Here is a 144179-nt window from a genome sequence, read left to right on the forward strand (position 1 = left end):
CAACTTATTTGTCATATTATAAACACATTATTATACCATATTGTTTGTTATTTTCACACTGGCTACCTCTGGAGTTTGTGGAGTTGTTTAGAAGTGACACAGAGGAAGAAGAATTCAGTGGATTTAGTGATTTGGGGTAAAACTGATGCTTTGGTAAACTTATTAGCATGTTCTTTATGCTATAGTTATCTGAATAACTGTTCATATGTTACGTTAACATACCAGACACTTACCACAGTTCTGTCTGTGCCTCATGTAGCTGAAGGTGTTAGCGTTAGCATACGTACACCTATTCACCAGGTTCTCTAATCTGTTATTATTTTAAATTGCATTTCAAGTTAAAATGTCTGTTCTTGGTCTTGGATTTTAAAAATAAAATTTCCTCAAAAAATGTGACTTAAACTCTAGTGCGACTTATACATGTTTTTTTCCTCTTTATTACGGATTTTTTGGAGCGACTTATAGTTCAGAACATACGGTAACCACTGCATTCAGACGCCTAATGTTTACTAAAGCTTTAAAGCATCCAGCTTGATAACGCAACAATGCCAAACGTCCAGACTCGTTTTAAAAGCCAAAATCAAAACCTCATGAATAAAAAAAGTTTCCACATAATGAAACGGCTCCTCTTTCATTATAAAAAAAAGTCACATTTGCCCAGGATCCACGCCACCGAAGTGAGCCTGGAGGTTCATCCAGGGACCACTGATTGCACTCGCTTCCTCTGGGATATAAAATGTGCTAAACCTTATCCAAACAAAATGAACCAATCAGAGTGACATCCTGCAGCCAATAAACAAACAGCGCGAGCGTGTGGACCAGACCTGCTCGAAAATGGGACGAGATTTCCCCCTGGACGTCCACATCCTCAGCACGATGAGCGAACACGGATGAAGCGCGAGCTGAAATTACAAACTGGAAATGTGATAGCGACAGTGACCTTTGAGGAGAGTGGCCCCTGCTGGTGATTAACTCAATAAGCTCTTCATTCAATTAGCTTTAACCTAATTAAATACAGAATTATAGCACAGATCTCATGGAGTTTTGTTTGCATAAAGTGTTAATCCTCTTTCATAGCTGTCTCCGCTCTGTGTTATCAGTGAATTATGTTTAAACAATTGTCAGTTATTACATTTTGTATGGAGTTTACAGTCTGTTATTTTGTGTTTTATATTTTAACAAGAAAAAGCAGCAGTTTTCTTTTCATTTTTATATTTAATGACGATTCATGTGTTGCTTGGGGCCGATTATCCCTAAAACGACAAAATAAAATGACCGCAATTAAAATTGAAGCTTATTTCAGAACCTTCTGGAGGATAAACAAATGGCTGGACTTTTTTGTGAAACTGAGACAGTAGTTTTAGCCTCTTTTTATTTTTAAAAATGAAGGAGTAAAGATGTTTGTATTTGTAGGGTTAGAGCACTGCAAAATAGACCATTCAAAATATATATTTTGTTTTGAATTATTGAAAGCTAACAATCCCATTTTTTTTATTAATCTCTGATTTGTATTTATTCATTTGTCTATTTATTTATTCATCTATTGATTGATTCATTGATTGATTCATTCATTCATTGATGTATTTATTTGTCTATTTATTTTTTTATTAGATAAATAAATAAATACATATATAAATAAATACATATACAAATGTTGTATATGTATTTATTTGTATATTTATTTATTATTTATTCGTCTATTTATTCGTCTATTTATTCGTCTATTTATTTGTCTTTTTATTGGTCTATTTATTTATTTGTTTGTTTATTTATTTGTTTTTGTTTGTTTGTTTGTTTATTTATTCATTCATTCATTACACCCTAGTTTAAGAATCCTACATGGAGCAAGCAGTATCATATATTTGTCTTTACATCTACAGTCAAGGAGCCTGTTGCCATCTGAAAAAAATAGCATAAAACTGGTCTAAAATTAAGCCAATTTGAAAAAAAAAAAAAAGAAGCAAACTGTGAGAGGCACAAGCTCAAACTCCAGCCTGACACACGAGTGCACTGACGCCTGCACAAGCTCCTGCCATATGTGTTAGTTAAACTGCACATTTGCAACACAAACTGGGTTTAAACTCTCCCACTGCAAATCCAACACTGGCCTCGCACCTTCTCTTTATAACTCACAGTTTCCTCAGCATTTTCCTGTCGTTCCCATCGATTCTCTGCAACGACACCAACAGGACATAAAGGTTTAGAAACAAACGTGGAGTTGAGGGTGAGCCGGCCTTAAATAAACCGGTGAGTTTAATGTACGTACGAGTAAAGCGTCGAAGTAACACAGCATTTTCACTATTATCTATGAAGTCGGCTTATGGCAAGTTTAACAAACATTTCAAGCTAAAATATGCCACTCAAACTGTTGATTTTGTTGCTCTGAGGAGGGAGTATTGCTCAATTCAAGTCAAATCTATTTTGCATTTATTAAATCACACATATTCTGTTGCTCCAGGATATTCTGTAAATCATGCTTTGTAAATCCTTCATTGTAACAGATTTATTCGACAAAAGCACTATTTGTATTGGATTGATGTGAGGTTTTCTGGTGCATTTTGTGAAAGTGATGAGAGGGGCGACTGCAGGGGGGGACGGGGAGGACCTGCTGGGACGGCAGCCTCGTGGAGAGACGGGAAGAGCCTGAGGGCAAAGGTCATAATGTAAAGGAAGCTGTTCTCTCCGTTGCACTGTCGGAGGGAGAAGTTAAAAGCAGAGACGGCGTTATAGAAAATTACACACACGTTTATTAAAGATGGTGTGTTAGGTTTGTAAAATGACATGTGAGAAAACAGGAAATGCCAGGTATAAATAGATCAGATTTTTTATTTGATGTATTTTTGTAGAGCTTAAATCACAATGGGTTGAATCCTGGGTTTCGCGACATTGTCAATTCAACCCACAGAAAGTTAGAAAATCGAACAATAAAACACAGTCAATGGTCAATAAAAGACAAACTGATTAACCAACGTTTACAGGAAATAAAATGCAAAACTCTCCCAGAGAATCCCCTGTTCTTAGACTATCAAAGTTCAGTCAGTGATGGCAAATGCAGGAAGTGATGCCGAATACAGGAAGTGAATGCAGGAAGTGATGCCGAATACAGGAAGTGAATGCAGGAAGTGATGCCGAATGCAGGAAGTGATGCCGAATACAGGAAGTGATGCAGAATACAGGAAGTGAATGCAGGAAGTGATGGCGAATGCAGGAAGTGATGGCGAATGCAGGAAGTGATGGCGAATGCAGAAAGTGATGGCGAATGCAGGAAGTGATGCCAAATACAGGAAGTGAATGCAGGAAGTGATGGCGAATGCAGGAAGTGATGGCGAATGCAGAAAGTGATGGTGAATGCAGGAAGTGATGCCAAATACAGGAAGTGAATGCAGGAAGTGATGGCGAATGCAGGAAGTGATGGCCAATGCAGGAAGTGATGGCCAATGCAGGAAGTGATGCCGAATACAGGAAGTGATGGCGAATGCAGGAAGTGATGGCAAATGCAGGAAGTGATGCCGAATGCAGGAAGTGATGGCGAATGCAAGAGGTGAGGCCGAATGCAGGAAGTGATGCCGAATGCAGGAAGTGATGCCGATTGCAGGAAGTGATGGCGAATGCAGGAAGTGAGGCCGAATGCAGGAAGTGATGGCGAATGCAGGAAGTGATGGCGAATGCAGGAAGTGATGGCGAATGCAGGAAGTGAGGCCGAATGCAGGAAGTGATGGCGAATGCAGGAAGTGATGCCGAATGCAGGAAGTGATGCCAAATGCAGGAAGTGATGCCAAATGCAGGAAGTGATGCCGTTTTACACGCAAAGGTTTAAATTGCACTAAACACATATATGTATTATTTACTGCATGTCCTCCCTTCTCTCTCATCCTCCATTTCATTCTCATCTGTCACGTCCAATAAAGCCCACGGGCAAAAAATACTTAAAAAAAAAAAGAAAAGTTAAATAAATTGCACTAAAATAAACTTCAGCTTTTACATAATTGATGATTTTGAGCTTTAGTTACCAAAACTCACTGTATTTCATTGTTTCACAGCTTCCGCGCAATGTTTTTGTAATAAACTGTGTAATAAACGTGCTTTGTAGTTGTCATTTACTACGTTTACCACCAGATGGAGACACAAATACAACATTAACGCTGGAATCCGATGAGGAGGCGTACATTTATCTTCATTGTTCCTCTTGCTCTGCTGTGTCTCAAATCGGTGCGATACAACACCATTAACAGCACTTACCTCTGCGCATTACATCACATTTATAGATATTGATGGACCGTGCTGTGCCTGCAACAAGACCTAAGCAACTGCAGCCATTAACCCTTTGAATCAAGGGCAAACATGGAGCCGTCGCGCTGTTTTCCATCACTTATTGCAGGAGTTACCAACATTATTTGTCTGAAGTACTATTAAAGTACCCTTTCACATTCCGAGGACGCCCCACAGGAAGCCGGAGAACACGGAGAGAACCCACGGTAACACGGGGAGGACATGCAAACTCCACCCAGAGAGATCATGTGATGTTGGTCTGGTCCGGGAAGACAAAACACAGACAGGGAAAGACGCACAGACGGAGGGAAGGAGTTGGATTTACTTAGTTACTTTTCCTCGTGTCATTTTTACACCAAATTCTACTTGTAAAAAGTCCAATTAACTCTTCTTGTGTCTAATTATTGCCTCTTTGTGTTCATTTTCTCCTGGTACTACTCCGAAAATAGTACCAGCATATTATATCACAATTGTACATGTTTTATTTAATATCTTTGACTAATAGCACCAGAAATTGTACCATAATCTTTCGCAAAATAGTAATACAGGGTGAAAGAAAATATTTGTTTGATTTGCCACTTCCAATAAAATACTTAATATAGAATACTTAAGAAATACTTGGAAAAAGTTTTACCTCCTTCTTTTCTCATGTGTGTGTACTCTAGTACCAGTATATCACAATTATACACTTGTTGACTAATTCTACTGTAGTTTTTTTATATTTGTGGGTCAGATTTTCACAACAAAACACAAACCCTGTCCCGGTCCTGCCCCAGTCCTTCCTGGTCCTGTCCCGGTCCTGTCTCAGACCTGTCCGAGTCCTGTGTGGGTCCTGTCCCTGTCCTGTACAAGTCCTGTCCCTGTCCTGTCCTGTCCCGGTTCTGTCCCGTTTCTGTCTCAGTCCTGTCCCAGTCCTGTCCCGGTCCTTCCCCAGTCCTTCCCGGTCCTGTCCCGGTTCTGTCTCAGTCCTGTCCGAGTCCTGTGCGGGTCCTGTACGAGTCCTGTCCCAGTCCTGTCCCAGTCCTGTCCCGGTTCGATTGTGCAGTAACGCGATTGGCTGACGGCCTCTGCACAAACGCCTTGTATCGAGCGATGCTTTGATGATTGTTTTCTAAAGCGCATGATTCCGAGCTCAGAGACACGAGCTTCGGGGACAGAGGCGCGTGATGAGACCGTCCTGCGCTGCAGCTGAAGGTTCTGGAAGCAGCTCTCAGTGGGACGGCGCTGGAGTGATTGAAGGAGCTGAAGAGGGCGTGTTTACCCAGGATCCAGGTGCAGAGTCAGGCATTAATGAAGGAGCTGATTACAAGGCCCTTCTCTGGAGCTCAGCGGGAGACCACGTCGTGCTAATCACCCACAAGAAGTGAACCAGGCAGTTTGTGGTTCTGTTTGTTTATCTGTGCGTTTGATTGTTGCGTCTTACAAGAGATATGACGTCAGCAATGAACCAGGTTAGAGTCAAGAGAGCAGCATTCTCGCCTCACAGCCAGAGGGTCCTAGGACAAGAAGGGCCTTACCAGAGCGTGTTGTTTTACCAGAAATCCTCTCCTGATCCTGTCCCGGTCCTGTCCCAGTCCTTTCCCGGTCCTGTCCCAGTCCTGTCCCGATCCTGTCCGAGTCCTGTCTCTGTCCTGTACGAGTCCTGTCCCAGTCCTGTCCCGGTTCTGTCTCCGTCCTGTCCCAGTCCTGTCCGAGTCCTGTCCCGGACCTATCCCGGTCTTGTCCGAGTCCTGTCTCAGTCCTGTCCCAGTCTTGTCCCAGTCCTGTCCCAGTCCTGTCCCCGTCCTGTCCCAGTCCTGCCCTAGTCCTGTCCTGGTCCCGTCCCGGTTCTGTCTCAGTCCCAGATTTATTTTCTGTACAGACTCTGGTGTGGGATCCTCCTTGTGTCTTGTTCTTGGACCGACCAGCCCGCGCATGCTTTAGACGTACTATGTTATCATCACTCTTATTTTCATTGTCAATACCAGCAAGCTATATCATTTTAAATGTTATTATCTCAACAAAACGAATATGTCATTGATTTGCATTGAATAATATGCCCCAATAAGTGATAGTTCATGATAAACATCAACTTTTCACTACACATTTCTCACCTGTATTGTGGTTCTGACAGACTCAACAGGGTTACATCCATCAGTAGCTGTCTCATTCTGGCCGTAATAATCCACAGAAAAACAATATCCACTTGTATTTTTCCTGAAGTTATCAGATTTGGAGAAATAGTCCAGTAAACAGCTTTTTCTTCTGTGAAAAAACTCACAAATAAAGCTTGTCTGATACTTCTCTCTGTCTTTATTACAACACAGACTCCAAATGTAATATTGCGCTGGGTATGTTTGTTTTCCTCACACTTTCCGTTTGTTTGGCACTGCCCTTAAGTTAAACCAAGCGTCCCTTCTTGGCGCGTGTGCGATTAGTCTTTTGCATGTGCTATAAATGTGTAGATATAGATGTATGTATTATTATACCGCCACAAAAATAATTTAAAATATATATGTGTGTGTTTGTGTGTATATATTTTATATTTATATATAAAAAATAATATACATATATATATTTTTGTTTTTTTACATAGAAATATAATCTAAATCGAATAATAAGATATCTATAAAATATCTATAAATTATATATTCTTTTCACCTCAATTGGAACATTCATGTTTACACTCATGTTTACTCATTTTCACATATTGTTTTTAGCAGTTATAATAGGTATTTGTAGTCTCCAAAAACATGTATCTTTTATTATTATAGAGGAGCTACTACAGTTTGGCACAGTTGGCACATTTGGATCACTTGTTCCGAATATACTTTTTGAGTCAAACAGGTCAACAGCACCAAAATGCCTGTTCCTAGAGATCTGAAACTTTACACAGTTGTTGTCAACAAGATAAACATCATGTACAGTGAACAGCATATGCACACAATGAAGTATGTCATGCTCAGGACCTTTACAAATTGGCAATATTCAGGCAAGACTAAAAAAGGATGTTTTGTTTATGTTTGGCCCTGACAGTGTCATATGCACATCTGCAGAAATTAGAAGATCTATGCTTTCTAACGATGCATCACAGCTGCATGATCTTCTTTTAATAAGAAATGGCATTTGGGGTTTTTGACGAAAACTTTTTTCCTGCAACATGGAGGCCTTCATGGATCTAACATATGTATTGGACCTAATTGCTTTACTGGATTGTATTTGTTGGACCATTACAAACGGATTGAGACCAATCTTGTGGGGAAATATTGAAGTTTGACGTGTACAGAGCCTTCAAGGTAAGGAAAGTCGAAAGTTTTACTTTGTGCTTTTCTGTACAAAGTCTGAGTGTGTTCGGGCTGTGATTGCTGCACGTGAAAATGGATGTAGATTGTCAGGCTTTGTGACTGTGGAGCGTGGTGACACATGAGTACGTGGTGGCACACATGTGCCTGTCCCACCCATGGGACGCCAAAAGGATAAGAGGTTAACTTCTTATCCTTTTGGGGTTACGTCTGATCATTCAGGATTTGGACTAAAACAGTATTGCTGGACAAACAATATGTACTGTAAGTACATTTCAACTTATTTTACTTGAAGTTCAAATGTATTTAAATAATAATACATGAAAGAAATGAGAGAATAGTGATGACATGTAATCTTTACTTCAGGGGTGGGCAAACTACGGCCCGTGGGCCACATCCGGCCCGCAGCGCCTTTCAATCCGGCCCGCCAAGCTTGTCCAAGTAATATTTAAAAAATATACATATATGTATTTTTTTTCTTTTCTTTTCTTTTTTCTTTTATGACCTCAGGCATCTGTCTGCACTTGTATCCTTAATAAATATGACGTGTAATGAATTAAATAATAGATTCAATAGCCTATATTTGACAGAAAAGTGATATTTAATTTGATATTTGATTTTGGGGATTTTTTTTTCACACCAATGATCGCGGGCCGGCGCTCCGCTACTTGCCTGGATTCGAATATGGCCCTCGGAGGAAAATAATTGATGGTCAACTGTACGTAATCAATACAGAACTTTATCAAGTAAAGAGTAAAGATTACTTCAAAGAAATTAGTAAAGGGAGGTATAACTTTACTCCTTTCTTTGAATCGAGGCTACTAGATTTAGTTAAAGCAATAAGTTTGTTTCCTGAAAAAAAGTGTAATGCATTACACAGTCACCATTAGTTGAGTGACTGTGTGTGTGTGATTTGTCGTTACAGTTTTTCCCTATATCTTAAGGGGACTACAGACCGGGTGTCCAAAGCGTCCAGTTGCATTCAAAGTCTATGTAAACGCGCGGATAACGCAGGACGCTGCGCCATTCCTGCGTTTTTGCGGTGCAATTCCTGCGTTTTCAGCGTCGAGTCAGACGCTCTGGACGCGCGTCCGAGGCGTCCAAAGTGTCCGACGCAGAAAAGTTGAGCATTGTCCAACTTTTCTGCTTTGAACGCGGCGCAGCAGCCAATCAGAGATGACGCTCCAGTGACGACCCGGACGACCCGGAAAAATACCTAACTCAAACCCCGCAACAATAAAAAAAATCTTAAGACGCAGCTTTTGGAGCAAATAATGATATTGACTAAACTCTGTTCACCTCTGAAGTAAGCGGGTCCCAGACAAGCCCCGGAGTCCATCGCCTCCATTTTTGGACTTTGCAAAGTTAATAAACCAAAGCCACGGTCCGCCATTAAACTCCATAACACCACGAGAAAAGCGATACAGCACAACCCCTCCACTGACGCTGACGCCTCGGACACGCGTCTGCTCGTGTATTAGAGTGTATTTTTCGGACGCGTCTGTCTTCAAATGTACAGGCGTCCAACTTCTGCGTTGGGCGCAAATTTGACACCTCGGTGTGAGGACGGCTTTAGAGTGGTGGAATGTTGGTGATTGGTGGTCATCGTCAGTGGCATCATCGTCATGGCATATGTACGGGATATGGCCATGCATTACGCAGTCACTCGCAAGGGCTTCTTTCCATTGCACAGCATCTAGTTTTTTTTAGAAACCTTTACACGTCAAATCTCAGAGTTTAGTGTTGTTCATTGAAAAGGTCAGTCCGTTATTGAACTCTTGAGGCTGGAGAAAACTGCAGCGTCTCTGGAGGAAAATCCTCTTTGCAGCTTCAGCCTGGATGTTGTATTTTGCTTTGTTGGCTTCAGGCAAACGCTCCCACTGTGGGAAGAAGAGATATGAATAAATCATTTTTAAAACATGTTATATTATTATTTAATCAACACATTCAACATCAAATGAAGATAGTATTTCACAGATATAGAATTTTTTGCATCTTTGGTCCCTGAAATGAGCATTTTACATGAGCAAAAGTGTTTAGAAATAGTTTGGTTCACACTTACTCTTTTTTTTAGTACAGCATGTATCACCATTGAATTCCTGGTGTGGAGCTCGCTCTTGACCGGCTCCCACTGCTGGCGTTTGTACACATAGAAGCCTGTGAAACACTGAGAGTCAGGATCATGGTTCTTGGATCCAGGAGCAGGGCAGTTGGACTCAGGAGTACGAGCGGAGCCCACAGACAATGGAGTACGAGCTGGGCCCAAAGACACTGGAGTACGAGCGGGGCCCAAAGACACTGGAGTACGAGCGGGGCCCAAAGACACTGGAGTACGAGCGGGGCCCACGGACACTGGAGTACGAGCGAGGCCCTCAGATACTGGAGTACGAGCGGGGCCCTCAGATACTGGAGTACGAGCGAGGTCCACGGACAATGAAGTACGAGCGGGGCCCACAGACACAGGAGTACGAGCGGGGCCCACAGATACAGGAGTACGAGCGGGGCCCACAGATACAGGAGTATGAGGGGACACAGAAGAGCGCCGCTTGGTCTCAGGGGCAAAGACCTCGTCCTCGTCATCAGCCCTTAGACGTCTTCTAGACTTGGAGTCTGTCTGTGAAAATTGGTAATGATGGACCTGTAAAAGTAAATCACAAAAAAATAACACCAGCCAGCAGCTACTAACACAGTCAGTGGATACAAAATTCACAAACTAGGAAAGGTGTTAAGTGCAATATATATATATATATATATATATATATATATATATATATATATATATATATATATATATATATATATATAAACTAAACTCTTCCTCACCCTCTAAGGGCGGTCTTTATTTATCCCCCTTCAAGCTCGGGCCCTGGGAGCTTGAGGATTCTGCGCAGTGACTTTGTATCTCTGTTTCTAGCACTGCACTTTTCTGGACCGAGATGTTTTTCCTGGGATCTGCTTAAGCCATTCCTCCAGTTTGGGGGTCACTGCCCCAAGTGCCCCGGTGACTACGGGCACCACCGATACCTTCATGCTCCAGGCCTTCTCCAGCTCCTCTCTGAGGCCTTGGTATTTCTCTAGTTTCTCATGTTCCTTTTTCCAGATGTTTCCATCCCATGATGCACTGCAATGTCCACCACCACGGCTTTCCTCTGCCCCTTGTCAACCACCACTATGTCCGGTTGGTTCGCCATTACCATTCTGTTTGTCTGTATCTGGAAGTCCCAGGGGACCTTGGCTCGGTCGTTCTCCACCACCTTTACAGGTGTTTCCCACCTTGTCCTTGGGGTCTCCAGCCCGTACTCTGCTCAGATGTTTCTGTACACTATGGCAGCCACCTGGTGATGGCGCTCCATGTATGCTGTCCCTGCCAGCATCTTGCACCCTGCAATTATGTGCGAGATTGTCTCAGGGCCCCCTTTGCACAGCCTACACCTTGGGTCTTGTCTGGTGTGTTAGATCTGGGCCTCTATTGATCTTGTGTTCAGGGCCTGCTCCTGTGCTGCCATGAGCAGGGCCTCTATCCTTCAGACCGGCTCTTTCTAGCCATTGGCAGGATTTTGTGATATCAGCCTCTTGAGTTATGTTCCGGTGATACATCCCATGTAGGGGCTTGTCCTTCCATGATGGTCCCTCCAGCACCTCATCATCCTCTGTTCCCCAAGGTCTGAGACATTCACTGAGCACGTCATCTGTAGGAGCCTTGTCCTTGATGTACTTGTGATCTTGGATGTTTCGTCCTGGATAGTGGCTCTCACGGTCATTAGTCTCCGGCCTCCTTCAATACGGCTAGTGTATAGTCTCAGGGTGCTGGATTTGGAATGGAACCCTCCATGCATGGTCAGGAGCATTCGCAACATCTGTGGTCTGTATCTCCTCCTTTGCTACACCCTGCCAGTGATCTTATACCCTGCAGGAATAATGAGTTGGCCAGTTTATTGCCTGGGACTTGTTCTTGCCATTAAGCTGGCTTCTGAGGACTTGCCTCGTTGTAGGTATTTGGCCGTAGCCGTTTTCCTTGTTACCTCTTTGAGGTTGCCATTTCCCTGTGGGTTTCCCAGGTACTTGTAACTGTCCTGAATGTCTGCTAATGTTCCTTCTGGGAGTGAGACCCCCTCTGTGTGGACTACCTTCCCTCGCTTAGTCACCATCCGACCACACTTCTCTAGTCCGAATGACATTTTGATGTCTGAGCTGTAGATCCTGGTGGTGTGGATCAGGGAGTCAATGTCCCGCTAGCTCTTAGCATACAGCTTAATATCATCCATGTAGAGGAGGTGACTGATGGTAGCCCCATTCCTGAGTCGGTATCCATAGCAGTGCATAATATTGTATTGTGGGGTCAGTTTAGAATCTAGATGAATTACAATGTTCTCTAAACTTTCTGAATTTCTTATTACATGCGATCTAATACAACTGTTACTTCTTACTTTTACTTCTGCAGTCCTTACCTGAGTCTGGTTATCAAAAGACTTATTAGGTGACAAAGGTGGAGTATGAAGACCCCTTTCTAACCGGGCCTCGTCCATCAAAGGCTCTTCGTTGACGGTTAAGCTGAAGGGCTCACTGTTAGTCAGAAGTTCTTGCTCAAAAAAATCAGGATACGTCTCCAACTGGAGCTCAAGAGGCTCAGGGCACTGTTGGAGAACAAGAAATGAGTTAGTTCATTCATATTTCTAATACTTCTAGTGTGTTGTTTTCACACTTGCACACTCCACATTCCATCACAGTCCTTTGGTTTGGCCCGCTCTAGCCATTGGTAGGATTTCTTGATATCAGCCACTTCAGTTATGTTCCACTGGTACATCCCATGTAGTGGCTTGTCCTCCCATGATTGTCCCTCCTCCAGCACCTCATCCTATGTCTCCCATTGCCTGAGACATTCACTGAGCACATCATCTTTTGGGGACTTGTTCTTGATGTACTTATGGATCTTGGATGTCTCATCCTGGATTGTGGCTTTCATACTTGCTTGTCCATGGCCTCCTTCCTTACGGCTAGTGTACAGTCTTAGGGTGTTTGATTTTGGGTGGAACCCTGTCTTTTGAGAAATCAGCGACTGTTTGTCCCTTTTATTTTTGAATGTGCACACTCTACCCCCACCCTCCTGTTCTTTCTGAGAGGCCGACTGCTATCAAAACTCGAGCATGAGCACGCTACAGCTCCGCTACTACACTTGCGTTTGTTTATTAGCGCGACCGGATTGCATCGACTCTGTTGACTCCCTCAGACCAATCTTTCTTGGCCCTCGGGCTTCCAGCTAAGTTGGTCCAAACAACAAAAATAAGTACTTTTTACTGTAAATTTAAACAATTTGATGTTATACAAACCTAATAACGTTCCAAGCTGTGGAGGCGCATCAAAACTATATCAAAAGCAGAATTTCTAATGATTGACTTTCAACATTCTCGAGTTGTTTGTGACCCTCCATATAAGTTTCAAAATGTAGCCCTCAGAGAAAAACACCCTTGAACAACCCTGATCTAATACAATTGTTATTCTCTCTACTCCTACTCCTACTTTTACGTCTCCAGTCCTTACCTGAGTCTGGTTATCAGAAGACGTCTTAGGTGACAAAGGTGCAGTATGAATCCAGACCTCGTTCATCCAAGGCACTTGGAGGTCAGATAAGCTGAAGGGCTCACTGTTAGACAGAAGCTCTTGCTCAAAGAAATCAGGATACGCCTCCAGCTGGAACTCATAAGGCTTAGGGCACTGTTGGTGAACAAGAAATGAGTTAGTAGATTAATACCTCTAACACTTCTAGTTTGTTGCTTTTACACTTGCACACAAGTCTAACAAGACTAAACAGAGATTAAACCTGGCACTAGAACAGGGTCAAAACAAGTCTCCATCAAGACTAAACTGGCTTCAAACCATTGGGACCACCCTTCAGAGATGAGTTGGGGTTACAACACCAACTATATATATATATATATATATATATATATATATATATATATATATATATATATATATATATATATATATATATATATATATATATATATATATGTATCAGATATTGAGCCTTTTCCTTGGTATCAAAATATTTTTAGAAATCAACAACCTAAATTACTTAAATAAAGAACGTTACACTTACCAGTTTATTGCCCTCAGTGTTTAGACTCTCGACGTGCAGAGATTGGACCACCAGGTTGTTTTTTGCCGACATCTGGGGATATTGACTGGATGATTTGTCCATCAAAGGCTCCCATTTAAGACGCTGAAGCACCTCCTTAATGTCACTACCACCCACATCTTCGAATCTACTGTCCGGTGGTGCGTCCGAAGGTGTGTCCGACGGTGCGTCCGATGATGCGTCCGGCGATGCGTCCAGCGATGCGTCCTGCAGTGTGTCCGGCGGTGCGTCCGGTGGTGCGTCCAGCGGTGCGTCCAGTGGAGGCAGGAACTGGAAGCAGTGGTCCACATGATGAGGGAGGTGGTCCAAAAAGTCCATCCATTGGTTGTTGTCGGGGTTCATTTTGAGTGACAAAGTTGGATCTACAATGTAAGCAAATATATTTTAACACAAGTAAATGCAATATTCGTAACATGCTACAAAGTGCTTTTCATCAATCCATCAATTCTGTAGCTTTGGTGCCATAACGCTCATACATGTTCTATAATGAACAATCAGGAAATACACCTAATTGTAAAATAAGTAAATGTACTACTTAAAATAATTGAGGTTAGTGTTTGAGATATTGCCTTATTTGACATGTGTGAAGTCTTATGCTTGGGGACACTGTTTTATGGTAAAAATAGCAGATTTAAAAGCGTATCTATATGTTCTTGGACTGCCTTACTGTCCCAACAGCCCTCCAAGATGCTTCATGGTTCATTTTCACAAGTGACAAATTTAAAATATAGCACGAGAGTAGTTTAGTACTGTTAAAGTAAATTTAAGCATGGCTTAAGTTTGTTCCTGCAGCTTTACAGTATTTGAATAAATACTAGCTGCACTAACTCTACTTAAAAACATATTCATGAACAAAACATATTTACCTGTTGTACTTGAAGAAAAAATGAGTTTCAGCAGTTCAACAGTTTTGGCAGTATGCTGGCCAATGAGTGATGAACTGAGTTTCTTTTATCACTGTCACTTCGGAAATTAGAATAAATACAAAGCAAGTAAGCATGAGGTAGTTATTGTTATCGCGTTTAATGACTTTAGACTTTCTTCTTCTTCTTCTTCTTCTTCTTCTTCTTCTTCTTCTTCTTCTTCTTCTTCTTCTTCTTCTTCTTCTTCTTCTGTGTTTTTTGGTGGTTGGTATCCAAGCGTTACATTACCGCCAGACTTTATTCTTTAGACGTCATTCTTTAGAATTAATTCCTCAGTAGTTGTACATCGGCATTCCACCCGCATTCCCCACCGCCAGACCAGTTATGAAGTCTTTAAATTCATGAACTATATGACATCATAACTCACTTCTTCTTTGGTGTTTTATGGTGACTGGAATCCAAGTTGTTGTTGTTGCTGTTGTTGTTGTTGGCGGTTGGCGGTTGGCTGGTATCCAAGTGTTACATTACTGCCACCTACTATAGTTGCATGTCTTAGACTTTAGGCTTTATTCTTTAGGCTTCTTTATTCTTCTCCCCCCTTCTTCTTCTTCTTTGGTGTTTTATGGCGGTTGGTATCAAAGTGTTACATTACCGCCACCTACTGTAGTTGTACGTCTACTGTAGTTGTACGATCATCACTCACAAAAAGTAGTTGCAATATATCTTAGAGTTACGGAATGTTGGTGCTTTGTGACACGGATGTAGCACTGATGTTGTGTTGCTTTTAATGGCGGTTGGCAGCCTACTGACAAGGTGCATTCACCGGCACCTACTGTAGTTGTACGTCTTCTGTAGTTATACGACTTCTGTAGTCGTATGTCTTCTGTAGTTGTATGTCCTCTGTAGATGTACGTCCTCTGTAGTCGTACGTCTTCTGTAGTTATACAACACTTCTGTAGTTGTACGACTTCTGTAGTTGTATGTCTTCTGTAGTTATACAACACTTCTGTAGTTGTACGACTTCTGTAGTTGTACGTCTTCTGTAGTTGTACGTCCTCTGTAGTTGTACGTCTTTTGTAGTTGTATGACTTCTGTAGTTGTATGTCTTCTGTAGTTGTATGTCCTCTGTAGTTGTACGTCTTCTGTAGTCGTACGTCTTCTGTAGTCGTACGTCTTCTGTAGTTGTACGTCTTCTGTAGTTGTACATCCTCTGTAGTCGTACGTCTTCTGTAGTTGTACGACTTCTGTAGTTGTACGTCTTCTGTAGTTGTTTTTCTTCTGTAATAGTATGTCTTCTGAAGTTGTACGTCCTCTGTAGTTGTACGTCTTCTGTAGTTGTACGTCCTCTGTAGTCGTACGTCTTCTGTAGTCGTACGTCTTCTGTAGTCGTACGTCTTCTGTAGTTGTACGTCTTCTGTAGTTGTACGTCTTCTGTAGTTGTTTTTCTTCTGTAATAGTATGTCTTCTGTAGTTGTATGTCCTCTGTAGATGTACGTCCTCTGTAGTTGTACGTCTTCTGTAGTTGTATGTCTTCTGTAGTTGTATGTCCTCTGTAGTCGTACGTCTTCTGTAGTCGTACATCTTCTGTAGTTGTACGTCCTCTGTAGTCGTACGTCTTCTGTAGTCGTACGTCTTCTGTAGTTGTACGTCCTCTGTAGTCGTACGTCTTCTGTAGTCGTACGTCTTCTGTAGTCGTACGTCTTCTGTAGTCGTACGTCCTCTGTAGTCGTGCGTCTTCTGTAGTCGTACATCTTCTGTAGTTGTACGTCCTCTGTAGTCGTACGTCTTCTGTAGTCGTACGTCCTCTGTAGTCGTACGTCTTCTGTAGTCGTACGTCTTCTGTAGTCGTACGTCCTCTGTAGTCGTGCGTCTTCTGTAGTCGTACATCTTCTGTAGTTGTACATCCTCTGTAGTTGTACGTCTTCTGTAGTTGTACGACTTCTGTAGTTGTACAACTTCTGTAGTTGTACGTCTTCTGTAGTTGTACATCCTCTGTAGTTGTACGTCTTCTGTAGTTGTACATCCTCTGTAGTTGTACGTCTTCTGTAGTTGTATGTCCTCTGTAGTCGTACGTCTTCTGTAGTCGTACATCTTCTGTAGTTGTACGTCCTCTGTAGTCGTACGTCCTCTGTAGTCGTACGTCTTCTGTAGTCGTACGTCTTCTGTAGTCGTACGTCTTCTGTAGTTGTACGTCTTCTGTAGTTGTACATCCTCTGTAGTCGTACGTCTTCTGTAGTTGTACGACTTCTGTAGTTGTACGTCTTCTGTAGTTGTTTTTCTTCTGTAATAGTATGTCTTCTGAAGTTGTACGTCCTCTGTAGTTGTACGTCTTCTGTAGTTGTATGTCTTCTGTAGTTGTACGTCCTCTGTAGTCGTACGTCTTCTGTAGTCGTACATCTTCTGTAGTTGTACGTCCTCTGTAGTCGTACGTCTTCTGTAGTCGTACGTCTTCTGTAGTCGTACGTCTTCTGTAGTCGTACGTCCTCTGTAGTCGTGCGTCTTCTGTAGTCGTACATCTTCTGTAGTTGTACGTCCTCTGTAGTCGTACGTCTTCTGTAGTCGTACGTCCTCTGTAGTTGTACGTCTTCTGTAGTCGTACGTCCTCTGTAGTTGTACGTCTTCTGTAGTTGTACATCTTCTGTAGTTGTACATCCTCTGTAGTTGTACGTCTTCTGTAGTTGTACGACTTCTGTAGTTGTACAACTTCTGTAGTTGTACGTCTTCTGTAGTTGTACGTCTTCTGTAGTTGTACGTCTTCTGTAGTTGTACATCTTCTGTAGTTGTACATCCTCTGTAGTTGTACGTCTTCTGTAGTTGTACATCCTCTGTAGTTGTACGTCTTCTGTAGTTGTATGTCCTGTGTAGTATTTCTTTTGTAGGTGTACTTCTTCTGTAGTTGTACAACTTCTGTAGTTGTACGTCCTGTGTGGTTGTATTTCTTTTGTAGGTGTACTTCTTCTGTAGTTGTACATCTTCTGTAGTTGTATGTCTTCTGTAGTTCTCGCCCTCCTTTTTTATTTATTTTTTCCATTTCTAATCTATTCATAATTAATAATACCATTACAAATATTCAAATTGCTCACTTTGATCCCCCAAAGTACTCTTCACTGATCCTGCAAAACACTCAAATGAATCACCCATAAACATGAAAACAAAAGTATTAAATGAAAAACACTTTTATAGAAAAACATTTGAGCAGAAAATATGGGACTCTGTGTATCATTCGTGTCAAATTACTGACAAAAAACAGGAGAAATGGCTCACAAAAGTGATCCTGGAATCCATTTAAAAAGACCAGACTTACAAGCTTCACATGGACAAACCAACTGTTGAAAACAACGACAGATGCACAATATCTGAAAACAAATGGACAAACTTAATACGAATGAGCAGGAGAAACATAGGCAGGATATAAAGGCTTCACGCGGTGATCTACATTTGAACAAAACCTATATGTGTCATGTCAGGGTGTTTTAACTGTAGTTACTGTTAAAACCCAAATCAGAAGACCAACGACGCCACCTGGGCATTAATGGGCCCAGGACCATATTGAACACAGATTCGTTGTTGACACGGAGGCACATAGACATTTTTAATACAAGATATGATATATTTATCATTAACTTATTTCTCTGAACAATAAATTCCATAATAAAAACATCAGTCTTAGTGAAATGACACAATCATTGTCCATAAAAACAATCACTTTTGTTGAGGTTAAAAAAAAGGCAAGGGCGGAGCGTTCTTGTCCCATCCCCCATGACCTACTGCTGGGAAACCTCTGCGGCGCACCATTGACGGCCAGCTGGCGTGGCTAGTTCAGCCGGCTACACACACACGGGACCCTAGCTTCCAGAACTACCAGTCACCAAAGCGCAAACCAGGAGTTCCCCAAAGGCACTGAGGGCCCAATCTGAGGCGGAAGTGGGAGTAGCCGAGGAAGAGGAAGTGGTAGATTTTTTTTTTATGGTGGAGTGGAGTGACACCTGCTGGGCAATTTGATTAAAGACCATCCACACTATCACATAATAGTCTAACCTGTCACGCTTTAAAACGTGTCATATTTCACAGTTTTCCCCGCGCGTGATTTCCAAAAGCTCCGCCCGCTCCGCCTTCATCCCGGGATTATCAGTTATCAGACGCCTCCTCCGCTGGGCCCGCCGCTCAACTCATCTGCTCCTGCGAGGCGCTCCACTGCCCGTCACAATTGAGGCCGATACCGTTTCCCCCCCGGCGGCCATCTTACTGCCCCCCCACCCGCCCCTCCTGTCCCGCCGCCTGTGAACCTAATCGCTTTCTTCAAAATGTCCTCTTTGGGCAATAGTTAAAAGGGAACCCAGGGACCCCGGTCTTTGTAGAAGCTGACATCCTGAAAAGTGCCATTATTGCAGGTTACTTCTTCATCCAGTCGCATATTTTAGACACGGCATTAGACGAGATACAAACACTGCCAGCCCTGAACACTTGCAATACTTGACTGACTTAATCATGTGCAATACCGTCATATTCATGTGCAATTACTGTCGTACTCACAAGCAATTAAGGCCATATTCATGTGCATATAACTGATGTAAATAAGAGTGTTTACTTACTATTAGTATTAGTATGATTTAGTCTTTTGCTAGCTTTTTTATTTTACTTTATTTTATTATTATTTACCTTATTTTATTATTATTTTATTTTTATCTTTATCATTTTATTTTATTTATTTATTTTCTTCTATTCCCTATTAAGATATGAGAGGAGTCTTGTTAATAAGAGTTTTTTTGTTTTTTGTTTATAAGAGTTCCTCTATTAAACTTCCTTATCTTTATCTGTCCTTTCCCCCTGTATCTACTGCGTTGTAACACCGAAATTTCCCCATGTGTGGACAATAAAGGAATATCTTATCTTATCTTATCTTATAAATATAACCAAATACAAGGTCAGAACAATGATCACGTTCTAGTGTTAATATGTGAAACAATAGAGATATTAGAGTGAACAACAAACCCAACTTTGCACTTTTTTTTTTTTTTTTTTTACATTCTTGTAAGAAAGAGCCATGTAACTTTATATTTATATATTTGTGATGGGAGCTGATCTTTTGGCGGTCCATCCTGCTCCACTTCTCAGTCTGAAAAGCTGTGGTACACTCTTTTGATCCCACATTGGAGCGATTAGCCTCTGCATCCGACTCATGCGTCACTGCTGCTGGGAAAAGCTGTCACGAGTCAGGAAAAGCCAGGTACAAACAGAAAAACTCCTAAGGGAGCTTGTTTTTTCCTCTTTCACTTTTCGGTCAGAGGTCAGAACGGTCCAAAACCTGTCAACAAAACATCAAATGATTTACAGTTTGTGTAAAATTGTGTCTAACAGCTGTGAATTAATGTTTAATACAGAGCAGCTACAACATAAGTGTCTAAAAATCAAAAACTATTCACATTGTTATAAATGCTACACACCTCGCAGACACTCACCTGAAATGACTCCCCAACGTGTACCACTGTGTAATAAACGTGCTTTGTAGTTGTCATTTACTACGTTTACCACCAGATGGAGACACAAATACAACATTAACGCTGGAATCCGATGAGGAGGCGTACATTTATCTTCATTGTTCCTCTGTCAGTGCGTTTCATCCCAGCTCTTTCATTACAGTGCTCTGCTGTGTCTCAGATCGGTGCGATACAACACCATTAACAGCACTTACCTCTGCGCATTACATCACATTTATAGATATTGATGGACCGTGCTGTGCCTGCAACAAGACCTAAGCAACTGCAGCCATAAACCCTTTGAATCAAGGGCAAACATGGAGCCGTCGCGCTGTTTTCCATCACTTATTGCAAAGATAATCGATCATTTCAGTTATAGCTTCTGTCAAAATGTGAACGTTTCAAGTTGCCCCTGCTTTAAGTGCTTGTACTGGGCTGATTGTGTATTAAGCTTATAGTTGTCGTGCTGATTATTTCATATAGATCCAATCAGTTCTGGTCATGATAATACTGTATTTACTTTATTTGTCCCACAGTGTTGGAGTTCAAGTACAGCAGTAGAATAATGGTGCTTCACACTTGGACATAGACCATCAAAGCCACAATTAAACTGGAACCAAACCACGAGCTAAACCTGGACTAAACAAAGTGTGAACACAGCCTAAATATTTTGCCTTTGAACACACCTTTATTCTATGTTTTAACACAGCATGAGGGGTGTGGTCCTCTATTTGTTTGGTATATTGTATTCTATTGTGTGTTTTCTTCTTTGTACTGCTTTTATTTGTATTATTGCTCTGATTGATTTTATTTGTTATATATATTTGCTGGGAATGCAGTCTGTTTCTGTTGACGTTTAGAGCTAAATGTGTTTAATGTGCAGCACTTTGGAAACTCTAGTCCATAAAATTTACTTCAGTTGAACACAACACTTGAGCAAACGTTCAAGGCTACAACATCATATACGATGGCTCTGACTGTAATATGTACATATGAACTAATACTGTGTATCTGCAGTAATACCCAGCTCTTAATAGTCACTTTTTGTAACTTTTCTTTTCTGGACACCATATGTACTTGAGTAACATTTTATCTGAAGTACCACTACTCTCAACTAAAATATTTTTTTGTAAATTTGAGTAAAATTTTGGCTTACACGTGACAAAGCTTTCTACACAATTATGAATTTATGTTTGAACATTTATCCTTCTTGCACCGTTCCCTCAGATATAATTAAGTTTTCAAATGTTTGTGTCTAACCTTTGAAGATACCAGATTTAGAGATTATTCAATTTTCCCGACAGTTACTCTTACATTGTACTATTTTAAAGTAACTCTACCCTTAATTGTGTACTCTTTTTGTCTACCCTTCCCATCTCTGACTGCGTTTATGCGACTGCAGCTTATGGACAGTGTAAACAGCTGAAAAATGTCTCTTTTAAACTAATTCATAAAATTTACCCCACTAATCAATTTATGCTAAGCTATATATAACACTTCACATTGAAACCAACTTTAGATTAAACATATCATTTTTGGTTTTCATGACGAAGAAAATGGCAATTAATCTAATTCTTATATTTGGCAAATTCTACATTCATAAAAGTACATTTTCATCGTCAGCACCCTTTTCCCCCTGTCCTTATTAAACAAATTGACTCATAATTATTTGACCACCATTTTCAAAAGTATAAACCAAAAAGCCATGAAAACTGTATGTTTTTAAATGTTTTTGATGTATAAAGTGTAATTGTAATATACCCCCCCTCCCTAGCATTCTTTTAACTGTTTACTGTCTGTTATAAATGTTTTGTCATAAAGAATTTTGACAGCATGAACAGCGTGACATCAGTGTATTGCACCGGTTTATTGATTCACATTACATTGCAGTATTTCACATAACGCAGCAGGTGGAACATCTCCACCGCTTTAACTGCGGCGTTACATAATACTCAACATTATAATTGGATATATAGCTTATTTATATAATCAGCCGCACGTATAATCACGCCGTGGTCATTGACTGTATTTCCCGTGCCGTTATTTAATTGGAATTCACCGAAATTAACGCATTTTATTTCGTTTTTTTCTGAATGAGACGCAGCGCAGACGCGAGTGACTGAGGGAAGGAACTCCACGCGCTGTCACGAGCGGTACCTCCCGGCGCCGCCCCTTTTCCCCCGCCACCGCCCCTTTCCATGCCGCTCGGCCTTCCTATTGGCCGCGGCGAAGCGTTCGACGGGCTCCGATTGGCCGAGCGAGACGTCAAACGCCGCTTTATGCAAACGAGGCGGCGCGGACGCGGAACAGGGGCAGAGCCGAAGCGCAGCGGGCACGCGTCGGAAGCCCCCGGTGTCCTTCACGAGTTCTCCGCACATTTCCAAGCCCGTCTCCGTCGTCTCTCCGCGGACGATCCACCGGCAGCAAACATGGCACAACCGGACACCAAGAAGATCTTTTTCGAGAACCTCTCCGGAGCCGGGAAAGCCATCGCGGTGCTGACGAGCGGCGGTGATGCGCAAGGTAAAGCGGGGGGGGGGATAAAAAAAGATGAAGATAGCGGCCGGTTTTGACGCGTTCGAGGCGACAAAACGAACCGAAGCGCACCCGGCACCGCGCGCACGACGACCGGGCGGACGCTTTTGACGGTGTAGCCGGTGGATTCGTCAGCGCTGCGCAGTTGCTCAAACCCCCGGAACGATGCTAGCTGCCGCGGACACATTTTTTGGCTAACGCGCGCTAGCCCCGGGAGCGACCGCAGCATCATCCCGTCCATCCAGACGCGTATGATGGCACGTCGGCCCGGCGGCGCTCGCTCGCGCTTTTATTACGCAATTAAAGCGCGTCAAGGTCAAATACCGACGCGGCTTTGTTCTTTAAACGCCTTTTAACACGCCGCGTGACGAAAATGTGAACGTAAATGTGAATGTAAATGCGCACGTAAACTACATCACGACACAGTTTGAGCCGGTGCGTTTTTGCGGTAATTTCTGACGCATTTGGGAAGAAAAAGCGCGATTTCTTTTTGCGTTTTGGAGTTGGCATTAATTTTGACTAATTGAGAGAGTGGTTTAGCCGCAGTGGAGGTGATGCTTGTATCCTGTGTACGTGATGAGTTGCATACATCCTCCTTTTTTCTTTTTTCTATGGCGTCTCGCTGCGCCTGCGTCACAGAGGAAACCCCAGGTCACGTGCTCGCCGGCTCGCGTCCCGATTGGTTAAGGCGCTGCGGGGCAATTATAGCGGTATCCAATTAGAGGGACAATCGACCGGGATCGAACGCTCACACACACGCGCGCGCGCTTTGAAGTGAGGTTGTGTAGAAGAATGGCATCCTTTTATGGGATTGTTCTTGACGTAACCGTGGTAACGATGAGTCAGGCATCAGTTTGAAGCGTAGGCCGCGATTACAAAGCGTTTATTTGTATATTTCTGCGTTAAATGATGCGACAAACTTGTTTCCTAATCTTGAATGTGGTTATGTGGGCGAGAGGTTTGTTGATAAGGAGTGGGTGGGGGAAAGTGATTTTTTGTTTGTTTTTTGCATGATCGTGATAAAAATGATGAGCAATATTTTTAATAACGTGTCAGGAATGTGCTGAAATGTAAATGTCTTGCTTTGTCCAGCACAGAATCGGAATCAGAAAAAGGTTTATTGCCATCGTCGGTGAATAAAAACGAGATTCACAAACTAGGAACTTTCTTTCTGTGAAAAGATGGAACGTGAAATGACAATATAATAGCAAAATATAAAAATAATAATAAGGCACGATTAAAAATTATGAAAAATAAACTTATACGAAATACTTTGACATGAACACATGAGACGTAACCACAAAAGTAACCACAAAAGTGCAGATCTATGCATCCTTGTTTCTCTTCATTTTATTTTGAAGCTTTTTGATGTCATTTTTAATAGTTTTAATTAGACGTGGTGTCATTTTTATCCATTTTACTATATTGCAGTGGAAAGAAAAGTGAAACAAAACTATAAATTATACTTTCTGGATTATGATGGACTTGCATGTTGTCACGTCGACAGGAGGTTTATCGTATTTTGAGGCGAGTACTATGCGTAGTAAATGTAGTAATAGGCTTGGCATCTTTATTTATGGAGCACGACTCAGCACAATTAAGTAAAATAGCTCTACAGAAGTCGTATGAACAGCCACTGTAAAGTACACTACCTGTTGCTGGGGTTACGGTATTCCCTGCTCTAATACTGTTATTGAGGGCAAGTCCAGAACCGCATCAAAATGACTATGTGACTTACTTTCATTTCTCTGTACGTTTTGTTGTGCAGTGTACATTTTCCGGACCTGTTTGTTGCACGGAAATGTCACTGCTTCGCCTGGAATATCCTTCAGTGGGATATAAACGCATCAGTCTTTTCCTTTATTCATTTACGAGAAGTTTTAGTTGCTTGTCCCCACAGGTATAGCAATGTTTTACGCCATGTTTTGAAACAAACAGCCAAACAACATAATCTCCAAGGAGAAGAGGTTTCGGACTCTTCACCTAAAAAACCTGGGGCTAGTTTAATCAAATTGTGTCAAAAATGTGATTTTAGAACTTGCAAAACCCCCAATTTATATTCATCGTTTCATCATTATGCATCCTCGTTACTCATTAGTTCCTGAGCGACTAAACCTCCACTTGGCATAGTCCTCTTCTTCTGTACTTTTTACCAATGACACGGGATCACGCATGACCGGATCAGCGCCGACGGGCTTTGTACGTTCTCTTCCCCCTCGAGGCCTTCTGCAAGTGCTATTCACGCAGAAGGAGCTTTACAATATAAGTTTTTACAACTCGAATCACTCACAGGGACAGTAATAAACCGGTGTCTTTTATCGGTCGTTCATTGTGTTGTTTTCTCCGAACTTAGGGAGGTTTAGCCCAATATAGTTGTGGTTTATTTGCGAGTAGAGTCCTAGTTTAGTCCCAATTATTAGTGTGTGTGTGTGTGTCTGTGTGTCTGTCTCTCTGTGTGTCTGTCTGTCTGTCTCTCTGTGTGTCTGTCTCTCTGTCTCTCTGTGTGTCTGTCTCTCTGTGTGTCTGTCTCTCTGTGTGTCTGTCTCTCTGTGTGTCTGTCTCTCTGTGTGTCTCTCTGTCTCTCTCTGTGTGTCTGTCTGTCTCTCTCTCTCTGTGTGTCTCTCTGTGTGTCTCTGCAAGTGAATGCGGCTTAGGTCGTCCCTCGCTGATGAGATTAAACCTGACTGTGCACTTGAGAGCTGTTATGTAAGACAACGTTGGGTCACTGCCGGCCATCGCAGTGGACAGTCGGATGATTATAGAGGCACAAGGCGACGTGGGAAACGCTGAAGTTCTTCATGGCACAATAAAAAAATAAATTAATTTTGACCAAACATAATAAATAAGATCAAATGTATTCAAAAGTAGTCAAAATGTCAGTGAAGATTTTGGCATATCTGTTGGCTTTAGTTTCATTTCCTGTCTTAATAAGCAGTTCTTCAGAATTGTATTTGCGTGAGAGTACTGGGCGATTACTACTCACATTTCCTGTTGTGAGAGACAAAATGTGTCACTGCGGCATCCCCGTTTGAATTAATGCCAATATCTGTGAATCATCGTGAGATCTCGAGACTTTTCGAGTTCTGTCTGCCATTTGGATCAGAGCCTACGATCCAACAAAGAGGGGAAAGTTATTTTTAATCGTTGTTTGTGTTTACAGTATACGTTCAAAACCATATGAACAGATGGAAGTTACAACATCGCTTCATTAACAACAACAATTAACAACTGTAACCTAATTGTCTTTGAATTAGTTTCATCTGAATATCAATGAAAATTCAATGTTAAAGCTAGAGTTGCCAAAAGTATTTCAAATCAGACACGTTCCTGAACAGTTTTAGAACGATCTTGAGCTTTATCTGATGTAGTATAAGACCTTGTAGCGGACATAATGAAAGTACTAGTGTTTTGTGTTGGAAATGAAACATGATCATTGTTGGAGCTAAAACAGCTAGTTAGTATTGAGTCTCTGTGTCAAACTTGACAACACTAGTAAAAATAGAGCTTTAACAGAGCCTTGTTCCTATAGTTACCACCTCCTTACACTGGATCTCACACTGTTGTAACACAATAAGCTTAACATGCTAATGTTGTCTTTAGGAGGCCACTTAAGATGCTACTTGGTCTACTACAAATATTTACAATCTGCAGAATTAAATATTGAGCTCGGTAGTATTTGAGGAAAACGCATTCAAAACTTCAAGTGAACTTATATGTACTAAATGTTCTTCAACAACAAAACGCAACAGCAGCAGAGTGCAGCTCCCAAAAGAGGCGTCGCCACAGCACCAGTGATGTAACACAAGTAAACAATACATTTCCTGCAGTCATGTGCTCCTAATTGTCCATTAGCTAAAATGTAAATGAGCGGCTACAGCCTCCTGCCATCCCACAGAAGGCTGGAGAGTTCAGGTTTTAGGCTCTTTTTGGGTTCTTTTTAGGTTCTTTTGGGGTTCTTGGCTCGCCATCAGAGGTGTGGTCCCCATGCATGGCCTGTTAGACAAACAGGGTTTAGAAACACTTATATCAACATTGAACTACAAGCTAGCTTTGTTTCTTCATTTTGGCAGTGGACACATTCTTAAACCTCCAGTATAAATTCTGTTTGCATATATACAATAATACATATTCCAATTGGATTATACTGTCTGGCATTAAATTGCATTAAATAAACAGAAGTTCCAGTATTTGGTTATCATACTGAACAACCATAGTAGTTCATCAAAGCACCGCGAGTGAAAAGGCAAGAAACTGGGTACAAACGCCTCGATATGTTAATGACACCGTAGCAACAAAACAAAAACGCAGACTCAACAAATCCCTAGTTTTACCAGTAAAAGGGGGTCTATACAATGACGGGGTCTATACCTGATGTCTGCGGCGGTGGTAGAGGCTCCTACAAGTTTACAACATGCACCAACATTGCGCGATCGGTCACGCGAGAGAAAACGAGATCATAAACGGTGCATTCACTGACACGCAACAAGTGGAATTTTCATATTTGACCGCAGTAAACGTGTGTGTTTGAACCTGGGTTACACACGCTAGTCTTGTCTCATCATTTTCACCTCTATAACGATATAAAGTCATTCATTTTCTGCTGTAAACTCAACTTAAATTGCTTCGTCGTCGTTGTCACGGATCATCACACCGCTCTTTTGTCCTTCCACTAGAGTCTGAACGTTGTTTGTCTAACCCTGCTATAACCTTTAACCTCTGAACCACGTCTAGACCTAACTCCTCCAGGAAATGTCAACAGCCTCTTTAATAAACTACAAGTCCTTTTAATGGCTCACTTTTCTTTTTTTTAGCAAGCAATAGACAATACCCAAACAATTACATCCCATACTTTAAAATCGCAGTACGAATCTCATGCTTTTCAGAGTATTCCCAAGCAATTAAACACCTCTAATTTATCCCGTGGAGGCAAGCAAGTTCATGAGCATCAATTTTATGTCCACAAAGAACACAAAATCACGTTGTTATTGAAAGATCCACAACAGGTTTTTGCTTTTTCTTGACTTCTCATATCGGTCAGCCTACACCAAAGATAATTGCTGCGTGGATGTCTCCTCTTCCATTATGCCTCCTCGGGCGTTCTCACAACCTCTTTGAACCTCTCTGTACCTCTCATGTCCTCGCTTCGGTTGCTATGTTGAACGTCTGCCAAGCTCTAGCTCGGGCTGTAAAAGGAAACCTGCTCCATTCTCCTCTTTGTTTACACGTCTTTCCCTCTGCCAAGATCCCGGCCGTCTGAATCTCTCATGCGGCTGAACATTACCGTTTTATGACGACGAACTGCAAGTCACGGGATGGAGCCTTTTCAAGTGTTACAGAAATGTTTAATCTTTTTTATTTTGGCGGTGGTGGGAGGAGCTGGGGACAGTGCGGCGGACCTATCATGGAGATCTTCAGCGTGAAACAGTTCGAACATACCATAGGCAGCAGTGTGTGTAGTGTACACACAGGAATGCTTTGTGGACATGTTTAGGTAGAAAACGGGAAGTTCCTAAAGCGTTCTTTCTGGTCGTTTGTGGGTTTTCAAACTGTTGTGCGTGTGCTTCTGGTGGTATACATGTGGATTTATTCTTCTACAGCTCGACTATGTGTGCAGAATTAAGCAGAGATCAGAGAATGTTCAGAATCCACCGCAGAGGTTTTTGGGTTGGTAAAATCTAATCCGATCTGATGTAATCTATTCTTTTAGGGCCATAACAATGGATTGGCCTGTGCTGGAGAAAAATTGCAAATAACTGCCCAATATATCAGTCTGTTTCTAGAAACAAGAGTCGATTTTTGTCCTCCTTTGGGCGAGTTCTAATAGCAGTTCAGAATCAGAATCAGAAAGGGTTTATTGCCATTGTCAATGAAGAAAATTCACAAACATTAGAACTTGTCTTGGTGATTCGGTGCAACATAAAACGATGAACAAGTCAAAAGAGGAAGAATTCAAATCTGCAATGGGAATAATAAGAATAAGCCATCTGATAAAAAATACGAATAAGTTTATAGGGGTGTGCCAAAATAACGATATTGTGATACTAAATTTGGTCATACAGTATCGATATCGCGGGCTGCTGTATCGATAAATCGTCATGAGTCATAAAATATAATTTCCCGCATAAAAAAAATTCCAGAATTATTTTGCAATCGCTCTACAATTTTGTCGCTTGTTTAAAGAAAACAACTTGTTTTTGACAACATTTGACATTTTGACAGTTTTGATGATTTAAAATGGGTGTCTTTCATTTTGGGTTTGCGTGCATGGGATTGTGAGGCTCTAGCAGTTTAGCCCTAGTCTGGATGTAGAACGTTATGCCTGGTTTAGGTCTGGTCGTTCTCAGAAGGCCAAATATTTTCCGGTGGTACTTTGAGAACCCCGGATACACAGTAGCACTTTGAGATTGTGTGTACGTGGAATATAAAGAAAATGCAGTTGTTGCAGTATTGACACGTTTCCTAAAATAACATTTCCTGTTTCTAATTGCTTCTCTCCGGTCAATACACGGTCACTCTGCAGAAGGCGGCAGGAGCAGTGGCACCAAGACCAAAAAGTGCCCCAAAATGGAGTCCGAGTGATTGAGCATTTGTTTGTTCTGAACAGGAAATGATAATTGTGTTGTGTTATTGCAGAAAGATGCTTTTAATCGTGCTTCAGATGATCACAATGAACGTGGAGCTGAAGTAGAAGTCGCATGACAGAAAGAGAACGCAAATCTTTCCTCCCTCTTAGTTTAGCCGAATGAGATGTTTCGTGGCCGTTCGGGATCGAGAATTTACCCCTGAACCAGAATGTTCCTAGTTCAAGTCCTCTCTTGTAGCATATGACTCTGCAAACTCATTTCTGTCTATGCATCTGCAAAATAGTGAACAGTTTTTGGATAAACTAAGATTAGATGTACAGTTTATGTCAGATTTGAGTGTTTTCCATGACTTTTCCTCAGTTTGACTTCTTTTTGCCGTCTTCCTCTTGCTGAGAGAAGGATGACACTAGAGTTATGGTCTTATGTATTATTCATGTGCAGTTTGCAGCGCGTGTCTGAAGTTGTCCCTAAACAGCCCGGGCTTCACAGATGTGAGGTGTTGCAAAGTAAAGACTGAGTCGTGTAGAATGTCTTTGAGCTTAGAAACATCCCCAGAGTTCAAATAGGCAAGGCAAGGCAAGGCAAGTTTATTTGTAGAGCACATTTCATACACAAGGCAATTCAAAGTGCTTCACACAGCAGGAAAAATGCATTCAAATCACAAAGAAATTACAGAAACAGAAATACAATAAAATTAACTGAATTAAAAATTATCAATCCAACTGATTGTCTAAACTAATAAAATCACAAACAAAAGAGAAGAGTGCAAAGAAAAAATCCTTTCAGTCATATTCGCAGCTAAACAAACTGTTTTTAGCTTAGATTTGAACATTGTCAGAGTAGAAGCCTGTCTCACATCTTCAGGAAGACTGTTCCAGATTTTAGCTGCATAAAACTGAAACGCAGATTCCCCATGTTTTGTCCTGACTCTGGGCACCAGCAGGAGGCCCTGAGGTCCTCAGAGTCCGAGATGGTTCATATGGCACTAACATATCCAAGATGTACTTTGGTGCTAGGCCATGGAGAGACTTGTACACAAGCAGAGCTGCTTTAAAGTCTATTCTCTGAGCCACAGGAGCCAGTGCAGAGACCTGAGAACAGGACTAATGTGATCATACTTCCTGGTTCTGGTCAGGACCCGAGCAGCAGCGTTCTGGATGTACTGCAGCTGTTTTACAACTCGTTTGGAGAGACCAGTGAGCAGGCCGTTACAGTAGTCTAATCTACTGGAGACAAACGCGTGGATAAGTCTCTCTAAATCTGGTTTTGACACTATATTTTTGATTTTGGCAATGTTTTTTAGATGGTAAAAAAATGCTTATGTTATTGATTTGACGTGGCTATTAAAGTTCAAGTCTGAGTCCATTATTACCCCCAGATTTCTAATTTGGTTTGTAGGTTTTAGAGCGAGACTCTGGAGGTGACCGCTAACACTTTCTCTTTGTTTCTGTGGGCCAAAAACGATTATTTCAGTCTTGTCTGAGTTCAGCTGGAGAAAGTTGTTTTGCATCCACAAACTGATCTGTTGGATGCAGTGACAGAGTGAATCTACTGGTCCATAGTCACCTGCCGACAGTGAAACATAGATCTCAGTGTCGTCTGCATAATTGTGATAGGACACATTTTCACTACGTATCAACTGACCTAACGGCAGCATGTAGAGGTTGAACAGAAGGGGACCCAGGACTGACCCTTGGGGCACTCCACAGGTCAGGGTCATGTGGTCTGAGACACAGCTACCAATTTCAACAAAGTACTTCCTGTCTTCCAGATAGGACCTTAACCAGTTTAGGGCAGTGCCAGTGATGCCCACCCAGTCCTCCAGTCTCTGTAAGAGGATCCCATGATCGACAGTGTCAAAAGCAGCACTCAGATCTAACAGAATTAAGACTGAGGCTTTGCCCGTGTCAGTGTTCAGGCGGATGTCATTTGTCACCTTGACAAGAGCAGTCTCAGTGCTGTGATGAGGTCTAAAACCTGACTGAAAAACATCAAATGAGTTGTTTATTAAGAGGAAATCTGTGAGCTGTTGGTAAACAACCTTTTCAAGGACTTTGCCCCAAAATGGCAGATTAGAGATGGGCCGGTAATGACTCAGTACTGCGGCATCAAGACTGCTCTTCTTTAGGAGAGGCTTTATGACCGCAGTTTTCAAAGACATTGGGAATGTTCCAGATTGAAGCGACATGTTAACTATGTGAGTGAATGGTGCTAACAAACTGTTCAGCACAGACTTTAGAAATCTGGTGGGAGGCAGCATGTAGATGAACTCAGACTGGTGATGATCTCATGGACAGTTTTGTCAGTTACTGGTGCAAAGTGAGTTAGCTCTAAGTGTCTTGGTGGTTTTAGGGTAATTTTTTGCATTGTGGGATTTATAGCATTTTTAATGCCCTGAACTTTGTCATTAAAGAATAATGCAAACTCATTACACTTGGATGTGGAAATGAGTTCTAACGGCAGCTGAGCTGGAGGGTTTGTTAATCTGTTTACTGTGGCAAACAGGACACGCGAGTTGTTACTGCAGCTTCCAATAATTTCAGAGAAATATCTTTCCCTAGTTCTACATAAGATTAGATTGTACATGTTCAGCTTCTCTTTGTAAATCTCTTTTTGAACCTGGAGCTTTGACTTGCGCCATTTCCGTTCGGCCCTGCGGCACTCCCTTTTCTGTGCCCTGACCGAATCATCATTTCTCCACGGCGCCTTCTGCTTATTTTTAACCATTTTAGCCTTTATAGGGGCGATGGTGTCCAGAACATTCAAAACTTATGTGTCTCCTCTGAACAACTGCAGAACCAACCGGTGGTTTGGGAGAAACAGACAGGTCAAAGAAGACACAGAAATGATCAGACAGAGCAACATCGATCACATTAACATTTAAAATATTTACCCCCTTTGTAATTATGAGATCTAGAGTGTGTCCTTTGCTGTGGGTGGGGCCTCTCACATGCTGAGTAAGACTGAAGGTTTCAAGGACAGCATCAAGCTCTTTAGCGTTTCTGTCACAAATATTATCAACATGCACATTGAAAATCACCTGTAATGACCAAACCATCAAAGTCTGTGCATACGACTGAAAGCATCTCAGTAAAATCATCAATAAAACTTTGGCAGTGCTGGGGAGGCTTGTATAAAACAATGAAGAGAATGGATGGAGACCGTTTTAGCTCCATTTTAAAGGATACATACTCAAATGATGAAAACACCCCAAAAGACAACCTGCGGGTAATTATTTCATCTATAAAGACAGCACAGACTCCACCCCCTTTTTTGTTTTCCCGTGTTTCAGATTCAAACTTAAAGTTGGGTGGAGCAGATTCTATCAGAACTACATTTCCTGTGTTTTTGTCAAGCCATGTTTCAGTTAAAAACATAAAATCAAGATTATAAGAAGAAATAAAATTATTAATTAAGAGAGATTTGTTACATAAGGATCTGACATTTAGCACAGCAAGTTTCAGACTAGTTTCAGTGGGACTGGGAGTGGGACTTTATCTTTTCACAGGGAATATGAATCACATTTCTCAGATTGGGCCTGACTCGCATTTTGTTTTTCCATCTGTGTGATGATTTGACTACAGAAATAGCACTAGGGGGGGCTCTTTTTACATAGGGCCCCGGGTTGGTTTGATTTTTAATGTGACAATAAGTCCCGGCAACGCTGAGACCCAGTGCATCCTAGCTATGGGAGATACCAGGTGAAAGGCGAGGTTGGATGGGTGGTGGGGCTTTTGTAGCCAAGGAGAGTTTGGGACCAGGTGAGAGGCGAGGGGGGATGGGTGGTGGGGCTTTTGTTGGTGTAGTCGGCTTGTGCAGGGAAGAGTTGATAAGTATTGACATAGCCCTTGCTATATTGGGCGTGAGTGGAGCCATCTTAATGCCTGATTTGATCAGACTTTCAAAATGGCTGGGAAGGCCCATGGGTGAGAGTGGAGATGAGAAGGAGAATGAGGGGGAACCCAGGGCTGGTGTGAAGGCAGGGGCGATGACAGGGATGTTGTTGGGCTTGTCACAGATGGGTCCAAGGCCTTTTGAAGATTGTTCCTTTGCTGGAGGCGGTGGAGGTGAATGTGGAGCAGCTGGAGCTGAATCCTTTGCTGGTGGTGGTGGAGCAGCTGCTGATGAATCCTTTGGTGGAGGCTGAGGTTGTGGCGCTTTTGATGTTGAAACATTGGCTCGGTCTCTGGCTGATGGAGCAGGAATTCTTCTCTCATTCCTCTCTTCTCTAACTATCTGCTCAGGACCCTGTCCAGGCCCAGTCCAATGCCTCAGAGCGTGGAGCAGGTTCTCTGTCAGCACCCTCACTCCACCTCTGCATAGGTGGGGGCCATTTCTCTTAAACAGGTCCTCTCGTTTCCAGAATAGATAGAAGTTCTCAATGTAGTGTAGTCCTCTCGGGGAACAATATTTGGAAGGAGTGACGTTATGTCAGAAACAGTGGCGCTTGGAAAAGAATGTGTGTTTATTTTTTCATGCGTCACGTGACTTATCGCGCCGTCCCCAACCAAAACAATCTGCGTGACCTTGGCTCCTGGCACAGATCCTCCTCGCTGTATTTTGGCCACGTCATCTTTCCTTTTTTCATTTAATTCCATCTCTGAAATGGTAAAAATCTGTTTGTGAGCTGTATTTTAGGTGACTTCACGTTATCTTTGTATCGTTTAGGCTTTGCTCCAAGTTTGTTCCAAGAAACAGCCTGGTCTTTCTGGTTTTTAGACAGTTTTGTAAACGACACAGAGTCACTGCGGTTTAGGTTGAAAGTAGCAGTTTTTCTTGTAAAAAGTGTGCTCTTCTTACCATCGGTTGACACAGGAATGGTATCGTGAAGAACTTTTTCAGATTCCAAAACAAATATCCGTGTTTTCAGCTCATTAATTTCTTGTTGATATTTCCGACAGCGTTCAGTCTTTCTCCCTTCTTCTCCCGGACATGTCGCTGGCGTCAGATATGTCGTTAAAACTGGAAAAATGTTCTTAAAATCCTTGGTTTACTTGAAAAAGTCTAAAGCAAAAATGTTTGGAAGACAAAAACTGATTAAAAAGCAAAATAAATAAGGAAAGCAGCGATAGCAAGCGGAGCGAGCAAATAAGCGTGTGCACTCTTCGGAAGCAGGAACAACATCTCCTGGAGTCCACACACATTTTAATTCTTTAATCTGTGTTTTATAGTAAATTCTATGTCAATCTTCTTTTCTTCTTCGTTTTTGACTGTACGAACCCTGAAAGTGCATATTATTTTAAATGTTAATTGGAAACATTAATCCTAAACTAATTCAAATTCTCATGTTTGTAGAGGTCTAAACTACAGGTTCAGCAGGTTTTAGACATTATATTTAGTTGTTTGGACAGAAATAAAATATGCATTGGATGCATTGCTTTCATTTTTTTTAAATGGTATGATTTTCTATCAGAGAGCAATTGTTTAGATTTTTTATTTTTGAATGATGCCAAGTTTCAAAGCTTCTGCTGTGGTGCTATAATCATTAAACATGACCGTTTTAACCTTAATCCTTTCTCTGCTTCTCTTTCTGTCAGGGATGAATGCTGCGGTGCGAGCCGTGGTCCGAATGGGATTATATGTGGGAGCTAAAGTTTATTTTATTCATGAGGTAGGTATTGAGAAAATGTGGTCAAATTTGGATAGTATATGTTTAATGTTTTTCTATTAATTATCCCTATGTGATATTGCTCTACAGTTTTCAAACAGCCCTTGTCTACCACAACCTGTATTTAAATGGCCAAAATGCCAACAACATTCTTTAAATCTGTGCTGTTGCAACAGTGTTTCCGTTAACTATTCTAAAAGCATGAGATTATTGGAGATTAACAGCGTGTTTCCATCTGTGAGCTGTGTCTTTGAGGATGTCGTGAACTTGTGAGCCATGTTTTCATCTGTAAATCTGCTTCCTCATTAGAGTATGATTACATAATCTGCTCTGGGCACAGGGGATAAGCCACGCCTCCTCGCCACATGTGGAGGGAACATAATGATCCAACGTATATTTAGACACTATTGACTGTAATAGAGACAAACATGGCTAAAGACTTCATGTCCAAACACAAAACAAGCCACTTCCTGTCAGAAACATAGGTCAAGCGTTTCCTGTTTTGCTCACACAGGCGTTTTATAGATAATAATTTAGAGTCGTGGAGTCATGGAAACACATCAACCTGACACAAATTCTGTGCTTAAAATGCAGTGAATCATCAGTTTTTGCATTCGCTTTGCAAAACCAAGAGTTTGTTGTCCTCAGGGTTATCAGTTTATTATGATGTGTCAAATAAAAATGTATGTCCTTTTATTTTCTTGTTTTTCGAGTTAATTTTGTGTTTAGATGAAAGACGGGATTCATTTTTAGATAGTCCTGTAATTTTCAACGTTTCTTCACAACTATAATAATAATACAAAAATAAAGAAAGAAAAATTACAATTAAAACATAAATAATAATAATACAAAGACTAATAATAATACAAATAATAAAGAATAATTATAATACAAATAACAATAATAATAATAATAAGAACAATATAAAAGATAATACAAAATAATAAAGAATAATAATGAATGCAAATAATAATGAGTAAAGATAATAACTATAATACATAATAATTAATACATAATACATGATAATAGCCCTTCTTCTCCATCTGTTCTTGTTGCTGCTGTTAGTTTTCCAAAGCTGACATGTTGTTGTTGTTGTTGTTGTTGTTGTTGTCCTCAGGGTTATCAGGGCATGGTGGACGGAGGGGACAACATCGAGGAGGCCTCGTGGGAGAGTGTGTCCAGCATGCTGCAAGTGGTGAGTATCCACTTCCCTCTGGGCTGCTGCACAAGTGCAACGCTCAAATCAGATATCACACTGAACCAGCTATCATTTCTGAACTGATTAAATGCCTAAAGATCCTGTGATGAAAAATGCACTGTTTTGGTTTATCTATTTTGTACATAGTTTTGTACTTTCTATGTGATTTTTAAATATTGTCTACAACCAACAACAGAAAACACTTTATTCCAAAAGGACAATTCATTTTGCTTCTCTCCAGCCCTTTCTGTGAACAATAAAAAGCACAACTCGCTTACGCAACGACATTGAACATCACATTAAAATGCATTTAATAGAAGATTCGATAATTAATAATAAAAGTTTGTCGTGGGTTGTGTGCTGTCCTGGTTTAGGAATTATTATTGTATTTATTTAGTATAGCATTTTACCTTTTGATCTATAGACTACTTAGAACACAAACTTGATTATTTTAACCAAATTGAAACTGCCACTATTCCCGTTTGTGTTTACTTGGACATATCTGCCTCTTATTTCTTATTCTTTTATTACGCAGTACCAGAATCAGAACAAAATTCACAAACATAGGAACTTGCTTTGATGATTTGGGGCAACATAAAACAATGAACAATGATTAAACAACATAAATAAACTCAAAAAGGGCGTGCATTAAAGAAAAACTACGGTATTTAAATCGACTATAGGATCAAGATAACTGACCGTCCAGTTTCCCAATAAACTTGTGTCTTTCAGAAACTAATTTATGGTCAATTTCTCAGTTCATAATCACACGTTCAAATGGACTCCAGAGTAAACGTGTTAGAAATCCATTTTCTCCGGCCTCATTTGCATGATTTAGTCTCTGGCCCCGTCTCAAAGACTATCAAGTCTGCTGCTGAGAAAAAAATTGACGTTCAGAAACGGTCAATCAAATCCAGGTGTAAAAACGACTTTCTTCCTCTTTCCTTTTTCTTCTCTTCCTCTTTCTTCTTGCCCTCTGAGCTGGTGGGGCAAGAAGAAAGAGGAAAAACATGTCCGTAATGCCCTCTCAGCCTGTGGTTACCCCGCTTGGGCTCTCAACAGAGTGAAGAGAACCAAGAAGCAGGACAAAAGGGAAACTGAGCAGAGAAGGAAGGGTGTCTCTATCCCTTATGTGTCTGGCCTCTCGGAAAAACTGCAGAGAATTTTTAGACAACACGAAGTCCCTGTTTATTTTAAACCAGGAAACACTTTAAGACAAAAACTGGTTCACCCAAAGGACAAGTTGCCGACTCAAAAACAGAGCAATGTAGTTTACTCGATCCAATGCAGTGAAGAAAGTTGTAAAGAACGTTACATAGGTGAGACTAAACAGCCTCTACACAAGAGGCTTTATCAGCACAGAAGAAATACAAGTTCAGGACCACAGAGCGCCGTGCATCTCCACCTTGAAGCCTCTAATCACTCGTTTGAAGACGGTGAGGTGAAGGTTTTAAGCAGGGAGAAAAGATGGTTTGAAAGAGGAGTCAAGGAAGCTATTTTTGTTAAAAAAGAAAGGCCTTCTTTAAACAGAAATGGAGGGCTAAGGTTTAATCTTCCTGTTATTTATAATGGGTTACTGAACCCCTGGAAAGGTAGAGGACATTCAGATGCTAATCAGGTACTCAGGGTGGTTGAGCCAGGGTCTCACAAAGACAAAGAGGTTTTAACAGCCCATTAAGATTCTGAATAGGCTAGCTCGGTAGATACAAGGGGGGAGTTTCTGTTGAAACAAACAACTCTTTCTACTTCAGGAAGGCTCCTCCCAATGGGCGGGTCTTACCACAGAACAGTATTAATATCGGAGTTCTCGACCTAAATTCTGTTATTGACAATGACTCTTGGATGAGAGTCGAAACGTCTATTTTTTCAAACTGAGTCCAAATGACTACAACTGAAGCTTTTTCTACTATGGAACACGCCTGGACGAATGAGGGATTACACCGACAATATTATTGAATGCCTATTAATTTTTAAAGACATTTTTAAATTTAGTAAAACTGTAAGGAAGAGAGAAGGTCAATATCCCAGGAAGTTGTTTCTCTATCACAGTTCAACATGGGAGCGAGAGGAGGGCGGAGCTAAGTGGTAATGCTAAAATATGCTCTTCACTCATGGTTCAAAATCAGCGCCAGGTTCTTTAATTCCCGTTAGTCCTGCTACTATCAAACGGATAATGTTGGAGACGATCCGTACATTTGTCTACTTGTAAATATGATTCCACTAAAGCGTTCCCGTTTCTTTGTACTCTCCAGGGCGGCACCGTCATCGGTAGCGCTCGGTGCAAAGAGTTCCGCTCTCACGAGGGACGCCTGAAGGCAGCGCACAACCTGGTCCAGCGCGGCATCACCAACCTGTGCGTGATTGGAGGAGACGGCAGCTTGACCGGAGCCAACCTGTTCAGAGAGGAGTGGAGCGGACTGCTGTCGGAGCTGGTGGAACAGGGTTTGTCAGCACTAATAAACATCTCTGTGTATTTTGGATGGGAGGAATTCAAAACAAACGCACTAGAAAGTATCTTGCAGATGTGGTTGAAATTCTGCAATTTTTTAAGCCAATTTAAATGATTCTTGGCTTCAGTTGCCTCAGTTTTGGTCCTGACCCAACGTTTCAAACGTTTACGATGCCACACTTTAAACTGTACGGCCAAAGCTTTGGTTCCGATCAATTATTGAACACGCTCTTCGCCCCCATTTGAGAACAGTAAATAGTTTCTGGGCCAAATCTATTGGAAAACAAACACTAATCCCCTTTCTGTGTTAACTGTAAATCAAATCCACATTTATGTAACGATTATTCCCTCGGTTCAGCTGTTTGTAAAGCTGCAACACAAACACTGGATCACAACAGGTCTCATTAAATGAGACCTGTCTCATTAAATGAGACCTGTTGTGATCCAAATTTTTAGTTTAGTTTGTATTTTAAATCAAACAAACCACAACTATATATATTATTTATTTTGTATTATATCATTATTTTATTTTATTTTATTTTATGTATTTTTTTAGTTCTTATTTTAGTTAATTTGTTTTCTTTTTAACAACCAGAAGAGATGTTTTACGCCCAATTTAGCCAAAGCTAATTTCCATCTGCAGTCCCCGGGCAAGTTAGCAAACACAATTAAAATACATCCAAATTTACCATCAAACCACACCGCTTTATTTAAACTATCACACTTTCAACATTCAAAATAGAATGTCCTGCAGCAGAAATGTGCATATGTTACTCTGAACTCGGTGTTGACTCGGACAGGACTTTTCTGGCATTTTGAGTTTTTGAGCATATAGTTTTTATTTATTATTTTATTTGAACAATAATGCAGAAAACATCTTTCACTTTCACCAATAAGAATACTTTAATTAGGCGATACACACTTTTACAGGTGAAATGCCTTTTATTGTGGTCTTTACTGTCTTTTTTCTGTAATAATAAACATGTCACTACCATCTCTTCTCAAATAAAATTATGAATTAAACTAAATAAATAAATAAACAAATCATTTTACTTCTGATTCCGACTGCATACACATTGACTTAAGTCGCTCACTCATAATCTCCCCTTTGCGCGTATCATTCAGGGTTAATTGAAGCCAAGTCAGTTCAGAAGTACTCTGCTCTGCACATCGTGGGGATGGTCGGCTCCATCGACAACGACTTCTGTGGCACCGACATGACCATCGGCACCGACTCGGCTCTGCATAGAATCATCGAAGTGGTGGACGCCATAATGACCACGGCGCAGAGGTGCGGTTCTTCATAATCTGATCACTTTCTTCCATTCATAAATCATATATTTAGCCTTAATCCAGTTTTTTTATCTGATTGAATTTAATTATATATATTTTTAAACTTAATCCAGGTTTTTTTTAATCTCATTGAATTTAACTTAATCCAGTATTTTTTTTTTTAAATCTCATTGAATTTAATAATATATTTTTTATTTATCCAGTTTTTTTCCTCATTGAATTTATTATATATATATATATATATATATATATATATATATATATATATATATATATATATATAAATTTTAATCCAGTTTTTTTTTTTTAAATCTCATTGAATTCAATCATATATATTTTTTCACTTAATCATTTTTTTATCATCTCATTGAATTTAATCATATATATAATTTTTTTTTTTTTTACATAATGCATAATGCATTTTTTTATCTCAATGAATTTAACTATATATATTGTTTTACTTTCACTTGAGAATACAGAGAGAATATGAGAATACAGAGCAGAACACTAAATGCTATGCTTCTAAAGGCGTCTTATCTTGCAGCCACCAGAGGACCTTTGTGCTGGAGGTAATGGGCAGACACTGCGGGTAAGCATGACTTTCACACACTTACACTTACTTACTGCTAATTGTACTTTACTACTAACTTGTACCTCGTCTTCTGTCGTGGTCTGCAGGTACCTGGCCCTGGTGAGCGCTCTGGCGTGTGGCGCAGACTGGGTGCTGATTCCTGAGATGCCTCCTGACGACGGCTGGGAGGACAAGATGTGTGAAAAACTGTCTGCGGTAACAACATTGTACTTTATAACCGGATGAGATGTTATTGTTGCATAATTTGTATCTAACACTGTGGTTTTCTTCTCAGCCGTAGTGAACCCGAGGCCTGGGTGACATAACGTCTTGTACCAATTGCTTACTTTAGTTTTATTATTATTATTTAGAGTAAAATAACAATCTTTAAGTCGTTGTAAACAGCCAGGTTCATTTTAACTACCGTATTTTCCGTACCATAAGGCGCACTTAAAAGCCTTTAATGTTCTCAACAACAACAAAAAAACTTTGCCTTATAGTGCGGCAAATACAGTAGCTTTTACATTTCATTTTGATTTACTTTTTGTTAACAAATCTTGGTGTTAAATGTATTTTTTTCAAATATTTGACATAATAGACTGTAGCTAACTATCTCAGTTTGTAAACCAGTTTCTGATATTGAATTTGAATCATTGTTTTAGTTTTTTGCTAGCTGTATCACCCGGCCCTTAACAATAATGACCGAAACACACTAAGAGAGTCATATACTTCACTTTTATACTGTCTGTATTTATATGTGTGTGATTTAAAACCACCATATTGTCCTTGGATTCAGACGCGTTCGAGAGGCACCAGGCTCAACATTATCATAGTAGCAGAGGGCTCCATTGACAAACATGGGAAACCTATTACCTCTAGTTTAGTGAAGGACGTGAGTACATTTGTGTTGAAAGAGAAGGGGAAACCAGGAGCATGGAGGCCTCAGCGGAGGGATTTCAACTCTTAAACAAGCGTTATATTTAGGGCTATGTTCACACTGCCAGATCCATGTTGATGTCGTGCACGTTCTATTACAATTCATAAGATCAGGCCACTTTTACATCTATGATTATTTGGGTCATTTATCCCTACTGCTGGAGAAAACGTGTCAACTTTCAGTGGTTATGGGAATAATAATGACTTGGTGTGAACTTTTGAATGGATCAGTCAAAAGTTTACGTAGTTTAGGCCAAACTTTCAATAATTTAATTAAACGGCACCACTTTATAATAACTACACCGTAATTCACCTTAACAAATCATGAACAAAGACTATTCATAATGAACAAATAGTCTATTAAGAGTGATATAGACTTGGGAACTTCTAATTTTAGGTGTTGGGATTAGGGTATAAATTAAGTTACACAGTATTGACCATTAAGTTCTAGGTCCATTCTTATATGAACGTGTCCATAAGAGTGATCGGTGGTGGCGGTTTGCTGCCACGTTCCTGTCAGGGCAGCTGTGGCTGAAGAAGCAGCTTATCCCCAACTAAATGAGTAATGCAATGTAAATCGCTTTGGGTATCTTAAAGGTGCACTATGTAGCTTTTTTTGGTGGAAGGCATGTTTCCAGGTTGTCTCCATGGCGTCAATGCAATGCAAACTCCTCAAAGCTTGTATAAACAAGCGCTCAAGATATTAGATAAGATAAGATAAGATATTCCTTTATTGTCCCACATGGGGAAATTTCATTGGTGCAACGCAGGTAGATACAGAGATAGATACAGAAGAACAGATCACTTATAGGAAGTCTGAAAAACACTTTCAGTAGAAGATCTCCTATAAATAAATAAAAAAAAACTCCCATAGACAAATAAATAAATAAATACATAAATACCATTGCATGTGATCACGACAGTAATTGCACATGAATATGTGTCACGACAGCACATAGATTGCACATGAATTTCACATGAATTGCACATGAATTCCAACAGCAATTGCACATATGACAGAGTTGCACATCAGTATTAGGTTAGGTCAGTATTGCGAGTGTTCAGTACTAACAGTTTTTGTTATAAAGTCTGACAGCAGCAGGAAGGAAAGACCTACGGAACCTTTCCTTCGCACATCGAGGGTGGATCAGTCTCTCACTGAAGCTGCTCTCCAGAGCAGAGAGAGTGTCCTGCAGGGGGTGACACTCATGGTCCAGCATAGATGTGAATCTAGCCAGGACCCTCCTGTCCCCCACCTCCTGCACCGAGTCCAGAGCACAGCCCAGGACGGAGCTGGACTTCTTGATGACTCTGTCCAGCCTCTTCCTCTCCCTCTCTGTGATGCTGCTGCTCCAGCAGGCCACACCGTACAGGAGGGCTGATGCCACCACAGAGTCGTAGAAGGTCTTCAGGAGTGGCCCTGTCACTCCAAAAGACCTGAGTCTCCTCAGGAGGTAGAGCCGACTCTGGCTCTTCCTGTACAGTGCGTCTGTGTTATGAGTCCAGTCCAGTTTGTGGTTCAGATGAACACCCAGGTACTTGTATGAGTCCACTCTCTCAATGTCCCGTCCCTGGATGTTCACTGGTGAGGGGGCAGTGGGGTGGCGTCTGCGGAAATCCACCACCATCTCCTTGGTCTTCCCCGCGTTGATGAGGAGGTGGTTCCGCTGACACCAGTCCACAAAGTCCTGCGCCAGTCCTCTGTATTCCGCGTCATCGTCGTTCGTGATGAGTCCGATGATGGCAGAGTCGTCAGAGAACTTCTGCAGGACACAGCTGTCCGTGTCATGTCTGAAGTCTGCAGTGTAAAGGGTGAAGAGAAAGGGCGCGAGGACAGTGCCCTGGGGCGCCCCCACACTGCAGGTCCGAGTGTCAGACACACAGTTCCGGGCTCTCACAAACTGGGGTCGGTCTGTGAGGTAGTCCAGGATCCACTCTGCCAGGTCATACTCCACACCAGCCGTCTCCAGCTTGTCCCTCAGGAGCAGCGGCTGGATGGTGTTGAAGGCACTGGAGAGATCGAAGAACAGGATCCTCACAGAGCTGCCAGGCTTTTCCAGGTGAGAGAGAGAGCGGTGCAGCAGGGAGATGACGGCGTCCTCCACTCCGATGCCAGACCGATATGCAAACTGCAGCGGGTCCATGGCTGAGCTCACGGTGGAGCGGAGGTGGTCCAGGACTAGCCGCTCCAGTGTCTTCATCAGGTGGGACGTGAGAGTCACTGGCCTGAAGCTGTTGAGGTCTTTGGGGCGCGGTGTCTTAGGCACAGGTACCAGACAGGAGGTCTTCCAGACCTGTGGTACCACCCTCAGCTTCAGGCTCATGTTGAAGACATGCTCCATAACTCCACACAGTTCATCTGCGCAGGACTTAAGGAGCCTGGGGCTGATGCCATCAGGTCCTGCTGCCTTCCTCACTTTAATCCTCTTCAGCTCACTCCTCACCTGTGCTGCTGTGACAGTCAGTGGTTGGCAGGGGGACCGTGTGCTGGGGGGATGGGTGAGTCCAGGCGAAGTGGGGAGCTGATGGTCCGGGGCAGATAAGCGAAGAGGAACAGATGCAGGGCATTGTCCAGCTGTGGAAGAGGGAGCATGCAGCTGTGCAGGGGGAGGGGCGGGTGACCGATCAAACCTCAAGAAGTGAGCATTTAAATCATTCACCCACTGTAGATCCCCCTCTGTCTGGGCAGGGGGGATTTTGAAGCCCGAGATGGTTTTCAGGCTCCTCCACACTCCCTGAATGTTCTTTTGCTGCAGCTGCTCCTCCATCCTCCTCTTGTAGCCGGCCTCAGCCTGCCTGATCTTCCTCCTCAGCTCCTTCTGCACAGTCCTCAGCTCCTCCTTGTTCCCTGACCTGAAGGCTCTCTTCTTCTCCTTCAGCAGAGCCTTCAGTTCACGGTTAATCCATGGCTTGTTGTTTGGAAAACACCGCACCGTCCGGGAGGGAACAATGTTCTCAAAACAGAAGTTGATGTAGTCCGTGATGCACTCTGTGATGGTGTTGATGTCCTCCCCATGTGGGTCATAAAGCTCAGTCCAGACAGTGGTGCTGAAGCAGTCCCTCAGAGCCTCCTCGCTCTCAGCAGACCACATCCTCACCTCACGGGACACCACAGGCTGCCTGCGCACGATGGGTTCATACACAGGCCTCAGATGTACAAGGTTGTGGTCCGAGCTGCCCAGGGGAGGGAGGGGGGAAGAGGAATAAGCCTCCTTGGTGTTGGCAAAAAACAAGTCCAATGTTCTATTCTCTCTGGTGGGGCAGGTAACATACTGGGTGTATGTTGGTAGGACAGAAGAGGGAGAAGCGTGGTTAAAGTCACCAGAGATGAGGAAGAGAGCCTGTGGATGCTGTGTTTGTAGCCTACAAGTGCAGGAGAGCAGTGCTTCACAAGCATTTTCAGCATTGGCAGACGGGGTCACATAGACTGCGATTAAAATCACATGTGAGAACTCCCGGGGCAGATAGTATGGCCTCATGCCAATAGCCAATAGTTCAATATCCTTGTTACATAGCTGCTCCCTCACTGTGCAGTGTTCGGGTTTGGACCAGCTCGTGTTCACATACACCGCCAGACCGCCTCCTCTTTTCTTCCCGGATTCTCTAGTTCTGTCCGCCCGCAGCAGATGAAAATTGTCCAAACCTACAATAGAGTCTGGCATTTCTGCTGTTAACCAGGTCTCTGTGAAAATCAAGACGCTGCTGTCCCTATAAATCCTCTGGGACCGCATGAGGCTCGCTATTTCCGTCATTTTATTTTGAAGGGACCTCACGTTACCCATGACTACGGCGGGAACCGACTTCCTGTTTTCTCCTCTCTTCTCTCGGAGTTTACGTCCAGCCCGTCTGCCTCGTTGCGTTTTCCTTAGGATGTCCGCCGGGATAACGTGACGATCTCCGGGTAAGACGACAGTTCTCCGCAGTTTCATGAGTTCCTCCTTTGTGTAAACGCGGTACGGCACCGGGCGGGGGGCGGGGCCGGAGCCGGGGGACTCAGAGCCAAGACACATCGCAACGACACGACGAAAACACTCAATCCAGCCGAATAAAGTCAAAACAAGTTAATTTAAAGCGATTCCAGTGCGTGGCCCGATCGTTCGTGAAGTTCCTCTTTCATATAAACGTGTATATAAACGTGTACCGACGACACGCCGTACTTTAGCGCGGCCGGAGGGCGCGGGGGGGGGGCTGGTGGGCTCACTCGGAGCTAGCTCACGTCACAACAACACAACGAACGCAACGAAAAACGCTCAAATCCAGCCGAAAAAAGTCAAAAACAGTTGAATTAAAAAACTATTCCAGCGCGTGTCCCTATCGTACAGTAAAATAGTTAAAATATACTAATTATATTTACAAAATATAGGAGATAAAGCACAATAAGTGTGACAAAGAAGAGAGAGCGTTTACACCGGGCTGCCAGCTGTACCAGCGCCTTATGACGTACATCAAGATGCCTGCGTCACAGAAATGTAAAACGTTAACCTCTGAAAATGTCATTGTGTCAGCAAATATTAGTCTAATGTATAAAATTGTTCACAATCTGACGCCGCCACGTTTAAAAGAGGTCGTGTGATGAGGCAGGACTTAGGACCACTAGAGGAGACTGAGACTGAACCCTAGATCCACCACATTTGGACAGAAGCTTATTCCCCATCTCTGTGAGATGTTAAGAGCCTTTAGAACGTCCCTCACAGCTTCTGTCAAAGCAGCAGGACCTTCAACCGCTAGGGAGTGATGCACTCTGGGACATTTTAGATTCAACCTTCAGCTGTGGCTTAAAGATAATCAGCAGCGTAGTCATTAGTGAACTCTCTGTAAGAATTATGTAGTGTAAATGCTTCAATTTGTAGTTGGATTGCTGATGAGGGGCTCCCCCTGCTGGTGATTGGTTGTTGGTCTTTTTTACTTTTTAAAATTGTATTTTAAATAATACATGGGCCATTTTATTTGACGGATTACCTTAACCTGCTGTCACGTTGCCTCTGCCCAGGGACGACAGATAAAAAGGAGCTTGTAGCGATCTCTGGTCCGTGCAATGTATTTTATTGCGCAATTTCCCTATCAAATGAATACATGACCTGGGCATTGAATGGAAAGTTCCACAGTATGGCATTGAATTTATCTATCTTACATGTTTTTTTTTGTATTACTTTTGTTTTTATTGCATTCTTACATTGAGAGAAACTATTTGGATACTAAGAAACAGTCTCAATGATCAAAAATAGTCTCACAATTTTGATACTACCAGAATAACAAAATAATAGTGTTTTTTTACTAGAAACAGTTGTCATGTTTTACTTTATTATTTTTTTCTATACTAGTTTTAATATCTGTTTTTTAATACTTTTGACAACAGTATTATCGAGTGGTCGCCTCTCCACAAACCCGAGATCTGGAGGTGTACAGGTTTAATGCCAAATCGTACACTAGCCTCTTTACCGCAGTGTGAACATAGCCTTAAAATGACAGCACATTTGGCATAACAACTCGCTTTATATTGAACTAATCCAGCTGTGAAAAGTATGCACTCCTCCTGCCAAGTTCCCAAAATGCACCAAGACGATTAATTACACAACAGCGCAAAAAAGCATTTTGGGTCAGACTATATTTCCGACTCCATCTCCCTCGGCGCCGTGCTCTTGAAAAGCCCACGTCAACGCCAACGTCTAAGTTTTCTGTCATGTTTCTGTTTTCCCACCTTCCTGACTTTGTAGAACCGAGCAGGAATGAAAAGACTGAATATCATAATAATAGCAGAGGGTGCGATTGATCAAAACAACAGACCCATAACTACTGACTATGTGAAGGATGTAAGTACAGCGGGCGACACGTGTGTGCTCCCATCTTTTTTATTTTATGACCAGCTGCCAAGCTTTTTGGATCCGCCTGTTTACCACCTCTACTGCTGCCCCCTATTGGTGTGGCTGTTGGTTCTTGTTGCTGTGTTTCTTGGAATGCACTGGCAAAACACCCTGGGTAGTTTGTGAGTAAAAAAACGAAACCAAAACCACATCGCTTTCACCACTTCTGCTATACTAAACGTCACGATAATTGTTAGTAAGAAAAAGCATTTGATTAAAAAGAGACGGGGATCACATTTAGCTACTAAACAGAGACTTGCACCATAGCAGAAGTTGTATTTCTCTTCTAGTTGTAGCGTAGCGGCTTCAGTGTCGGGGCTAACATGACTGAAAAGTTAGAAAGGCTTGCTTGTGCTTTGCCGTTTCCCCTTTATTCCCCTGCTTTTGTCCTAACTGTTCAATAACTTGTCAACACTTTGTTTCTATTATTTTTGAGTCATTTGTCATGTTGTGTTCATTTGTTTTCTAGACCCTTTAAAATGCTTTGACGTGAGCATGTTCAAAATTCTAAAGTGGGAGCAAGAGGAGGCAAAATGAAGTGGAACATAACACATTTTCAAAGTACCGTATTTTCCGGACTATACGTCGTACCAGCCAAAACATTCTTAATAGAGAAGAAAAAACATACATAAGTCGCACTGGCGTATGAAATGTGGTTGCAAGTGTGAAAATAACAAATAATATCACAAATAAGTCGCTCCGGAGTATAAGTATAAAGTCGTATAAGTATCTAAGTATAAGTCGCACCCCGGCCAAAACGATGAAAAAAGTGCGACTTATAGTCCAGAAAATACGGTATTTTTTCCGCAACAATAAAGGATTATACCTCTCATTTTAAGCTTTACACTTCATAATTTTGTCCTGCTTTGAGGGCCAGTTTTGTCCTGATGCAGACCTGGTTTGGTCCTGTTCTAGTCCAGGTTTAGTTCCAGTCGAGTCCTGGTTTTGAAGGAATTATGACCAAAAACGAGCAACGATTTGAAATTCCAGTGAAGAAATGTTAGTTTAGTTATTATTACAAGCAATAGAACAAAAAAAAAGTACCACTATATAGTTGTCCATCATTTGTTGGCCAAGTACAGTAAACGTTTTGTAGATAAAATGAATGTAGGATAAAAATGCGTCCATATTTGTCCATTTTACCCTAAAAACCAGGATCTTGCCTTCATCTAAAGTGTCTATTTAATCTCTTTAACCAACAAATCACGTGAAATACAACTGTACATGTATTCAAACCATATTTGCCAACCTCCCTTTTAATTTTTCATAATTTGTAGCAATCTGATGCGACACGCGTTTTGAAGTCACATTATGTTCCACTTGCCTTTTGCCTCCGTTCTCCTCCGTTACAGAATTTAAATTGAATCGTTTGCAAACATTTTAAGGGTCTACAGTGTGAGTTTGCTGCATGAATGGATGTGCATGTGTAAGAGAAAGTAACATTGATGTAGATGTAACCCATGTGTCTTTGCGTTTCACTAGCTTGTTGTCAAGAACTTGGGTTTTGACACAAGAGTTACAATCCTAGGACACGTGCAGCGAGGAGGGACGCCGTCTGCTTTCGACCGCATCCTGGTGGGTACAAACTCATAAACTCATAAAGTATTTGTCTCATGATGTATCGCGTCAGTTTAGGGATCACATACCGTATTTTCCGGACTATAAGTCGCACTGGTGTATAAGTCGCACCAGCCAAAAAATGCATAATAGAGAAGAAAAAAACATATTTAAGTTGCACTGGAGTATGAAATGCAGTTGCAAGTGTGAAAATAACAAATAAAATCACATAAGTCGCTCCAGAGTACTTATATTATAAGTAAGTCGCACCCTGGCCAAAACTATGAAAAAGTTGCAGCTTATACAGTATTAATCAACTAAGTGGTAATTGTTCTGTCGATTTGTGGTTATTTAGGCATTTATAGAACTCTAATAATATTATAGAATGATGGCAATGAGCAATAACTAAGAGTGTTAATTGGAAAATGTAATTGGTGACCAAATATGTGTAAAATATTAGCGTGCAGAAAAAAAACTTTACAAATACTTGTGTTGATGTAAACACAGATGTAATAATCAAGTCTTTGCAGCTACAGGAACCGATTCCCCTGAGTTCCTTTAAGTCTCTATTTAAAAAAGTTGAAGTGAAATGTGCAGTTGTTCTTGTTTTAGACATTTTACAAATCTTTAAATAGATTTGTTACGTCTTCTGTTTTACTGTTGCGTCTTCTGTTTTACTGTTGCCGACTGCCTGCCAAGCTGCCTCTTGGCCAGGTCTCCCACGAAAAAGATTTGATCTCAAAGGAAAATAAAAAGGTTATATACATAATAGTAATAACCACTTAGTATGCATTTCCTGCAGATGTCAGCCTTTTAGTAAGTGCATGAGGTCCAGGTGAGTGCAGAAATCTAAGAACGTTAGATAATGCTTCTGTGTCAGAGATTTACCCGCCCTCTGGTCTAAGCTGTTCTAAATTGATTGCTGGCACACGCCACCAAACGAAAGGCTCCCTTAACCTTCCCATAAAATGATTTGGCCTTTCAAAATGTCAGATTACAGAAATACCAGGCCATCTACTCTCCCAGCGATTAGAGCTAAATATGACAGTTATGTAACAGAATGTGTGCACTTGTTGAGTATAGTTCTTATAATATTTATAATATTAAAAACACTTAATGAGCTATACTGTGATATGAAATATGGTACTTCCTGAGGCCAAAGAGAGAGGAAAGCTGTAGCCTGAAGCCGGGTCTGCTCCACTCTGAGCTCTGCACTGTGCGGTTTCTACCAGGGATATTGGACATTCATTTTTCTGTAGTTTGATAAGATTTGAGCTGTAGAGTTGAATACAAAGCTTCTATGACTTTGTATGGTCTCTAACTAACCACTGGTATGTTTTCTTTAGGATAGGGCTTTTAGATAAAGGGTTGACTGTTGATTATTTTGTCATTGGCATGAAATAGTTTCAATATTATTGCTTATATTTTCTGTAAAAATGTATCTTACTTTCAAACTAAATACAATTATTCACGGTTAATTAAACTAGTTGTCCTAGTTGTTGATGGTATGTTTTTGTTCCAGGCCAGTCGAATGGGTGTGGAGGCCGTTCTTGCCCTGTTGGAGACCACGGCCAACACTCCGGCCTGTGTGGTGTCTCTGTCGGGGAACCAGTCTGTGCGGCTGCCCCTCATGGAGTGTGTGCAGATGGTGAGGCTGACACAGGACAACACATAACACTATCTCATCTCATCTGGACACACGCTCACTCAAGAGTCATTCTCACTCTGAGTAAGCCCCGCCCACGGGGCGGAGCCTCCTGATAATAGCCTGTCCCGTTTATCTATTTCTTTGCATTGTTTTAAGTTTCCCCTGAAACTAATCTTCTTTGTTTACCCTAACAGCCCTATGACGGGCTGTAAAAAAATCCTATTCTCCTATCCTATAATTTAAATCATCACTGAGTACCTTTTTTACCAAAAAAATGAAAAATGTATACAAATATTTACAAATCAAATATTCACACTAATGAGAGCGGTGGAATGAAAGGGAGTTAGAAGCTGGGACATTGTTGACTTACATTCACAGATTGTTGAGCCTGAAGTGGCGCCAATGTCCACAAGAACTGCATTTACACAGAAAAGAGTTAATGATTGTTTGAAATATTTGGCACATGTTGGCACTGAGCAGCGCAGTGAGGTAAAGTTACCTCATCACACACTGACCTTTGTGTAGATGAATGAAACACTTTACGTCGATGTAAAATAACTGGTAATTGTGTATAATTCAACAGGCAAAATATGTTTGAGAAGGACTAGAATGAAGGCAAAAGGAATTTAAGGGAAATATCTTTATTGTTTTTGTCAGACTCAAGCGGTGCAAAAGGCCATGGACGAGAAACGGTTTGAAGATGCAGTGAAGCTTCGAGGAAGGTGAGTCCAACTAATGATCCTAGTGTGATATCTCTATCCATGGGTTTCAGACTGATGTAAAACTAGGGCCGTTGTCATAGCAATATATTATCTCATTTGAATGAAAGCTTCACAATACTGGTCAGATGTGCCGAATTTTATGCACGAATCCGGGCAAAAAGTCATCAAAAGAGCCGTGGAACATCCCACTTATCACACTTAAGTGTCAGAAAACCTTTGAAAGAACGCTTTGTTTAGCATTTAGAATCTTCAAATCTCCATTTTCTTAACATTCTCTGGGATGTGATGACACGATCCTTATCTCTGTAAGTCTTTCAGATCACGAAGCTTCTAACTTATAATGGTAATTTACAAACAAGCCCCGTGTTGCTTGGAAATAGGAATACGATCAAATTACGCTCTGCTCGCTAAAAAGAAAGCAGATCGTGTTCTCTTCTATTGCACCCGTTGACACCACTCGGCAGCATAACCAGAGGAAGTTCATCTCTGTTTTGCACTTTAGGTTCGTAATAATGACTTGTCAGACTTGGCGTATTACTGGGAGCTAATTGTCTTTAAAACGTTGTCTTTGCAGGAGTTTCGAGAACAACTTGAAGACGTACAAACTGCTGGCTCATCGTAAACCAGAGTCGGAGCTGCCGGTGGTGAGTGTGGCCTTCAACACAAAGAAAAACAACTTCAACCGTTTTGACTCCAAACCGTCCTCCCCCCTCACTCCCTGTGCGTGTGGGCGTTTACTCTGCGAACGAGACGTCATCGAATCGTTCAGTTTTTCAAATCTGCCTGGTCACGATGACTCTGTATCCAACGAGACGCCGTGACTCAGGGTTTTGTGTGTTGTTTTTTTTTCCACACAAGAGATCTCAAAATAAACCTCGGCCATTTCCTGTAAATGAAAGCTCAAGATCAATGCGGATGCAAAAATACAAAATAATGACCGTACAATAGTGAGCTGAATATGCTAAAATGTAATAAAATAGTTTTGCTGCGGTCAATAAACACGTTCAGATCGTCCTGATTTATTCGCCGTGATGAGTTCATAGGAGCAATTCACAACTTTCAGAGGCGTTTTGTAAAGCGGCACGCTAGCGACAACGAGCGGCATGCTAACGACAACGAGCAACATGCTAATGGTGCATGTCCTGTTTTGCGGAGGATAAAACGCTTCATAAATCGGTCTCATTTTAACCCCAAGAGCAGCTTTACAATATACCGTATTCTCCGCACTATAAGTCGCACCTTTTTTCATAGTTTTGGCCGGGGTGCTCTACTCCGGAGCGACTTATGTGATAATGTTATTTTCACACTGGCATTTCATACTCAGTGCAACTTATGTTTTTTTCTTCTTTATTATGCATTTTTTGGCTGGTGCGACTTATACTCCGGAAAATACGGTAAAACTGTACTGGGGCCAGATTAAATGTACTTTATAACACATAGAAATCGAAAGCGGCTCTTTTTAATATTTGACTCGCACCCATCTCTCATTACACAATTCATTGGTTTTTAATCTAAACTGTCTTCCTCCCTATATATTTTTAAATAATTGGATGCAACGTTAATGATCATTACATTTTAATAGCCTCGACTCTTCATTCAAATTCAAATTAAATATCTGGTTTGAAATGAATTAGTGTTGAGAGAATGATCTGTACCTGCTTTTTCTTGGTGGATTCATTATTGTAGCACATTTATTGCACATGTTAATCTTCCTTTTGTCAATTATTCAGGCTAATGTTTATGCAAATCTTGACTGCCCCGTGTAATATAATTGGCGTCGTGTTAGCAGAAAGATGAGTGTGTTTCTAAACTGGTCTCCGTGACGATGGTGTTGACCTGGATTCTGATCAGGTTTCTGAAGAAGAAAAAGTGGTGCTGAACAACTCTTATTACAAAATATTACAGTAATCATGTTAATTAAGGGAACTAATAGTCAGAAAAAGTAATAATTTAAGTTTGTATACATATTTCTTAAACATTCTATTGAAAGAACACAAATAAATACTCTTATGACATCTTTTATACATTATTATTCAGTTTTATAGTATGTTCCATGTATAAACAAATATACTTCAGGTACATTATCCTTGTACCCAGCACTACACAGTAATTTAAAGCTAATCAACTGTTTTTGGACAATTATATGCCTTGTAAACACCTGCTTATCTTGTAGACGCAGAACGACCACACATTAGGGCTGTAATCTAAAGAAATTATGGGTCAAATAAAGATTTTAATTCAATTAGTTGGATTAAAGAATGTTAGGCATTAGGAGAAGGTCTCTGATGATGTGATTTGACCATATTTAACAAAAAGGACACTGGAAAATACTGGTGAATCTCGTATTTGTTTGTAAAAAGACAAAAAGGAAAATCACAATTCAGTCTCAAAACGTCAGATAACTCGCTCCACTTTCACTGTACTCCTTTTATAATCTCAAAAATAAGTTATTTGGTTGACAAATACAAATTTCGGTCTTCGTATTAATCAACTAAACAACCAAATACAGCCCTGCGACACAGAACTAATGTCCGTAAATGAAATTAAAGTAAAACCAAATGTCAAATGTGCCATTTCTCGTGCATTTTATTTATTTGCGTCTTTCGCTCCGAACTGTGAAGAGATCATTCACGCCGTAACAAACCAACCTGCCTAAATTGATTGGAGATGCTTATGTCTCGCCTCTCGTGCGTTTATACTCTAATAAATGTCTCTGGAGTGCCCGTTGGAATAAATGTAATTACAAATCCATCTAAAAAGGCTCTAATTGGATTGCCGCTGTAAAATGGATTCAGGTTAATGAACGGTTTGTATCTGCCGTTCTGGCTCGTGTCGGCGACTTGCTTATTGGCCGTGACAGTTCGCCGTGTGGAGCAGGTGTTGTTTTGTTCCACGCGGCGGAGGGAGGCGTTCAGCCCCGGAGCGCCGTCTGTCTGCCGACGCTCCGAACAGGCTCGGCTACTAATGTACTTACCATAGATTCAATCACGTTAGTCTGGAAACGAATACAACACGCAGACAAATACAAGGCTTGAATGTCTGAATACCGTTTGTCAGTAAAAGAGACGGAGCAACACACAACTCGCACAGTTTTAAAGCCAAGAGAGGTTTTTTTAAATGACTGTTGTGATAAATGGTGCAGTTAAATAGAGGAATGTATTGCATTTTATCTATTTGTATTTGATATGCACATTAAGTGGTTTGGATGAAGCTAAAACTAAAAGGTGAAACTGTCAAAATCAACCTTGTGTCTAAGTTTAGACATCTCAAACGCTGGTGGCTGATGTGCAGAGGCAGAGTGAGACTTCATGTTGTGCTTCTGATCTAAAGGTTTTTGTAAAAGCCTTTGTCATCTCAGCGTGAAGCCGTAACAGACCAGGCAGTATCGAGACACCACAAATTTTATGAAATGAAGAAAATTTACTTTTTTGGATGCCAAAATTAAAATAAGACCCATGTCATATGTCACTGCGATGACAGAAACCTCCCCATGTTATTCCAATGGGGAAATCGCCAAATCTCTGAAATGTGAACATGCTTCCACTCTCACCCTGGTAACCTGAACTCAAATGCAACTTAAAGAATGAGCCAAACCTAAATTCTTGTTACATAAAACAGAAAGTGTCCTTTTTAAACAGGAAAGCCTTAAAAATGACAAGGAAGGCAGGTAAATAACTCGGGTGAATACTTCTTTTATTGACAACTAAAATGTCATCCAAAACTGGGGAAAATCTCAACAGAAATTCAACACTGGGAACAACAGGAAGTAATGTAGACTCAGATTACAAATACAAAGGCAGAAGACCAGATATAATTGCAGCGCTTTGTGCTAGATTGTTGACCAGAGGACCATATGTAGGTGACCGTGGGACGATCAGGGAATGAGAGGCAGCTGTGGAGAGCAGGGAAACGAGAGAGGAAGCAAAAGATGGACTGGATCGGGCTGAAAAATGGAACTGGACTGACGTTAAACAAAAGGGCAAAGGCAGAACTGTGACATACACTTTATACTCATACTAACTCCTCCTCCTCGTCTTCAGGAGTGGACCATCAAAAGTTATTTCTTTTGCGCCGCAGCCACAAACTTTTCCCAAAATATTGAAATTTTCAGTACACAATAATGCCCCTATTTTTAAAGCAAAGCGATAGCGCCACAGATTTCTTGCATCGCGTGGCGGTGGCGCGGCGCGGCGCAGGCGTGGTGGAGGCGTGGCGAGGGCCGACCATTGCCACCTGCGCCTATATTTATTATTATCATTATTGATTGTGAGGTTTTGTTCATGTCTTCTTCTGTCCACACAGAGTAACTTCAACGTGGCGGTGCTGAACGTGGGCGCTCCGGCGGCGGGCATGAACGCAGCCGTGCGCTCGGCCGTCAGGGTGGGCATCTCTGAAGGACACAAGATGTTTGCGGTCAGCGATGGATTTGAAGGATTCAGCAAGGGACAGGTGCGCACAGACTCCAGTATCTTTTCACATAATGATAGAGTAATGGGCCAAATATTTCACCAAACTGGAACAGAACACTTTTAGACGCCAGGCCAACGCCACAAGAGCTAGTTACACCTGCAAGTGGCAATAAGAGGCCTTAAGCCACTAAACCGGCTGATGTATATTTACCGTATTTTCCGGACTATAAGTCGCACCGGAGTATAAGACGCACCAGCCAAAAAATGCATAATAGAGAAGAAAAAAAGTATTTAAGTTGCACTGGAGTATGAAATGTGGTTGCAAGTGTGAAAGTCGCTCCAGAGTATAAGTATATAAGTATAAATATAAGTATAAGTCGCACGCACCCCAGCCAAAACTATGAAAAAAGGTGCAACTTATAGTCTGGAAAATACGGTACCTTAGTATGTGACCAGTGACCGCACATATTCAACATGAAATACAATATCTAACAAATCATAGTTAATTGGGATTCTAAAGTATCTATTTTGATTTGTGAAATAATCAAGTCATTTAATCACATTTCAAGAGTGTAATTAATCTGATCAGATTTTTTGAATTGATTGACATGACTCATAATAATCAGTTTAATAACACCCGATTCTGTAATTAGAAAAAAAGTGATTAGTAGCCTGGTCCATCTGCTCAGAGACCAAACGATATGAAATGTTTCCCGCTGATTAAAGCTGTTGCTGGTTTGTTCTCCTCTGGCCTGCTCAGCTAGAGATTATAGATCATAAATAAGAAGCTTGAGGGTTGAATACTGCATTTCTATCTGACTATTGTTCATTTTAATGTGCTTTTGTCTGTTGTATATTAATTATGGATCTATGACACCGATGTATTATGATTTTATATTATATTTAGACATTTTAAATTACAAAAATCCACCGACATCCGCTGTTTCCCACCTGCCCCTTTACTGCCCATAAACATCATCACAACAAAGTACTACAGGGCGCGGCAGAATCCTACGTTTATCACTATTTAAGAAAAAACAAGCAGATCTAATCATTATCTGGGCGTGTATTTGGTATGGGGAAAATGGCGATTTCTGTATAAATGGCTTCTTGATTGTATTTTCTCATTCATGCGTGTGTGAGCAAACTAAATATAAGCTAAATGCAACTTTGAGTGGGTTAATGAGAAAGAAAACAATTATAATTTGGTTGAAAGCTCTTACAAAGTCGATTTTGCAAATGTCGTCTTCAAAATGCCTGCTTTTCTTCCCTTGTCCATTCAAAACGTTCTGCCGTATCTGTGCTGTACAAAGTGTTCCAATCCCTCGTGCGGTTACGTGATCGGTCTTTAATATCAGGGGCTGGTAAAATGTCCACTGGGGCCGCTGCCAAAATCAGGCTGTGCCCAGTGACCCGCAGCAGATGAGTCCTGCAGCAGTAATGGATTTCTAAAGTGGGCCGCTCTCTGACAAAGGATCACAGGCAAAATAAACAAAAAAAGACACAAAAACGGCCTCTTTCAAGTACAATTCTGGCACGGTTTTCTGTACTTCTGATAATGGGAGCGGCAGTGGCTAAGGGGGCAAAGTTACACCCAATAACGTGGCTGGTTGAAGAAATGGAAGAAAAAATAAATAATGAACGCAGTTATTTTGTTGTTATTATTATTATTATTATCTATGTATGTATTTTTTATTTTTTTATTTGAATGTTTTTTTATTATCTTTTTTTTTGTATGTTTGTGTTTGCTAAATGTGTTTTCTAATTCATCAAAATTGTTTGTTTTTCTTTTCAGATTAAGGAGATTAAGTGGTCTGATGTCGGTGGATGGACAGGTCAAGGTGGATCATTACTGGGAACTAAAAGGTACAAACTACATATATTTTCTTACATAAAATAATTGCCTAATAGATGGATCAGGAAAAAAAACATTCAGCTTCGGAAACTGTTGTAAAGTCTGTTGATCTTTGTAAACTACGATCCTCTGTTTCTCCAGAACGCTCCCGGCAAAACATGTTGAAAAAATTGCACAACAAATGAGACAGCACAATATCAGTGCGCTGCTAGTTATCGGCGGCTTCGAGGTACGTATTCACTTTATTTTGCGGTGAAATAAACGAATAAACCACTAACATCATCGAATTGAACATACTATTGAATTTACTGGTACATGCAGTTCACAGTTCCTCTTACAATACAATAATGCCAGTTTAGTGTGAACAATTTATTTTAATGGATTATCACCTGACAGTTTTGACGTCTTCCGTTTTGGTGACGTGATCTCGCCGTGACGCGTCTTCTCAGCTCTATACACAGTAGAAAAACGGCATCATTTCGGCCCGACTTCTTCAGAACAGTTTCCCAAGTGTGTGAGAGTGAATACGCCCCCCTCGTCCCGGTTTATGGGGGACGGAACAGCATTGAGACCGAGGACAAGACTATAAACCGAGACGAAGGGGCCTTTGTTAGTGTCACACACCTCGCACTGCAGATGGCGCTGTCGAGCTGCTTTTAAAGGCAGAAAGACTGCAGCGTATATCAGAAAAATTAAGAAATGACCACTCTGAAGGCAGTCAAAACTATCAGGTAAATACATGTTTAGAAGATCAACTGAACCTCAAATTGTCCACAGATATTTTACAATAATAAATGTGTTGTAGACATTTAGATATGTTAGATATGTTAGGGCTGCACGGCATTAGGAAACATCAAATCGTGAAGGGGATTCGTAATCTCATTGAATACCATAAACCGTAAATAAAGCAACTTACACATTATTGAACGTTATTGGACTGTGCAGCCCTTTTTAAACCAGTACATTCCGACCACGCCTGCCTTTTCCTAGCCATTTCACGCAGCCCCGTTAGCGGCTCACACTTTTGACTCTCTGTAGTAGTACTATGTGTGTGCGAGGCTGTGTATGTGTTTTTCAAAGTGTCGTCGTAGTGGAGTGGTACCTGTCTGTTTCGCCGCTGTCCGTTGTGATAGAACTGGCTCCTCCCTTGGCACCTTCACTTTTTGCCTTTCCTTTTTTTTGTGGCAAGTAGCACCTGTTCACCCGCCTCTCACCTGTCCCACCCTCCCGCCCGCCCGCCCGCCCACCCCGCCGTCCAGCGAGTCCGCCGACTTAACCCCCGGCTCTGCTCTTAGGCCTTGCTGTCCCTGCTGGAGTTACAAGCGGCGCGCGGCCGATATGACGAGTTCTGTGTCCCTATGGTCATGGTCCCAGCCACTGTGTCCAACAATGTGCCGGGGTCAGACCTCAGCATTGGGGCAGACACGGCCCTGAACGCCATCACGACTGTAAGTGATGGGAGACGACATGCTAACGGAGCTACCGGTGTGGAATGCTAGCATGTGGATATGAGTGAAGCGGCAAACGTTCACTGTAGCACGACGGGAGGAGACGAGACGAGAGGAGAAACGGCTATTGTAGTTTAGATTTTAGGCGATTTTGGTGGCATGGATTGGGAAGTAGAGGCCAGATTTATTGATTAACCACAACATATTCAACAGAGAAACAAAGAAAAAATAGTCTAGGGATGCAACGGTACGGTTTCCTCTGGATTCGATGCATATCTCGATTCCCGATCCCAATTTAAATACGTTTTAGGGCTAAAAAAGAACAAAAAATGAATGTTTCCTCTATTATTTTCATGCTAATTATCAATAAACCTAACATTTTATTTGATTACACAGTTTTCTCTGTTCAGATATGGCAAAATTACACAGTACTGGACGATTCGATGTCATATTGAGTATCGTTGCATCCCTACTATTCACTAAGTGTGAGCAATAAGACATGGAATAGAGTCTAAATCTGTGTCGATGCCACTGCAGAGATGGTCAATACAGTAGAAACCCTTTAAAAGTTTATATAAATAAATCTGCTATAAATTCTGGAATGGAGGCAAAAGTAAAGTGGAACGTAATGTGATTTCAATCGAGAAGTTGGGTCAGAATATAAGTCATTGTGACAAATTTAGGTGGCTACGTGTCAGCACGGTTTGAAAACATTGACAGGTATATTTTATGTTATTTATTAAATAGGTGACGGTTCACACGTTAAGCATTTTAAAAAAATGTACTGGACAATAGCTCACAGATAGTTAACCGCACATTTGTCTTAAGATTTACAACACCATTCACCAAAAAATACAGTTTGAAGCAAGAAAGCTAACATTTCTACACTGGAAATTCGATAGTTTAGCTTATTTTTTAATAGAAACTCGATAACAATTACACATGACTTAATTTTTCACAAAGTGGTCTCCATTCAGGAATTTTGAACGTGGCATTTTGAGCATTTTAAGGCATCGGAGTCACCAAATGTCACCAAAATAGTCACCAAATGTCACCTAAATAGTCCAAATGCCGCAAATACAAAATGCCCCACCTTTAGCGTAGCAGCCAGCTCCCTCTCGCTCTCTTCTGCATGAGGTAAGTGGAGTGAGTGAAACATGGAGGCATGCTGTGTGCCGCACGATGTTTGCTCTGCCTGCTCCTCCAGTGTGCGCCGTCATTCATGCCTCGGTCCTGACCACGAGCGGCATGTGGTCGTGTGCGCTCGGTCAAGCAGTAGATGCAGGTGCTTTTCATCCGGTCGTAGTCGAGAGTCCGGGAAAAGAGTCGGGGGGTCCTGACTGCTTTGTGTGGGATTCACGCGCGTTGTTGGGATTTTGTGACTCCCTAAACCCGCCCGTTTTATCAAGTCCTCATTTCAACGCAACGTACTTGAAGAGGATGATTAGGAACCGCAAAACGACGATCTATGCGGTACGTGAAGATGTTGTGCGTTGGTGTTGGGCTGCTAAGAGTTCGATCACACTTAGGCCAGGACTAGAACACGACCGAAACCAGCTCTACATCAAGGCCAAACTCATTTAGAAAGGTTGTTTTATACGTTGCTTGCCCGTTCAATTTGTCTGCATATATTATTTCTTTATTTGTCTGTCTTCACTTCACACCCGTGGACAAATCGACAAGGAAAATGATGTGACGACGCCATCATCAAACACAAGTCTATCCCGTTTTGTTGGATGAACATGGCAGCAAAATTGCCCGAAAACCACCACGACAAATGGAAATCGCGGTAATTCTGACGTCATCGCCATATTTGCGATCATTTTTGCGTGACTGTCCACATGAATCAACGACTTTGCCATCCTTTTTTCACAACTACCACCGTATTTAGAGCTGCAACTACTCGTAACATATTCCATTCGCTTTTGAAACAGGTTTTTATCATAAAGACTGCACCGTTATTAAGACAGAATGAGACGAGAAGGAGATATTTTTTGTGATTTTTAATTAAAATACTGTCAATAGGCCTCCTACTGGCATATTTTAGCTTAAACTTATTGCATTTTATAGCAAACATCTCCAATCCAAATGAGAAATAATAGTGTGACTTGACAACTTGTAGAAAAATAGCGATTACTGACGAGTCCACTACTAAAATGATCATTAGTTGCAGCCCTACTTTCTTTAATACTCTTAAAGACACAAACCAAGCCACCTCCATTTCATTTCACTTTACTCCTTTCCCTCCTCTTCTTCACCGTTCCTCCAAACCTTCTTCTCTTTCACACGAACGTCTCACCCTCCACGTCTTCCTCCCTCGCACTCTCGTCTGCCAAAAGGGAAGCCATCGCCGCTATCACACGGAACGAGCCGGAAAGGCAGGATACGCTCTCGCTGACGCGCGGAGAGAGGCGTTCAGGCTGCGCTTTCCCGTGCGGCGCTCTAACATGCGGTTTTGTTGTCCCGCGGCCGCTCCAGGCCCTCGAGTGTCTGCTGCAGCTGTACGAGGCCCGGGCGGCGTTTGAGGAGTTTTGCGTGCCCATGTGCATGATCCCCGCCACCATAAGTAACAATGTCCCGGGCACTGACCTGAGCATTGGGGCAGACACGGCCCTCAATGCCATCGTGGAGGTAAGGCGTTTCACAGGGAAAGTGGCGTAGGATCGAAGGTATCGGTAATAATACTATATGTACTGTATGTAACGTCCGGATTGGCCTTTTTACCTGTGATGTTCTACTGTGTGGCATTAAAGTAGCATTTTGTTTAGCAGCATTAAGCGAAACTAAACGTGTACCACATAAAATCGCTTCGAGGTCAGTAAGCGCAACCAGAATTAATCCATATATAAGGCCTGGATTATAAGGCGCACTGTTCTATTTTTTCTGTTTTTCTATCTTTTTTTTATTTTAGTCCTATTTTAGTTTTTATTTTAGTCTTGTTTTGTTTTTATTTTAGTCCTATTTTAGATTTTATTTAAGTGTTTTTTGTTTTGTGTCAATGGTCTATTTTTGATGCAAATTATACTATACTTTGCTGAATATATACACACAATTTACAGTTAAGTCAGATAGAAGGCAAAAACTATATGTGCAAATAACAATGTTACAAAATGAATTACCCACGTTGGAAAGTGAGAAGAATGACTTTAATCACTTTCAATATTCTAAAACGTAAACAAAGACTGAATTCATAACTAACAGTTGAATAGATGAACAATTCGGGCTCGGTAACTACTTAATAAAAGAATAAAGGTTATTATAAACTTCACTGAGACTGAATCATTCTCAATCTCATTCTAAATTAAGTATTTGTCATACTTAAGGATTATAAAAGTGTGGTTAATAAAAACACAGTTCTTCACAACGTTCTTACCGTTAGCTCACCTCTTCACAGATCTGACCTGTAACTTGCCGTGACCTCTGAGTTTAATGCCATACAGTGGAACATTCTCACCAAAGCAATAGCGTATCGATTAAGAAACCCTCACAACGATTATAGCTTTCAATGACAACAGCACTTAGCTTTGCCCAACGCTTAAATAACATCGAATTGTTATAGTTTTGTGAATTTGTGAAGCTATAAACATGTTATAAATGATGTTATATTTGCTGTACAAACTGTTTGAAAGTCGTAAAGGGCAAATTGAATCTCTTCAGCCATTTAACTCGCATGTTCCACATTGTTCGACGATTGCCTGGTGATAAACGATCGAACAGTGAGTAATCGAGTGTTTCCTGAACTCGTGTGCGTCTCTGTGCGTCCGAACGGCCCGTGTTGCATAGTTACCGCGTGCACGACTGCCTGGAAACGAGCGAAACCGTTGAATGCGCTTTCTCTTAACATTTCCACGTGTGATTTTGATGCGTTACGAGTGTCTTTCACGCCCCAGACCTGCGACCGCATCAAGCAGTCGGCCAGCGGGACCAAGCGGCGCGTGTTCATCATCGAGACCATGGGCGGTTACTGCGGTTACCTGGCCAGCGTGGGGGGTCTGGCCTCCGGGGCGGATGCAGCTTACATCTATGAGGAGCCCTTCGACATCAAAGACCTGCAGGTGAGTTTCTGCTGTAAAAAAAAAAAGTCGTTTGGGGCAGGTAATATTGGCAAAAATCTGTATCTTGAAAACATTTTTGAACAATCTGTCAGAAATTAGCTTAAATATTGCACAAAATATGAATAAACCATGAAATGAACCACAGAAATATCACTTTATTCTCTTGTATACGTTTTGGTCTCTGTTTAAGTTCAGTTTCAATTGTAGATGATACGTTTAATATTCTAATTTTGCGTATCTCCAAAACGACAATTGTAATATTATTCATTTTTGAATATATCTACATTATGGGTCAATATGGATAAAAAAAAAGTGGAACAACAATTAGTTATTGCCCGTATTGGCTCAGAACATGAAATTATAATGCTAACATTGACTACAGTATTTATTTTTATTAAATGGGTTAAATAATACAGAACAAAATAACTAAAATATCAGTCAAACTATGTACAAATGCTAAATGTAAATGAAGGTCACTACCCACTTCTGTATATTACACTTACAGAATTCAGATAAGAAATCACAAACATATTATGGACATTATGGACTAAAAGGAATCAACATTTAAAACATTACTTGTTTTCTTAGTTGAACTTTAACTGGATATGTATAAAAGTTAAAACATGGCTGCAATGTTGGTCTGCTGCCGCTAGATGGCGTTTGCCTCTCACTGCTGCTTCTATGACACGTGCAGCGCCATCTGCTGGTGATTCTCAGTAACTCTTCTGTTCATTTGTTTTTCCTACAGGCAAATGTTGAGCACTTGACAGAGAAAATGAAGACCAGCATTCAGAGAGGTCTTGTTCTGAGGTAAACTCATCACGCAGCAAGAAACCAACACTTTAAACACTCATTTTTGCTTTTAAATATTATTATGACTCACTTTAATTTAGTTATTATTTTTTTATGTACTTAAAATGAAATTGTGACACATTTTTCTGATACACAGCTTCCATATGTTTACATTGGATCCTAAAACATTTATTATATGTCCATTTTAGATAGTAGATAATAAAGATAAATATTTGCCACGCTTCATATACAGTTTTGAGAGTTTTCTTTTCTTTTCTAACCGTCTGTGCAGGAACGAGAACTCGAACGACAACTACACGACAGACTTCATCTACCAGCTGTACAGCGAGGAGGGCCGGGGCGTGTTCGACTGCAGGAAGAACGTGCTGGGACACATGCAGCAGGTGGGGCCCCGCTCCAAACAGGAGGATTACGGCTTTTAAACAGCGCTTTTAATTACCACCGTAGAACTAACCGAGTTTAATGAAGCGTTTACCTCCTCTCCTTATTTGTACTTACCGACCTGACAGGATTATTGGCTTGTGTTTTGGCCGTGAGCGCGTCCGCGGGTTAATGCAGGTGGAAATAGATCAAACACGAGCGTGATTGTGGGGAGAGGAAGCAACTGCACATGTATTAGTAAATCAATGAATGCTAAATGTTAGGGTTATAGTTGAGTAAAGGACTAAAAACCTGCTTCATTGGTCGAACAAAAACTTTCAGAGCTCTTCTTTTTAAAGTATTTCGATGATCTGACCCAAAGTGCACTTCACAACGACATTCTCAAGAAGAATTAGTAAACATGATATTTGTTGGTAAAAAGGGAGATGAAACCCTCAAAACACTGACACAAAATGGAGGAACTTTATTTTTTGTTACAGTTCTCACGTTGTTGTCAGGTCATGGTAAAGGTCAGGGACTTGTTATAGTGTTAAGTTCAGAGGGTTATGGTCATTATTATGGCCTGAGTTTGAGCTTCTGGTTAAGATTTGGACCAGGATGAAAGTTATGGATTTACCTTCATAAATATGTTTTAAAGATCGATGAGAATCAGCAGTGAGAACATGCAGCACTTTATTCAAACCCTTATAAGAAACTTGGGTCTTTTCTTTTCTGTTTCATACGGGGCCGTAAGTTGAAGAAAATAGTTAAACAGAATTACTTAATTCATTCATTCATTATTTTAAGTACTTTGGTGTAAGTTTTATGTGTCTGTTTAATCACCATTGGTATTTATGTGTATGTCAGTATAATTAGCCTTTAATGTTCCACAAGTACAACTAAACACGGGCAAGTACTTGACTTAGTGTCCAATGCAACCTAATCACAGTGAAGAAAATGTACAATCACGACGACAAAGCTTCAGACGATTTGCTGTTTTCAGGTCATAATCGTCCGTTTAATATCTAATTCGCCCTCCTCTCGTTCAGGGTGGCGCGCCGTCTCCTTTCGACCGCAATTTCGGCACAAAGATCTCCGCCAAGGCCATGCAGTGGATCACCAACAAACTCCAGGAGACGTTCAGAAACGGTAAGACGGCCTCAACGCTCGACGTCTGTAGCGCGGCGCTGTCCACTGTGTAGTATAACGTTGTGTCCGCTGTAACCTCCCCTGCCCCTCCCACAGAGCCGTTTTTGTTCTACAGTGTCCATTAAATTACCCCAGCGGTCGTCATGGAGTCGCTCTGTCTGACATTTCCTCTCACGCAGTTTTAATGAAACCTTCTCTTGCTTATTAAAGGCTGAGTGATGCATGCAAAGACTAAACTCTGTGTGTTTGTATCCATTTCCTCCCCTGAACTCATGGATGACTTAAGGCGAAGGTAAATACCGTTTCTCTCCGGCTCCACGACCGACTCCGCCCACAACCCCACCCCGCCGCAGAAACGCCCCTCCAAACGCACCATCGTTTTCCCCCCCCCCCCGATCACATGTGCCACGCCCCTTTTATGTTGCGCCCTTTTTTTCTGTTTGTTTCAGCATCGTTTTGCACGTCGACATCAGCGAGTCGTGGTGAAGCGCGGCAACGACGGGTGCTAGAGCGTTTATGCATCTGTTTAAAAGACACTAAACTACCGTATTTACCGGTGTATAAGTTGCACCAGCCAAAAAATGCATAATAGAGAAAAAAAAAGCATTCATAAGTCGCACTGGAGTATAAGTCGCATCTTTTGGGGAAATGTATTTCATAAAATCCAGGACCAAGAACAGACATTTCATCTTGAAATGCAGTTTAAAACAATAACAGATGAGAGAACATGGTGAATAGGTGTACGTATGCTAACGCTAACACCTTCAGCTACATGAGGCACAGACAGAACTGTGGTAAGTGTCTGGTATGTTAACGTAACATATGAACAGTTATTCAGATAACTATAGCATAAAGAACATGCTAACAAGTTTACCAAAGCATCAGTTTTACCCCAAATCACTAAATCCATTGAATTCTTCTTCCTCTGTGTCACTTCTAAACAACTCCACAAACTCCAGAGGAAGAGCAGATTCTTCTTCTGTGTCGCTTAGAGCCTAGAGCGCCCTCTTGTGGTTGTCAGTGTGAAAACACATGTAAGTTTCTCTGGAGTTTAAGTTGCACCCCGGACAAAAAAGGAAAAAAGGTGCGATTTATAGTCCGGAAAATGACAAAAGGATGTTTGATTCACCTGCAAAACTCTCTTGACTCTGACGTGTCGCTCGCGCCCGTCCCAGCGCCTTCACTCGCTTCGCTCTCGGTGTCGATCCGATCCCGCCATCAACGCCGTTCACGTCCCGCCTCCGAAGCACTCGACCCGCCTCCCAAAAGCGGCTTCACGTCCCACCCGTGTCCACGCTGGGGATGTCACGATATACAAGTTCAGTGTTAGGATTATTCACGATCCAGACGAACTGTGACTAAACATTGAAGTTTCTTTAATTCTCGTGCTCTGACGTGTTCATTTTGAACCTTTTAAAACACAAAAAAGTAAAATGTGACAAAAGCAAGCAGATAAAGTAAAGTTCTTTACATTTAGCTCTATTTTTGGGGCTAGTATTGAACAAAAAAATATATTTTTTCTTCTTAAATGGTCACAATTGTTATTTTTTTACCATTTCTTATTATTATATTATCAATTTAACCTTTTATAATCTTGACATCCCTAGTCGACACCAACGCAAACCTACAGTCCCTCCACACTTATTGGCACCGCTGATAAATGAGCTAAAAAATGGCTGTCAGGCTGAGCAAAATAATATGTCTGTTTGCCGTAACCCGACCGACCCGCTATGAAACTAGCCAACTGAAAAAAATATCAGCATTTTGTTGTAAAAACGTCAATCTTTTATTTTTCAATTATTTCGCCGACTCACCGACTGGTCTTTCCTGAACCGCTGACTTTCATCTTAAAGGACTGATAACGCACCGCGAAACACAGTGGACTTTATTTTCAGTCCTCCACATGCATCTGTTACAAAACAGAATGTGCGCAAGAGCCATCATTTTGCTTTAAACAAGTTGATTTGTGCTTGTCGGCGCCACTGACATGTCCATAGTAATGTCACCCTCTGTCAGGGTGTGAAATTTGACTTGCGCAAATGCATTCTGGGATTGAAACACGCCCAGCAGCGTCATCACAACAAACATGGCAGCGCCCGTGTCCCACGCATGTTCCCCCCGCTCGCCTTAGCTACCAAAATAAAGGATAGCGGCGTACAAAATGTCAATTGGAATATCTTAAAATCGTGAGATTTAGTCTCCCTATTGGGTTGATAGAGACGTTTTCCGTCATTGACTGTTGAAGCCTGACCCCTGGTGGTCACGCCGACTCAAAAAATGACAAAATTTTGATCTTTTTTTTTTTGCCTTCAAAGTAAAAAAAAATAAGAATTTGCCTATCGACCGAGCCACTTGAAAAATGTTGACTCGGGTTACAGCAAACAGACAATTTATTTGGGGCAGCCTCATTGGAAAAACGATACCAAAACAGGTTGCAGATGTCACGTCCACCAGCAGGGGGAGTCCTGACCCAGCACGGCCGCTTCACTGACCGCGCATCTCGGTTCGTGGAGCTTTTTACGGTCCGTGGTGGTCATGAGTCCCCCCAAACTGGCCCCAGATATTTCCTCAGCGGTGCCAGTATCACACAAACGCTGCTCCGCCTCGTCCCCTGACCGCGCTCTGTCCCACAGGTCGCGTCTTCGCAAACACCGAGGACTCCTGCTGCCTGCTGGGCATGCACCGCCGCGCCCTCGTCTTCCAGCCCGTCGTGGACCTGAAGGACAAGACCGACTTCGTGTGAGTATTTCATTATGAGAGCCAAGACGTCACCGGCCGGTTTGTAAACGCGCCGTGACGGATCCGTGAATGGCAATAGAGTCGCGCGGGAGGCGAAGCGACAAAGGGATTTAGACAAAACGCTCCGGATCCGAATCGGATCGAGGCTTAAGTCTGAACTCCACTGTGCGCTCTAAACGGCGGAACAAATGACTCCTGTAAAAGGCAAATCCCAGAATGCAATGGGGAAGTGCTCGCTTCAGTCGTTGCTCGAAGTTTCTCTACGTTTACGGGCGTTTTAAAGAGATTTAAGCTTTTGTGATAATATACTACAATAGTGTTTTATGTCAGAAGTTTCTTGTTGATGTATTATGTTGTCCTAGATGTGTTCAGTGCTGGAGTTAAAGCTCAAGCCTCAAAGTCGCCATAATTCAGAGTCAAAAAGATAAAGATACAATTGAATAAGGCAAGGCAAGTTTATTTGTAGAGCACATTTCATACACAAGGCAATTCAAAGTGCTTCACACAGCAGGAAAAATGCATGAAAATCACAAAGAAATTACAGACCACATACATAGCATTCCAGACACTCTTTCCCATATTTATTTGACATTTCCAGCATGACAGGCATCTCCGGGATGGACACATCACTTTTAGACTGATTCTTTCCCATATCAGCGCGCTATCTGCAAATATCTCCACTTTCTCTTTTCCTCTGAGCTGACAGACACTTTACTGTAGAGTTTATAGTATCATATGATATTACCATATGCTCTCTGGCAGTTAAGTGCCGCAATATCCATATTTTAATACATTTTTGACACAATAATTGCAGTTATATTAAAACGTAGGGACTTTGAGATTTGCTTATTTTTTCTAAAACACTTAAAACATTGCATCTGGTTTGTCCAATGTAAATGCTATGTCCATATTAAACAAATAAATGAGTAAGAACGTGCTAATGCTAATGGTGAGAATCGTAGGCAGCGACAGTGAGTCATTTCACTTCAATCCATTAAAAAAGTCTATAAAGGCAAGACTACGTATGAAGGACAAAATGCTGTGCTCAATAATATTGTTTATGGAGATATTGTTCAGAGTTAGTACAGTATGTCATCTGTCAATAAAGATGATGACGAGAGGCCTTCACTCAGTCCAAAGAGCCTGGTCAAGTATGAGACCCTCAGAGCACTTTATGTCCTTTGCACCGCGCGTTATGTCAGGAACCAAAGTGTCGAGGACGACCGAGAATAATCTGTCCTGCTTTTTTTATTATTTACTTTACTTTTTTTTTGTATTATAACTAACATATATATAGCAAATTAACTAAATACATAAAGAAACAAACACTAGACCTGCAGCGTAAGCCAGATTCCACCAGAGGGAAACTATAGATTTGGACATAATCCTCGACGTCATCCACGCAGTCAGTCAGTCGCTATCGCCAAATTAAACCGTTACGGGATATTACCGTATTTTCCGGACTATAAGTCGCACCAGCCAAAAAATGCATAATAGAGAAGAAAAAACATATATAAGTCGCACTGGAGTATAAAATGCAGTTGCAAGTGTGAAAATAACAAATAATATCACGTACAAATCGCTCCGGAGTATAAGTATAAATATAATTTGCGACATATAGTCCGGAAAATACGGTAATCCTCGACTATATCCACGCAGTCAGTCGATTGTTGTCGTCAAATTAAACTGTTACGTGATATTACCTCTGTCAAACGTGCCAAATTAAGTCTTAACAAACTTCGACTCTGCCATTTCACACTGTACGAGATTTTTACAGCTAATTTATACCATTAGAAAATAAACAGATTTGACTTAAACGCTCGAAAAACATAACACTATCTAAGCTTGAACGACATCAGAGTTAAATTAAATCTTAAAATTAGACATCGTGACATTCTGTAGTTTATGCTTTGCCACGAGTCGCCAACAAATGTCCCACGTGTCCATTAGCGCGGCGGCTCTTAGCGCTAAACGAACATTAAGAGCATGTATTCACTTAACGCGCTCGGAGCTGGACAAACGTTTGCATTGCGCCGCACTTATTAGACACATTAAAGATGATGTGTATAAATGTGCGGACGGATTATCAGCTCCGTGAAATGTATTAAAATGGCACCGGGTCTTTAGCGCTGCTCGTTAGATTTGATTAGCCGGGCCTTAACGAGCGCGGCGGCTAATGCTAATGAACGTGTTATAGACGGTATCTCCGGACGTTTGTTTCTCCAGAGGAAGTTTCCATCACGGACGAAGGATGCGCAGCGTTGACCATATGAACGTTAATCGTGTCGAACGGTAAACGAATGTCGTGACCCGTTTATCGGTGATAATTCAGCCCTTAAATTAAACTGGGAAAACCATTTAAGTTTAAATTGCGGTAAAAACGGACTCGCTCGGCTCTAAAGTTGAATAAAATGTTGTAAATTCTCTCGTTTATGAACTAACCTCATTGTCTTTGCTGTAGTTTTATTTTTAGCCTGTAGTTTGTGTTTACGTGAAAGGCACAAACACAAACATGTATTATATTAAATAATATATTTAATGTTGAGATATATTTCCTTTTCATTATGTGGAAGTGTACTGTACTAATGACTGAATACAGTATCAGCAGTGCATAAAGTATGAAAAATCTGATTAACCAGAAGGAAAAAAGCTTAAATGCTTAAAAAATTTAAATAAATAAATAAATATCAGGGATTAAAAAAAAAAATATTTCAGTTATGTATTTATTTATTTTAATTAACGACAATACAATTATTATGAAAATGAACATAAAAATACAGTCAAAAATAAAAAATATTCTCTATCAACGTTTTTTTTTTTTTTATGTATTATTTTTTAAACCATATTTTTTAAAAGACCTTCTACACATATAATTATAAACCGTACAGTGTAGGACGGAATCATGTTTTTTATTGCACTAAACGGATATGGCTATAAAAAGTGTAAAATGTAACCTTAGACACTATTTTTCATCAGTTTTCTTCAAATATTTTAAATAATGGAACAAAAATGTGTCCAAACAGAAACTCTCAATAGAAAAGTCTGGAAGTGACAGACTTATTATGAAAACGCACAAATCAATTTCAGTTAAATAAAGCGATTGAATTAGATGTGGGAGATGTATTCAGACGTGAATAATATCGCAGTTTTTGTGTTGTTCATGTGTTAAATTAGAATTTCAAATGGAGTTTCGCCTCTAAATGGATAAAAATGACATAAAAAAGAACAGAAATGTCTTGCGTAACCTCAAAAACTTGGTTGTAAAGTGATATTTCTGCCTTTTTGTGCTTCATTTTATCAAGATCTAATGTATTTTCTGTCGTTATCCAACAGTTTTTGCCATTATAAGAGTATTGTGTCACTTTAATGCATATATGTAAGTGTCGCTGACCTCTGTCTCCTTGTCGTCATGGCGCCCGTGTCTCTCTCTCTTGCAGCCACCGCATCCCTAAGGAACAGTGGTGGCTCAAACTGCGCCCGCTCATGAAGATCCTGGCCAAATACAAGACCAGCTACGACGTGTCCGACTCGGGGCAGCTGGAGCACGTGGTCGGGAGTCGCCCCAAAGAGCTGGACGCCGCCGTGGCCATGTAGACGGCCCCGCCCGGCCCGCCGCGCACCGCACGCGCTCCCACGGAGTCACAGTTGTGTGTGGAGTCCGGTTGTGTGTGTGTGTGTGAGAGATAGCAGCCCCCGTGATGCGTCTTGTGAACGTTTGTCTCAGAAACCGTAGCCTGCCGCGTTTCAAATACTGTCTGCTCAGTATATTCAAAAGAACTTAACACGTCAACATTCCTGGTCAGATTTAACAAATTAATTTACAGTGTTTAAAGCAGCTCGTCTATGTGGATTGATCCATTTTGTTTGGTCACAAAATATTCCAAATTTCAACCGTCATAGGAATTTTATTAATTTTCATTTTTTAAAGAATTTTCTAGAATATGTAAAAATGATTTCCTGGAATATTCTAAATATTATTCTAGACTATTTTAAAGAATGTCTAGAATATTAAAAAAAAAAAAAAAAAATCTAGAATATTTAAAATAATTTTCTGGAATATTTTAAGTAATTTCCGGGAATATTCTAGAATATTTCAAAGAATTTCTAGAATACTTTAAAGAATTTCCTAGAATATTATAAGACCTCTATCTCATTTATTTCCGCTCACTGTTTAAATTTAGTGTTATTTGGCGACTGATGCTTCATATGTTGTTTTACTCTTAACACGTCAACATTCCTGCTCAGATTTAACAAAGTAAGTTAGTTTACAGTGTTTAAAGCAGCTCGTCTATGTCAAGTGATCGATTTTATTTGGTCACAAACTATTCCAAAAGTCAATTGTCATAGGAATCTTATTATTTTTAGTTTAAAATATTCTAAAATATGAATTAGAATTTTTTTCTTTGTAAAGAATTTCCTTGAATATTTTAAAGAATTTTCTAGAATATTATAAGACCTCTATCTCATGTATTTCCGCTCACTATGTTTAAATTAATCGTTATTTGGCGACTGATGCTACAAACGCAGAAATCCATGATGTTTTTTTTTACTGTTAGTCTGTTTCTGTTTCTTTGTATATTCAAAATAACTTAACACGTCAACATTCCTGGACAGATTTAACAAAGTAAGATAATTTACAGTGTTTAAAGCAGCTCGTCTGTCAAGTGATCAATTTTATTTGGTCACAAAATATTCCAAATTTCAACCGTCATAGGAATCTTATTATTTTTCATTATTTAAGAATTTTCTAGAATGTTTAAAATATTCTAGAATTATTATTATTATTTTTAAAGAATGTTCTAGAATATTTAAATTAATTTTCTAGAATATTTTAAGACCTTTATCATTTATTTCCACTCACTATGTTTAAATATATCATCATTTGGCGACTGATGCTACAAAAACCCTTCAATAAATCGACAATGTTGTTTTACTGTTTGTCGTTTCACTAACACAACTCTATAAAATATGAACATTATTACTATTTAAACGCGTCACCTTATTCGCATTAACGCTACAACGTGACAAGTACAGCAATTAGACCTTAAGCACAATCATTGTAACGCGTTTTATCGAAATCAAATGAGCAAATCTGCAACGTAGGAACACAAAAAACTACAGCGCTTCGCAAAATGTGTCCGTTTAGTTTTGACCGTAGATGAAGACTTGAAATGCCGTTGGTATCGCACTTAAATAAAATATAAAAATATAAAAAAACAAAGCAGACACTGGACTCTAAAGCACTGGTGGCGATTCAAACCCGAACGGTACTGAGGCGCGTTCCCAAGCTCCACCCACTCGTTTGTGTGCGTGTCCCGTTTTGTGTGTCACCGAAAAGAAACTTGCACTTTCCTCCGTCTCCAGCAGCGTCGGTCGCCCGTGACGACGGAGCGCCCGGCGACGAGCGCATGAATATGTTCTTTTTCTCCGGCGTAAAAAAAGTCCGGTCGGCGCGTCTGAAAACCGACGTTTAACCGTTATTTATGACTGAAACGTTACATTTCTGCTGCTGCAAGAGAAGTGTGTGTGCGCTTTACACCCACAAAACTAATATTTATCTTTTTAATTGTATTTTATTTTCGCTCTTACTGTATATGGATATATATATTGGATACTACGTGTAGGCGCTGCTGTATGGAGTAGCTGTTTGTCTTAACGCAACGAGATTAGATGTTAAAGAAAATGTTTCCCGCTGAATAAATTATTCGACAAGTGGATCTGGTCTGTTTGCGTTTTATATTTCAGTGTTGTATTCTTATTATTATCAGAAGACTGTGTTCAGAGCCTTTAAACAAACAAAACGGTATGTTAATTATGAGATTCTAGCAAGTGTCGGTGTGAATTCAACGTAGTTCTGTCTTTATTTATGGAAATCAGATGGTTCAAATGAAATATTGACTAAACATTTAATGCAAGCAACATTTGACAAGTGTTGTTTTGGTTCTCATTTACTTCAATCACAGAAAATGAAGGATTCCACCGGCTTTTTCAAGTCAAATATACTTAAATATAGTACGACTTGCACTTGTTGTTTTGGAGATATGCAACTTTTGAATATTTTAATGTTTTGTCTATTATAAAAACGACTTTAAAAAGCCCCAAATGAGCAGCTTCAATTAAAAATAACTAACTTTATTGATGCACTTTTTGGGTAAAGTTCAAAGTCCAGTGATATTTTATGTGGTTCAGTCGTGTGGAGGAAAATCAAGATTTGTAATAATAAAATGCAGATATTCAGTTTTGTCTGCGCCTGTCGACACCTGTATATTAATAAAAGTGAGCTAGATCATTTTAATGCCGTACTGTGGAATAGTTCAGGCAAGGCAGTAGTTCCCATGGAGACCAGCAGGTGGCAGACTCTCCACTGGCTTCACGTCTAAACAACTTTTAACCCAAAGAGAACCATATTCTAGGATTGGGCTTTTAATAGTCTCTCATTAGCTTTTTGAATCTAAAGGTCTAAATTATTCCTTTGTCAGTAAAGGAATGTTTTTAGAGCTAAATTCTGACTTTGGAGGAAGAAATTGGACCTTTTTTTTTTAATCAATAGCCATTCAATATCGTTTAAATAATTGCTAATACAAAAAAATAAATAACAAATTGAAACTGTGTGGGGATAAGGCATGCGCATTCATAAATGTCTATTAAAATCCTTTACAAACTAATCATTTACACGCTATTTTAGGCTTAGTTAATGATTAGTTGATTTACAAATGCTTTGTACATATTCTCTCTAGTTAATTAATGAGCAGTTATTTTAGCTCATGGTTTGTAAATGATGAACAAACATTTATAAATCCTTTGTAGATCTGCTTTATATTTCATGATCAGTTAATTTAGCTCATCATTAGTAAAGTAGTGACATTTACACATGCTTTGTACATGTGCTCTATAGTTAATGAGCATTCAATTTTGCTCATAATTAGCAAACGAACAAACATGTTTCAATGCTCATGATTAGTTAATTTGTACATATGTCTGTTTTTTCTTCAGCCCTAGAACCATCACTTTGGACTCAGTCGAGCAGCACAAATCCCCCAACAAACTCACCATTTCCACCCTCAACTAGTGTTCGACTCGATCATTTGCAAACTATAACGAGCGAGATCATTTAACGCCCGGCCACACGGATAAAATGAAACAAATCAAATACCACGTGTTCGCTTTGAAACCCCCTGGTCAAATTAAAACACTATTCAATTACCAATCTTAATATTATGTTGCTTCCTGGCTGTGTTCTTCTGACATTCCCTTCATTAATATGAGCTCCATTCACTGTCCCGTTTACATAAGCGTGGCTGCAGTTCCCCTGACCTCCGGCAGATGGCGCCAGAGCACCGTGGCGCCGGCTCTGTCCCGGGTTCATCGGGTCCATTCCGACATGAATTCCCTCCATCAGCCTCTGTCCACTTCTCCCACAATTCCACTCGTTCTTTACATGACTCATTATTTGCTAAAGTAGATTAACTATATGTGTGCGCGCGCTTGTCCACAAACAGGAATTAATCCTGCCTTTTTCACATTATTATTTTCCTTTTTTCAATTTCCCACGAGCTGCGTTAATTGTGTACGCGTAATTGGTCTTGGGAAAGCGGACACTTTATCCGTCCTTAGCTCAAATAATTACGCGCTATACGTGGTCTGGGATCGGCGGAATCGCGGTCAGGTATGAAAAATTATTCGGACGGCGAGGGAAAAAAAAAACATTACGGCGCCTGAATTTCCCGACGGACCAAATAATTACTCGCTTTAACTTCTCGCACACCCACCAAATGCTATATAATTTCATCAGACCCTCGTGGCGATCCGATCTGTAAAGCTCCCTTCCTTTTTTTTTACGAGCTACGAAATTAGTACGCGCAATAATTTGGCTTGATTTAAAGAATGCAAGAGGGAAGACGCGGGGTCATCTGCACATTGGTAATCAATACTAATTAGCATTTCATTTCTGCCCCCGCTGCTTCTTTTGGCCCAGAATCGTAGTGGGTCTGATGTTATTGAGCTGATTAAAGCTTGCAAATGAAAAGCCCTTATTCTTCCTCGTTTTTTTTTTCCCTCTTTCGTTCTTTTTTTCCTCATCAAAGGCCAACCACTACGCATCAACTTTGTCTTCATTTAATCCCACATTGTTCGACCAGACAAGGGCCAATTATAAACCCGCAATGAATCTCCAAAATAGCCCGCGAAGGTTGACCTTTTTTTCCTCTCCCCCCCGCTCAGATTAAAACGCACTTTCTCCGTTCGAAGCGATCGAGTCGTAATGAAGTGGCGACGGCGGCGGTCGGTAACGAGGACTTTGCAAAATCATACCTGGCTTTTGAGAAACCGTAAAGGAATAAAACCGCTTTGGCGACTTCCACCGCCGCCGATTTGTCCCGACGAGGTTGTAAATAAAAGCGGGAACCAACGTGTCCCGAAGTGCGCGGCCGTAAAAGACGGGATTGCACTCGCGGCTTCGCCAAATAAATCTCCACTATTTCACGGCTTTGGCACCGCTTTATTGCCAGTTCCGTTGCTACTAGCAACGGCTCGTACCTCGACCACAATATCATGGTTAGGAAAGGTTGGTCGTGGTAAGGAATTGTACTCGTTACTTTGACATTGTTTTACTTAAGTAGAAGCACAAGGTGGTTTTAAAAAAACCCTTAACAGCCGTTTATTTTGCCCTGTCCACGATAGTGGGACAAACCCAAATGACATTACTTATTAAAAGAAGATCTTACGTTCCACATGTGAGTGTGATGCATCATTAGAACACTTAGGCCTTCTAGTTTCTGCAGATGTGCACATGACACACTGTCAGGGCTTCAGAACTTACACTACAGAGGCCCAAACATACAAAATACATCCTTTTTATTAGTTGCCTGAATATTGTCAATTTGTAAAGGTCCTGAGCATGACATACTTCATTGTGTGCATATGCTGTTCACTGTACATGATGTTTATCTTGTTGACAACAACTGTGTAAAGTTTCAGATCTCTAGGAACAGGCATTTTGGCGCTGTTTTACCTTTTTGTATCAAAAAGTAAATTAAGAACAAGTGATCCAAATATGATATCCAAAACTATTTTACTACAACTGATAGTAAAACATACATTTTGATGTTTTGGAGACCACACATACCAAGTACAACTGCTAAAAACAATGTATGTGAAAATGTGTAAACATGAGTGTAACCATGAGTTAAAAAAAATATATATATGTATAAGATATATATATTTTTGGGAGGTATAATAATACATATATATAACAAAACGCGCGTCCAAGTCCAAGTGCGTAAAGTCTTGTCAGCGCGCGCCTAAAAAACTATTTGTTTACAGCTTTTTAGCGCGTGAATAGTGAACTTCCTGTCTGGCTTGTTCCTAAAACCCACCCACTGTTCAAAAGCTTGGCTCATTGGCTAGAATAACATGTCAATCAAAAAGTACTACGTCACTTCTTTAGCATGTTAGCACCAGGCTAGCATAGGTAAAAGACCAATTGCGCGGGTCTTGAAAGGAAGCGCTTGTTTTAAGTAAAAGGCTGTGCCAGACGAACCCGTGAAGGGAAACACTTGTGGATGGTCTCATTCTGTAGCTGAACCTGTGAGCAAAACAAACACACCCAGCGCCATTTTGCATCAGAGCAGGTGTTTTGATATGGACAGAAAAAAGTATTGGACAAGCTTTATTTGTGAGTTTTTTCACAGAAGAAAACGCTGTTTACTGGACTATTTCTCCAAATCTGATAACTTCAAGAAAAATACAAGTGGATATTGTTTTTCTGTGGATTATTACGGCCAGAATGAGACAGCTACTGATGGATGTAACCCTGTTGAGTCTGTCAGAACCACAATACAGGTGAGAAATGTGTCATGAAAAGTAGATTTTTATCACAAACTATTACTTATTGGGCATATTATTCAATGCAAATCAATGACATGTTTGTTTTGTTGAGAAAATTATCTTTAAAATGACGTATACCTTGCTGGTATTGACAATGAACATCAGAGTGAGAAGTATAGTCCGGTTTTAGCCTGTGCGTGCTGGTTGGTCTGAAGAACTTTGAAAGTATTTGTAAATGTACTGGATATTCAAAAATATTGGAACATATTATAAAGAAAAATCACATTCCGGCTCAATTTGAAAATGGACAAATTTTGACTGTGGGCAAAGTGGGACAATTGTTTGGGTTTGTGCTCTAGTTTCTGTTGTTTTGTTGGATTTTGTTGTTGTTGTTGTTGTCTCTCTGGTCTGATTTTGTTTATTGTTTATTAATTAATTAATTTTCTCATTGTCCTTTGAGAATTCTAAAACTAAATCTTAGTAAAAAAAAAATAAGAAAACTGATAGTAGTAGTAGTAGTAGTAGCAGCAGTAGTAGCAGCAGCAGCAGCAGCAGCAGCAGCAGCAGCAGCAGTAGTAGTGATGATGATTTTGTCTTATAAAGTGCTTTCCCAGACGTTCAAACTTAAGTCACTTTGCAGTATTTGTGTAAACTACAACAGAAGTAAGTCAATGTTCTGCTTTTGTAATTGGCATTGAATATAATTTGAAGGGTTTAGATAGAGTTTTTCTGCAGAGTGACTTGGCAGGAGACAACGTGACGCGCTCATCCTGAAATGCGTCAATCGCGACGTCAGAGGAAAGAAAGAAACAAACATTCGACCAAAAAAAGTTAGCGTTTTAAATATGCAACGTCAAACATTAAGGTACAAGGAGAAAATCAGATAAATACTGTTATACTGCAATGAAATGTGGTATTTCATTCATCCTGCAGCTCCTTGCAGTCTATTAAAATCGAACAAAAACCCTTATTTGAGCCAATCTTTGCACATAAATTGCCTGTGCTATTAGATGTAGATTTAGTTTTCTTCTTAACTGTATTTTGAAAGTGTAATGTTTTGAAATGTGTCGGCTGTTATGTCTTTACTTTGCCCCAGGTCACACTTCAAAAAGAGGTCTCGATCTCAGTGGATTCTTACCTGGTTAAATAAAGTTTAATAAAATAAAAACAATGTAGTACTAAAAGAAAAACTCATAAAGCTTTGGTCGCTTACAGAGGGAAAACTAAATAGCAATTTGTCATTATAAATTCTACTATTACTGTACAAATACTACAACTGCATGTTCTTCTTGTACCATTGTTACTTTACTTTTACCTTAACATAATTGTCCTTTTTAATTTAGCATTTGCCTCCAATCACGCGCTCATTATCATGCATATTGATTTTTTTATAATTATTTTTTTCCTTATAGATTTAGTGCTATTGATGCTTTTCCCTTCACATTTATCCAGATTTGGGGCTGGCACAAAGTATTTACCGGCTCGTGACAACATTTGACTGGATCACTGCTAAAAAATGTCTTTACTAATGTATATTTTATATATGCCAGATATTTAGTGTGTCTTGCTCATTGACACAGTGAAAGTTCCTTTGGGTCAGTGTGTTCATGCTTTTCTTACACATATTTGAATATCAATTTAAAGGTGCACTGTGTCACTTTTTGGTGGCTTGTCTCCATGGAGATGTTATTGCTTTGCCCCATTATTAAAGTCATTAAAGCGCCCCCTACAGCTCGGACGACTCGTTGAACTAAAATGCAGTTCAAAATGATAAAACCGTTAACCCAGAATAGCACATTTTTAAGGTTTATAATGTGACTTCCTGTTTGTAGTTGATGACATCACACTGGGATGTTACTGGGCAAAAACTCATCTAATGTCACAATGTTTTTTATTTGACAATTGAAAATATAAGAGAGCGACTGTATTTAGTTGAATTAAGGTTTAGATCATCAAAAAAGTAGTTTATTTTGCGTACATTCTGCATAAACTTTGACTGGAATGAGTGTGCCTAGTGTGATGTCACTTCCTGTCATTTTCTACAGATTTTTAAACGTTTTTTTCCCACAAATACTTACTCGATTGGTGTAAAACATATACGTAGATGCACAACAGGTACAAATACACCAAATAAAGTCCAAATTTGTGAATCGTAAAAAACGATCATACGTCACTTTTAAACATTGCGATCTTGCATTTATTCAGTTATGTGTGAAAGATAAACCTCACCAACTCCACAGATCTGACCTGTAACGTGGCCTTGTTTTACATTTTTGTCTCATAATGATAATAATAATAATATAATCCGGTGTTCTTTTGTGAAACCCCGTGCAGTCGAGGTAGTGGCACGACAATAGCGTGGAGGACAAATAAACGTGGGCCGCCTCAGATTGGAAAAGCAATATTTTTCCCTTGAAATGAATCACGTTTCTGACATTCTGGATGAATATGTATGAATTAATAAAGCCGTGCGCAAATAAATGAGCGCATAATACGGTTCGGGAGCCACTGTCACTGATGAAAAGCCTCGGAGAGGAAAGTATAGATTTTAGATATGGATCCGATCTCTGCTGAGTCGAGTTCAACTCCAACTGTGGAATATTTTAAATGTGGAGTTTGACCATGTTTTAGGTGTTTTGTCATCGTGTTGATATTATGTCGACGTAATGTGGCCAACAAAATCATATCGTTCCATTTGGACAGAAATCGATGCATTTTAAGATCAAGTGATTGTGTATTTTGGACCAGGAATGTCAAGATGATCTGATAATGAGTTGATAATTGTGATTAAAACGACACAAAACAATGTAAATCTGTCATAGTAATTCAATCTTTAATCCTACAAAATAAGCTTAAATGTTACGTGGCAGTTTATATCGCATGAACTGAACGTTTTTTATAATGCAGGTCACGTACTTGAGGTAACGTGATATTTTAAGACAATGTGACTGAAAAGAAAATCAAGAATGTTGTAGTTGTTTCATCACGGTGTCAATAATTGTGATTATTTTGGATGTTTCTTCTCACGATAGTTGTAACGTTAAACATGTTTACAGTGACTTCCATATTTAAAGTGGCGTATGACAGGTTTTTACGATCTAATTTTGACTTTATTTGGTGTATTTATACCTGTTGTACATATAAATGATAGTTTTACACCGATCGAGCAAGTGAGAAAACGTTGAAAAATCACGTTAGACATACTCGTTCCAGTCAAATTTGATGCATAAATTACACAAAAGAAACGTTTTTGACTCTCTAAAGAATAATTCAACAAAATAAATTAGACAATTGGTAATTTCCTGTTGTGATGTCATCAATTACAAACAGGAAGTGAAAATATAAACCTAAAAAAATTGCTAATCTGTGACAAAATCTTTATATATTTTTTGCAAAATTCAAAGTATATTTCTCTTAACTGCATTTTAGTTCAATGAGTCGTCCGACCTGTAGGGGGCGCTTTAAAGACAGACGTTTCTGGCTTCATTGATTGGCCATAGCAACAAACAGTCCCACATTTATATCATGTCAAAGTGGACAGCAATGTCTCCCAGCTTTCAATTCAAGTACTCTGTCCATTTTGCATGTTCTCCCCATGTCCTGTTGGGTTTCATATCTAAATAATATCGCTAGAACAGAAAAATAAAAAAAATTGGAAAGAAATACAATGTTCTGGTGTCAAAACCCTCACAAAAAGTATAATCTATGGTTATGTATGTAATATATATGTAAATAAAATGAAAATGTATTGTGTGGTGTCGACATTTAAGTATCTGTGCGGTAAAACCTACAAACAGAATTGAACTTTTTTCCAAAATGCTGTGTTTCTCATCATCTCCTGGACCTCTGATGTAAAATCTGAGGGATTTCTGAGATTCCGAGGCTAATCCCAATATCCCAAGTGAAATTACGGCCTCTTCCACTTCACGTTTGGCTCCATTTGTATTTGTTTGCGCACATTTGAAGGGTCCACGAGGCGGTCCACCATCGCGGCCCTGGCTCAGCTCTAGAGAAGGCGGCGGGGGCCCTCCGCTCTCGGTCTGGCCCCTGACAGGTTTACAAGCGTTGATGGATCAAATACAGTATGGTGAGTAAATTTCCCAAAGGAGCTAATAAAATCTGCTTTAACCTTAACATCAAGATCATAAAACACGTAGTGAAAGTAGTGATACAGCCCACACTGCCGCATCCATGGCTCCTCTTAAATGTGGCTTTATCCAGGCTTGGAACTGGCAAAAAAAAGGTTTTAGAGAGACAAAAACAACATGCACAACGCTCAATAAACTGCTTTAAATACTGTGTCATCAGGATGTTTCAGAATCTGCAGATTAAGCGACAATGCATGAATGAATTACACCACAACATATGTTTTTCTTGCTTTTTAAGTTTTTTTTTTTTAATTATATATTCAAACGAAAAAGTCCTTTTTTGAACAAAGTCTGTCAAATAAGTCAGAATGTATTTTGTTTTTTTGCACTATGTTGGGCCAGTCTGTGATCTAAATGGTAAGAATTATTATTACAGTTATTATTATTATTTTGAATGTTAAGTTTGGGTTTTTTTGATGACGGAAATGCATTTTTTTTTTTTTTACTTTTCGAAGAATAAGCACAGAACGCAGAACACAACAAAACCATAAAGCCAAAATCAAAACAAAAACAAAAACATAAGCAGACATCAACCAATCATCAACAGAAAAAAATTGAAGAAAAAATAGTAATAATCACAGTACATTTGGATTACACTAAAAGTCCCATTTTGTCCAAAGTCTGTCAAATTTGTTTGTATCCAAATTAAGTCTGAATGTATTTTTTCCCATTTGTCATTTGTTATTATGCACGTTCCAAAGGTATCCATTTATTGTGTCCATGGCAGGAGTTTTGAGGCCATAGTTCTAAAATTGAGTGGGATGTCTGCAGTGCATTGGTCATTTCAGTCCAATATTTTTGAGTAACAGGAATGTGTGGTAATATACAGTATGTAATTAAAAATAAATAAAATAAATAAAAAATCATATCAGAAACAATTATTAGTGACTATCATAATATTGTACAATTTGTAAATGTCAGGCTCTGATCTCACTCACATTTAGCTGAGCAGTTTTCTTTAGCCAAAACCACCTCAATCTGTCACATTTCGCTCCACTTTCCCCTCCATTTCATAATTCGCACTGTATTTGTTGAAATGCTCTATATATCCTGACCAAATGTTCATTTTCTTTCACATCACAGTCAATGTTAATCCCTCCCTGGAACGCCGACTGTAGAATATGTATTTCCTGGTTTTGGTGAGACGAATGGTCGGGGGCCGGGGCTAAACTCCGTCGGCGCTGCTGTTGTGCTCGTATTTAGCCGCGTCCCGGGACAACGGCGTGGCAGCCGGCGTACGCGCTGTGGCCACTTTTGATGTATTGGATTTAATATCTCACTGACATTTCTAAGGACAGATTTCTCATCACTGGATCGGCGTGTACATTTGGGGCCGTGTGATAAATGACTCCAGACATTTTTATCCCTTACACCAGCGTCTATTGCCTCTGAATATCCTACTGCAGAAGCTGAGGACTACTACTACTACTACTACTACTACTACTACTACTACTACTACTACTACTACTACTACTACTACTACTACTACTACTACTACTAGTAGTTGCCTCTAAATAATAATAAATATCCTACTGCAGAAGCTGTAGTAGTAGATTAATAATCAACATTGAACAACAGTATTTATGTATTTCACTTGAAAAACTCCATCAGAACAATAATAATAAACAAATAAATAAAAGTACATGACTGATCCTGCTGATGTTTACGTCTTTGTAAAGCAAACTTCCCCTAATGTGCATGTTATGTGCATGTTATGTGCATGTTCTGTGCATGTTATGTGCATGTTCTGTGCATGTTTTGTGCATGTTCTGTGCATGTTCTGTGCATGTTATGTGCATGTTCTGTGCATGTTATGTGCATGTTATGTGCATGTTATGTGCATGTTCTGTGCATGTTCAGTGCATGTTCTGTGCATGTTATGTGCATGTTCTGTGCATGTTCAGTGCATGTTCTGTGCATGTTCTGTGCATGTTCTGTGCATGTTATGTGCATGTTCTGTGCATGTTCTGTGCATGTTCTGTGCATGTTCTGTGCATGTTCTGTGCATGTTATGTGCATGTTCTGTGCATGTTCTGTGCATGTTATGTGCATGTTATGTGCATGTTCTGTGCATGTTCTGTGCATGTTATGTGCATGTTCTGTGCATGTTCTGTGCATGTTATGTGCATGTTCTGTGCATGTTCTGTGCATGTTCTGTGCATGTTATGTGCATGTTATGTGCATGTTATGTGCATGTTATGTGCATGTTATGTGCATGTTATGTGCATGTTATGTGCATGTTCTGTGCATGTTCTGTGCATGTTCTGTGCATGTTCTGTGCATGTTCTGTGCATGTTATGTGCATGTTATGTGCATGTTATGTGCATGTTATGTGCATGTTCTGTGCATGTTATGTGCATGTTATGTGCATGTTCTGTGCATGTTCTGAGCATGTTCTGTGCATGTTCTGTGCATGTTCTGTGCATGTTCTGTGCATGTTATGTGCATGTTCTGTGCATTATAAACAAACAAAAAGACGATATCTTCAAAGCTACTGCCCTTTTCCAAAATGGCCGAGGGCGTCAATACAATACACTGAGAAAGAAACAAAATAGATTTGAGTGAACGGCGTGAATAATATAACGACACTGTTCAAGTAGAGTAGAGTTATGAGGCTAAACACATGTGCAATAAGTGGTAATATGTGGTGCAGTATTATGGACAAGAAGCAGGTAAAGGACAGTATATAATTCAATTCAATTTATGTTTGTAGCGCCTGAAATCACAGCAGCAGGGGTCTCCAAGGGCGACGGTGAAAACAGATTAAACTGTTCATACACCGTACCGACTTCCCCTGTCCTACAAAAGTACAAAAACCTCTTTGGGAAAAAGTAGAAACCTGGGGGAGACCAAAGTGAAGGAGACATCCTACTCCCTCTGACGGACGCACTTCAAGAGCCAGAAGCACTCGGGAGGACAGAGGGAGGTTCATCTAGAGACACTTCATCCAGGCAGATGAAGAGCCGTTCATCTGGAGTAGAGCGCGTTCCTCCAGGCAACCGAGGAGCATCTGCATCTACAGTGTCTGAAACAGCCCCAGAGGGAAGTGGAAGAAGGAGAAAAACATGTGAACAGCAATGAACAGACACATGTGAAATGAATATGAAATATTGTCGATAGTAAACGTTGTCAGAAGCAGAGGACAGTGCTCCAGCTGCCATACTTCCCCCAGCATAGTGTCTCCTAGGGCAGTGTAGCTGTGAATCTGGGTTTTTAGCTATAGTGTGCTATATGTGCTTTAAATGACAGCTCCTGGTCAAATAAGACTCAGAGGTTTCTTACAGTAGAACTGGAGCTACACTGACATTGTCCAATGTGACTATCGGCTCAGATAAAGCGTCTCGTAGACGTTTAGGGCCAAGCACAATGACTTCGGTTTTTTCAGGGTTAAGAAGCGGATAATTAAGTGTCATCCAGGATTTTATTTCCTTCACACAAGCACTAAGTCTGTCGACTTGATCGCTCTGATCAGGTTTCATTGATAAATACAGTGTGTGTCATCTGCATAGCAGTGGAAGCTAATGCTTTCTGGTAATGTCACCTAAAGGCAGCATATAAAGAGACATATAATGAAATTGTACACAAATAGTCCGCAGTAGAAGGAGCGGGATATATTTAAAGTAGAAGTTGTCCCAAAGCAGTCGTCATAGTCCTATTAACAGCTCGTACTAGTGAAGCAGCAGCTGTTGTGGTGTAGTGATCGTATGTCAAGTAATTATGCTTTGTGAAAGAAGCAGTAGTTGTACTGAATGTATTATAAGCTTTTGTAGCAATGATAGGAATAATACAGTTATAGCATAGAAATAATGTCACTTTTCTGGAGGAGGGTTTTCTGGTTGTCTCAGTCGAGATGTTATAGCTTTACCTGGAGTGGTCCATGGTGTGGCATTTTGTGTGATTGTAGTAATATTATTTCAGCACTTTTTTTCATAGTTTTGGCCGGTGTGTGACTTATACTCCGTTATTTTCACACTGGCAACCGCTTTTCACATGTTAATTATTTTCACATGACAACCTCAAGATGGCGCTCTAGGCTCTAAGCGACGCAGAAGAAGAATCTGCACTTCCTCTTCCTCTGGAGTTTGTGGAGTTGTTTAGAAGTGACACAGAGGAAGAAGAATTCAGTGGATTTAGTGATTTGGGGTAAAACTGATGCTTTGGTAAACTTGTTAGCATGTTCTTTATGCTATAGTTATCTGAATAACTGTTCATATGTTACGTTAACATACCAGACACTTACCACAGTTCTGTCTGTGCCTCATGTAGCTGAAGGTGTTAGCGTTAGCATACGTACGCCTATTCACCATGTTCTCTCATCTGTTAATATTTTAAATTGCATTTCAAGAGGAAATGTCTGTTCTTGGTCTTTGGTTTTATCAAATAAACTTCCCCTAAAAATGCAACTTATACTCCAGTGCGACTTATATATGTTTTTTCTTCTCTATCATGCCGTTTTGGCTGGAAAATACAGGAGAAAATCTATATAGTTTTTACAATTTCTCATGTCCTCGCATATGAATCTTCAAGGGTCAAAAGGTTTACTTAAAAATAGTTAATGTGGGTAGAATTTGGGTAGAATACTATGTAATTGTAGACGTGTACGGTCTCCTCCCCCCTCGCCGTCTCTGTCCAAACCAGAGGAAGCGTCTGGTTCAGTGTCTGTCTGCAGAGGAGAGCGAGAGAGAGAGCAGAGAGCGCCATGGTGACAGGAAGTGAGCGGAGTGACGTTAATTTGACAGAGCGCTCGGTAACATGCGAAGTCACTCACAGTTCATAAGAATAATATTAGCTTCACATTAACATGCACGGCTGTCTGGTGCAGCAGATGCAGCGTTTTGGGGAGCGCTCGTCGGGAGGAGGACGCCAGCGACTGGAAGAAAAGACGAGGAAACCAAATCGGCTATGGAGCTCGGGGGAATTAAGGCCACGATATTAAGGTTTAAAATTATGTGTTATTACTCAAAAACATGCGTGATTTGCAGAAAGTCTTAACGGTTACAGCCGATGAGTTGTTCTTGATCGCTCACTTGTGCCGGTTTTGACATGGAAATTTAGCAAAACGATGGCAAAAAATGAATGAGGTAAAGATAAAAAACAAAGGGCACGTTAAGGAAATATTTATTGTTGTATTTGATTATTCATAAGTCATTGTTGTTTGTCTTCCAAATACATTTACTCTAAAAATCCATTGATTGACTGACACTTTATTTTTCTAGTTATTTGGTTATTACTCTGAATATAATTGTACTTATCCGCACTATTACTTGAGTAAACGTGTTGCTTATTCTTCCCATTGAGCGTCTACAAGAGACAAAAGCTTTATGTTGACGATATTAAATTATATGAACATTTTTGTGATCTATTCTTTGAAAATACCCGATTTTTTACATTTTTTTAAAAGCACTGGATATTTTTACAGTCTTAAAAATATGATCATTGAATTGGTTCGTTGTAAACTTTTCAGTGGTTCAAATGTATTCCCTTACCTAAAGCTTTCCAACATCGTAATTATTCCCCCCGATCTACTAAACTGAGCTCAAACTAAAACCAACTCGTGTATTCCCCGTAAAGTAAGAATGCGTTCACACTTTTTGGTCTTAGTTTTAGCTCAGTTTGAGTCAAAACATGTTCTTGCTTTGGTTTAATCCCAACCTAGTCCAGATTTTGTTTCCAGTTTTTGCCACGGAAGTGCTCTACAATGAGACGCAGACGCCACACTGCAGTCTCATTTTTACTCTGCAGCTGCTTCTACAACGCACTCTATCACATTAAACTAATCCCCCTTCAAAGTCCTAACACAACTCGGATATTCCTCTCGTGAACTCCAGTTTGAAGTGACGGTACTCTCTCACTCAGCACACTGTTTTTCCTCTTCTGCCCACTACTGTTTACACCAGTGCTTCTTCCACTTGTCATGTAGATTCCACTAAGACCTCCTTCACAAACACGCCGCCGTCGTGCTAATAAGGCTGAAGCGGCTGGGTAGGCATACACGGAGGCTTTCCACGGCTCCGTGCGGCCCTTAATTGTCGAATGGGAGATTTCGGTGCGTGCCCCGGCGGATTGCGGGTACTCTAAATTGGACTTGGACACTCTGGACTTGTTTTATAGCGCGGCGTCTGTCATGTGTGGGAGCCGGATCAAATCCCTCATCCAGTGCGGGGAAGCAGCCCTCTCTGATTCACTGCTGTTTGTTTAGTGTCGTTTTTTTTTTTCCCCCCACAACGGGACCTACGGGGACCGACGTCACGAGCCGAGCTGTGATCTATATCTGTAACACAAATATATACCATACCACTGACACGGCTGTACTTCTGCTAGTATTATACAAGGCCAAAAATACTTATTTAAATGTGCTTTATGCAACTTTTCTGGTGAAGAATGCAACAGCCGTTTGCCTCAGTGGACATGCTTTTGCTTCTTTTTCTTTCTGTACTTTATCAAGATTTTTGTTGGTGTGTTTTGTTGATTTTGGTCCATTTTTTTGGCCTTTATGAGAAAAAAAACCGCTTTATGAGTGGTCAGAACTTTAATATCTAAGAACTGCCCGGAAAGCAGTAGAAATCCTCTAAATCGAAGGGGACAATTTATTTAATCAAACATTTATTGGCAAAACAAATACCCAAGTAAAACATGTATTCTTGCTTTGAGTCGGCTTGCCACTCCACAGATCTGACCTGTGGCTTGGCCTTATGGTGCTTAGGGCTGCAACTAATGATTATTTTATGGTTTATGGTTATTTTTCCAATTGGTCGGAACATTTACATTTTTAAATACATTTTAAACCAGATCAGGGTAAAAGATGCTGACAGATGTTATTGACAGATTATTGATTAAAAGATAAGAATATAGTCATTGTTTTTTGCCATTCAGTTTTAAGAATGTTGCCATTTTTTGTGCATTATGGCCGTTTAGTTCAGATAACAACTAATGATAAACACAATAGTCAACAATATGATTAGTCTCAATTACTCCGATAAATTGTTGCAGTAATTTATTTAATGTCATATACAAAAATAATAGATACAAGCAGCCATATCCCCCACAAAGTTACAGAATGCACCTTTTAAACTACCACTATTTCTTCTGTTTCTGAATTTTACAACAAAAAGTACCACTACTTTTATCTCTTCTTGCAAGTAGCCAGTACCAATCATAGGGGTCATTAATGTTGACACAAACTACTATTACTCCGAATACTTGTCAAATGATCTATTTTTATTCTTTAGTTTGTTCGTTTTTAGCTTGTTTTATTAAGAATTTTACTATCCTCATAGTTGTTTTTTAGTTAATTTATTAGAATATGCTCATTATATGTGTTTTTTAATGTGTTATAGCCGTTGTTGTAACAGTTCAGCTAATTCTAAGTCTCTCTTATCTCTTATAGCTTTGGTGAAGTTAAACTAATTAGCTTTTTTAGATTTGACCATTTCTACTAACCATTTCCGAACCATTTTATAAACCAGATAAACCACCAAAAGCAATTAACAATAAACAAGGACTAAAGCACTGTCCTAAGCCGGTTCATGGGTCTAAACTAGGTCAGGATGCCAATACGCAGAGCCGGCCCTATATTTCTGCCGCAAATTGAGACTTTAGCCTTGTTTATCAGCGCGGCGTTGAGATAGCTTTCTCTTCTTGATGAATTGCCGGCGTGCCCTTGAGCCTCGCCGCACACGCACTCTCTCCCTCTCCCCGACAACCGCGCACCCACACACAAAACGGGCGTATCCCACCAACCGGCCGAAGGCTATTTAGTCCGAGCCATTAACACTAATCAAAAACCACTTTGGCTGATAAGAACTGCGGGGGTCATCCGGCAGCTACAGCGCTAGCCACATCCCTCTTTGCTAATATTGAGCGGCTTTTAAACGAGGCGCCGCGGCCTCGGAAGCGCAGGTGATGGAGAGATAGGGGCGCGGGGAGCTAATTCGCTAAAAATGCCAACGGAGGAACTGCTTAGTCGAGGAAAGGGTCGGGACCTGGCGATCTGTCTGAAGGGAAGGGACCGAAACATTGATCGCGGGGACTCGGCGGGGGGGAGGAGGAAGTCTGTGAGATCAAATAATAGGATGGATGGAATCTGATGATGTTACTGCGCCTTTACTACAGATAGTACGAGAACAGGAACACCGCTACATCTGGTACTTTTTTTTATATATATACACCGTATTTTCTGGACTATACGTTTTTTCATAGTTTTGGCTTATACTTATATTCATACTCATATACTTATACTTATACTCCGGAGCGTCTTATATGTGATATTATTTGTTATTTTCATACCCCAGTGCGACTTATATATGTTTTTTTCTTCTCTATTATGCATTTTTGACTGATGCGACTTATACTCCGGTGCGACTTATAGTCCAGGAAATACGGTCATTGAAGTTTTGTTTGAAGTGTTTTTGTTTTTTAATGTATAATTGTCATTTATTTATATTTATATATTTTTTTATATTTATTTATATTTAATTGTATTTATTCATTTTTTATATATGTTTATTTTTTTCTTTTTTTAAATAACAAAGAATGCAAAAAAATCATGACACATCAAACCCAAAGTATTGACCCAGTGCAAAGTGTTTTTTTTTTCTTTTTACACATGAACACATGAACACAGAAAATGAAAAAGAAAACAAAAACAACGATGAACACAGATGATGGACTTTAGTCGACACATACAAACTGAAGCGTTCCCACTGCTCCGCCATGAGGCATCCCCCACATTCACTCACACAACATCCTTTCAATACCGTCAATTTCCCTTTACACGTTTTCAATATTGGCTCGTCCGTTTCCTTCGACAGTTTCACAATTAGTCGAGCGCTTCCCCAATTTGAGTCAATCATACAGTATATTTGCACAACCTAAATAACCAGAAACTGTAAAAAAAAATGTTGTCAATTGCACCTTTATTTTGCAAGTCATTAAAGTTAATTAGAGTTCATTTAGAAAGTTTAATTTTAACTTTTTATTTTTGATCAAAACACATAAAATGTTGTACCTGCCAGTCAACAAACACAAGTCCTCAATATTTCTCTGCATGGATCTGTGTTCAAGTTTATTAGTGTTAAATCCTCATAATGAACTTAAAATACACATGTTTAAAAATAGAATATACTGATGGCATATTGGATGTAGTTTGAGGTGCCGTTTGAGGCTTGTGCAGAACCTTTTGGGCAGATTTAATTATGACGCAAGCCAAATCTGAGAGACCAAAGGGCGGTTCAATAGAGCACGTATCCAAGCGCCCGTGGCATTTCCAACATCGATCATTTCTGATAATAACCATCTCATGAAGCCTTGACGGAGTTCAGCCATATCTACCCGGAATTTAGTATCGGACAAATTTACCATTAAAGGTAAATCAAGTCCCGAGAATCGAGTTCCAAGAATCGAGTTCCAAGAATCGAGTCTCCCAAGAATCGAGTTCCAAGAATCGAGTCTCCCATGAATCGAGTCTCCCATGAATCGATTCCCAAGAATCGAGTTCCAAGAATCGAGTCCCCCAAGAATCGAGTCCCAAGAATCGGGAAAAATATTAAAGATAAAAATAAATAAATAAATACCATTGCATGTGATCACGACAGTAATTGCACATGAATTGCTTTCAAGAATCGAGTTCCGAGAATCGAGTTCCGAGAATCAAATAGCGTTCCAAGAATCGAATCGAGTTCCAAGAATCGAGTCCCACGCATCATCTTCAAATACACACTTGAGATCTCTTTCTCGCATAGTTACTGCTGCAAATACTCAAATCTTTCCACAAGATAAAATGTTGCAGATTTGCAGATATCAACCTGAATAATTACTACTACTCCTATTACTCCTACTACTGTTACTACCCCTACCACTCCTACTACTCCTATTACTGTTACTACCCCTATTACTCCTATTACTCCTACTACTCCTACTATTCTTACCACTCCTACTACTCCTATTACTGTTACTACCCCTACTACTCCTATTACTCTTACTACTCTTACTACTCCTACTACTCCTACTACTGTTACTACCCCTACTACTCCTATTGCTCCTACTACTCCTATTACTCCTATTACTCCTACTACTGTTACTACCCCTACTACTCCTATTACTCCTACTACTCCTACTACTCCTATTAGTGCTGTATAATCTTAAGTACTCTGAGGCTATTGCTACTTCTAATATACCGCTTTGCTTCTACGTATATATAACTTTTTTTTTTTTACCACTATTAGTTTCGTACTCGAGTAGTATTTATTCAGCGATTACACAACACAGTTTTGAAATCTGGTGAAATTAGACTCCACTTGCTCTGATACTGTTTGGTCATCCTCATTTCTGCTTCACCGCGGCTGCGTTCGGACCATTACGAGTACATCTCTGGCTCCCGTCGCCCGTTCCTGCTGCTGCCTAAACCTTGCCAGCAGTTAAACGCAGCCTTGCAGACATCGGATTGTACAGTATGGATCGGGCATTGACCAAAAGCTCATGAAAGATGCAGTTATGCAGATTGCGCTGGGGGCGAGTGGATCCAGGCCATGAGAGGGGGGCTCTGGAGCGGGGGGGGGGGGAGGTCTGACACTTAGGTTTTTTAACAGCGACACAAAAACCGGCTGCTTTCAGAACGGGCCGGGGGGAGGTCAGGAGAGCAGCTGTGTCGCCAGTTCGACCTGATCAATCAAGTCGATGTGCAATCCATGTGCACCGCGGCCTGCATTATATCGGCCTGATATTCTTATTTTAAAGATCCAAGCTGAAACTACAGTGGAATGGGGTTAAATATGTAAACCCTAAACTTCACAAATGTTTTATACACTTTTTGGTTGAGGCTGTTTTGGCTTTAAGGCTTTTTTTTTATTGATTCAATGACCCACTGAGTTCGGGTATGTCTGAAAAACTCTAAACCTAAAATATTGACCGTATTTTCCGGAGTAAAAAATGCACACTAGAGAAGAAAGACCATATATAAGTCACGTTTTTTGGGGGGAATTTATTTTGATCAAATCCAAGACCAAGAACAGACATTTAATATTGAAATGCAATTAAATATAATAACAGATTAGAGAACATGGTGAATAGGTGTAGGTATGCTAATGCTAACACCTTCAGCTACATGAGGCACAGACAGAACTGTGGTAAGTGTCTGGTATGTTAACGTAACATATGAGCAGTTATTCAGATAACTATAGCATAAAGAACATGCTAACAAGTTTACCAAAGCATCAGTTTTACCCCAAATCACTAAATCCACTGAATTCTTCTTCCTCTGTGTCACTTCTAAACAACTCCACAAACTCCAGAGGAAGAGGAAGTGCAGATTCTTCTTCTGCGTCGCCTAGAGCCTAGAGCGCCCTCTTGTGGTTGTCAGTGTGAAAATAATCAACATGGAAATGCGTTCCCAGTGTAAAAAAAAAAACGAAGATTAAGATATAAGTCGCACCACGGCCAAAACTATGAAAAAAAAGTCAGGAAAATATGGGGTGTATATATAAAGAGATTTTTTCCTCTTACCATTTTACCACAGCCACAATTTTTTAATCTAAAGGTAAGACCTCAACAAAAGAAGCTCTCTTGTTCATTGGCATCCTGTATTCATAAAACACACATGAAACAAGTCACTAAAACATTCAGTAAGTTAACAAATACATAAACAGATACAATATGCAATCAAATCATGCAAAATCAAGAGCACTGTCTTTGTGGGTAATCATTAACAAGTGCCCTAGAAGATTATTCAGCGTAAATAACATTGGTGTTATGCTATAGCTACGAAGCAACGTTGCTGATTGATGCTGATTGACTCCTAAACCCAGCAGTAGTCGGGCGTTGGGGTCAGAAGTCGACACACATTTGTACATTACCATGATCAAAATGCTCAATTCCGTCTCAATCCATCTACACTTTTCCTCTACTCTACGCGCAGTGTCCTGATCAAAAACTACTCTTCGCTTTCCCAGACTTCCACCATTTTGCCGAAGATCTCTAAATCTTCTGCAGCACTTAAAAACATTTCTCTTTGCTTTTTCACTTGTGCCGACTTACCACCCACACGACCTGCTCCTGCGTTTTTCTTTAAGTCTTCCTCAAACTGTTTTCATTTACAAAGTGTCTCCCACATCACTGCGGCAGCCTCCAGTGGGTGTCGACGGGTCAGCGGCAGAAACAAGGCGGCGGCGCTGCAGAGGAAGAGCCAAACACACACTTTTATTTAGCTATTATTACTGCTACTTTGACTGCTGTCCTTAATTTACTCCTTATTTTACTGCTTCCACTTGTACCAGTTGTCAAAGTATTGCTGAAACTACTAGTACTTAGACTAGATACATCTACAATTATTGCTATAGCCAGTACAACTTTGGCATGTCAAGATTATTTGGTATTGATAATCAGGTTACAAAAAAACTCAAAAAAATATGTCTATATATACAAAAATAAGTGAAAATTTTAGAAGCAAATATATACTTTAAATATAATAAATACATATGCCAAAAAGTAAACAAAAAACTACTGTCTGTTTACGCGACAATAACTTTATCATAACTGTTTTATTTTTTACTTGAATAATTGTATGTAGTGGACGGTATGAATAATAAAGATGTCGATAATTATCACACTAAAATTAATACTAACGAATTTAAAACTCTTAGTATGGGCAAGTTCGATATCACAATTATAAAACAAATGCCAACACAAAATAGTCCCACAAAGAAGTTTTTTTACTAGGTCTGCTCGTTCTAAATCTTGTCAGGAAAGGTCAAATTTCCTCCTGTTTCTGTCATTTTTTCAGCAAGAATATATTTTTTTATTGCTTTTTAAAAAAATATATAAACAAATGAACAAAACAGAACAAACAGATGGAATGAAAAAACAAAGTAGACATCAAACATAATCCTGGCATATTTTTTAAGTCAAAAGTTAAAAGTTGTTAAATGCAAAGGAGTAAACGTGTCTTTTAAAGCTTCGTACCGAGCATCAATAACCCATTCTTACTAGTTCCTGTATCGATTAGTACCTGATCTTCTATATTTATGCAGCCCGAATCCCTCAAACTGCAATTTCACATCGAATTATTGCTATACGTCACTTTACTGTCGCCACTTTACATTTAAATCCTATCTTTGCAACTGTATTTAAGGCTAGAGTCTGCAGTCGATGGACAACTCAATCCACCGACTGCATTGTCTTCCCCGCACGATCCCCCATTCACACATGCATAATTCAAAGTGATATTACCGGTTTTGTGGCTCTAAATATTCATGAATCATAAGTGCTTAGGGCAAACTTTCTTGAAAAACTCTTTAAACTCTTTCGTTTTTTTCTCTCTCTCCCCCTCCGTCTCGGTTTGGACCGGAGTTGTTTTCATCGCTTCAAACAAGATCAATATCACCGCGTCGCAGTAGATTGTGTTGTGTTGCGCCGTCATCTGCAAATGAAATAATGAATTCACGGCTTGACACAAAAGCAGATGAAGGCATATTTGTACATTCAAAGCGAGGGACCGAGAGCGGAGAGAAAGAGAGAGCGAGAGTGAGAGAGAGAGCGTTCCCAAAATTAATTTTCATCTCCGAGTTCATGCATATTTAATACAGAGTGCTTGGATATCATAGGGGTAACACTAGCCTCGCCGAGTAGAGGGGGAATAAACGACTATGATGCTTGTCGTGAGCAATAAGTCTCCAAAGAGTCGGGGAAACTAAATAGCCAGAACAGATTTGCACTGGTTTAGCCTCTAGTTTCAACTTGTGGGGAAACTGTTCATGGTTTGTTCAAAAAAATACAAATAATAATAATTGGTGGTTCTCAAAGTGCATTTTTTTAAAATTTTATTCATTCATTCATTTTCTACCGCTTGTTCCCGTAGAGTCGCGGGTGACTGGAGCCTGTCCCAGTGACTTTGGGCCTTAGGCGGGGTACATCCTGGACAGTGGCCAACTCGTCGCAGGGCCAACACAGAGACATAGACACACGGATAATCATTCACTCATTCACTAGGGTCAATTTAGAGTTGCCAATTTTACCTAACACATGCATGTCTTTGGACGGTGGGAGGAGCCAGAGAACCCGGAGAGAACCCACAGTAACACGGGGAGAACATGCAGACTCCACCCTGAGTGATCATGTGATGATGGTCCGGCCCGGCAATCAAACCCATGATCTCCTTCTTAGGAGGCAAGAGCGCTAACCGCTTGTATTATTATTATTTTTTCATTAATTATTTTCAATCAAATTTATTTTTGCACGGCCCAATCAGTCGCATCACAGATTTCTTGGCAAACTTGACAAATGTTGAAAAGTGTGAGAGAGAGAGTCAAAGAGAGAGAGAGAAAGAGAGAGCGAGTTAAAGTTGAACTCAAAGTTGGAACTCTGTAAATTGATGTTTTTTGGATTTTTGGACCTTTTTGCTCACTGTATATATTTTTGCACTGTTGCACTATTTTTGCACTTCGGTTTTGGCACAATAAATCCACCTGAGCACTTGAAATCTGACTTCGCCATTGTTTTGAGAGAGCCCCGCTACAGTGATAAATCCAAACATGCATATTCACAATAATAATGAGCCCATTGTCAATAAATATTACAATGTTGAGATTCATTGTCATCTGGAATAAATGCAACAAAAAATAACATATTCTGCCAAATTTTTGTAATTTTCTAACATTTTTTGCACAATTGGTGGTCGTAGCTTGGAGGCCAGTGTTATGAATGGTTTTCATTCAAAATGTAATGACTATTTAATGACTTAAGTGAGTTTCTAGTTTGCTAAAATGAAGAGGGCCAAAAAAACATCACCACTGGATTCAACTGGGCAAATCAAGTAGGTCCGAGCCTCCTACTGGAGAACTGCTGCAGGTGATGATCTTTCAGCTGCAACACGGTATACAAACCCAACTGAAACAACCACGTGGAAATGACAAATTCCGTGGTCATGGGACAGATGTCAGTGTGTGAGGAAACAACTAAGGAGAAGCAGAAACTCATGTACTACAGATCTGAACCCCAGTGTGAGTGTTTGGAGCTGGAAAGGCTTTGAGCAGTGGTCACATCATCAAAACATGGTGAAAAATAATGCAACACTGGATGGAAATAAATCTTTTAGATGTGTGCCGTGATCAAAGCTACATTTCCAACTAAACATTAAACCGTGTGACTTTTTTCCTGTGGTGACTGTAGTGCAGTTTGTCATGTTGGATTATGATCGGACACAGAATCTTAGCACTGTCTCCATTAAATATTGAATAGTGGTCGTGCTAGCGTAGGTATGCTTGCTACGAGGCTATCTGGGGAGTCCATTATCCAATCTTATTTTAGTTTATTAGTTTATTTGATTTAGATGACGATCACAAATGCACACATACTTTTAACACAAGCAAACGAGCACTTAATCAAGAGGCCGCGGTAAAACCATGGCAGGAAAATACGGTAAGAAAAACGATCACCCGCCGTGAGAGCAGTTGTAGCAATGTTAGTAATGTTTAGCGATTCATAATACAAGTATCGACACGATGACCTTGTGGAGCGGATCAAGGGCCTTCCCCCAATGCGACTGCACCGTCTAAAGTGCCCGGTGTTACGCCCCTGTAGCCTAGTCAATTCAGCATTACAATGATAATATTATACTTCTGTTTTTATTTTCTCAGTCAACTGTGAATACACTCAGCCGATCTCATAATCCGTGCAAGCTTCCAAAGCCCTCCAGACTCTCAACCTTAATTTCATACAGAAATTGGAGGCAAAAGCATCAATACCGTCAGGTTTTGTCGGTATGAAATAAAAGCAACAACAACAAAAAGAGGCTAAGCTAGTTCGGGGGATTGGGACGGAGGACGGAACATAAATTAGAATTGGGTAGTGCCTCTTAACTCTCTGTAGCTTTCAAGCCAAATAGCCAGAAAATCTTTGATGAATAATGGGAGGAGCAGCGCGGCGGTATCAGAGGTTAAACACCGGTGGGGAGACGGCGTCCCGGGATGCGGCTGCTTTGGTGGTTTCTTTGTTTAGACGCGGCAAAGGATCCTGGGATACGCGGCTGGCGGCGAGGAAGACGGGCGGGTAAAGATTGAGTGACAGTAGTTGACAAGCTTCGCGGAGGACGTCCCGAGAGAGAACCCGGTGTCGCCCTCTGCGCCCCCCCCCACGACATTTGACTGAGTAAACAGAGTACGGCATTAGCACATGCAACACGCGTCACCGGCTCCCGTCTGCTCCTCTGAACAAACTGTCTGTCTGTGCAAAGGAGGAGGCGGGGACGCGGGACAAGGGCGCCAGATATACAGAGGGCGCCATTTTCGTTGACAAGTTTGTGGGTGTAGCCGTGTTTATTTCTATAGGTTTGTGTAGACTAGATGGAAATTGAGGGCTAGATACGTGTTTTTGTAGGATTGGTGGGTGTTTTTAAGCAGTCTAAGGAGAGGAACATACTGTGACGGCAGACGGTGATGAGGGTAAAGCTTTTTCAGAGTAATGAGAAATGTATTGCATTAGTATTGTACAATATACTGTATGTCCTAACATTTACATTTGTTTCTGTAGTTGTTGAACTGTGAGTGACAGAGCAGCTCTTCTACATTGAAATAAATGGTTCCATTAGTGGGCGTTCCCTCAGATGCCGACTGTATCTGACTGAATCTACCACCTGTAAAGATGGAGGAAGGCTAACCACTCTGCCACAATGAACAAGCTAATTTATGTCAATGCTAACTTTGGACAGTATCTAGTGTAAAAAGTCATTTGGCATTTGGGGCAAGGCTTTGGTGGATCGATCGCAATCAATCAGTCTTGTATCTCGTCTTGTCCACACACGGAGGACATTTTGTTTTCTCCACAAAGGTGTTACAGTTTTACCCGGAATGTTCCACATTATGGCATTCAACTTATCTTAAATGTATTTCATTACAGGTATTACTATGGCTCACGAATACCTTGAAACATCTGGATTTCTAACGCAAACCCAGGCGCCTCCCGGACAGATCTGACTCGTAACTTGACCTGCAGTCACTCGCGTCCACGGAGAATGCCGCACCGCGAACCCGCAGGTACAACGTCATCAGTAAAGTTACGTAGTTTGCGCCGTGAAGTACCGTTGCAGCAGTAAAGTTTCCTAAAGTGAACTTGCGGTTAGGTGAAGTAGGTCACGGTCAGTTCTTGTGTGGATACTCGGAAGTTGAAAATCTGATACGTGGTTGCGGTTTGCTGTGCTGTACATTACCCGCGCGCAGCCTCATAAACCGTCGGGCTGAGCGCCTCACGCTGAGTTGTGGAGTTTGCGGCAGAAAAAACCCCAGCTGCTTCATTAATTAGCTCCTTGTTGAACTTCCTGGATCCCTCGCTCACAGCCAGAGGTCCGCCCGCACACTGAGAACCAGACTTTGTAGGCTAGCTTTGTTTAAATAATTTCTCATAAATTCTGGTTTAATATTTGCTTAAGTACCCCACCATCCCTAAATCATCCCCGGTAATTGTTCTACTCTATTATGGCCACGATAACAACCTGCTAATTTCACTGCTGGGGGCTTTGTAGCGGCTTGAGTTTAGCCACATTTCAGCGCTAACCCGTTTTAAGCGTGGGCTACCTGGTGTTTAGCAAAGATAGCAAGTCAGGTTAGCGGAGAGACTGTATTGTGTATATCTTTGGTGGATGGGTGTGCCGCCTGCATCGCTGGGAATGCTGGGAATGTTCCACGGTATGGCATTCAACTTACCGCAACGGAGCATCGAGCATGGGATTTCAAGATTATTGGATAAATTGATAATCGTCGGTATTCTAGCCATAGTAAATAAAAAAATAAGACAAATTAAGTCCGTTTAATTCAATCTATAATCCAAAATTTATACAAAATTAATAAATACACTTAAATGTAAAGTACTTTTTAATTTATCTTTTTATTGTCACAATAACGCAGAAAGTTTGTTGGAAATCGTGACAGAAAATGTAAAGGTTTCAATGTTGTTTGGTCTCTGTAATTGTGAATATATGTTACTGTAAATCATAGTTTTTCCCCCACAATGATATAAAATTGATATTGTGACATCCTTAATTACAGGTCAGCTCTGTGGAGAGGCGACCCAGCTCACAGTAAGAATTAACGTTTTTCAAGGTCTCAGCAATAAAACATCAAAAATTGAACAAATGCAAGCTACATACGCTAAATGCTTTACCGAGGAACATTCCAGGCAAGGCATTAACATCTCCATGGAGACGAGCAAGTGGCAGACACCAGAAAACCTTTAAGTTCTACCTATACATTTGTAGCACTGATTGCTGATGAATTTGTTGCCTTTTCCTGTTATCGTCAACCTTTTTTATGATTTTGCTTATTTCACATTAGAAAACGTAAACTGACTGAATCGATGACAAGTCAGTGCTTTGGCTTTGAAACTTGGAACAAACAGAAACTTGGAACAAACAGAACGTTTATGGAAAAAGGTTGTAATTTCAAGCGAGCTACAGTGTAAAGCCAACAAATCTTTTGAACGTGAGTCCCAAAGCTCGAAGCAAAGTGTTGTGCAGCCTCATAAATCAAGTTTAAATCTCAGCCCCGCGATGGAGATGATGGAAACCAGGTGCAAAGAACACAGTCGACTTAAAGACGTCGGGAAACGGCTGTTCAAGTACTCTCTTTGATTAAAATATATGATAATCAGGCCTATTAATAACCATAGCTACATAATATTACATAAGAGAATATATAACAACAATGCACCGTGCAGTCGACAATGCCATATTCCTTTTCCAAACACACATTTACTCTCCATTATTGACACCATCAGCAAACAACTATAAATAAAATCCTTTCCATTTTTCATTCACATTATCCTAATAGATCATCATTCTTCAACTATGACACCGGCTGTCTGAATGATGAAGTCAACATAAACAGCAGTTATTATGTTTTAGTTCTTTCAATCTCGCCGTCGCATTTAGACCGAGACACTGCTCAAACATCATTTTGTTTTATCATTACTGTTTTTATCATTTATTATTGTTTATTTTCTGATTAAGATCAATGTAAATTCACAGATTCACTTTTTACTTCCATGAATGTTAACTATCACATAATAATCATTTTTAAACTTAAACTCAATACCAGTTTTGAAACACAATAATAAAACACACAATTTCCAGCCCAGAAATACTGTAGTTTCTTTAATATTCCCATATGGTCTTGTACTAGTTCTGGTAAAGACCAACAACACAACTCTAAGGGTCTAAGGGTGGGTTCACAGGTCACAAACACCACTTCAAATTGGCACTAATCAGGACTAAAATGGGCTCAATTTAGGACCAAATAACGACAAGCATGAACAGACCCTAAAACTAATCTGGAAAGTCACATTTTGTTCTGCAATCATAGGATTTTCCACATATTTTTTGTATCTTTTGGTAGCTGGGTGTTGATTTTTCTTTGCTTTTTGACAAAACTACTTAGAAACATGTCTTACCTGCACTTTGAACGGACTCGCCAGTATTTTCTCTGTAATTATGGAAACACAACAAGCATCTTTTCCTCTTTTAAAGAACATATTGAATATTTAAGCGCGCACAATAACAACAGCATGACGTTTGTGCTGCCGATAAGCTTTTGTTTTTATCATTTCCCCCTGCTTTATTTCATACCCACCTGTGCCGCTCGTGGCGACGCCTTCGAGCACATTGCAGCATGCTCTATTTACCTATTAAACTCCTCGCGCTTATCCCAAATTCATCCCACGTGCGGCAGAAAAAAAAAAAAAAAAAAAAAAAAAAAAATGAGCCATGACACGGCGTTGTCATGCTGAACAGAATTTTAATTACAAACCCTCTCCCTCCCTCTTTCCTCGCGATCTCCCAATTGGTTTGAAATCACATCGACCGCAGAGCAGGGGCTAGACACTGTGCCATTAACACACACACACACGCACACACGCACACACACACACACACACACTCGCACACGGCGTTATCAGTGCGAAAAAGCCGATATCACACGGAAATATAAAAAGCACTGAGTGTAGTTTGTGCCAATGCGGCCACCTGAACGCAGCGGAGGGGAGAGAAAATGTTTGCAAAGGGCCTTGATTGCCGCAGCGCTGGAACGAATGTGGCGTTTCATGTTTTTCAAATGGCTTCACACAGACGCCGAGCTGCTTACAACGCCGCGCGATAAAGCACATCTTGACCTTGATTGAAAAACCATTAATTTGCCGGCACATTCAAGCAAGTGCCGAGAATTATAGCCCACGCCGAGAACGGTTTGAGTGGCTTTCTTTCTTTGTTTTTCAAGGATGGAACAGATATATAAAAAACGTGTCGACACTAAAGCGTTGAATACATGTACAGGAGTGGATTTTTGTGCCGAAGAATTCATGTTATAGATAATGGGAGATGTTATGCTATCAAATGGTTATTAAAAGCTCTCGATTAGCACGAATATGACTTGCTTTCTCCAGGTTGGGAAGAAAAGCTAAACTTTAACAGGATTTTGCAAAGAAAATGTTGGTTGAAAGTAACGTTTACTCATTGTGTGTTGGTCCTAACGATACTGGGAACAAAAATAAAGATGATTCGTCTTGAGAAACGCTGGCTGCAGGTAACAGAGTGGTCGATACATCAGCGTTTCATCGTTGCGGTTGTGGGTTTCATTCCCTTGCAGAGCATTTGAATAATCCATTTGAAAACCCTCTCTTACTGTCAATACAATGTGTCTTTGATAGCCCAAATGTATTGATGAACAGGTCTAGATTTTCCAAGATGAAGTTCTCTTTATGTGGCGCTGTTGGGAAAAATATTTTAAAATTTGTCTGAATCCCAAGAAAAAACAGACTATTCTTCATTCTAATTACAAATCCCATCCAACTTGTATCAGACAGACAAAGATTAGTTGTGCAATGTGCCTTTTAGTTCAATTTAATGACACATTTTTTGATATCAAGAAGTACCCAGCTAATGTAACAATGGAGACAAGTATGTGGCGGACCTTTCACAGTTTAAAGTCACATCATGTATCTTAGGGCTGTAGACCTTTGGATGTGAAGTCGATTAACTAGTCGATAGTGACTAAATTCACCAGATTTTTGTCTGTAAGGTAATTTTCTTGGGATTAAGGCGTCAGATGGAGTTTAGGCAGTGAATCGTGAGTTTCAACTACCATTTTTACAAACAAATATGCTATTTACTAGTTCTAATTTGTAGACATAGTTGTTTTGGTAATTACTAATCGATGCACGGGGCATTTCCCGAGAATTTCTTTGGTCAACAACAGCACTAGTGCACCTTTAAGACCGACAGTTGGCATAGGTTTCAATCAATCAAAAAAAACGTGAGAAAAATGAACAAAACCTAAAGGTGGATTTTCACCACGTTTCACCCCCCCTTGTTCCCCCCCCTGCTCTTCATTCCCATTGATTTAAAGAGAAGCTTCTAATTTGAATATCTTGATTAAGGCTGCTCTCTCTCTCTCGACACTGTGCTCTCTGACAGCCCGGGGAGCCTCACTAACTCACCCCGCTCTCCCCCCCATAGCTTCGACACCCCACGTGTTTTATTTCCCAGCCTCTAAATTGACTCATAAAGACTTGTAAAAATAACGACAGTGCAGCCAGCGTTCCCCTTTCTCTTCGCCCTCACCTACACGTTCGCGCCGGTCCCAGGTGGACTGTTTGTCGAGCCGTTTAAAACGCTCTGACACTTTAACAAGAGCGGGATATTTACAGAAACATGACCTCCGGAACGGCAGCTGATCCGCGCCATTCAGACAGATGTGTGAAAGCGGTGCATGTGTTCACGAGGTGCGGCGGAAGAGGTACAGAATGTGAAGAAAACGTGTGAAACGGTCGATTCGGTCCTGGTTTTTATAACGCACCTTTATCAATTGACAGATGGGAGCAATGATTTTGACAAGGTTGGTGCCTATACATTATGCCTCCAGCTATGTACGCCATAAACCGGGCCCACGATCTGCAGATGGGTCTCTGGGAGCTGCGGTCCCTCTGTTCCTGTCAGCCAGCGGGTCAAATGCAGTGGATGAAATAGGCAAACAAGGACAAGGGGTGTATCTACCTCACCTTCTTTTATAGTATCTAATGTTGGCGTATTATCTGCACTTAAATGTTCAGCCTTATTGCCTTTCCCAAATCTGAACATGATTATGTAGGAAGGGATCTGGTCAGGCTTTTAGATAGACACCCGTCTTCCCGTATTTTGGACGGGTGATTTTAAAATGTGGACGGGCATTTTCGAGTGCAGGGACGGCCATTTTATTTATAGATCTTAGAAAAAAAGGCAATATTATCATTAAATCGGGCCGGGAAGCATTTGACAATAGTCCGCCATTACAGTTTACTGTTTACAAGTGAAAATAAGCATGCTGCGCGCGGATTGGTCGACGAAATGTGTGTGCTTGGCTCTGTTTAGCTGCCGAGCCGTGGTCCGGAGAATGCCGAAGCTACTCGTTTTTTCGCCTAGTCAGCCCCTTTACCCCCAGAGAAAATGATTTGGACGGGGTGTTTTCAAATCCTATCCAAAAGCCTGAATCTGGTACAGATGGCAGATTTGAGGATTCAACGATCTTCCACGACGTTAAGATGTGACTCAAAGTGTGGAGACGTAAGGACCAGCCTGGAGGACGGCAAACCATGTCGTTTTCAGTCAAACTTGTCGTTTTCAGCGAAGGACAATACAGAATTGCCATGACATCGCACGTGGCGTTCAATGAAAACAGATACAAGGTTTTCACCCGCTCTTATTCACAGCGACATTGAATAAGAAAAAGCACGTGTGAAATAAATGGCTCTTGTAAAAGGTCTGTGGAGCGGTGTGTTCACTCTGCTGCGCGAGCTAGAGGTGAGGAGCACTCGTTGTAGCGTTGAGAATTAATGAAAAAGTTTGCACAAATTTGGTATCCTTGGCTATTTTTACAATTTAAGAGCTGTCACTTGGCAATGGGCCGCCGTCTGGCCGCTCTGATTGGCCGCGGTAAAGTTCACTGCGAGCATCAGCTACACAAATGATAACAAAACAGCACTAGCCCTACAGACATGAGCCGGTGCCACTATAAATAATCACTTATGAGAAGCCACTGAGGTCACGTCTCCTCAAACTCGACGAGAGGCAAATTGGGCGAAAAAACTGTGAGATTTCTTGGGTCCTTGTTGGGAAAGTTGGTTCTTGCAGTTGATGTCAGGAGCAGTAAACCCCCACAATGCACTTTTGGGTCAGGACTTGATGAGTACCTAGGTGGAGGATTAGCCAGTTTGGGCGAAGGTTGATCAAATGTGGACATGGGCAGAACGCGCAATTGTATAAAGACTGCAAAACGTGTGGAGAAAAGGGAAAATGGAATCGAGTGGAATTGAATTTGAGTTCCTTTAGAGGCCCGTAAACGCTGCTGTGTGTAAAAGATCATTAATGTTCGCTTACTTACTTTAATTCTTTTGCAAAACTGCTGCAAAAATGCGAACACAAAATCATATAAATCCGGACGTGGGCTCGGTTACATTTTATACGAGTTGACAATTCAGAGCAGTGCGTTAAAATTTCAATAAAAAGCAGATTAAAAGCTGCCGGAGTTATCCATATTTTAGTGCATACATTTTTTATGCGGTTAACAGAGCAGTATAACTTGTGTGGCGGGTTTGAGAGAGCTATAGTCCGCCTAAAGGATCGGGGCTGTTCCATTACTCTGCCCGTGCCACCAGTGTAGTACAGAGCTGCAGTACTACCACCAACTACGATGATGTATGAGGTACAAGGGAGCAGAATTACAGCTAATGAACTGTGTGTGTGCGGGGAGCTTTTATTTTACTGCCTTTTTGTGTCAATATTGAGAAACGTATAGAATAAAGGATGAATATGCGGTTTGTGAGCTTTGACTTTACTAGTATTCTGTGTTTAATTGATACAGAGGTTGGTGAAGTGTCTAATGTCGAAGTGGTATTAGTATTTAGTAGTATTGTGGACCAAATCAAACTACTTTCAGGGACCTCATTGGTGGATTTACCTTTTCTAATGAATGCAATCGATGTATTAAATGAATACAGGAAAAACTGTGTCCTGTTCTCATCATAAATACATTAGAAAACCTTAAAAAATGTACACACTGCATGCACCCATTAAGAGAAAATTGTGTTGTGTGTGTCATCTTAAAATGCTGCGTAATTGATTAAAACATGTATCAGAAACTAAATAAGTTATAAACTGTTTCAATGTTAGTCATCTGGAAGCTGTTTTTGAAATGAAGATGTTTTCCAGAAGTCCTTTACTGACCTTGGCCTTGTGGATGTGAATCAAAACCTTGATAAAAAGACAAAAAAACAAAAAACACTGTCCAGATGAAACGTATTACTGCTGTGTGAAGCATTTTGTGATTATACATCTGTGAAAAGCGCTATACAAATAAAGATGACTTAATTCCTTACCTTTTCTCCCCTGGACCACTGGACACATGTGGCATTACACCAACCCCAAAACGGGATAGTTTAAGAATGCATTTTAATTCCAAAATGTCTTCTGTCATGTTGCCTGTTTAGATGACTAATAAAGTACTACTTGAATAAGGGATAAAGTACACCTATTGTGCAAAGTACACGTTTGTTGGGATTTTAATCATGTCATAGCAGTGTTCTCTCCTCAAAAACATAGCTGTTTACAATCTCATCTGCCTTTGAGCCTCAGAAAACACTCAAATTTCCTACATTTGTGACGTCAACGGTGTCAATCCGGAAGACCTTTTGTGCTGTTTTCAGGTCCATAAATCATTACCAGACTCGATCTGAGCATGTCTGTAGCACGCTTACGATAGCATGTCGGGGGAACGCTAGCTTTTGTTCATTTCCCCATGGTACTTCCCTCTTCTGCCACTAGATGGTGTAAGGGCCTATAAAAAAAAACAAATACATACATTCCCAAACCAAAATATGTCACAAAACAGCTTTCGCTTTCAGCCACAGTGTTGTTAAAATGTAAAAAGTAGTAATTGCCCGTCCCGCCACGAGAACTTAAAAACACACAAACATCACATGTGGCACTGCATTTATATCGACATAACGGGTAAACCTGCAGAAAGTGACATTCCCTATACCATTCTTGCTCCTCTAAAACCCGCAGTAGCAGCAGACGGACATGACAGCTCTTTGACAGAGACCGAAGCAGACGTCTCTCCTCCGTCGCTCCCCTTGAGGAGCGCTGGAGCGTGCCGACCACCATCACGTCCTCCTCTCCCGAGACCACCCCCCCCCCCCCCCCCCCCCCCCCCCCGCCCGACGACGCTCAGCCCTCCCGTGTACTTCAGGCTACTTCTCTCCCCCCCTGCGTATACTTGTGTCCAGTTGTTGACTGGTTTGGTCCTTGTTAGGTAACTCCTCCTTCACGAACTATCCATGTGTGAAGGAGGGACACCAGTGGGCCGCTCCCTAAAAGCTTTACGCGCTTCCACTGTCACTACGCATCCGCCATCACTTCATCTGCGCACAGGAACGTCAGAGGAATTCAGAGAGAGATAGAGGCGGGGCGGACGGGGGGGGGGGAAACAGAAAAATGTGTTTTAGTCTTTGACCTTATTCGGGGGAGCAGACAATAACCGTCCGTCCGAGGTCAACGCGGTTTCAGTTCGAGATGAAAGAACCGCAAAAGTCAATTTGAATGTTTGAGAAGTCTCGCGTGCGTCCCGCGAGGTCACGGAGGGAAAAGCGAGTAAAAGTCTATGGGCGTCGAAGTGGAACAGCCGATGTGTGGAAGTGTGTGGAGGGCACGGTTGTGGGAAACGTGCGATTGCAAAAGGTTGGATTGTGTTCAAAGTGCGCGAGGTAAAAGAAAAGGCCAAGAACATTAACGTTTGACTGAAATGTGATCTGATAAACTGGTGCAAGGACATAGTTTGAGATTTGGAGAAACCACAGGTGCAAGACTTTCTATACAAAGTCTGATTGTGATTTTGATTCATTTGCGATGTATTGTATTGTTCTGACCTTTAATAGAAACACAAATATGATGTTAATTCTTGAACACAGAAAGAAGTTTGCGTGATTATTATTTCACCCGGACCTACTAATAACTTTGTCTTTGTCCAGATACATGCAGAATGTTTTTGTGGTGTTTATTTATGTATTTTCATATTTGTGCCACGACCTCTTGACATCGTCTGGTGATAATCCATGAAACCTCCTGTGTTTTTAAAGTCTATAAAGATCAGATTGGCCCCTTGACCTTCTATATTTATCAATCAACATGAAACAAAAACTGGCACAAAGTTCATTCGCTTCCCTTTCTGTTAAAAAACAACTAAATAATAATAACATTCTTTTCAGTAAGTTGTAACATTATTCAGCCCCCAGAAGAATAATTTATGTCATTTTAGAGTCATTTAAGACATAAGACTAATATGGAAATGTGTCTGTCCATTCATTGTCAGAATATTTGAAACAAAACAAAAGTACTTGGGGTAAGAGATGTGTATAGTGCCAAACAAATATGTACATTATTCAAGTAGAAGTACAAAATGTGTGTATTTTGAAGGACAAAACGCACACAATCTTATTCTTACATAGATGAGATTAGGATAAATCACAAAAACTATAATAAGTTAATCATTTCTGAAGCAGCGGTGCAAGAAACACGAATATTTAACTTTTAATATACATAAAGTCTTGGTCACGTGTAGAATAACTCACAGTGAGAAGCTTGACCAAAACATATATACCCTGTCAAATATTATACTCGAAAAGGACTAAAATAGTGTCTGGAATTGACAAAAACGAATATCTCGATTTTCTTATTTTGGCAATGTTCTGTAAATCCAACAAAAACATCTTAAAACATGTCTTTAAATGTATAAGTTGAGCTTTAATTAGCAGACAAATGTGAAATGTCTGTCAAATGTATCACTTAAACGCAGAAATATCACCTGATACTTTTAATTCAAAGTTTACAACGTTACTTTTTTAAAATTGTGACTTTTAATCCGCTCATTTCGCAGCATTTTTACCGTAAATTTCACACATCTTCAAAACAACCTCGACGATATTATCTACATTTTGATATTGAGGAGTACAATTCCATGTAAACGTTGTAAACGAGTAAACATGCTCGATTCAGCGCGGCGTCTGGATATCAGCCTTGCATTTTTCCCCTTTCATAAGAGTTGAAAAGGTAACAGAGAGGACACAGCTATCTGCAAACGTGAGCTCGCGCAGTGGAAAGCCCCCTTTAGCGCGCGGGGGGCTTAACGCCGGCGATACGGTCTTAATCAGGTGCGGGGCAGTAGTTATCTCGGACAAAACGGAACTCCGCGATAACCTGCAGCGGCAAAGATTTCTTGTTTCCACTCGCGCTATCGGAGCAGCGACGCTCAAGGCCGACGCTCGACACCTCGTCACGTTTGCCTCCGGTCGGCGTGAGGCGCGTGTCCTTCGTAGTTCCCATAGAAACGAGCTGGCGGTTCTTTACCAGCGAGGCCCGAACGAGCGGAGAGAAGTTATCCAGAGGTGGAAACGGTAATGGCGATAGTGACGCACGTACAAGGCGGTTGTGTTAGCGTAAACACAGCGATAGCTCATGTTGGCGTGATAGATCTGTTTATGTTAGCGATATAAACATTAGCGACATGTTAACGCTGCTAATTGATTATCTCGTACAAGACTAAACATTTGTCTGTGGATCCGTGAGCAACATGTGAGTTTTGTTACTTTCTGTTGCTGTGATAAGTGTAAGGAAAGGGAACGTAAACGTGTTATTTTTGTCTATTTTACATGTTGGAATTACAAAATATATCACTACAGTTATATTTGTTTCACTCATCGTCGAACGGTCTACAATATTTTTCGAGGTTTTCGGTTGACTGGAAGAAGAAAAAAAAACTTAACACTAGAGATAACTGGAAGACTTGAAGTGTTTTTTGTGTGTTTTTTGAGAATAAAATGAGACAAAAACAAATGATGGTCCAAAAAAACAACTTCAAAATGTCAAAATCATATTACCGTTCATATAAGCCTTTACAGTACAGTGTTTATTTAGTTTGACTGTTTAATATGTATTTATTATGTTCGTATAGTTGTTTGAAACACTATTTATTATTATTAAATCATTAAGAGGCAAATGTTTGTGTCCTCCTTTAAGTGAAGACGTTATTCAAATTGACTGTATCCAGCATGATTTAGTCTAATTTCAGATCATGTTTAGGCCTGATCTAGTCCAGGTTTGGATCTAGTGGAATCTTATATTACCTTAGGTGTCACTGGGTGAGAAACGTTTAAGAAGTACTGAGCTAGACTGACGGGAAAACACTATAAGCCCTATTCTATCAAATTCAACTTATCAACTTGACTTTGTGACTAGTCGACTGTTAAACATAATAATTGTCATATGTTGGTCTTTATAATTATAGTCTGGACTATACAGACTCAGATATGCGTACGAAAATACCTTTTATCTAACAAAAAGTGGCATTATTAAATAAAAATGTCCCAAAAAATATTTTAAAATTCCGATTTTTTTTTAAGTAATACACTTTATTGACAATCTAGAAGCATTCAATCATCATATTTAAACCTTTATTTGGTTGATAATGTATTACTGTCCAATAGAATTATAGTGGACTAAACAAAACAAATAACCGCTGACTAGTTTACTTCCAAAATACCTTATTACCGGTAATAACACAGTCTTTTTCTTAGATGTTGAGTGTTTGGGATGCTGGGATGCCGGGAGCAACTGGAACATAACATTAGGATAGGCTTTAATCTATTAAAGTAAAAGCGAACAACAAATTCATATATTCCCAAAAAGCCACCTGAATACAAATGGCTGTATTATGCCTTGTAGTGTGCTCGTGCCCAAAATAGCATCTGCTTCATGGCCAAATAGTGCACTATAGCAGAGCGTCATGTGCATCTCTGAATGGATATCCCTTCAATTATTAATGCTTTCTATTCTGCCTGGTTTAGCTTGCACACTGCTACTGCTGTATACTGACTAGCCAGCTCACTGTAACTACCACTGCAACCGCCAAATGAACAGGTTTCAACTCCAAGGACTAAACACCAGACGGTTTCTAGCGAGCGAACACTGTGCTTAATTAGTGGTAAGCCGCAGTTGTTAGACAATCACTTTTATCGTTAATCCTTTGCGCATTAGGGAAGAAGTGGATTTTAGGCTCACAAAGTTTGGATAAAAGTCGGTGGTTAGCCGTGTCGCCATCGTCGACGACGTTGCTGCAAGTTGCCGTGACTCAGGTCAAGCTCCGTGTGGGTGTTGCATTTGGACGTTCGTATTTTGATTACTGGTGGAGTTGGTGTAGGTAGAGACGGTAGAGGCGCGAATCGAACAACGACTGTCGGTACGTCAAGGTCGCGCCGTAATGTAAGGGTCAAGTACTTGGTCATCACTTTTCTGTGTCCGCGACGTTTGTGAAGGCTCAACTGGGACTCAACTTGAATTAGTTCTTCAAAAAAACACGCAATCCATCAGAAAATGTCTTAAAAGATGTGAAAAGTTGTGTGTTTTGTGTGCGTTTTCCCTTGCCACGCCACTGACTATGAGGTCTATCTGTCTGGATCTGTACTAGCAAAGAACCAGGATGTATTGGGGTTAAAAGGATATCTAAAATAAGCATGTAAGAATGTTAGAATATGAGATTGTGATTATCGTGAAAGGGTGTCACAAAAATGTCGTGGACCATTCGTACGTCGAACTGCATGTTTAAATAGTGAGGTTATGTTCAAAGTGTACATTGTAAACGACTCCAGGAGCTTTAACGTTTGAGAAAAGATGAATAAACTAATCTCGTTAACATATTTGGAGAGCTACAGCAACACTTAAAAAGATAAAAAGACAGGATATTTTGGACATTCCGTCGTCGAAATAATTGCACCCTTTGAGTTTCGATTACGCCAACTCGAATTGTGATCTCTGGTTGATTGCGACGTATTATGCAGCGCCTGATCCTATTGTCCAGTCACCTCCTCCCGCGCCGAGTCTCGGGCCAAAACTCGGGCACAGCCGTCGTCTATTTCAGCGACGCACGAGAAACGGACGAGGTCATCCATCGTTCAGGGCCAAATCAAACCTCTCTCACCTCAGAGCTTCACTCGATGATCCTGTGATGTTCTTGGATCCACTGTGTCATTTTTTCCCGCTTTCCCGTTTCCATATCGACGGACCAGACAATCACTCTTATCTGAATTTGTGTGTCTTTGTTAAAGATCGGTGGACAAGGGTGTATTCTTTGCTGACCAGGCGATTAGTAACAACAATAATGATACTGTAGCACCACAGCCTTGTCAGGAATTTGTGTGCGTGTCTAAAAAGTAGCATTTTTACAGCACTTTTATTCTCTTGGCATCACAATATCGCCTGAGAATGTGTTACATCCCAACCCAAAACACAAATAATCCTAGGAATAAATTAGGGGAACAAGAAAAGAGGAGCTGTCAAGAGCGTCCCATTCATTTGCCCCTCAGACTGTGAGGTCTTTTTACAGTGAGACAGTGAATAAACTTTTTTTTTTCACCTCCTCTCTTTTCTCCATTCTACATCCACGACGGCTTCAGACGCAGTCGCACACGCGCTCTTCGTATCTGAAGGTATCATCCTGAACTCGAGGAACGCGATTCAAAGAGGACCTTGTAATATTTTCGGCTCTTCAACATCTTTGATTTAATCTCGAAGTAACTCTTTTTATCCCTGCATGCGTTGCCATGGAAACAGGTGGAGGATGGGGTGGGTGGGGGGAATGAGGGGCGCGCGAAGGTGCTGATAACGGGATGGTGAGGGGGAGGAGGAGGGGGGCTTTCATTTAGGAATTGAGGATTAGCCGTGTGGAGGAAGAAAAGGTGTCTGTCCCGCGCTGTGGCTCCGGTTTGCACACTGGCCTGTCGCAGCAGCCGACTCATGCAGCTCTCAACCAAATTATACTTTCATATAACAAGCTTTTCAGGGATTCCATCACTTTTACTCCAGCGAGCCAAAAACGGCCTGTGGTTTTTTTGGGGGGGAATCTGTGCAGTAGTAGAATAGAAGCAGTGGTAGTAGTAGTAGTAGCAGTAGAAGAGGTAGTAGTAGGGGTTACAGAAGGAGTAGAAGTAGTGGTAAAGTGAGCAGTGGTAGTAGTACTAGTCGTAGAAGTAGTAGCAGTAGTAGGAGTAGCAGAATGAGTAATAGTAGCAGTAGTGCTAGTAGTTGTAGGCGGAGGAGGTGTCGTGGTAGCAGTAGCAGTAGTAGTAATAGGAGTAGTAGGAGGAAGAGGAGAATAAGAAGTATAAGCAGCAGGAGGAGGAGTAGAAGCATTAGGAGGAGTAGTAGTAGGAGGATTGCCTTGTGTATGAAATGTGCTCTACAAATAAACTTGCCTTACCTAGAAGCAGCAGTAGGAGTCGTAGCTGTGAGAGTAGGAATAGAAGAAGCAGTAGTAGGAGTAGTAGCTGTGAGAGTAGGAATAGAAGAAGTAGAAGCAGCAGCAGTTGGAGTAATAGTAATAGGAGGAGGAGTAGGTGTGAATAATGGACCACATTTCTTGAAGTGCTGTAGGCATATTTTTTTAGTTTTTTTAAGCTAGTGAGGCCATTTAAGATCTCCAGTCCAAGTCCTGCAGTACCCGGTCCTACTCCTTCTGCAGTACCCGGTCCTACTCCTTCAGCAGTACCCGGTCCTACTCCTTCTGCAGTACCCGGTCCTACTCCTTCTGCAGTACCCGGTCCTACTCCTTGCCCGGGCGCTCCCCTCCTTCTGGGACACCTGCCTACAAACTCTCACCTGTGCACACTCCACCTGCCCAGGGATAGTAGTGGTAGTGATTCTGATACTGGTAGTAGTTGTAGCAGTAGCAGCAGTAGCAGTAGCAGTAGCAGTAGCTGTAGTAGTAGTTGTAGTAGTAGCAGTAGCAGTAGCAGTAGCAGCAGCAGTGTCCATAGTGTTCCTTTCATACAATATCTTAGCTTTCAAGTTTGAAGGAAACTGAACGTCTTCTCGTGTAATCAGAAGTCGCTGTTGTAGAAATCAGCTGGAGAAGGAGTAAAAACCTCATTCAGACTTTATTTGGAAATGGAATAAATTGGACAGACTTTGGTCCAGGTGGGACTCTCATTTTCATTTGAATGTGCCGTGAGTTTGCTTCTTCGAATATACTTTTGTCATCTTTGGAACAGTTGCCTCAGAAGTAGTTGCAGTATTTGCCGTTTATACAACTTCCAGAGTATATACAGCGCTAGTAAATAGTGTGATCTTTCATTTAACCCACGATTACCAGCAAGTCACCTTACAATGCCCCCCGTCCCGACCAGTTCAGCCCCACAGTTTCTGCCCGTCTGCCCATCACCTCCGTGTCCTTGACGAGGCAACGCACAAAGGTATTTATCAGCCCACGTTTCCCCTTTAATTACCGTCCAATTAGCCGCTCCCGCAGTGGAAGCCGCGAGATGTCAAGCCGCTTCACTCATTTAACTGTGCCCACACTGTCCACTGTTATCAAGTCACCAGCCGAGAAGAAAGTTTTACACGGCGCGTTAATACAACCATTCAAACGTCCATTCATCTTTTGGCTTGTGGTCTGAAAGGGGCCCCGAGATTTGTCACTAAATAGCTGTTTTAGCTAATTGGCTGGGCAGCTTAGCGTATTTGATGTTTCCAGCGTGGCGGCTTTCATGTCATTGATACAGGCTTATTAGCGCTGCCCCTCAAAACCCTCCTTCAGTGGATTGCCTGCAGACGAGGGAGGCAAACTTGGACATGGATATTTTTATTTGAAGGGCTGGATGGACCCGGAGAGCGCCCGTCTAATTGGTAGGCTTTGAGCTACGGGCAAGGACGGTGTGAGCGAGGCATGAATGCGGATTCTGATGTCATAGTGTACAGCGCATTTTCATTTTGACTTCCGTTTTTTCCTTTGTTTTTCTTTCTTTTTGTACACAGAAATTAAGTTGTTCCCTTTACCCTATTATATATATATTTTTCATACCATTCAGAGCATAATGTGCCAATTAGAATCCTTAGTCATAGAGACGTTGTCACATATCGACTGTATGTTATTGACCCTTGAGTCGGTCTACGTGCCACATTTATGGTCCCAACATCGTTTTTTTTCCATTGTTTCAACATCATAAATGGTCTGACTCATCTTCATTCATGTCTACATCAGTGGTGGAAAGACTTCAGTAAAGTTGTACTCAAGTAAAAGTACAGTTTCTAGAAATATACTCAGAAGTACAAGACCAGAAAAAAAAAAAAGAAGAAAAGCTGTGAGTATTTGTAGTTCCACCGCTGGTATCTTTGTGTAGCTAAAGATCCTACTTAAAATAAAACATGCTCCAAAATCAACCTCCTGCTTGGCATTTGTGCTTTATGGTGTCAGGCTAAGTTACAGGTCAGATTGTAGGAGAGGCGAGCCCGCTTACTGTAAGTTACTACCTGTTTTTCCAGGTATTATCGAGTCATAGAAACACCTGTGATGGAATAAATACAGGATGAATGCTGTATAATGGGACATTCCAGGCAATGCCAAGCTGATAACCTTCACCCTCAAGAAGAAGGAAGAAGGAAGAACGAAGAAGGAAGAGGAAGAGGAAGGAAGAAAGAAGTTTAAAATGTATCATCTGGATACGACATTTTCAACTTTTTATTATTTTTTGTAATTCAAATGTACAATGATATTAACAAAAACATTGCAAGAGGCTTAATACAGTTGCATTTTCAAAATATAGAAAGAAAATAAACATAAAAATAAATATTCTTCAGTTTACAGTTCAAATTAATTACAAAGAGTTTTGGTCTTCACAGCTTTGAGGTTTTGGAAATTTACATAAGAGGACAAAAGAGATTCAAATATGATGAATTTCGGTTTCTTGTTTGAGTATGAATATGGTATTTTAACAGCAATGAGATGAGGTTTTTTTTGTTCTTTTAACAGCAATGTTTTCCTCAAAAGCAACAAAGAGGACATGCTTTGTATCAAGTTGTAGCTTCATATCAAGAAACGATACTGCTCTCAGGTTGAAAAGTCCCGCCCTAAAGGGAACGTCCTTTGGTTACATGGAAGCCTCTGTATGGGTCATTCTAACCCTGCTGTGGTTTTGAAAATGACGTCTGGAGGGAGTCGAAGCCTTTCTATTTAAAAACTGCGTCCGTATGACTACTTTTGAAATCTGTCGTACCATGGACAGCTCCTGGACGAATGACGATTGCACCGACTCCACTTTCAACAGAAAAGTTACACACAAAACTAGCATAAGAGTATCTGAACGGACATAAATAAGAAAATTATCTGCTTGGGATTTGATTCTAAGGTGCGTCGCAAAAAAAAGGAAATATCCCCAAAGCTCCTTCAGTGAATCGCCCGGAGGAAAGCGGAGGAGGCAGAGCTGAGGATGACTTTTCTTTCTGAGGCTAGACAGACCTAGAGAGAGACTCGCTAATTGGTTTGCTTTGGGCAAGGACAGCGCGTGGCATGGCTGGCTCTTTAGCGGAGTTTAGCCTCGGAGAGAGAATTAGCCGGCGCCCGCAGCCTCCAGCCGTCACGTGGAGCTCAGTGCTTTTGACAAGTGCAAAGCAAACTAACATAGGCTCGAGTGAAAAGGGGGGGAAAAATCTGCTGACACAATTACAGGCGTAGTACGGGCGTTAGCGAACAACACGGCGGGCTCATTAAGGCCAGAGCAGCGGACTAACTACCCCAGGAGCTGTTTAAATAGGGGCTCTGCGTTTTCGACAAATCAAATTCTGGATTGTTGTAACAAGCTCCCGCTGATGGAGAGTGACTATAATTTAATTCAAGTAGATTTCTCATGTGCAAGTGCAGAGCTTATTTGCACTTGAGCAACAACAGTGGTAAAAGTGTCGCGGTGCTGACATTTCAAACTCAATACCGATTTTGATAGTACAATAATAGGCAAATGAGAACTTTTTTCACACTGTAGAATTACATTTTCAACACAAAATGGAGAGTAATACTTATGCTAGTAGTAATTTATATCAAGACCTTTCTGAAATCATTTTCCGGACAAGTCGCACTGGAGTATAAATCTTTGGGGAAATTTATTTGATTAAATCCAAGACCAAGAACAGACATTTCATCTTGAAATGCAGTTTAAAACAATAACAGATGAGAGAACATGGTGAATAGGTGTAAGTATGCTAACGCTAACACCTTCAGCTACATGAGGCACAGACAGAACTGTGCTAAGTGTCTGGTATGTTAACGTAACATATGAACAGTTATTCAGATAACTATAGCATAAAGAACATGCTAACAAGTTTACCAAAGCATCAGTTTTACCCCAAATCACTAAATCCATTGAATTCTTCTTCCTCTGTGTCACTTCTAAACAACTCCACAAACTCCAGAGGAAGAGGAAGTGCAGATTCTTTTACTTTGTCGCTTAGAGTCTAGAGCGCCCTCTTGCGGTTGTCAGGTGAAAATAGTCAACATGGGACATGCGGTTGCCGGTGTGAAAATAACAAATAATATCACATATAAGTCGCTCCGGAGTATAAGTCGCAAACTATGTAAAAAGGTTTGACTTATAGTCCTGAAGTTATGGTGTTTTCTTTTCTTTTCAGTATTGATACTTGTCCAAACAAGTTAGTATCGATTAATGTCTGAGTATCTGTTTTTGCCCTAGTATCAAATGAAGTATTCATTCCGTACTGTAACTATATATTTAAATCGAAGCAATGGTAATATCAGTAACAGTAGTAGTGGTAATTAATATGTACTGGTGGAGATGAGTTATTATGGTATCACCAGTAGTACTAGTCATAGTAATAGTTCCAGCAGCATTTTAATTTTCACTATTTATTTTATTATTTTCATTTAAGCAGCATCGTCCCGCCTGGTTTTGCCCCGCCCCAGAGGAAAAACACACCTTCTAGTACACAGTCGAAAGCAGAACCTTGCTGTGAGGTGGAAACGCTAACCTCTGCACCATCACCTTCACCATCATCAGTCAGGGCAATCGCAAAGCTTAACAATCGCCATATTTGATGGCTAAAATGTCTTTTCTTCATTTCTGCAAAACACTTTCGTCTCATTCAGAGTTACATTTCCTTAGCCATGTCATTTCACCCAACAGAAATTCAGCCGGTGCATTTCTTTTTTACTTCGGTAGTTGCTGCATATCCTCTCCACACTCTCCACCATCCAGGGAAAAAAAAAGAAAAGTCCATCCTTGTACACATCACACATATCGCTCTGTATGTGCTCAGACAGTCGGCATGTTAATGTGTGTAAACAGAGCGGCGTATGATATGATAACGCCGGGGGTGGCACCCGGAGAGAGCGGAGGGAGAGCGGCTGAGTCGGCAACACGTTACCCCGCGCAACGCACACTCGGCCGGGTGTTGTTGATGAGTTCTTTAGCCGCGCCGCACGGAGGACACACACACACACACACCCTCACACGCTCTCTCTTGCGTTGTGCTGACTGGACACAAACAGGACGAGCTGGAGACGAGCTGGAGACGAGCGGGAGACGAGCTTGTTGGTGGAGCTTTGATCACTCTGGACGTTGAGGCGGGCGGGGGGGGTGATAAGATGTTGTTGTGATATCCGCGTGGGGGATCGTGTGCCGCCCGATCTCGCCCGGATATAGGTCAGCGACGGGGCTCCTGTCAGTTACGTTGCACTTCAAATTAGCCTCACTCACTTGTTTCACCCTCGGCCTCCACGGGCATCGTAACAGAGGCCGCTCGAGGGAGGAATAGCGCTGGATTTTTAGGAAGTTTTTCTTTCGAGTCGTGCGTAAATGCATTTAAATATATGCGCGGAGACGTTTGGCTGGTTTGCATAACTTAACAAAAGCGTAAACAACACATCTGATGGGAGCGCATTGAGTTTATTGTTGATTTTTTTGCAGCTTTTATATTTTAGTTTGAGTTAGTTCATGTAAAAGGACTTTTGTAAGGCTATTATGAATCCATCCATATAAGTGTGGAGTACTGTAAAATAGTTGTAAAAGTGAAGATGGAGATGTCATCGCTTTGCTGGAAATGTCATTAAACGTTCGTGTATTTATGGAGTGACATTACCAGGCCAAGTCAGATCTGTGTAGAGGCGTTTTTCACAAAAAGTATACAGTTATACAATATTCCGGCCAATGCGATATCATCTTCAAAGAGACGAGCAGGGGAAAAGTGACATAGTGTGCCTTTAATGTGAGGTGTATTGACCTTTTGGGAGTTCTGTTTTTCCTCTACATTTGCATCCAAACGCAGAGCAACTTTAGACAATTCTTACATTCTTTTTCCTACTCATAAAACGATCCTTTAATGAACAATAAACATTTCTGAAGCCAAACGGGTTTTATTGCACCTACGACATCATGTTCACCCACATTCACTCAATACGACGTTGTAAAAGACGAGGGACAGGCCACATTTAGACAGAGACTCGTGACCCTCTTATGTAATCGGGACAACTGTCTCCTGCTTGTTATTCTTTCCCCCCGGTATGTTCCACAGTACGATATATAAATGTATCTTTCATTTATTCAGCCTCTGCATTTTTACTGTCGAAAAAAGTACTTTTGGTTCGGCGGTGTGAGATTACTAAGCGATATGCCATTCTGTGGAACATTCCTGGCAGAACAGCAGCATCTCCATGGAGACTATTTCAGACCCTCCAACCTCAGATCGTACGTAGCCTTCCCCCTTTTCAAAATGGATCTCTCGGTTCTAGCGGAATAATGTGCAATTGTGTTTTCATCACTGGCCAAAGTATAAAAAGCAGCATTAAGTTGTCTCATATTGATAGCTGCTGTTGGATTCTCTTGGCAGAAAGTGAAGTGCGCAGACATGGAGGCATCATTGAGCTCGCAGTCTGAATACCAAGAGCCTCTGGGGACGCGGCGCAAGATTAAAAACTGCGAGGGATCCTTAAAGCGTGCTTCGTCGTCACAAAAACTGCAAGGTAGATAAAAGTCAGAAAGTCGACGGGTGGAGAAAAGGAAATTAGGTCGACGACGCTCTTCCTGGAAATGCTCAAAAAAAAAAAGTTGGAAAACAGCATTCTGATTGAGTTCGGTGCCTTTGAAATCAATTACAGGCAGATTGCACGGTTTTGACTGGCTTTTATCTAATGTTTTGCAAATGAGATCGGGGACGAGAGGGTTTTATTCAATAGTTGCATTATGTTGAATGGTTTTACTGCGTGTTACTATATTAGGACTGGAACGAGGCACGATCAGATTAGATGTGTGTAAAAAACAAAAACACTTCATAGTCTAAGGTTTGGCCATCTCAAGCTTGAATAAATGAAGGGCACCTGACATTAAATCATCCAATCACAGCCTCGGCTCTCGTCCCCTATTTCCATTTTTACAATTCACATGATTTTAATATTATCATTTGCATTTTTATTGTATAAGACTCTCGCTCATCAACGCTGATTGAATCACCCAGTAAATGGGTGATTTAATAACCAAAAATAATTGAAGAGTCTATGTCTATAGAGACAGCAAGTGATGCAACAGGCCAAGTTACAGGTCAGATCCGCGGGGAGGCAACCCCACTCACGGTAACAATGCATGCTTTCAAAGTAATGCACTTGAATAATTAATTAAAATAGATTGATTTTATTTTGTAAGTTTTCAGTTACCAAAAACAAGTGGTTCGAGTGGGGATTAAATTGTGAGATTATTTAGTTTAATTTGGTGCGTTTCACGTTCTTACCACACTCAGCTCAAAGGACCAGAATCTTATAACCAGAATAACCAGAACACAAAAATCCGCTCAGTTCCTTTGAGAGAAGTCTCTCAGATTACAAACTGACTCACAAACCGTGAGAGGTGTGAACCAGCCATGAATGGACCTCGTGCATCAAAATGTACTTAATCACTCACGCTTTTTACAATATTATGATTACCCCCATCCCACCCAGTGCCTTCCTGTTTTTAATATAGAAAACTTGGCCACCCTTCCTAAGGTAACACTTCATTATAATCACACACTATTAAGTCTTAACAAAGCATTAATTATTTGTAAATCATCTCTAAAGTTAAGTGCTACTCATTACTGATAAGCACATTTACAGTTCATATTTTTTACAGCCCTACGTTAAATTTCAACTTAAAACTGGTACCCACGCTATTTTTAGTTCCCCTCCAAATCTTTTAAACCCACTATTACTACGCGCCCACAAACTCCAGTCTTGAGATGACTCAACATTGTGCAAATGAGAAGTGGGCCGGGCGAGTTGGTCAATGGTTGCTTTGTGTAGAACAGGCTCACGCCGCACCTCGGCATGTTACTACATTACCAGTGTTTAAATAGACTGAGGCGTGTCCTGGTTTGGATTACTGCCTCTTCCAAAGCAATCACGGCCCCACCTGAGCGGAGCAAACATCTCTGATAGTATTGTTGGCATTCGGGGCTGAACCAGCAGATATCGTCCGGCAGATAAAATGGCCATTGCCCCGCGCATTAGCATGTGCGGCTAAATGGACTGCCGCTCTGAAAACGCTGACATGAGACTGAATAAAGCATGCTTCAGTCACTCCAGGCTACTCAGCAAGAGTGAACAATATCAAATCAGAGAGTTTTTACTGGGAATAAAGCGATATTGTGCGGAGCAGTGGAGATGTCCTGGTTGTACGCTTCTTTGCATAGGATTTGCATGTGAAATTTACAGCCTAGAATTTGGTAAGAAGCTTTAGTGTTCGTTATGGGCTCATCAGAAGACCCTTATAATAAATCTGAGGGTGAAAAGGCTCAACATGTATGATAAAACCACTTTATTGGCAGGGAATTGTCGGGCAACACTGGTAATAGGCAAGAAAACCACCACTAATAGTGACTCAAGGCTGTATCATCATAAAACGTGGTCAAAAATGTGTTGATGTTTATTTTTTTTAATCAATTTACAAAACCAGAAATGCACAAAAAACAAGTGCAGCAGGTAAGAAGAACAAGGAGGAGAACAAGGTCGGACTTAAACTGTTTGACACATTTGTAACAGTTCCAGTACCAATTATTCAATATTTCAATTTTCAAACTAATTGTGAAGGTGATTTTTCAGTTAAAAAAAAATAAAACTTCATTCAGTCTGTGAGAAACCTGCCAGAGTGTGAACGGAACAGAATTCAATCAACCTACTTAAATATATCGTGTCATTTTCTATTAAATTGTTTGATGTTGATCCAAAGCAAATATGTAGTGCCTGTACCTGTGTTTTGTGAATGCAGTTGAGCTAAACTTGTCCCCGTAAAGACATATTGTAAAAGCAGCACCTAGTCTAAATGAGACCGCTGTGTGCTGTCTGCCTCAAATTATAACGCGTTTAATTACCTAAGAACCAGGAAGTGTGCTGTTGTTGAGTCGCACCAGCCAAAAATGCTAAATAAAGAAGAAAAAAAACATATATAAGTCGCACTGGAGTATAAGTCACATTTTTTGGGGGAAATTTAGTTAAAATCCAAGACCAAGAACAGACATTTCATCTTGAAATGCAATTTAAAATAAACAGATGAGAGAACATGGTGAATAGGTGTACGTATGCTAACGCTAACACCTTCAGCTACATGAGGCACAGACAGAACTGTGCTAAGTGTCTGGTATGTTAACGTAACATATGAACAGTTATTCAGATAACTATAGCATAAAGAACATGCTAACAAGTTTACCAAAGCATCAGTTTTACCCCAAATCACTAAATCCATTGAATTCTTCTTCCTCTGTGTCACTTCTAAACAACTCCACAAACTCCAGAGGAAGAGGAAGTGCAGAGTCTTCTTCTGCGTCGCTTAGAGCCTAGAGCGCCCTCTTGTGGTTGTCAGTGTGAAAATAATCAACGTGTGAAATGCGATTGCCAGTGAGAAAATAACGAATAATATCACATTTAAGTCACTCTGGAGTGTAAGTCGAACCCCGGCCAAAACTGTGAAAAAAATACTTACAGTCCGGAAAATACGGTAGTTGTTGTTAGCATTACTGCGACGGCAAAACTCCACTTGAAAGTTGTGAAAAGCGTTTATGAAGTTGTTGCAGTGAATTAGCAATTGAGATGCTTGGAATTGATTACAAAAACACAAAAAATAGAGACTTAAAAAACACTCCTTCCTGTGTACCGGGGCCAATTTGAGTATTTTTGACCATTCAGAAGATACAATATTTGAAATGTTAATTTATTTGGCAACAGGACTGATTTTTTATCATTCTGAAACTCATACATAGTGATTATAACAAAACTTGGACAGAATCACTGCTTTAAAGAAACACAAACAACCAGAGCGTCCCGGACTCCCACCTTGACCCCTCAAATATGTCCCTTTCTCTCTCTGTCCTCCCAAAACTGAAGAACTGCAGGTGCGTTCTTACATTTGACTCTTCGCTCGGTGGTTGCTGTGGTTACTGCCCTAATTTGGAAACTCAAAGCTCTATCATTAGCGCCCTGGATGTAAAGAAGACGCGCGCGGAACGGGGCCCGGGCGCGTTCGCGGGACTGATCACGACATTGACCTTTTATCCGATGCCTCGCTAATTGAATCATGTAGTAAACAGATGATGATAGCGCTCGCGACGCCGGCCGTAATGAACAAAATGGCTACTTCTTTTTTTTTTCCTGCCACCCGTTCTCTTATTCTTACCCGAGGAGAGCTGGCGGAAAGGTAATGGTAGTAATTGCGTTTTTAAATGGGAGGGCGCTGTAGGAAGTCAAAAACGCGAGGATGACATGAATAATACAAGAAGTAGCAAGATAAAACCAGGAAGCCCTGAGCTTGCACTAAAATAGGACTAACTCGCAATTATTACCGACAAAATGATCATTAAGGGGACCATATAAGGGGCATGGGTAATTTAGAAAGCGCTACAAAGGTAATAGGGCTACAGGCGAGCGAAGCATGAATTTTTAAAAAGTTTTCTACCGTAAAAAAGAAAAAGAAGGGAGTATACCTCAAAAGCTGTCAATCGTTAAAGGAGGCGAGAGTAGAAAAGCTTATTTGATGCGACATAGAGTCAGCGAGTGAAATGATTGGCATAATCAGAATCATAATAATTGGCACGGAAATAACTTCTGCCAATCAAGCAATCATGTCGGCGTGTAGAGGAAGGTAATGGGAAAACGCATTGAGTGACAGTATCAGTGTGAGACGGGCACCAGCCACACCTGCTCCGCAACCAACCCCGGCGGCGGCGGCGTACGAGGATCTGTGCCGGCGAAACATCACGTGCCGCCAAAAGGACAAGAAGTCAGGAGTCAGATTACAAGCACTGATTCGTTCACGTGTGGAGTCAATTAGCGAGACAAGGCGGTGGAACGTTTCGACACGGTAATGGTACATGTACGTTCGGAATCGCACGAACTGTGTTATGCAAGTTGTGGCCAAGGGATGACTGGGTATGTTGTGTAATGGCGTTTCGTATTGCCAATCACTATTAAATTATCTTCTTTTAATCATATTTATGACCAGATATTCCTACAGAAACGTTATTAAAGATGCAGCATGTCCTACAAAGAACATTTACTACTATTAAATGCCACTTTTCTTTAAAATTTGAAGTCATCCGAGTACTCCAGGTAAGTGCTCCCGTACCCCTGGTTGGGAAACGTTTAGAAACTGTATTGCCCCCCATAAGAAATTTTTTATTTAGCGTTCAACCAGTGTTTAAACCAGTCCCGCTGGGGTTACATTTGTCATTGGTCGTTATCGTCGTAGCACCTCCAGATCTCAGGTTTATGGTTGAGGACCTGGCTGTAGGTTCAGTCAAACAGACAAAAAAAGGAATTTCATTAATTATTTTATTCACATTGATATGATAGATACATATGCTGGACGTTGTTCAGCTTCTGCTTGGGTCATTCTAGTTAATACAGTACATTGTGTGTGATGGTAATCGTAAAATTCAAATATGTAATGTCTTTTTATAGATGATAAAAGACAATATGTAAAGAGCACATATCATGCATTATTTGTATTTGATTGGCCTTTAAACATGCTATTTGTACCTTTACTTTGGCATCTCATGTTTTAGAACTAAATGTATTGTATATGTAAAATCCCTTCCTTTCATCAGGATTGTCTGCTGATGATTTATGGACGTAAAAATACATCATATAAGACCTCCATATCTCAACCTATGACCTCAAAAATCATGAACTTTTGAAAGTGTCTTTTGTGAGGGCCAGAGAGGGAGTAGAGGAGACCACCTCGTAAACAGGGCTAATGAAACAAGTGCAAATGAAACTCCACAAATTGCAATATCGGAACTGTCTTTCGCTTTGGCGTTCCTCGATATTGATTGACTCTCGCACGCACTCGGCTTCGTGTAGGAGGCACAACTTTTTTATTCCGTTTTTTAATAATTTTTTATCCTTCTTTCATTTTTGCAGTCACCATATACAGTATCCTACAATAGCGTTTCAAAATACACGTGCGCCATTTGCATACTGCATGTACGCGGAATAAATGCAGTTCATGTATTTATGTGTTATTTTAGCTTGCTTTACATGAGCAACCGTTCGTTTTACATTCAAAGAGAGAAATGTTCATGAATTCAAAGAGCCGCAGACAATTCCCCCTGACAGCCCGGCCACAATATTCATGTTTGTTTGTGCGTTTGATTGATTTGTTTTTCTCTTATATTTTTAAAGGACAACGGCGTTTTAATAATGCATGTCTGTGTTATTCTGGGTTTTGAAGGAGCACAATGGAATCTTCTTTTTTTTTGTACCCTCTTCGGTTGATCTGCAAATACCACATTGTCATAACCTTATTAAACGGAATTTAACCTTTATAGAAATAAACAACAACAAAATAAAGACTTTTTGACCTTTTTTTTGACCCCGTTGCTGGTTTTGTTTTCCATCAAGGTATTTAAAGAGTCTGATGAACGTCTTTTGGTTCAATCCACTTTATATTATTGTTTTTTTAGACACTTTTCTTTGCATGTGTGACAAGTCGGGGTGGTATTCATACATTTAAATTCATGGAAATAAAAAACGACAAGCATCTCGATTATTGAGGAAATAAATAACCAATTTAACCGAAAGAAATGGCACTCACCCAAGTTCGTCCGTTGAATGAGGCATTTCCCACTATTCCGTGATTAAACTTTTCAAGGTTTTTGCTTAAATGTTATGGTTATGCCATGGTTCACAGATGTCGGAGCAAAATGGAAACTGGACAGGGCCTACAATTTAAATTATGTCAGTTAGCACAGGCATTAGACGAATACAACGTTACCAGGTTTGGAAACGTACCGATTAACACCCCGCGCGTGATGACTGGCCCGTAAAGATACATCGAAGGACTCCAGCCTGGGACTCCAGCTGCAACGAAAGACTCCGGATGCGCAGCACCCGCCCGGAGTGGTGCACCCGCAAGGCTGTCGACCCCTCGATTACCGTTTATCCGCCTTGTACCGACATCCTTAGCGGCTCTATGAAGACCGAAACGCTTCAATCCATCAAACGCAAAACACACAAGTCTCTCTTTGATAGTGGTTCTTTCTTAAATGCCCCCTTTCGGGCCGTAGAAGTGTGTGAAATGTGTGAAATGTTGCTGTGGCAGTGGAAATGGTGTAATGCGTGGCCTGGTGTTGATTCAACCTCGAGTTCATCCCGCGTTTCCTAATCTCAAGGGTGCACTTTACAGCATGCCGCTCCCTCTTTGTCTCCGGATTCGACTTCCAACCCCGGGGCAGCCTGCAGTAATGGCCTTTACAGGGGAAGACTTTGTATCTGCTGCTCTTTCTAGTGTTGGACGGCCACCAAAAGGCGACGGGCGAAGGAACGGGAATCACATGGTCCCTCGTGTTTGGATTATGTTAATACACGGCTCATAATATGTACTGCAATGGTCATTAGATTGCTCAGATATTCTATGATATATGACTATTTTTAATGATCTTTGTGTTAAATTCGACCTGCACAAGGAATGGAATACAGTTATTTTATTATTCAGAGACAACTTCAACTCTATTCTATACTATAAAAAGAGATTGGTGGTGATGTATCAATATAGCAGCCCACAATGTCAGTACTGTCTACCAAATAGTCTAATGAAATGTTGGTATTTTGTGTTATGTTTTCCAAATGTCTTGTTCTACAGTCATGTGGGGGTTTGAGAGGTTTTTTTGGGGGGGTCTGTAGCAGCAAATGCCATGTCTCAGGATGTCGGGGCTCTTCATGTGGAGTGGTGTTCTTCACAGAGAAGGAATATTTAGCTGACAACCTCAAGACAGCTAAAAATAAGCACTTTTGTGGGCTAAATTAAGATGCACTTGAAGGTGGCTTTACCGGTTTGAAATGGCTTTCTCTTGTCACAAAAAAGTAAAATGGCAGCATGTGTGATATGATTCATCTCTTTTATGATGTACTTTGTAGAAATTGGGGCAACAAATATAATACAGGTGCAATGAAGACGTGGACTGATGTTTCAAGAAGAAGGAAATAAATGTGTCTCAGTGTAAAAACTATGTTTTACTCAGACAGTATTTTTTTATTCAAGCAAAGATGCAAGGGTTATTACAACTCTTTATTGCTACTATTATTTAAAGGTGTGATATGTAACTTTTATGATGGATGGTCTGCTGTTTGCTCCTCTCTAAACCTTGCATCACCTTGCACCCTCTCAGCCTTGCAGGCTTGTTCTCTCCATGAAAACAAGCCTGCAAGGCTTGTTTTCACATAACGGGCATATATGGGGCCGGAGGGGCACAACATGCCCACATGGTAACTACATAGGGACACACAAAATATCCTCTACATGTTTCCATAATGAAAAGAACCTTACAACTGCTAGATTTGGGTGAGAAAATAGATTACAAAACATTTACCAACATTGCACTTGAACTCTTGCACTTCCTGCTGGAGCGCCCCTAGAGGCCGTTAGCCCAAAAACATCTACAAATGAGCCACGTGGTTGGGTAAACTTTACGGGTATTTGGAATTTGCATCACTGGCCGGAATAGTTCGTTTGGACGGCCTGATCTGGCCCCCAGGCCTTACGTTGAATAGGCCTGGTCTGGGGTCTCATTTATATAGCTCTGTACGCACAATCTCTTTGTACGTTCTGTTTGTGATCTATAAAAAGACCATTTACATAGTCATAGTGCGGTCTGGTCCAAAAACTCCTCTGTCTGCGGAGACGAGACAGAAGAGGGTCTGAGAGACGAGATTCTCCCTTAAATGAACTTGTAAGAGTCCTGTGTAAAGTTGGACAAACGAGCCTCCAGACCCGGGGCTACTGTCTTTCATTCCCCCCAGTGTCTCTCTGTTTTGTCTCCTCTGGCGTCTGGCACAGCTCGCTCCTCTTACCTCATCGCGTCCACACAAAAAGCACAAGAAACCTGGCAACACATCTTTTTTTTTTCTTCAAAATTTGTTTCTACTGTTACCATGGCACTCTGATACATTGCTTGTAAAATGTCGCCTAGACTTTTATTTTTTCTCCCCTCCACTGAATTGGGGGGAAAACGTGTTGTAAAAGCCATCATTATTTTTATCTTTGTTCCGCTTATTACTCCTTATCTGCAGCGCCATCGTGACAGCGTTATTAAGATACCAATTTATGACTGTCTCACTTTGCAGGTTTCCAGTGAGCACGGAGGATCTGCTGTTTAAGCCGACAAGCCCAAACAACGCGGTGCACTGGGGGAGACCTAATGCTGTTAATTAGGAGATATGCTCTTCAAACTGAATTATAAGAGAGTCATTTTTTTTTTGCACCTATAGAACAACAATAGCAAATCGTACAGTGGTTTTACATTAGTCCAATCCCTCTACATGTTGGAAATGCCTGTTTTTTGGCATTTTGACTAATTAAAGGTATTGAAGGTATTGCAAGTGACTGAATACCGTATTTTCCGCACCGTTTTTTTTTTTTATAGTTTTGGCCGGGGTGAGACTTATATGTGATATTATTCGTTATTTTCACACTGAAGAAGAATCTGCACTTCCTCTACCCCTGGAGTTTGTGGAGTTGTTTAGAAGTGACACAGAGGAAGAAGAATTCAATGGATTTAGTGATTTGGGGTAAAACTGATGCTTTGGTAAAATTGTTAGCATGTTCTTTATGCTATAGTTATCTGAAGAACTCTTCATATGTTACGTTAACATACCAGACACTTACCACAGTTCTGTCTGTGCCTCATGTAGCTGAAGGTGTTAGCGTTAGCATACGTACACCTGTTCACCATGTTCTCTAACCTGTTATTATTTTAAATTGCATTTCGAGATTAAATGTCTGTTGGCATTGGATTTGATCAAATACATTTCCCAAAAAAATGCGACTTATACTCCAGTGAGACTTATGTGTGTTTTTTCTTTTCTATTATGCATTTTTTGGCTGATGCGACTTATAGTCCGGAAAATACGGTACCTGCATTGAAATATATTGTGTGACATATGGTTGAATCGGAGTGCTGTGTTTTGAATGTTTTTCTATGTTTGGTGTAATCCCTCATTTCTCCTGGAGTGTTCTAACTCCTCTTTCAAACCATCTCTTCTCCTGCTTAGAATCCTCACCTCACTGTCTTCAAAAGAGTGTTTTTTTGGCTTTAAGATGAAGATGTGGACGTTATATGTTTGTTCCACCGGTTGTTACGCATTTATTTCTTACTAATTTCAGAAGGAAACACTCACCACATGATCTGTGTTTTCTTTATCGTTGGACGTCTAAATTACATGATCATTTACCACAATGCATTCTTCAGATTTGAGAGAGAAGTAAGTGTAAAATGTCCAATAATTTTGTCTTAATCACAGGCAATTTTGAACATTTGGGACATCCCCGGGGCAACGTCTGTACTCATTAACACAGCAGCTACTTTCAAATGTATCCATAACCTCCAACCATACGTACCAAATCAAGCACAACGCCTGCCATTTCACGACAAATAAAGTTTTCTGTTTGGTAAAAAGGGAATTGTCCTGATCAAATATTAATGTAGAGTTTTGTTTGGGCAATATTTCCTCTGAAAGGGACAGTCTCAGACACTCCCCTGTGATTTCTCTCCTCACTGATCACTGGTCTTAATTAAATTTATGTGAATAATTACCCATAATCATATTCAATTATTCCTTCTTAATGCTAATATGACTAATAATGGGATTTAATGAAGACAGACCCGGCAATTTACAATTTACCAAAAAGCGTGACTTGAAAATCAGCTTTGGAGGCTCATGTGTGAAAAAGTTTAATTTGTCTAAATCCCGGACAGGAAAATGGTGTTAACGCCAGTTCTTGGAGAAGACGGAGCTATTTTTTAAACAGAACATTTAGAAATGGGAAGGTTTTTTTTTGGTTACTCCCCATTTGATCGTGGAGCCGTGGAACAATGGAGCAGAACATGTGATTTTAAGTCTGATGCCCATCCCGACATGGTCAAATCCCATCAAAATTGGGATTTTTATGTTCAAAAATCAACACATCAAGAAATCAGTTTTGTCTGCAATATAGAGGCTCAGGAATGTCTTTTTAAAATAATTATTCATTTTGTTTAATCTTAATCTTTGTTTTAACTTAATAAAACTGGTGAATATAAGCAATTTCTAACAATGCACGGTTATAATTCTGTGTTAATTTAAATGTCATAAGGTTCATAAGGCTTTAATTTAAGCCCTTTGGGGTTTTTTGCCTCTTACTGCACCTACTCTATTATCTCTTTTACAAGTATTTTTATTAAATGTAAAGAGTACTATGTATGCAAAATCAATAAATCCATATATCAATAAATACTGTGATTGCAGTGAGGGGCATATCAACATTTTTATCACATTTAAATAGATTTTTATGTGATTCAAGTCTGTTTTATGTTTGTGCGTTATCATTTTAATTTTATTTCATTTCATTTTTTGAATTTTTTCAGTCATTGTTCTCCTTCACGTTCTTTATTTGCACAGCCGTGTAAAATTGAAGTTCACAGGTGGTCAATCTGGTATGAAGAGGCCATAACACGCCGAGCTGCCATTATCATAAATATTGATGTCGTACCATCACCTGGAGCTATGGCGCGCACAGATTTGGCCGCCGTAAAAGGTCATTCACGGCGCACTATCGCATTAACGCCCCGCCATTTCCGACCCGTTATTATTTGTGAAATGGCCCAAATACATACACTGTTTTTTGATCCGTTTGGTTTATTACATCAGGTTGATACGACGAGCCGCGATTGGCCGGTCGTAACCTTTGCTAAGCAGTGCCAGCGCTATTAGCTAAAGGTCAAACTGAACGACACGGTGAACATTGGCCATTGCCGGGCTGTATGGAGGAAAAACCGCACAGGGGCGCAGCCATGGCGACCCGCGGTTCGCTGCATTGATCCGACCGGGGCCAACTTCAATAAAAACGGCTGACAAAGATGGACTGGTTCCTTTGTGTCACTCGTGGTGTTTGGGAAAGGAGGAATACAGTGGCTAAACTTAAAAGAAGAACTCAAAATGAACAAATAAACCACAAGCCAGGCTGGTCCGGTGATAAAAGGCTGCAGTGTAGTGTTCATTAATTGTGCTTCATTGTAAATACGTTAAAGGGAAAATGGAGAATTCAATATGTCATTGTTCACATCAGGCCCGGGGGCGTAAGGGTGCAAAAAGGTGCGTTGAAACCTCTTTTAAATGTGTTTGAACTGGTTTGTCTCGGTCAGTTTTGGTCTGGACCCGGGTCTGACACTGAGGAATCATCAAATGAGGCCAGTTGTTCATGTTTATATCGCTAAACTCAAATATATTTCAAACTAAATCAATATTAAAGGTTGCCTTACTATCTAAGACATTGACAATACTTTATAAATGCGTTTTTGGTCTGGACCCACATCCTGTCTCCCCGAGTTCAACTGGACGTGATTGACTCCGTCCGCGTCTAAACAAACATGGCCGCTTGGAAGTAAAAAAGGCGGGAAAAGAGAGTGAAGCACACACTGAAGGCGGCAAATCTGAGGAGAAATAAGCTATATATTTTCTGAATGTTAGGAGAGTATTTCAGAGGCGCGCTGCAGAGACCCCAGTCGCAGTCGTTCCAACATGTTTGAAGCCCGTTTTGGACACGCGCACACACCGGCAGAGCGGACCGCTGACATTACTGCACTCACGGAATGCAGCGGCCAGTGAAATGCACACCGTAAATAGCTTTCAGAGAGTCGTTTCCATATGCTACACCTCCGAAAACCACCTTTGCAACTGTGTGTCCCCGCTGCATATTCAAGGTTCGCACAATATACTGGATGTAGTAATGGCGTTTTCTTGAAGTAGAATAAATTAAAGTCAAGAGGCCTTTTGGGCAGCGCTGCGTATTTCGTAAAAAAAAACACAATTTTCTCATATAATATAGTATTTAGTTTCAAAATGATGAACTAAATCAATATAACGTATAAAGTATTGTCAGAATAAAAAGGATAAGGAGTTCTGTGTAGGTATGTGTATCCTAAATAAAGAAAAAACATTGCAAAAGTTAGTCAATCTGAAGTTAAAGCCAATATTTCTTAGTTATAAATATAGATTTCTGTGTTTAAAGATCGCAAAAACTGGTCTTGTACACAGACGGATGAAGCGATTGATGTTCCTAAATAACTGGATGTTGTTCCTGTGTGTCGGAACAAGAATGTCCCACAGTCTATAGCGCCAAAGTCCACCTGGGCCTTCATTTGTCCGAGCGAGGCCCATAAATATCTCTAAATGCCACGCAGTCGTTTGACCTGTGAGTGAATGCCAAGTGGGCCCCCGAGAGCGACCGGACCTGGCAGGACTGAGGCTGTGTGACTCTGTCCTTTAAGGGGCTTTTCTGAAAGACGTGCTCGACCCCGCGGTCCACAGAAGGAACAACGTGTACGCTGCATATTAACTGCTGGGTTTTTTGTGTTTTTTAAGCTTTTTTCATGACCTTTTCTCGAATATTACTCAACTAATATACTACCAAAAAAGACTGAGAACGAACAATGGACCAGACTTGTACTTTTTGATTTGAAGACAATCAATAGTACCGTATTTTCCGAACTATTAGTCGCTGTTTTTTTCATAGTTTTGGCCGGGGTGCGACTTATACTTATATTTATACTTCTATACTTATACTTATATGTGATATTATTTATTATTTTCACACTTGCAACTGCATTTCATACTCCAGTGTAACTTATATATGTTTTTTTCTTCTCTATTATGCATGTTTTGGCTGGTGCGACTTATACTAGAATATACGGGTATATTCTACATGATTCTATTCTATTGACAAAAATTCAATCAAAACAAATTCACTATTCTGGTTATATCTAGGGATGTAACAATAACTGAAGAAATGTGATATCGTAAAAAGTATCGTCTAGTACTAGAAAAAATAACTACATAAACCATGCTCTTTTGCTCAATTTCAGTGCAAACATGAGGAAATAACTGTTTGATTTGATTGAAATGATGCGTACCAAAGCCTAGTCAAGGCATTTTCAAAAGGAAAAAGTAGCAGCTGCAAACGTGTTAGCCTTTCCACATACGTAAATATCGTGAAAAGAATATTATTGTGATAAGCTTGTACTTTGAGGCTTGCATACTGATACATCCCTAGATACGTACAAATTTCACCTTTTGAAATTGCCATGCTTTTGATCGAAACGAGAATTTTGACGGACTTTCCCCACGTTTCTGAGCTATACGATGTTTAAAATATCTATTAATCTTTTTGTATTGGATTGTTTGGGAGAGTTAAGTCAGTGTCTTACATTTCCCCTTGTTGTTAGGTCGGCTGTAAAAAACACACTCGAGTGAACTTAATCCTCAAACCACAAATCAGCCAAGGACGCAATTACACAAGAAGCCAAACGGCGTGATTGCATAACTGTATTTTCTCTTTAAAACCGTTCAATACTAGTTATTGCATCTTTGTAAAACACAACACACTCGCACATACATGTAATCTAAAATGTGCCTGGTCACTGCATAATGTATTTGACCACACATGTCTGCCATAAAAGCCCCAGAATCCCACAGTCACCTCCATTTGACCCGTTTTATATTTAATGCTGCTCCTGCTACAGTGTTGACCGAGCCCAATGAACCTCATTTCCAGCATTAGCTCGGTATTAGCCCCAGTGTTGACCAATCACCAAAGGTGACCGGCTCCTAACAGCGGTCAGCTCCGGTCCGCCGCATGGAGCGTTTTTATACACGCAAAAAAACAACATCTACACATTTTAGAAGTTTGCACCACTTTATAAGAATGGAATTAGGATTTGTTTTTAAGTTAAACAGTCGTGAAGCATCAATCATTCTTAATAAACTAAAAAAAAACTATGTATTCACTCTTTGTTCATGCTTTATTAAGGCAGGATTATATGTAGTTATTATAAAGTGTTACCTCAATTTTTAACTATTTATTTACTTCCTTATTTTGATTAGATGACACTAGATATTTTGACTTTTACCTCATTTCCAAAGTGAAATAAGATGTTTTACTTAAAGCCCAACCCGCATTCCTTTTTCGTTTTTTTTGCCAATAAATAAATAAATGAAAAGTATGTTGTTTGTTTGTTTCTCATTTTGGCTGTTTTTTTTTAATGTTTTTTCCATTGTAAAACATAGAATAAACATGCCTTCTTCCTGTGAGTGGGCTTATATTTCCAAAAACCTCACAATCCTGGAGAAACGCCTCCACCTACTTGTCCCTATATTATTCCACACTATGGAATAAAAAATCTTATATTTCCATAAAGAAAGTTCTGAAGTACGATGTGCCACCTCCAGAAAGTTATGCTGTTTCGCTCTTAATACTGTCAACTTTCAAAAAATCCATGCACTGAAACGATTTATCTTGAAAAAACAACGATACAATGAGAAAAACGCAGAATCCGGACTTACAAACCAACTACACGCGGTCAACTTTACCAAACAAGACATTTGCAGCGTCCCGTCTGTCTTTTGTGTGTGTGTGTGAAGTGGGCTCTATTAAGTCGCGGATAATTGTGTGTGTGTTCTCGCCCGGGAATATTTGATCGCCTGTTTGCCCTTTGCCGGCCACACGCGCAGAATAACGGCCGCCTTTGAGCAGCTCCTTGGGTCCTGAGTTCGAGGCCAAACCCAATTACTCTATCAATTATTAATTCATCAGAAAGGTCGAGTCCATACCAGTCAGAGCATGCCAATGTCATGAGTGTGAGCGCGGCCCGGGGTCAAAAAACAGAGAACGCAGCAGCTTCTTCCTGTCCACCAGAGAAGATCTTTGTGTTTAATTAATGAGCCCCGATGAAATTTAAATATTTGAGCAAGTCCGTGTTGTATTATAAGCAGATAAAATTTGCATTTCGTTGACCTTATTTTGGCTCCGGGCGAGTGGCAAACGGTGCCGCGGTCTGGCCGGAAAACGAGACATTGTGGAGTGTTTTTTTGGTGAGATATGAACAGACACTGTGGCCATTTATGAATATGAATAATGTCAGGGAAACGACGTCCAGGTTTTGGTTGCGTCGGTTGCTGTGCCAACAGAGGGCGCCGTGCCTGCAGCGGTGTTAGCATCGAGAAGGGAAGCGGATTTATGATGCAAAAAAACAAATCCTTTCAACATTTATAAAGAAAAACTGATCTAAATTCTGGAATAGATGCAAATGGAGTCAAAAGTGAATTCAATGGAGAAACTGGGATTGACCACAGAATATCATAAAATATGGCATATTCAGAAGGATGGGCTTTCACATTATTGGTTTGATAAGTAGTATTGTACTGTATTATAATTAACAGTTAGCATTTTTTTAGGTTTAACTGGATGAATAGTTACATAAATGTTGACCCCCACATTGTTTTTTCATTTTATTTGCAGATATTTTGACATACTTTACCACAAATTACACTTTTTTCCTCCGCTATGCATCGAGGACGTAAAACACCAACAACGGAACGGCTGATGGATACCTGCGGAATATAACAAAGACATGTGGGAGAGAGCTGGCTTTCAATGACCAAACAATATTTACAACATTTTAATTGACTTTGAACATAAAAATGGACAAATCTACCGTACTCTGGGAGAGACGGCAACGCTACAGAGGAGAACATTATGTGCCTGACTATCTGGTTTTGTTTGCTGTTGTTTCTTTTGAACAATACTTTTTTTTAATTTATCTTTTTGTTTTGTATTTTTTTCTGTATTATTAAAGGAGCAAAAACTGGAAAAAATAAAATGAAAAAAATCACTTTGCCTCCAGTCGCCTCCATTCTGGAATTTTGTCCATTCTGATGACGTTATACATTATATAGGGTCCAAACTTTATTTTTAAATTAAGGGCCACATATCTAAACACAAATGTCGCAGAGGGCCAATCAATGGCTGTCGACTAGAGTAAATAATTAAAATACGTGCCTAGAGGACACCAGAGTTTTATTCAAGCGTAGATCCTCAATAGGACACAATAAATGTTTGATATTGGGTTTATATAGTAAAAAGTACTGCTTATGTTAACATGGGCCAAGTCTGAGTACTGCATTTGAGCCCCAAGCCATAGTTTGGACCCACGTGGTAACGCGACAACGTGGAGGTCATTTCAACAGAGACAATTCCAAAAGGTTGAAGCTGTAAAAACGAGGAGGAGCAAAAGGCATCGCTCAAAAAAATGCACAAATCAAACAAAAACACAGCTCCTGTTTCTTCATTTTTTAATACAACCATAACTGTCTATTCTGTCACTCTTGCTCCCGATTCCTCCTCACGACGAGATCTCAGCTGAGGCCTGAAAGACTTTCCCGTTCGCCTATAATTTCGGTCAATAAATCAAAACCGCGCTGCAATTACGTCGCCGTTGCTTTGTCAAGGATGCGTCGAGCGTGTGTCATTAAATATAAAAAGGTTTGCGGGGCGGGGCAGGGCGCGGGGGGTGCGTATTTTCACCGCAATTAGCCCGGATAGCACTCATAGCGCACAATGGCGTGATGGGAAGCGATCCGACTGGAGTTGACACTATCCCCACCGCGGCGCGCCACTCCCCGGCTCCGTCACGACTCTCCGACACCGAGCTAAACGCGCTCCGCCGCAGAGCTCCGCCTTCTTTGAAAAAAAAAAAAGGGAATTCGATTTTTTTTTGACAGCCCGGCGTCGCCATCCATTAGACGTAATTATGTTAAAAATCGGCCATCTATTATTTATCCGCGCGGACGGTACGCGGAGCGGGGCGATCGACGGCTGCCATTGAGCGACTGTGAGTGCTGTGGAACTATGGGTAATTGTCCTTTTGAGGGCTAATGGTACGTCAACACTGATGAGCGTCTGACTTTGAGAGCGAGCGCGCGCTTTTACCAGGTTAAACAGAGCGGAGGCAAATGGAGGCTGACAATAAGCATTTGCAGATATCGCTTACTTAATTGGCAGTGATGGAGAGCTACTTGACTCGAGTTACCTTTAAGCAACGGGACGGTTAGTTGTACTTTGATTACTACAACTACGACTGCAGTTAGACAAGATAAACCTGATGATGAACATTTTGGCATAAAAATTAAATAAAAACTTATAAAAAAAAGGAATACATCTTTTCAAATATTCATCAATTGCCAATCTGTATTCCAACAACTACTGCTACTACTACCACTCTTATACTATTACTTCTACTACTACTCTACTACTACTACTACTACTACTACTACTACTACTACTACTACTACTACTACTACTACTACTACTACTACTACTACTACTACTACTACTACTACTACTACTAGAAGCAACAATTTTGGGGGCGGGAAATACAAATTATAGTGGTACCTCCATTGCTACTGCTGGGCAATTACTATTATACATTTTTGCTACTACTACTTCTACTACTACTTCTACTACTACTACTACTACTACTACTACTACTACTACTACTACTACTACTACTACTACTACTACTACTACTATGCTAATTGAGTTAATTTAATTCACTGCTGTGGTTCATTCTCAAAAAAGACACACTTCTTCGATACTTTACGAAGGTTTAGTTTATTCCCGTGAGAAACAAAGCAGCTCATTGGTCTCCCGTCCTTTTAGAATCAAAATCAAACGTCCCCGATTGGCTGAACCGCCCGCCCGTCACGCCCACCCGAACTCGCGGAGACGAATGCAATAATCAGACCGACATTAATCTCTGCACAGCTACCGAGAGACGTTCTGGATCTTTCAGGCAACATAAACTCTCGACCTCTGCTTATCGTCATGCCGATGATCAAACACTGTTTATCTTTATACTTTATCTCCCCTCCTCCCCCTCTCTCCTCCCCCTCCCTCTCCCTCCGTAGGTGAGTTTGCGCCTGGCTTCCTTGCGTAGAGCGTTGCATATTAAGCAGCTGCAGCAGACCCAGAGCGCGGTGCGATGTGCGTTATGAATTATTCCTCTTTGAGTCGGGCCCCGGCGCTCCTCCCTCGCTGGCCCCTCATGCATTATTTGTGCCGGTATTGTTTTCCAGCTGCGAGATCCTCAACAGTTTGTCTCTGTAAACATATCAGGACGCTCGGAGTCACTGTTTTTCACAAGTTCGGCCCGAGCTCCGGAGGCTTTCGACAGGCCACCGCAGCCCTCCCGCGGGGATGACGGACGAGCGCCGCGGAAGCCCAAAGATGCCATTTTTATTCACTGGAGATGTCTGTATCGTATATGCTGGGTTTTAGCACATGTGTGAGGGTTGTTTGTTCAGTGCGGGAGCTTATTTTTACTCTTATGTGTGGCTGCGTTCACATTTACTCATACGCAACATCTAAACTGGGCCAGAAACGAACTGAAAACTGGACTAGACTGGGACTAAACAGAGACTATTACAGGTTTTACGTTGTTTGATTCCAATCCACACAAAAACAAACCAATACATTACTTATTTTATTGATCTGTCTGTGTGAATGTTTAAACTGAAAACAGAAAAAGTAATGATTTGACCATTGTTTTCAAACTGTTGCACAATATTGAAGTTGCTATATATATTTGGGTAACCTGTATTTCAGAGTTTTTTTGATCAGATTTACTCTTATATTAGCTGTTTTTGTAATACATATTAGCTCAATATCCGTACAAATATATCTGTAAATCTATGTTTAAACGTAATCCTTAAAATGTAACTTAATATATAAATAAATAATATAAACTGTTTTTTCAAATAAATATTAGCTCAAAGTCCAATATGTTTAAACTTAAGACTTAAGATGTAAAACTAACCTACTTTGATGATAAAATACCTTGTTTCTCTCTGTAAAATATTAAAACTTAGATATAAGTATATTCAAACAGAGCTCTACAACTACCACAGCGGTCAGAACAAAGAATAAATATGTTTTAAAGAGTTAAATAGAAATCAAACCCATTTCAATCTGCATCTTTTCTCGTGTCCTTGTCCTTCGATAAAGTCTTTCTCGCTCATGAGGCGTCCACACATCGCAGCGTCGCTCACAATCCAAAGAAGGACCGTAAACTCAAAATAGTTTTACTGCTCCCCGGTTACCAATATTCAAAATGTAATTCCGAGCGCCGCCCCGGCAGGAAGGGCGTGACGCAGCCTTTCTGTTACTTTATCACCAAGGTCAAACCATCCACCTTCTGTCTCGTTTCACTTCCACAAAACACCAGCTAAAAATGGAAACGATGAAAATAAAGGCATTTTTCGAGGAGCCCTTTGAAGCGACTTCCTGCCAGAAATCCACTCGACAACACGACGACCGGTTTGAACGGCACACGTCAGATGTTGGCTGCGATCGCACGGAGACGGCGGCGGTTCAAACGCTCGCGGCGGCGACTAAAACAACTCCTTGACAAAATAGAAGAACGTCATCTCTCTCTGCCTCCGACCTCTTCCCTCCCTCTTCTCTCTCCGTCCTTTCTTCCATGAGTAAGCGGGTTCAAACATGGCCGCTCGATGCGAGTCGATGGGCGGAATTCGAAGTTGTGCGCGGCCTTTAGCGTCCGCGAAGGCTGTGCCGCGTGATCGCTGGGATCAATCAGAGAGTTGGCTGACAGAGCAGGCCAAAACGTAAGAATAAAAAGCTTTTTAAGATAACTGAAGGTTTTTGAACCGTGAACGAGTTTATGATCTGAAAATAGACCAATATTGCCGAAATACCCGCCCGTTTTGGTGCTTTGTTAGCGGAACACAGGCAGTTTTACTTTCTGAGCTGCAGTTCCAATGATCGCCTCTAGTCCGACCTGCGACATGTTTGAGCGAGCAAATGGACAGATATTTTAATAGATTCATGTTCTCTTTCCTTTCCTCTCTTTTCTCTCTCCCTCTTGTGACTATTACCGTATTTTCCGGACTATAAGTCGCACCTTTTTCATACTTTTGGCAGGGGTATGTTATATTACATTATTATATTACATTATATATGACTTATATGTGATATTATTTGTTATTTTCACACTTGCAACTGCATTTCATACTCCGAAAAATACGGTACTTTCACGGTCTCCTCTCTTTCTCTCTCTGTCTGTCCATTTCTTCTCTCTCTGTCTCTCTCATGTCTCTCCCCCTCTTGAGACCATTATTTTCACTGTCTCCTCTCTTTCTCTTGTCGCCAGTCTGTTCTCTCTCTCTCTCTCTCTCTCTCTCTCACTGTCCATCTCTTCTCTCTCTGCCACCTTGTTGCTCTCTCAGCTTCACTCTTCTCCCTTCTTCCCCTCTCCTCTCACACATTTTTCTGCACATGGAGTTCATCTTGTCTTGCTCTTTCCAACACTCTCTATCTCCATCTTCCTCTCTCTTCCCTCTCTCATTCTCTCCTCTCTCTAAGTCATTTTCTAGTTCTCCCTCTCTCTTCTCTCCTCCCTCTTGAGTCTCTTGCTCTCCTTTCGCTCTCATTCACTTCCTCACTCATTTTGTCCTTCTCATTCTCTCTCTGATCCTCTCTAATCCTTTCAATCTCTCTCCCCCATCTTTCTCTTTTCTCTCGTTTCCTCTCTACCTCTCTTTGTCCTGCTCTCTCTCTTCTCCTGTTTTTTTCTGCACATGGATTGCCTCTTGTCTTGCTCTTTCCAACACTCTATCTCCGTCTTCCTCCTTGCCTCTCTCTTTCCTCTCTTATTCTCTCCTCCCTATCTGTTCTCGCCACACTCTTCCCCCTCTCTCTTCTCTCCTCTCTCTAAGTCATTTTCTAGTTCTCCCTCTCTCTTCTCTCCTCTCTCTAAGTAATGTTCTAGTTCTCCCTCTCTCTTCTCTCCTCTCTCTAAGTAATGTTCTAGTTCTCCCTCTCTCTTCTCTCCTCTCTCTAAGTAATGTTCTAGTTCTCCCTCTCTCTTCTCTCCTCCCTCTTGAGTCTCTTGCTCTCCTTTCGCTCTCATTCACTTCCTCACTCATTTTGTCCTTCTCATTCTCTCTCTGATCCTCTCTAATCGTTTCTATCTCTCTCCCCCATCTTTCTCTTTTCTCTCGTTTCCTCTCTACCTCTCTTTGTCCTGCTCTCTCTCTTCTCCTTCTGTTATTTCTGCACATGGATTGCCTCTTGTCTTGCTCTTTCCAACACTCTCTATCTCCGTCTTCCTCCTTGCCTCTCTCTTCCCTCTCTCATTCTCTCCTCTCGCTCATTTTGTCCTCCCTTCCATCTCTTCCCTCTCTCTCTCTCCTCCCTCTTCCCTGGTTCTGTGGATCAAACGCGGGAGTGCTGACACATAAGAAAAAAAAGGCATTCCAAGCTTGATGACGAGATCAAGTGGAATTTTTACGACTGCTGTTATTTTCCCCCTTTTTCCCCCTCAAATGTCCCATATTGGGCTTTAGACGCTGCGCCTAATTAGCTATGCCAGCCCATCTTTGAGACAGAGCTAGGGGCAGGTGGGCGCCGAGTACCCGTCTGGCCCCCCACCGCGATCAAAGAAGCAGCTTGTCACGCAAATTTGATTGGACGGCGTTTAATTGCAGCGATTCTGGTCGGACGGTGTTGCGGTTAATTGTGAGCAAAGCCGGGCTGCTAGTTCACTCCGGTTTCGCGGCCGTATATCAAGAGTAAAAGCGGGCGGACGTGAAACATATGGCGGAGGGCAATAAAGCAGATTTGTGGAGGTGTGCGCGACGACAGTAACCGGCAGCGGCGTGAGAGGGAGCCTGCGTTACAGTTTGAAGTACCATTTGTATAGAAGTGTAGAAACCACGCAGTAAACATAATGCAAGTTATCAACTGCTTTTGACCAGGACTCGTCTGTTTGAACTGGTTTTTAACACTCAAACCTGTCACTTTTAGGTTTAAAATGATGATACAGATCACATATTTTCCGGATTATAAGTCGCTCCGGCCAAAAAATGCATAATAGAGAAGAAAAAAACATATATAAGTCGCACTGTAGTATAAGTCGCATTTTTGGGGGACATTTATTTGATAAAATCTAAGACCAAGAACAGACATTTAATCTCGAAATGCAATTTAAAATAATAACAGATTAGAGAACATGGTGAATAGGTGTACGTATGCTAACGCTAACACCTTCAGCTACATGAGGCACAGACAGAACTGTGGTAAGTGTCTGGTATGTTAACGTAACATATGAACAGTTCTTCAGATAACTATAGCATAAAGAACATGCTAACAAGTTTACCAAAGCATCAGTTTTACCCCAAAATCACTAAATCCATTGAATTCTTCTTCCTCTGTGTCACTTCTAAACAACTCCACAAACTCCGGAGGAAGAGGAAGTGCAGATTCTTCTTCTGCGTCGCTTAGAGCCTAGAGCGCCCTCTTGAGGTTGTCAGTGTGAAATAACAAATGATGTCACATATAAATCGAGTCAAAATATGTACCGTATTTTCCGAACTATAAGTCTATAAGTACATAGTTTTGGCCGGGATGCGACTTATACTCCGAAAAATACGATACATATTGTTACTTGACATATTCTTTGTTTTTATTTTACGTTGAAAACATGAAACACGGCACAGACACAAAAAATAATATTACAGGTGAACAATCGACAAAAGAAACACGATTACAACACAAGAACAACAGAAGAATTAAATTAAAAGTCCCATTGTGTCCAGAGTCAAATTTGTCCATCTCCAAACAAAGTCAGAATGTTCGTTTGTCCATTTTCCTTCTGTCTGTTATAGTGTCAGTCGTTACTCGACATTTTCAAAGCTCTTGGATTTTTTGGTGTTGTCGTGGTTGAATGGCACAGTACATTTGTAGTGTTAAATGAAGTTATACATTTGTTTAATTGTGGCTTATACTTTGTTGGGGTTTTCAGTGTTTTCTGCAGTTTGATCCTTGTTTCCCAAGAGAACACTTTCCTCTTTTACTGATTAAAACACCTTGAGCAAACAGCCACCTCTTTGTTTCTGTACACGTATGGGGGGGTTACTTCAGACTGTGCCAGATGCCCTTCATATCATCAGTTGCACGGTTATACAACACGGGTGACACGAGACAAACAAAAATATGGACATAACAGTGCAAAACCAGCAGTGCAAACAGATGTATTATTATGGTAGTGAGTAATATGGTTTGAGTATATTTTACTATCTTATTTTGTCTTTATTCAAGAGCAGGAGCATTCTTTTTCTCATTTCAAGTGAAACGTTTTTTTGGAAAAACAATACATTTTATGCTTGTTCAATTGGTAAATATCATTTTAAGAGAGTCAAAATATACTCAAATCAAGATAAATAATATGTCGGTGTAATCCCTCATTCGTCCTGATTCTTTTTAAATGCGATAAATAATACTTAAGCGTTCATTTAGTCACTTTTTCCTGTCTAACATCTTCCTGGCGGCTCAACCTCCAACACAAATGTTCCACTCTTTTGTTTCTCACCGTCTTTTACCAAAACACCTTCAAATTTAGCTCCGGCGCCTGAAAACAGCCTCCCAAAAGTGGCGTCCAGAGACCATTGACTAATCTGTGCAAACCTGGGCTGGGGGTCTTATTGACTTCCTGTCACTGTAATCCATATCATAAGGATCTGCCGCCGCCATCGCACACCCGGGGCGTATTAGCTGTGCTCGTCTGCTCCTGACAGTCGCCTGGAGGGCCCGGCGGAGTCATTTGGAGAAGTACCTAAAGCCACGCTACATGAATCCTAATTCTCTGCTATTGTGCGATATGGCGCTCACAGCTCAATACCTGTCTCCGTCGCCGACGCAGAAAAGGCAAATGGAAGCCGCCGCCCGCTGATTGACACGGGTAACATCCGCGGAGACATCTTTTGTAGCCGCCCTGACGTTAATTCATGACGGGATTAAGGGCGATGAATAAAGTAAAGTTTGGGCGTGCGATAGTGGCGGCGTTGCGAGGAGGGCCCGGAGTCTTCGTCGTGGAGGGGATGCGGAATGATAAATGATAAATCTGTTTTGGGTTGCGTAATCCAATCGAAGGCCTGCTGCTTCTGGGGCTGAATTGTGTTATGAGGCATTTACGGAGAGACCTGGTTGGAGATGCGCCGCGATGAGCAGATATACAGATGCTGATTCAATGGTCAAATCAGATCTGATGCGACGACGCAACGATGCCCTGGAAGAGGAACTATACACAACTGAGAGAGTACTCACATCACTAGTCAACATATTTACTATATATTAGATTTTCCTATAAACGT

At 40.8% G+C, this 144179-nt stretch overlaps 1 protein-coding gene across 5 annotated transcripts; it reads left to right on the top strand.

Moving 5' to 3' along the window:
- Window positions 1-22382: 22382 nt before the first annotated feature.
- Window positions 22383-71450, top strand: pfkpa (phosphofructokinase, platelet a). 5 transcript variants are annotated; one of them, XM_072450501.1, is made up of 23 exons: window positions 22383-22552; window positions 34686-34759; window positions 35874-35951; window positions 38207-38396; window positions 39529-39694; window positions 40241-40285; window positions 40375-40483; window positions 46918-47013; window positions 48547-48639; window positions 50144-50269; window positions 50927-50991; window positions 51566-51635; window positions 55294-55440; window positions 57196-57266; window positions 57397-57484; window positions 58551-58703; window positions 61182-61334; window positions 62594-62758; window positions 63507-63568; window positions 63843-63954; window positions 64981-65080; window positions 67714-67819; window positions 71257-71450. In XM_072450501.1, the coding sequence occupies exons 1-23, from the start codon at window positions 22459-22461 to the stop codon at window positions 71411-71413; spliced, it is 2520 nt and encodes an 839-aa protein (XP_072306602.1). In that variant the 5' UTR covers window positions 22383-22458; the 3' UTR covers window positions 71414-71450. The 5 variants fall into 5 exon arrangements, with proteins under 5 accessions (XP_072306602.1, XP_072306600.1, XP_072306599.1 ...); XM_072450499.1 differs by lacking the exons at window positions 46918-47013; window positions 58551-58703 and adding an exon at window positions 41064-41159; XM_072450498.1 differs by lacking the exon at window positions 61182-61334.
- The last annotated feature ends 72729 nt before the right edge of the window (window positions 71451-144179 follow it).

This window comes from Eucyclogobius newberryi, unplaced genomic scaffold (assembly GCF_026437365.1).
Source record: "Eucyclogobius newberryi isolate DKJ021-1_F unplaced genomic scaffold, fEucNew1.0.hap1 SCAF_18, whole genome shotgun sequence".
NCBI lineage: Eukaryota > Metazoa > Chordata > Actinopteri > Gobiiformes > Gobiidae > Eucyclogobius > Eucyclogobius newberryi.

What these genes read in the sequence shown, in the direction of transcription:
- pfkpa (XM_072450501.1), top strand. Translation starts at nt 22,459, where the DNA reads ATGGCACAACCGGACACCAAGAAGATCTTTTTCGAGAACCTCTCCGGA. An exon ending in GAGCGGCGGTGATGCGCAAG is followed by an intron (nt 22,553 to 34,685) that starts GTAAAGCGGGGG and finishes TCTTTCTGTCAG; the next exon opens with GGATGAATGCTGCGGTGCGA. An exon ending in TGTGTGAAAAACTGTCTGCG is followed by an intron (nt 40,484 to 46,917) that starts GTAACAACATTG and finishes CTGACTTTGTAG; the next exon opens with AACCGAGCAGGAATGAAAAG.